Source organism: Mauremys reevesii, linkage group 23, assembly GCF_016161935.1.
Source record: "Mauremys reevesii isolate NIE-2019 linkage group 23, ASM1616193v1, whole genome shotgun sequence".
Lineage (NCBI taxonomy): Eukaryota > Metazoa > Chordata > Testudines > Geoemydidae > Mauremys > Mauremys reevesii.
In genome coordinates, this window is record NC_052645.1 from 14,504,425 (window position 1) to 14,642,498 (window position 138,074).

The window sequence follows — 138,074 nt, forward strand, 5'->3', positions numbered from 1 at the left end:
GCTTCCCTCCAATCCTTTGCAGTGAGGCTAATGTTGCAAGACATCATTGCTGGGCTGGTGAGAATTTCCACACACATTCTGAACAGTGCGTGGCATCGTTCTGGGTGAAGTCTGACTATTCCAGTGCACAACACAGACATCCCCCTAGGATGAACCTCCCATTGGTGTGTATTTGAGCATAAGTTAACAGTACAAAGGTCATTCTAATGCATGGTTCTCAAACTTTTGTATTAGTGATCCCTTTCACACAGCAAGCCTGAGTGTAACCCCTCCCTCACCCCTAATTAATTTTTTTTTATATATTTAACATTATAAATTCTTAATGGTAAGAAAACTTGTGCATAAGACCACCATGACTTAGACCCTCATTAACAGCCTCAGCAGAGAACAGGGACTGAATGGACAGGGCCCATTTCTATTGGTAAGAAAATTAGCTGTTGATCTTCATGTCTCATCAGTCCCTGCTGTCAGATTTGTGGCACACTGATAGGAAACCAAAAGAAAACTGTTACTACTGATGCTATTCGTCTTCCATGACTAGAGATAGGCTTGGAAGGATTAGATTTTGAATCAGTAAAATGTTGGTAGACATCAATTTCACCATACACCTACAAACCCATGAAAAAAATATTTTCTTCAATAACAAAAAATTTACAGATGAGCAGGATTTTTCTTTCTTTGCCTGAGAAATTACTAGAGTGTTTTGTATATTTTGACACATGATCTTGACAATTTGTGTTTTGACAGTTATAAAGCTTTAACTTTTTGAATCTCAATGTCTATTGTCTGACCCCTCCATAACTTCCCACAGCTGTGAAAATTAAAAAAAAAAGTTTATTTTTAAACTGATTATCTGTCAAAGTTATCAAAAACGAATAAAAATGAATTTTGCCAAGAATGGAGAAGAGACTTCAGGGTTCAAAAAGACATCAATCTAGCACCTTTCATAAGCACTAAATTTATTTAAGAAAATGACATACTAAGAAACTGATATTATTCAATAGTCCTTTCCTGGCAAGCAAGTGACTGAACAGACAAAGAAGTCTCTAGTTTAGGTGATAAATATATAACCCAATGACACTGACTAGGAAGAAAGTTTCTCTACAGTCTCCAAATGTTTCATTTAAATTCAGATTTTATTTCAAAACAGTCATGAACTTAATAAATTACACAATAATTTTCTCCCTTTATAAATTCTTCATAAAATATATTTTACAATTTTAAAGAAAGATTAGAAAGTCTTTTCTTTCTGAAGTGCTGATGAATATCTTGACCTTTGTGTCATGCTGGTGAATTACTTTGTAGCTGCTACAATAGTTTGATTTATCAAAGGTTTTACAAAGATCCAAAAATAATAATAATAATAATAAAAAAAAACAATCACACAAAAAACCACAGACTTCAAAGACTATCATTCAGTGTTCACCAATGAAACACTCAGCTTCACCACTACCACTAGGCTAAGCACCATGCGAGGGTCTTATAGGTACCCTCAGCCTTTAAAGTGGCAATTAGTGCAAAGAAACACTTTGGGAAATCAACAGTTCTACTTTATGATCCATTAACTCTATCACTTTAAATTAATTTCTCAGCTGAAGTTAAGAAGCAGGTTCACGGTTATCCTTTGAAACTCTTCAGAGGAGATTAACTGATTCACAAAGAAGGTAAGTGCTAAATATTATTCCAAGACAGACTAACATTTTAGGGTACATTAGTGAACAGACTAGTATCCCTGCTTTGATATTTTGATATTTTTAAAATCGTCAAGAGTTTGTAGTTCTAGCAGGGCATGATCTTTTATCTTACATAACACTCAAAAAAGAATCAACTTTTCAATGTTGAAATGTTACCAGTACATTGTACAGTAACACTGCATACACAAGTCACAGTTTTGCCTTCCTCCTTGCACTGTGACCTTGTCTTTAAAGGCAAGCTGGGGCTTTTGGTGTACCGATTCAACTTACAAAATATTAACAAATGACTTCCAATAAGTTCCATTTATTAATTACAAAGTTTAACTCCCAACCTTACCTTTATGGACAAAGTCACATGCAAGAAAGACAGTGACATCACTATAAGCCTGCTCAAGATGACTGGGGCCAATTTTCAGTTGGTATAAATCAGCAAAGCACTATTGCAATCTATGCCAATTTATACCAGCTAAGGTTCTGGCCCAATGTGTTCTATCAACATCTCAACATGACAGAATATCTTTTCCTGAAATCTATTGCAGCCTTGCATTTCTATAGCATCTTCAGATTTCCAAATGCTTTAGAACCAATAAGCCATACAATACACCTTTGAAACGTGGAAGTATACTCACTTGAGAGACACAGAAGTTAAATAACTTGCCTATGGTGACAAAGTGAGTCAAAAATAAAATTCAGGGTTCCTTGCTCCCTGCTAACCTGCTGCACCACCCTACACTGTGCAAGGACACAATACAATTCACTCTTAGAAGTTTAGTAAAGTACCAATAACCCTGCTTCATGGTCCCTTCCCTTTTTGTTTTGGAGGGACAAACTGTACTTTTCGTTTGTGGTAAGTGTTCACTTCACTTCATTCATGGGGACAGTAAACACTGACTGGTCAGTTTCACTTTCTGATGTTCACACAGCAGCACTAGGGTGCAATGTTTGGATTGCAAGCGCTTCAGGGGACTGTTTAAACCCAAACAAGAAGTGTTTTTCATTTGAAAGTTTCCAAAATTTCATGAACTTGGTTTTGTAAAAAAGTTGTTTGAAAGCCCACTGCAACTTTAGGATTTTACTCACCATTAGACGTGACATTTGGGTGAGTAAATTTAGTCTCAGGTCTCCTCCCCCAATTATGATCAGTTTAAAGGGTAAGCAGGTAAGATCATGCACCTGAACTAGTGAGCGTTCATGACACTATTGCAAAGCTGTTTTAGTCTACCCGAATATGCACGCTTCATGAAAGTTCTCCATTAACATATGGATCAGTTTTTGTGGAGATGGGTTAAAAGCTTTGTACTATTTCAAAACTTTTAGATTTACCATCCAGGATTAAAAATAAAATCAAAAGGAATAAAACACTACCTCTTAATATGTAGCAAAACAATGCAAGGATTGGCTAAAGTTTTCCACATAAAAGGTTCAACTGAAGCTGCGATATTTCATTTGCACATTGAATTTTGGGACTTCTCTCCAACATTTGAAAATAGAGATGCTCACCATTTAATTAAATCATCCCCACAGCATGATCACGTTAAGTGACATAACTGCATCAATGCCAAGAAGAAAGGAAGAGCAAGTGACTAACAGATCTGGGTAACAAACAAAAGGACAAAGAAAAATTGTGTTTCAGTCTCTTTTGGGAGGGGGAAGAGTCTGAGTACTGTTTTATCTGCTGCATTCCTCTATTAAGTATCTACATTTTCATAAACCAAGTTCATAAAATAACCATCCCAAAAGTGCTGTAGTTGCTACTGGATTATAGATGCACAAGTGCAGGCAAGTTAGGAAGCTGTAGCCTCAGGTGTTAGAGTATTTGGTTATCAAAATAAAATTGAATAATTAATGATCTAACAAACAAGCTAGCACATGATTGCATAAATCTGTAATTTGACTCCCTCAGCTACAAACTTACTAGGTGGTAAGTGCTCAGCTAAGAAACATCTCAGCACCTTTAAATCTTCTGATTCCTTTGCATTGCATTTTTGTCTACAAAGTCAAGTTTTAGGCCCTTTTTTTGTTAACAAGCTATAAAAATAAAAAATGTAAAAAAACAATTAATTTGGGAGCGGGGAGGGAAGTATGCTTTTCGTTTGTTTTCCTCACAGATCCCAATCATCCAGATTCACAGCAAATAATTTAAAACAAAAAGTGGCATTTTCTCTGTATGGAATGCAAACTCACATGCTCAGTCACTCACATACATAAATATATACACATAGATTTACTTTACAAAGCACAAGGATTTGCATTACCAGCATGCAAACCTCCTCTTCCATGGGAGTTCCTAATACTGTGATAGGAAACTGGAATGTCTGCAATACTCCATAACATATTTCTGGAAAGCAAGAACATCTCAACTCATGAATTTTCTTGGCCAACTTATATAAACGATCTTTACCTCCACACTTGAGTATAACATCTTGGTAATATACATATAAATATATTTATAACAAAATGGCCAACTCAAGTTTACTTTAATTTATGCAAATCAAAAGAAATTCAGTTGGTAAAAACTAAACCCTGAAGTTCTCAGTTCAGGCTTGTTTTGTTTTTTTGCTGCCACAAAAGGCTGCACCATTGTTAAAAAACAGAAGCAGCTCTGTTGAGAGGTTTGAGTATTCGAGGTCACGTGTCCCAGTTGCTGTCTTTAAAAGCAATTTTGACTAATCTGAGTTCTAGTTCAAAAGCATCAGGACGGTCTTGTGGGTTGGCAGCCAGCATTTCCTTAATCAGCTGCTTCATACGGGCATTCATAGATTTTTTCTTTACAGGGATGAGAAGTTCCATTTTGGGGTTTTCTAGAAGTGCCTCCCCAACTGGCACAATCTCTGTCCCTTGCTTCACATAGCTCCCCAAAAGTTCTTTCTTAGTCTCAGTGTCTATGAAGGTGATCCTTTCTAACATTGCCCAAATTATAATCCCCAATGCAAAAATGTCTGCTTTTGCAGTGTAATGTCCTTCCCAGACTTCAGGGGCCATGTAGAAGTCAGTCCCACATGCTGTTGAAAGGAAACATTTATTTACGTTGACAGGCTCTTCAGGGTTCTGTCCTGAAGCTGAACATACCTTACTTAACCCAAAATCAGCTACTTTCAGAGTGGGTTCCAAGTCACTAGCATCCATTCTGCTTTGTGAGATCAGAATGTTGTCAGGTTTGAGATCACGATGGATAATCTGATTTTTGTGAAGGAAAGCCAGGGCACTGCTGAGTTGAAGCATGAAACTGGTGTTGGTCTTGCGGCTGGGCTTTCGGGATAGCAGGTACTCATTCATATCTCCTCCATCACAGAAATCCATCACGAACCAAAGGTAATAGGCGCTTCTGGGATCAAAGGCTATTTCTCCTTTTAATGAGGTCTCTACAAGCTGTAACAAGGAAGAGAGATTTCACATACCTGTTCAGGAAGCATAATTCACAGAAACAAAGAACTACTGACTGAAAAAATAAGAAACGAACAGAGAAAGAGAAGTTACATTCTTATCTATTTCATGTAAAATTTAATGAATTTTGAAATGTCAATGAATTTGACAATCCTACTAATTCTCTGCCTGAAAAACATAGCTCAACTTCCAATTTAGAACCTAGAGCTATGGGCAGATAACAGTATTTTGAAAGGTACCCAAGTATCACCGTCTCATCTGGGCAATGTCCCAGCCACAGCAAAGCTAGATTCACCCACTCTAACAACTTTAATCCAAATACAGTGTTTCAGCAAGTAGAATTGATACAGTGCCAAGGACTTACTTGTCCTCTGCTGATGAAACATTATGTAATGGAACTCTGAAACTTACTTTTCACTCCATCTCCATGAATAAATTCTAACATACTACCCATGAATAAATTCTAACAAAAAACAATCAATATGCATAGCTAAACAGCAATAGAAACTAACAGGCTTCTGCTTTTGTTGAAGTTATTTTAAAGTAATCATTTATTAACTAGCTATTTTCCCAGATGCATGGAATATATTTGAGCAGGAATTTCCAGTTACTGATTTATATGAAAACTAATCAGCTTTGTTAGTCCTAATTACACAACTGTACATTTGCTTCCTCAGCTTATGTGAGGTGGCTTTCAGCACATTCTGGAAGCTAAGCATTTCAAACCATTTGTGTTAATAATAAACAACAAGACTACCAATACATACTGGACTAAGGCTACTTTGAAAGAATTTAAAAAAAATCAAAGCAACTGCTAACATAGCCTTCTAGGAACACTTTTTGAATCAACACAGTGAAGCTCTTTCTTCTGACAAGAGAGTGCAAAACACATGGCAGCTTTAAAGTGACATTGTTAATATAGCTGTGCTCCTAAGGTTGCAAGAAGCAGAGACTGAGCAAGGAATACAAATTACGTTGTTCAAACTACATATTCACATTTTACCCACACCTCATGACAGTGAAATTAATGAACTGTGGCAGTAGTGAGGAATCTTTCTACAGAAATATGTCATAGCAGTACATTTTTTTCTTCCACACAGCCCTGACAAATCTTCCTAGTATTTAACACCTTAGTTCAGACCATTAGTCCACAAAGTTCAATATCCTACCCCTGACAGTGGCACAACACCAACAGGTAGATCCTCAAATAGTTTAAACTGTCATAGTTCCATTGGCTTCAGTTTATAACAGCTGAGTATCTGTCCCAAAATGCTTTGTAAGAAGGCACTCCCCCTTCACTACTTGCATACTGCACCTGGCCAGTTCTGTAGTGTTCTATTTTTTGGGTAGGGGACAGGGCAAGAGATTTGACTGCCCCCATCTTAACATGCATAATTATAAATGTCATTATAAAGTTACCCAAGCCTCTTTGAAAGTCTAGATACAACAGATAATTCTATACTTGTAAGCTCTCTGGGACAGGTATTGTCGTTTTCTGTTTTTGTCCTAGCACAAAGGAGCTCTGATTTGGTTGAGCCCTGTAGGTGCTACAAGTAATGTATTTTTATTTATTATTAAACTTGAACCCATGCTCTTTGTCACTCCAGCAGTACCCTTTAGATCATCCTTATTCCATCAATCCAAAATAGAAAGTTTCTTTAGCTCACTTAGTTTAATGTCAACAACACTGGTCCCTTTAACAGTGAGCTAGGCCCTTTCACAATTTTCCCCAGCAGTCATGTCTAACATTGTCCAATGAATGCATCAAAGACAACAAAAAGACTGCTAAGTTGTGAGGGGCCTTCCTACGTTTGTACAGCACAATGGGGCCTAAATCCTGACTGAACACTACTATAATAAATATTTTTAAAAGGGGGCCTGCACTGGATGCAAAAAACAGGAACAAGTGTCTGATTATTACATATCTGATCAGCTCACACATGAGATATATAAATAAAGTAAACATTTGGTAAGTATTCACTGGATGTGCTAGTCACACACTGAAGAGTGCTTTTATGTACGAATGTGAATTTACTTTCTCAGATATATTCCTATCATAGCCTCATCACCTTTGCTACCCTTCCAAAAGCTTTTAAGGTTTATCTGCCCCCATTTTTAAATAAATAAATCTCTCTTGCACTCTGGTAATGAACTTCCTGGTTACTGGCAGAATCCTAAGCAATGGCTTCCTAAGAGGAAGTAACCAGCTTTGCTTCAGAGGACAGCTGGTGTTTAGAAATCTTTGTGAGGTCTGTCTTAATAAATTAAGAAATGTCCATTCATGATTAGAGCCACTGTAGGGCTTTTACCCAGAAAATGCAAGTGTGTATCTGGATTGTGTTTTGTTTTCATTCCCTTAAATTGTCAGAGCTATATGGGATTTTAGCTGCGCGACTTTCATTAAGTCTGCTGGAGTTGCATGGCTATAAATCCGAAAATCCAGAGGATTCTGTTTAGTAACCCATTGTATTCAAACATCTCTAGAGAACTCTTAGCATTGTTTACACTGCATATAAAAAAAAAAGTTGGCTATACCTTCCCCACTTCTTCCTGCCCAGCTAGATACCCATAAATTACCGTACTCCCATCCCCCTCCCAGGCTCATGTACCTGTACATAAAGGGAAGAACTGGAACCATGTGACATCTTCTGCACCATACCATCTTTCTGTAAGATGCACTCCTCCAGATGGATAACATTTGGATGCTGGCTCTTGATACTGCTCAGTGCCCAGAACTCACGCAGAGCTAGTTCCACATTCTCTGGAGCATGACACCGAATTTTTTTCACTGCAACCCGCGCAGAGGTCTTCCTGACGACTGCTTCATACACCACACCGTAACTACCACGACCAACCTCCCGTATTAGATCGTACTTTGGCTGGCTACTCACCATCTTCAAGGTCAAAGATTCTGGGGGCAAAAACAATAACAAGGGACTAACAATCCTATGAATGACCACTGATCTGCATTTCCTCTCTTTGTATCAGTATTGTTTGGGCTAATCACTGTGCTTAAAATCATCAGTATTTTCAGTCATCAAATATAAATCAGATTGCAATGAGCCATTACATTCAGATGTTACTAATATGAAGAAGCCTCAACCTTGTTTAGTAAAACCATGACTAAGAAGGATTTTCAAATAATATACACTATATACAAGTGTTATCATTTTAGCTGGCCTTTATCATAAAACGTTCACTGTTCAGGCACAACATCATCATCTTTCGCTTGTATTAGGTCAGGATAGAACAGTCACATACCTCTCTCGACTGCTTAATCTCAACATCTTTTACTCTAACCCTGTGTACAATTGCAGTGGAGTACTGAGCTTTCTTCCCCCATATATTATAGCATTTTTCCAGCTAAGGTCCTGGCTGAAGCCCATACTTAGGAGATTTTATACATTGTTTCAAACTGCATTAAGTAGAAAGTCACATATAGCATGGGTAAACATTTTCTGTTGTAGTTTAATTATTAAATGATTTTCTGGTACCGAGGCACAAGGAGCACTTTGAGATGTATTTTAATTTTAAATACAATCTGAACAAACAGTTTATTATGAAAGGACAGTTTAAATAGGGCAAGATATTTAAAAAAAAGACATTCTACAGTCAAATTCTAGTTTTATTAAGGAAAGGAAAGAGGCTGGACTAAAATTTGTATGTTCATATTTAAAAAAACAAACAAACATGGGAATATACCCAAGATCTTCCTTGGGAGATTACACACCCAAAAATACAATACCATTGCACTAATGCAAGCCAACCAGAAAGGGACACTAATTACAGACAGAAAAACTTTGGCCAGGAGTTTGGCCAAGCAGAGTGATTTGCAAAAAGAAAATAAATGGACTAAATGGCAAAATAGCAAGTTAGATTATTAGAATTAAAATAATCTTTAAAAGTTAGTGACACAGATAAGTATATTTACTACAGTAAACCATGCACTAAGGACTACTTCACTGAAGCAACCTTCTATCATCAGGCAACTTTCAAGTATCTACAAGGTTTGCAGCACAAAATAAATTACAAATATCATGTGTGTCATGACAATATCAGTGCAGATATATGGAGACTTAGCAGCAACATCTGTTATGTGAGTTTACACTCTTGAATGATTTAAATGTGAATCTATAAATTCCCCACAGAAATGCCGCTACAATGTGAGATTCAGATAGTAATATTTATTAAGCCTACTCCTATAACATCATGTTATAAGCATATGGAGAATAGTGCAACCTAAATGCTAAGGTAAAGTAACTAGAAAATACACAAAGGAAGGTACATGCACACAAAAATGGTATCAAGTTCTGATATTAAAAAACCCAACAAAATGAATGTAATTGTGAAGGAAAGTTACATATTTCCCAGCCATGGTCATCTCAGGCTCAAACAGAGCATGGAGCACAATTTACCTTTTAAACATAAGTTTACTGTACACTGTACCAGAAGCACTCCCATTGCTAAATAAATATCAAGACTGTCACCTGTCCTTCCCACTGCCCTCAAAAAAAAAAGGGCCATTTCCAGATTCAACCAGTCCCTCCTCTCATATGTCATCAGAACATTCCTAAATATCATTAGGGCCTATGTAATAATCTAACCTAACACCCCAAAAGAGATTCTAAATAGGTGCGAACCCAGTTAACCATCACAGATGAGGCTATCAGGAACACATGGTTAAAGTTGACCCACAAAGGAAACACCCAATTGTGTACTTTTTTTTTTGGGGGGGGGGTCTTTAGGATATAGGAGTAGGTCCTGGAAATTAATTGTTTGCCTCTTTTTTTGTAAAGAGCTTCCTTTCTCCCCCCCCCCCCCAATGTTTCATAATATCAAATTTCACATATTCTCTACTCAGATGACCAGAGAGCATCAGCCAGGTAAAGGAAGGGTATCCTGACTGATTGACAGGTTAAATGATTTTTACTCAGGTGTTTCGAGCCCATGTGTTTCATCAACATTTAACTCAAGTACTGGAAAAATGACAGGGTGGGAAACTCTCTCTGCTCCACACTCCTCCCCCCGCAAATGAGAGAGCTCCCACCCCAGTGCTCTGGTGCTCCCTGGAGACCTCCAGCAAAACCTCAGCTGGCCTAAGATTCCTAGGGGGGCGGGGGGAAAGCAGCAGCAGGAAATTAGACCCCAGAGCCCCAAGCAGGGCACCAGCCCCATTCGTTCCCCTACAGGGCAGGTGAGGCCTCACCCCAGATTCCCAGAGCCCCTCCTCCCACCTCAGGTGCCCCCTCCTGCGCCTCAGCCCGCCCTCCCTTAGCCCTTCCCCCAGCCTCCCCACCCCCCTCAGCCCCCGCCTCCTGCAGTCCCCTCCCCCATCCTGACAGCGTGGGACTCGGGCTTGCCCTCGCCCCCCGCCACAGGAGGCCGCGTTGCTCAGGCCGCCTGTCAGGAGCTCCTCCCCTCAGCCCCTGCTGCAGGCCCCGGGCCCGCTCGGCCCCCGCCTGCCCTTCGCTGCGCCGCACCGGACAGCCGCCCTCCCCGGCTGGCCGACTCGCGGTTACCTCAGCGCCGCCGCGCTCCCGCCGCCCGGCCGCCATTATAGGGCTCCCTTCCCCCCCCACACACACACACTTTGGGCGCCGACACACCCCCCTGCGCGCGCTCCCGCCGCAGCCCGGACTCGACTCCCGCACGCGCCCTGCCCTTGCCGCTTCCCCATTGGCTGAAGCGGCGGGCGAGCCCCCTCGCCTTCTTTGTGGCGCGCGCCGCCGCTTCTCATTGGCTGGGCCGGACGGGCGCTGGGCGGGGCTTTCCCGAGGAGCTCGCGCCTCTGGTTGCAGCGTGCAGCTCCATAGCCCTCCTCGTTCCCCCAGTTCCATGCATCGGGGTCGGGAGGGATGCAGGGGGTGGGAGGCGGGATGCACTACTGGTGCAGCTCCCAGAGCAGCATAGGGAACAGGGGAGACCGAGGATGCACCCCTTAAGGCACCTGACTGGGGGGAGGTGGTTTGCGAGGGGTGGCTATGGCGTTCGTGCAGCTCACGTTAGGATGCAAGGAAGGAGGGAGAGGGGATGATGCGCCATGGATGCAGATCATATGGGGGGGGTAATATACACCACTTCGCGCAGCTGACATATAGATTGGGGGAGGGGGATGAGGAAACCACGCAGTCTCCCTCTCTATATATTATCAACACCCCGCCCGGTTGCAAATCCAACCTGCACCACTGTTCCGGTTAAGTAATAATGGTTTGAATTGCATAGGGTGTACCCTCTATCTATCCCAAGCCCTCCCCAGCCCACTTCACCAAGGGGATGCTGCTGCCCCCTGCTTGCTGCCGTCCCCCTGTGCAAACACCTACCGTGTCTGTCACTCATAGATGCTGATTTTCCTGCTGAATTTTTATGTATTTCTCATTTTTCTCTTCTGCAATTAGATCTTTGCCATTTAAAAAAAAACAAATCCTATTCTTTTGCCTTTTTAAAAAGAAAAAGCAGCCCTTTTAAGACTGCAGCTTATTGTTTGCCACGCAGGGAGGAGGATTGCACCTTTTGTTATCCCTTGTCAGTGTGTGATGGGGACATGCCTTTTAGGGGGCTGCAAGCACATTGAAGGATGCAATCATTTGGTAAGATCCTTCCCCCCTCTTCTCGAGAGGATGCAGGGTTATTGGTATCTTCCCTTAAAGGGACACTGTCTGCATTTTTCCCTGCTGGGAAGCAGAAAGACACACTTACTGACTATGCTGTATTGCTGTGTCTCTATTATACTTAGTCACCTGCAAGACATACAGTTCAGAAGCGATGGTGGCAGGCAGCTGAGCTCCCATCTTCCTTATACCTCCCAGATCAATGTGGGAGAACAGGCACCACTGCACGCATCTCAGAATGGGTTAATGTTCAGTGCCCCTGGACTTCATAGCACAAGACAGTCAGGTATCAGTCTTCATTAGAACAATCTCACGTGGCTCACAGGCAGGGATCAGCATTCATTACACCGTTCATTAATATCCTCCAGCACCTGCCTGTGAAAAACAGTCAGAGTGGAAGTGCCCTGATCTGAGGCTTCTCAACAGCCTACCTCTTCCCAGGAATGGGGCTGCACCAGTTTCTCCCCCAGGAATTGAAATTAAGGGCGGGGATTGCATTTACAGGGGTGGTGAGGGCCAGTGAGGGTTGAGACCGTGAGGACGAAGGAAGGCTGTATGGCACCATAGTAAAAACTGAAAAAAAATTCATGACCATTTTATTAGATTTAACTAATGTTTTAAAATCATCACAGAAATTAAAGTTGGCTACTCAAGCCCACTCTGAAGCGCTACATCTACACCCTTCTTGGTTTTTTGTTGTAATTTTGCACAACTCTTTGGTGTCTTGTGTGTCTGTTACTTCCAGTCCTTCATGATATGCTCATGATCAGGCAGAAGGCAACGTCTTACAGAATACAAAATTCTATTCAATGAGGAAAAAGAACACTCAACTGTAGCTGTTGTGACTGGGAGTAGCAAGAGATGAATTCCTGCTTCTTTCATCCCAGGAAACATAGCACAAAGATCGGGTCGAACTACTAGTGATGATGCATCTGACGAAGTGGGTATTCACCCATGAAAGCTCATGCTCCAATACATCTGTTAGTCTTTAAGATGCCACAGGACTCTTTGTTGCTTTTTAAAGAAGAAATGGTTGAAGTTAAATCTTCATTTGTTCATCATATGATATTCCACTCTGAGTTCAAAATTCTCTATTCTGATCACATAGCAGCCCCATTGCTGGTAGTGCCTCACTCCATTCAACTATAGGTGTTTTATAAGACAGGCATCTGTAAAAGCTACGTGGAGGTTGAGTAGAATCCAGAAATCGCTATTGTAGATGTGTAAGAATCAAGTCGGTGTATTTTTTCAGCTGGCTTAACAAATACTTCTTGTCCTCTTCACTTAAGGAATCAATATAAGTACCTTCATTAGTCAACTTATGGACTGAAATCTTTGCTTCTTCCAGTACGTTTCGGGTAGCTTCTATTGCTGGACAAAGATCTACTATTGTTGTAACAGATACCTGGATGACATTGTTTATGACCCAAGTGGTATCAACAGTAGACTTACAAAAGAGAGAATGGCGATAGTCTTCCCTGAACTTAGTAACAAAAGTAGTCCACCAGTCCAGCCTTGCTACTCAGATTGGTCCTATCTTGGTAGATACTTTCCAAAGCCAGTAATAACGGTTGCAGTAATTTTAAGACAACAGCCAAGGATTGCTCATGAGAAAGCCAGCGGGTTTTCCCAGGTTGGACTAATTTGAACTTCAGTCCCAATGTATCTTCTATTTGTTTCCAAGACATTCGGTCCTTTTGGACTCTTGCTGAAAAAAAAATATAACAAAGCTGTGACGTTGCACTCTATATGTTTATGGAAATATGCTTATGAGTGTAAATATGACATAACTGGAATACGCTTTATGCTAGAGATGCCATGTAACCTGTCTTTGCAAAGGTTATGCTCTACTGAATATATTCATCCTATTCGTATGTGTGTATCACATGGAATTATATCTGAAGTTATGAGTGTTGGCTCTATGTTTGTATTTGAAGTGTTTGTTGTAAGAAACACATAAGGGAGGTTTGGCCAACATATTGTGAAGGGACTATTCAAGTAATTGGAAGTACTTAACTAACAATGGATTTCGGGAGACACCAATCCACATCTGAGCTTTCAAACTAACATGTAAACAATGGCGTTGGCCTGCAAAAAACTAAATCAGTCGTGGACATATGACTTGCCCATGTGGCTACAAACTCCATCTTGGTGCTGTGATTTTGCACAGAAGAACAAAGAGATTTCTGCCCAGAAGAGAGAGAATATAAAAGGACCTGGAAGCCTCTCCATTTTGGTCTTCAGCTGGCTCAAGAGATGGCCTCTCCACCCAGGGCTGGCTCCAGGCACCAGCGAAGGAACCAGGTGCTTGGGGCGGCCAATAGAAAGGGGCAGCACATCTGGGTCTTTGGTGGCAAGTCTCTCAGTCCCTCTCTTCCTCTTTGAGCTGCTGCCGAAGAGGAAGAGAAGGAGTGAAGGACCTGCCGCCGAATTGCCGCCGAAGAATGAAGCGGCGCAATTGAGCTGCTGCTGAAGTGCCACCGATCAGCTCTTTCCCCCCCTCCCCGCGCTTTGCCACTTGGGGTGGCAAAAAAGCTGGAGCCAGCCCTGTCTCCACCCCAAAGAGATGACTGAAAGAAACTGGAACAAAGGACTGTAACTACAGGGGTGTGAATGATTGCTGGATCCAGGCCATAAACTACAACGTTGGTCTGAAAAGGATTGTACCTGAGATAACATCTAGGGTGAGAAGTTAGTATTTGTGACTAGATCCTTAGTGTATTAAGCAGCAAAGAGTCATGTGGCACCTTATAGACTAACAGACGTATTGGAGCATGAGCTTTCATGGGTGAATACATGTGTCATGCATCCGACAAAGTGAGTATTCACCCACGAAAGCTCATGCTCCAGTACGTCTGTTAGTCTATAAGGTGCCACAGGACTCTTTGCTGCTTTTACAGATCCAGACTAACACAGCTACTCCTCTGACACTTAGTGTATTGAGTTAGCCTTGTGTATTTTGATTTATTTTACTTAGTAACTTACTTTGTTCTGTCTGTTATTACTTGGAACCACTTAAATCCTACTTTTTTATACTTAATAAAATCACTTTTGTTTATTAATTAACCCAGATTAAGTCATTAATACCTGGGGGAGCAAACAGCTGTGCATCTCTCTCTATCAGTGTTATAGAGGGTGGACAATTTATGAGTTTACCCTGTTTAAGCTTTATACAGAGTAAAACGGATTTATTTGGGGTTTGGATCTCATTGGGAGCTGCGTGTCTGGGTGCTGGAGATAGAAGTACTTGCTGAGTGGTTTTCAGTTAAGTCTGCAGCTTTGGGGGTGTGGTTCAGACCCTGGGTCTGTGTTACAGCAGGCTTGCATGTCTGGCTTGACAAGACAGGGTTCTGAGGCCTCAAGATGGCAGGGAAAACAGGCTCAGAGGTAGTCTCAGCATATCAGGTGACAGTCCCAAGGGGGTCTCCATGACCGAACCCTTCACAAAAGCCATTACATGTATGCCTTTTTAATGTCTTTTGAAGATTCTGCAGCTCTTACTAGCACTAGCAGGAGTAGATGGCCTCTGCAGTGTGTATAGGAGAGATTAGGGTTACATTTTATTCTGAGCAAAGCTTGGACTCCACTATGTCGCACATATGATTAATTAAAGAAAGGTCTGATCTGGGTTGGTTCTTGTTTTATCTGAGCTGGATCATCTGTCTGTATGGGGTCAGCCCATTACTTCTACCTATACTGTGAGGTGGGAGGAAAGCAGCTTGCCAGAGACACAGATGCTTTCTCAATGCCATACACAGCCCCTTTCTTTAGTGGGGTTTCCACTGGAGGAGATGTATGCATCCAAGCATATAAAAGTCTATTTCTCCCCCAGAGCATGGACAATCTCTTGGGGGGTGGGGTGTCAGCTTTTACTGTACAGCAGTCACATCTTTCTCTTTGGATTTTTTTTTGCCATAGGATGAAACCTGTCTGATGAGCTGAGACAGCGTTTATTTTGTATGGTTTGTTAATTTGGCTGTGAAGCCCACAGTAATAGCTATCAGCAAGCGTCAGTGCCCTGATGGCATTAAGAGAGAGGTGGAGAGAGTGAGCAGTAGGGTTTGGATAATTCCGTGATCCAGTTAAGCTACACTCTGTCCCTCCACATTTGCCACCGCAGCGTATGATTCTACTGACGGGGTGGGAGCGGGGAAGAGTCAGGCAGTGGATGCTGAAAATGGATGTCACCATGTTGTGGCAAGTCGCTTCATAACCTATGTGTGCTCACGTATCAGACTTGCTTGTAAGGGTACATTTATAAATGGTTTGTACACTGAGCAATCCATATTTTAATAAACACTTAGCCAATTGTAATAGATTGCTACACAGCCCAGGAGGTCAATAGTTTGCTTAGAACCAGCTGTAACACCGTCTACCAATGTGCCTAACAACCATCCAATACGTCCATCCATCACATCTAAATGTCTTTATAACATCGATTCATAATTGATTGACCCTTTATAAATGGTAACTATACCCTTCATATAAAGTATGACCCAGCACTCTGAGGTTTCACTTCAGTGAGGCTTAAAGTTGAGCTTGTGGCTGTAAATTACTACTGGTGCCAACAATAAGCAAATAAATATTCAGATAGTGATTTTTAAATGGATAATGTCCTTTAAGTGCCTCAGACTCCTTGCGTGAAACTGTATTGACATCTAGTGGCCAACTGGATTATAGACAGGCCCTTAAATTCCCAAAGTCCTTCCTGCCATTTGAAAGGGAAGATCAAGTCAACACGTTATGTTTAGTTTTAACTATTTGAGGGTATTTAAAGTATTGCAGAACAACTGACTGGGGCCCATCATATAACAGGCGGTGGGGCAATCAGAAGTCATGTGACTAACTCAGGCCAGGCCGAGGGACATAAGGGAGAGGCCGGATTAGGCCAGTGTGAGGCTTGAGTGGGAGCCAGTGACACTCTAGCTAGGCAGGACAGAAGCTTGGGAAGCTGTAGCTAGCTTGGAGAAGCCGCTGCAGGTGAATGGTGCAAGGAGCAAGCCTGGCTCCTGCAGGGAGGGACTGTTGGATTATAACCCACCAACGGGAAGGAAAGCTGCGGGCTCCTGATTCAAGTGTGCCAGTCACAGACTTGGGAATTTGAAAATATGGTTCTGCCCCTACCGGTACCTGGCTTTTGTCTTCTGGCCAGCCTGCTAGTACTGCTGTCTTGGCTGGATGTCCTTTTCCGTTACCTCTGATTTCCATCGGCTTCCCTGTTGGAACTGAGAGAGAGTGCGGCATGTTGATGGAGCCAATATCCTGAACCCCCAGCTCACTGATGCTGGGTATATATGCCCTGCTCAGGGTGTCAGCTAACACCAGTAACTGTCCTGGACAATATCTGATCACTACCCGGTGGAGGCACACCAACATGCGTTGCAATCTCTTTGGAGCACAAAGAAGGGTCTTTGCCATGACTGTCTCTAGAGGGTTGTGGTCTGATTGCACTTGGGTGGCCACAGGTGTACTGATGGAATAGCTCCACTCCAAATACCACAGCCAGAAGCTCTTTTTTTGTGTTTGGGCATATCCCTGTTTACCTCTGACATGGCTCTATTGGCATAAGTGACCGGCTGCTCCTGGAAAAGAGCCACACCCAGTGCTTTCTCCGAGACATCGCACTGGTGTGTCAGTGGCTCTCCTGGCAGATAGTACTTCAGAACAGGGTCATCTGTTATCCTTTGTTTCAGTGTGTCAAATGCTTGCTGTTGGGAACTGCTCAGTCCCATTTCGCCTCCTGCCTTAGGAGCTGATGTATGGGTTTTGCTGCTGCAGCCAGGTATGGACAGAAAATGTATCATTTCTATGACTGTAACTCTTTCACGTCCACAGAGCTGGCATGTCTTTGTCAGCCTGGATCTTGTTGGGATCTGCTGATGTCCATTGTATGCCGCCTCATACTGTTTGAGTCACATTTTTTCTGGGTTGAGTTGTATTCCAGGCAGCCTTTCCAGGGCTTCGGTGAGTCTCCTCTAGAACACCTTTGGTGGTGGACTTATTCCCACTGGCAAGCGCAGCCATTTATAGAGATCAAATGGTGTTTCAAAGGTTGTTATCATGCTGGCCTTTTTATCCAGGCTCCTGTGCCAAAACCCCTTCCTCACATCACAGATTGTGGGCAGTGCATAGTGCCCAGTTCAGTGGCTGTGAGTCTATCTCTGTGCAGATGTGTAATTTGCCTGGTGGCTTCTTTACCATGCTGCTTACCCAGGCTGTACTGACCTCTCCTGGAGCTATGAGATGCCTGCTCTGTAGGCATTTAGCACCTGGCATGCTGGATGAAATAGTGCCACTGGAATTTCCCTTCATGGTAAAAACACAGATTCCACAGTAGGGTACACTTCCCGTCCCAGCTTCCTTTCAGCTCCGCAGCTTGTACGGCTGTGTTCCCCAGGAGGAGTTGGTGGGGTTTATCATCCATTACCACAAACTTCAATTGGGACCATCTGTTATTTTTCGGGTTAGTTACTATGGGGGCTACGTTTCCTATGGGCTGCACTATACTGTCAACACTATTAGATTGTGACCACTCTTTGTAATGGGTGTGTTCAAGTCCAATTCACCCCGAGGAATCACATCCCTGGAGGCCCTGTTGTCCAGGTGAAATCACACATGGCATTTCCCTATTACCACTGTTGCACGCACGGAGGTTGGGATTGTCCGTTGGTGCTTTCCCATCCCAACAGCCTAAACCTGATTGTCTCCATTCAGGGTACCTGCACCTCCTCGTGGTCCAGTGAGGGCACCCACTCTCAGGCTTCCAGCTCCCCAGCCGTTGTCTCTCTCAGGTGGAGACTTGCCCCTCTCTCCATCCTGGGCGGGGTGTTTGCAGGCTGCCCAGCTCCCTACTCACTCGGTGAATTCCTCAGCAAAGTCTGGCTGCCTATGCCAGCTTGCTTTGTTTTCCTCCTCAGAGATGGTAAACAGCGTAATAGCCACACTTAAGCTACCACACAGCTCTTTCTAAGCAGGCACATTTATTCTTAAGGCAAAAGCATTTCAGGAAAAACATTAAAAACAATAAAAGAACCTACACACATGCCGATAAGCTTACCAGAGATCAACACCTGACTCCAACAAGGGCTCTGGGTGGTAAACAGTTGTTTGAACCCCACCGCGGGGTTTTCCTTTGGTCACAAGTTCACGACAGCTTTCACTCAGACCATGCACGCTCATGAATCTGGGAGTCACTCCTTTATCCAGTTTGGGTCTTTGACATGACCTTGAATAGGGAATCGGCCAGACAAAAGATCCACACCTCCTCGCAAAGCTTCAAAGACTCAGTTCTTGCATAACTGCCTCCTCCTCCTCCTAGAGATTTCTGGGAAACCTACTTGACTAATTGTTCATTCATGTCTTAGCCCTTTGTTTAAAAGAGTTCTTGAAGCTCATAACATTTCCAGGGTTCACATTAGTCATGTCTCCTAGACCAGTTACATACACTCCCACAAACATTTGCATTTTTAATCCAATGAGCTCCTAAAATACGTCTATTAATTCAATAATTTTGAACTTAATTCAGTAAAGTTTATGCGGGACATTGCAGGTAATTGCCATCTCTGTCACGCTGCTCCACTCTTGGGCTCCAGGAGAGACTCGTGATGCCGTCACGGCTGTGTGATGCGCCATCCCACTCTTGTACAAGGCTGACTGAATCTTTGAGAGCTACTTCTGCTCTGGCCCACGCTGCTGAAAGGGTTCGGCTTGCCACGTTCCTTTGCAACGCTGTCCTAGGACAGGCATTTCTCCTTTACCCACTAATGCTGTCCCCCACAGTCACTGTATCTCAATACCCTTACAGAACCCTGGCCACAGACTCTCTTTTGCCATTGTCTCCCTGCATGTACTTCTGGGGGTGTCGTGCCTCCTCTGGCTTTCATCCTTTCTCTTGAGGCTTTCGCTGAGATCTTCTTCCCAGAGCGGCTGCTCCTGCAGCTGAGGATCCCAAGACCCGCAGATGATCCTGTCCTGATCTCAGAAACGGACACCTTCCAATTTGCTCTCTTCATTCCTGTTGCATTAAGCTAATGCAGGGATGTTACTACAGTCTATTATACTGTGATTTGACACTTGCTTTGTCAACATATGAGAACATTAAAGCAGCGAATGTTTCCTCTCGCGGCCTGTGCCCAGTTTAATCCTGGCCATGCTGTCATGGGGAGCTTTTTCCAAAGTCTGCAAATCCTCAATTAAGGAGGCAGGACTGAGAATAGCCACAACAGCTGTCATTAGGCACACGTGAAAAAAATCTGGCTTTTAGGGCAGTAGGAGTCGCCCTGTGATTTCAGATGGAGGACATGTGCTTCTGGAGAAGGGGATGGGGACAAATTGCCTTTATGAGATTCTCCCAGGAACAGGACAGAGTGGAGATGTTCTGTTCAGTGGTAGGGTGACCAGATGTCCCGATTTTATAGGGACAATCCCAATTTTTGGGTCTTTTTCTTATACAGGCTCCTATTTCCTCACCACCCCGTCCCGATTTTTCACATTTGCTGTCTGGTCACCCTAGTCCAGTAGAGATCTTCAGTCTATCAGGGGAGACTCCTCTTCCAAATGCCCAGCTGCTGGAAGTCGTTCCAGCCCCCATCAGCCCATTTTTAAACATATAACTTGAAATTCAGTATGAATTTTAGGGCCAAGAAAGGTTCTGGATCAGTTCCACAGAACAGCCACAGTAGCCAGGCACGCTTTTCCCATGCTGATCTGCAGACATGCCTCCCCCTTACAGCAAGTCCGAGAGGGGACTTTGGTCTCCAAGGGTGCTAGCTGGTACTGATAGTGGTGATGTGTGTAATCAAATGCTAAAATGTGTTACACTGTTCTCCCACTAGGTGGTGCTGTGTATAAAATATCTTACCCAAGCTAACCTTAGCCATACCTGGCAGAGCATTAAGGGATTTTATAGTGAACACACCTGGTGTTCTCTGAGAAGCAAGCTTGTAGTCAGTCTATATCTGATACAGAAGCCTCATCTGCTAGGAGCAGCCCTGCAACCTACCGTGTACAAGCAGTACATCATGACAAAGTGGACTTGGGAACTGCAAAGAGACCTACATTGTTACTCCACGAGTAAGAACTCTTGGTCACGTCTGAGCGAGGCTGGATTTAAACCAACAGCAGAGATTAAAGGTTCCATATCCCTTTGCCAGTCCCCGTAGGCCACTGATCTTCCATACAGCCTTTGACAACTTTGGAGTTGATTTTCAAAGTTGTTGAATGAAATGAGACTCCATTCACAAAGAGCAGCATCATTCTGTGGCGCGATGCCTTTGGTTTCAAGAGATGGCAAAGCAGAGGGGAAATGTTTACTCCGTCATGACTGGACGGGGAGGGCTGTATAATCAAAGTAGAGGATTTGTTTGACAATGGGCAGTTTAAACCTTTTTAGAAGCTTCAAGAGGATTTTGTCCATTAATGCAAATACAGTAACTCCTCACTTAACATTGTAGGTCTGTTCCTGAAAAATGCGACTTTAAGTGAAACAATGTTAAGCGAATCCAATTTCCCCATAGGATTTAATGTAAAGGTGGGTGGGGGTAGGTTCCAGGAATTTTTTTTTTTGCCAGACAAAAGACATATACATTTTAAACAATTTTTAACCAAGCAATTTAATACTACGCTGGGGGGGGGGGGTAGTGTGCACGTGCTGTGTGTTTACAAACATACTGTAGTTAGGAGGTGCCCCTGCCTTACCCCACACAGGCACAGCCCCCTGGCACTGGAGATGAAGCAGGCAAGGAGGATGAAGGTGCTGTAGGCTAGGAGAAGCACATTGCACAGCAGCAGCAGCTTCCCCTACTCTGCAAGCACCGGGGGGGGGGGGGCTCAACCCTCAGCCCACCCATTCCCCCCTTCTCCCAAACCCCCATGTTTGACCTGCCTCTTCTCCCCCCACCTCCTCCTCCTTTACTTCCCACGCTGCATTCTCGCTCCTGCCCCTTCCTCCTGCCTGGGGCAATCAGCTGGCTTGCTGCGTTCAGGAGGCAGGGGAGGGAGGAGGAGCCTGCGTGCTGAGTCCTCACTCCTTCCCCCTCCCTCCTGCCCCTGAAACGCTGCAAGCTAGCTGATTGCTGCGGATGGGTGGGGAGGGGGAAGGTGCTGATCGGCGGGGTCTGCCAGCGGGTGGGAGGCACTGGGGACGGGGGCGTAGGGAGGCTGCCAGCTGTGGAGAAAGCAGGCAGCCACACAATGTAAGAGTGGAGCATTGCACAACTTTAAATGAGCATGTTCCCTAATTGATCAGCAATGTAATGACGTTAACTGGGATGACTTAAAGTGAGGAGTTACTGTAGTATGGATCCAGGCTTATATAACTCCTCTGAACCAGTTCAAGGCCAGAATGTTTAGATCAATTCAGGAATTGCTGGGTGAATTCTCTGGCCTGTGTGATGCAGGAGGTCCAACTAGGTGATCATAGTGGCCTTTTTTGGCTTTAAAATCTATGAATCCGTGAATTCCAGCTGTAGATCTGCATTTTATATTTGTATGGTGGGCTGAACCAAACCCACCCTTCCAAAGAATGTTAAAAGTACAGGGCTGAAATCCAGATCAGACTCTGAGCTTTTGGATTTAGCTGGTTATCCAGAGCAGTTCTATGAACTCCAGTCCCCTCTCAGTTTGAGGTTCCAAGGTTTAAGTTTGAGGCCATCTCTGCATGTAATTCGAAAATGATGATTGGCTTTGTGGTAATATGTAGGAAGCCTATTCATGGACCAGGCCCAACTGGGCAAGGTGCTGTTGAAACACAGATTATAAGATCTTTGGGCCAGGAACTAAGTTTAAGACAAAAGAGGACAGGTGGATACAGACAGGTCTGCACTTGGAGTTTTCTGTGTATGATGTACATTGTAGTTCATTGCTAATTCTGTAGCAAAAAATCTAATAATGAGAGTCAGTCTCACAAATTCAGGGAGTTATTTAGCTATTTTAATAATGCACTTCGCTTTTGGGATGGTCACTTCCTGCTCCCCTTTTTTCAGCTGGGTTTCCACTGTTCTTAACCGGGCTGAAGTTCTGAATCAGTTCTCAGTGAGGTTTCATTTCCCCACAGTGCCCACCAGGAGCGCTGTTCTTCACAGTTATAGCCAAATTTAAACTGCAATGCAAAATTACTTGCTTCTATGAAAAGTTATAAAAGGGTTGGGAGCGTGAGGGAAAAGACATATGATCTCTGCTCCTACTTTAGATACGCAGGTGCTCTGAGATTAATATAATTCCCTTGGATCCCTCTGCTAGTCTAGCATTTTTTGGGGCAGGTTATTTCTGGAAAAAAAATATGCCTCTCTTCCTAAACTAATATATTGATTCTAAAACACTGCTCCCCAACCTCCAATCTCCCTTTCTCCTTCTCTTCTTATCCGGGCTTGTGCAAAAGTAGAGATTAGAATGGAAACCTGATGTTTCCAACTGCAGCTACCGTCAACAAGTGGTGCTAACGTGATTTTAATAGGGATTTCTCTGGATAAAGCAGTGCTGTTGCAACTCCAAGACTAAATCATCTAACCAGACCTGATTAATGTTGGACCTAGTTAAAATCATATAGTTCACTTTAGATTTCCCTGGCTGATGGAAGGTTTATTAGTTAATTTCAGACTGGATTAATTAACTCTACCCATTAATCAGTGTGAGACCTGCAGGGATCTATCTAGTGCTGATTAGTGCATCTCACTTAACTACCTAGAGCCAATTAGAGGCAGGACTAGAAGCTTACAGGCCTGCAGCCATGCTGAAGCCTATTAATGCATTACAAACCTGACTCCTCTATCCAACCTCCTTAATCAATTTCAAACATAGTTAGTTAATCAATTTCACACTAGACTAGTCAATTCAGAATCATTTAATTTCAGAGGCAGCCAGTTGGCATTAAATTAATCTACTCAGGCCTAAACTATCTGATCTAGCATTAATGAGTTTGGCTACCAGCATGATACACAGATTAGGATTCAGCTCTGCCTGATTAGTCACTTCAGAGAGCTGGTTGTTAAATCTGATTTGAGCCTAATTGTAACTATTAACCTCCTGTTTGGTTACAGCAGGTAGGCGCTGTGATTAAATAGCCACAAGGAAATGTTGACGAATAGAATTTTGTTAAGCTACTGAAAGTAAGAGAGGTGTGTCCATGTCTTCTCCACGGGCATTAACCCTTCCCAATCTAGAATCAAGTTCTTACTAACACTATTCTTCCCATACACTGAGTGTTTTCCTTAGCTCTTTCTCTGCTGGTTGCCTGGCAGGTATGAATCAGGAGACCTAGTGATTATAAATATCAGCTAAAAGGCCAGGAAGGGCTGGCTGACTCCTGCTTTCTTCAGGCCAAAAGCTGAACATTAACTGCTGGGTGTAGATACTCTCAGTGCAGAGTTGACAGAGAACAGCTGATGAGTGGACGGGGGAAACTTTCTCAGGCAAGTACCATGGAATGAGAAGAGAGTGCTGAGGACCTGCTGCTTGGCTCTGCGTTTTAACAACTCCAGCTCATAAATTGTCTGAGGTAGGCTGAACGGTCAGACGCCAGGAGGAAGGCAGGCGATGTGCTGTGTGTGATAAGGGAGGTACCTGAAAGTAATCTCTCATTGCAGGAGATTGTGCCTTTCATCTGAGAAGCTCCCAGCAATCTCTGTGCTGACAGGGATTAGGGCCAACATTCCCAAAGGTATTTAAATGCCTAACCCCCATTGTGATTTACCTTTGAGGATCTGGGTCTAGGTGACTCTTGAAATACCTCCATATTTAGAGGAGGGAGCAGTGGCTGTCTGGACAGTGGTGTGGGTATAGAGGAGATCCTGGCCAGGGATACTGGATGGAAGCCCCTTCCAAAAAGGGCCATGAGAGCCTTAATGGCCAGACAGAACCTCATTTAAGAGCTCCTCAGAAGGCTCATAGACACTTAAAGTGCAGGGGCCTCTATTTACCTGCAGCAGAAGGAAGCTGGCCTGAAGCTTCAGGGAATCTAGATACATCAAACCTGCTACTCGGGTCGTTCAGCCATCCCTTAGACTCCTGGCAAAGGGCCAGAGCCTGAAAGCAGCTGAGTGGAATTTCAGTTCGGCCTGATTTCTCCCCCACTGCCGCCTTTCAGAGGCTTTGCCTGGTTCTGTAGTAAATCAATACACCTTAGTCAGCACCATATTGTTTGTGGTGGGTCCCCCAAGGATCCCCTGTTATGCATGATGATTCTTTGTGTGCCCAGGAAAGCCACACAAACTATCTTCTTGGGCAGCACCATCAGTGCGGCTCCAGGAACCCTGCCTAGATGAGATTCAAGAGGGTGGCTGCCCCCAGGGAATGGATGTGTTGTCTCCACAATTCTCCCAGCCTCCACCCTCCTGGGCAGCTCCATGCCCGAACTCCCGTATCCAGCACATGCACTGCCATTAGCTCACTGATCAAGCAGCCAGATGAGAGCTTGTATTGACTCTGGCAGTGAAGGGTTCGTTTGGGTTTTCCCTGAAATATTAGGGCTCAACCTTTTGGCAAGTCACTGAGCCTTTGTGCCTCAGTTCCCCACCTGTACCATGGGGTTACCAAAACTTCCTTACCACGCAGGGGAGCTGTGAGAATAAGTATCTGAAAAGACTGTGAGATGCTCAGAGAGATGGCCCCACACTTACTACAGCAAGTACCAAAAAGGTGTCCAAAAATCTTTCTAATGTGGAAGGAGAAAAAACCTTCAAGGTCTGATCCTGCCAATGCTTACGACTGGGCCTCGAGCTTACGAACAGGAGGCATGCTACTGACTCCGTGATGATAAGCATCATAGGGCTGGAAGGGACCTTGAGAGGTCATCTAGTCCAGCTCGCTGCACTCATGGCAGGACTGAGTGTTATCTGGACCATCCCTGACAGGTGTTTGTCTAACCTGCTCTTAAAAATCTCCAGTGATGGAGATTCTAAAACCTCCCTAAGCAATTTATTCCAGTGCTTAACCACCCTGACAGTTAAGAAGTTTTTCCTAATGTCCAATCTAAACTGCCCTTGCTGCAATTTAAGCCCATTGCTTCTTGTTCTATCCTCCGAGGTTAAGAAGAACAATTTTTCTTTCTCTTCCTTTTACATAGTTGAAAACTGTTGTCATGTCCCCTCTCAGTCTTCTCTTTTCCAAACTAAACAAACCCATTTTTTTAATCTTCCCTCATTAATCATGTTTTTCTAGACCAGGGGTCGGCAGCCTTTCAGAAGTGGTGTGCCGAGTCTTCATTTATTCACTCTAATTTAAGGTTTTGCGTGCTGGTAATACATTTGAATGTTTTTAGAAGGTCTCTTTCTATAAGTCTATAATATATACCTAAACTATTGTTGTATGTAAAGTAAATAAGGTTTTTAAAATGTTTAAGAAGCTTTATTTAAAATTAAATTAAAATGCAGAGCCCCCCCAGACCGGTCAGAACCCGGACAGTGTGAGTGCCACTGAAAATCAGCTCGCGTGCCATAGGTGGCCTACCCCTGTTCTAGACCTTTAATCAATTTTGTTGCTCTTCTCTAGACTTCCTCCAATTTGTCCACGTCTTTCCTGAAATGTGGTGCCCAGAATTGAACACAATACTCCAGTTGAGGCTTAATCAGAGCAGAGCAGAAGAATTACTTCTCGTGTCTTGCTTACTGCATTGCTGCTAATACATCCCAGAATGATGGTGGGTGGTTTATTGTGTTTTTTGCAACAGCATTACACTGTTGACTCATATTTAGCTTATGGTCCACTATGACCCCCAGATCCCTTTCCGCAGTACTCCTTCCTAGGCAGTCATTTCTTCTTTTGTATGTGTGCAACTGATTGTTCCTTCCTAAGTGGCGTACTTTATATTTTTCCTTATTGAATTTCATCCTATTTACTTCAGACCATTTCTCTGGTTTGTCCAGATCATTTTGAATTTTAATCCTATCCTCCAAAGCACTTGCAACCCCTCCTAGCTTAGTACTGTCTGCAAACTTTATAAATGTACTCTCTATGCCATTATCTAAATCATTGATGAAGATATTGAACAGACCCAGACCCAGAATGGATTCCTGCAGGACCCCACTCGTTATGCCCTTCCTGCATGATTGTGAACCACTGATGATTACGCTCTGGGATCGGTTTTCCAACCAGTCCTGCACCCACCTTATAGTAGCTCCATCTAGGTTGCATTTCCCTAGTTTGTTTATGAGAAGGTCATGGGAAACAGTATCAAAAGCCTTACTAAAGTCAAGATATACCACGTCTACCGCTTCCCCCCATCCACAAGGCTTGTTACCCTGTCAGAGAAAGCTATTAGGTTGGTTTGACATGATTTGTTCTGGACGAATCCATGCTGACTGTTATGTATCACCTTATTATCTTCTAGATGTTTGCAAATTGGTTGCTTAATTATTTGCTCCATTATCTTTCTGGGTACAGAAGTTAATCTGGCTGGTCTGTAATTCCCTGAATTGTCCTTTTTTCCTTTTTTATAGATTGGCACCGTATTTGCCCTTTTCCAGTCCTCTGGAATCTCTCCCGTCTTCCATGCCTTTTCAGAGATAATTGCTACTGGCTCAGATATCTCCTCAGTCAGCTCCTTGAGTATTATTATGGGCCTGATGAAATGCATCCTAGAAAAGTTTGTAGGGTTGTTGCATGGACGTGTCTTGAGCTCCTCACTGTCTCGTGGGCCCTATGGTGGCGTTACGTTGTCTCTTCTTTTGCACAAGGAGCAAATCTAACTGCTGCTCGGAAAACTCCTTGCCAGTGGAGGGCCTGGAAGGACTCGTTAGCAGAGCTGAAGGCAAAGAGAGATGCTGAGAGAGCCCTGTAGACTTGCCTATGCACTGGCAGAAGGATTGGGAAAACTGGGAGGTCAGGGGTCATGTTGGCCCTTAACACCTCTCTGCCTCACTTTCCCAGTGCTTTGAGATGCTAAGAGGGATGGTGGTGCAACCAGGTAAAGTGTTATCCTTCCACCTGTGTGTTGTTTCTGTGGGGAATCGAGTGCTGTTAACTCCTCTGAAGTCCTGGCTAAACACACCGGTTGTACCTTTTTCACTGCAGTGATTGTCAAATGGCCTGGCCACGCCTAAACCTGGCTTTTTAAATCAATTTAGCTAACCCGCTGCCAACTCCTTTGTGGACACTCTTACAGCGGATTACAAGCGGCTAATTTCGATTTCACTTCAGTTGATTCCTTAAACTAAATCGCTAGACGCTAGTTGTAGGTGAGCTAAGCCTTTGCAGGAACCTTTGCTTCCAAGCAACTATCATCGAGGGCCAGCCATGAGCCCGAAGCCGAAGCCAGGACAGTGACTGTGTTGCAAGTTGTGTTTCTAAAGGGGAAGGGGGCCGACTCATTCACCGGCCTGACATGTGAGCCCGACAGAGCGCTGTCACTGTGCTAAACAACAGCTGTGCTTTTCCCTGACCACAGCACATGTTCCTGTTACTTAACTCTGGGCAAAAAATAAAAAAAGGATGACAAACAGAACGGACTCTGTCCTGGCTCTCTTCCCCAGGGCTGCCGCAGGAGATAGGATGACACCGTCAGTGCCTTCTTATCCCCGAAAGATCACAAGAGTTCCAGCAGGCTGCAGTTGCTCCACCGATTCTTCTTCCTGGAAGCTCTAAACCATGCAAAAGTGCAAACTGTTTCTGGGTTCAAACAAACAGACTGCACCAGGCGATATGATCCTGTGCTGAAAGCAAGGAGTGGGAGCCTGGATTCCTGGCTTCTATTCCTGGCTCTGCCACTGACTTGCTGAATGATCTTGAGGGAGTCATTTCTTCACTCTGTCCTTTATCTGCCTATGAAGTAGGTAGCACAATGCTTCATGATTTGTATTCTTGTAGCCCGTAGGGATCCCAGCCCTAGCCAGGACTTTGCCGTGCTAGGGGTTGTACAAACACACAACAAAAAGATCCTGCCTAAAGGGAACAAATGGATGGTACCTGCCCCAAGGAGTTCACAGTTACTGCAGGGCTATGGTACCTCAATAGGTTTCTGTTCGTTGTTGTTGCCATTAGGAGATGTATTGGAGGGCGTAATCCTGCATTGATCCACGGGGATGCTGCTGCATCTCTTAGCAACTGGCACCTCTGGCCAGCGTTCCCTCTAAGCTGCGCACCTCTGCAGCCATAGAAAAGGCCATCAAGGGCCGCACACTTGATTAGTACAGGTGTGCACACGGGGGTGGCCCCAGGTGGGCCTGGATGTGTAGGTACACGGCAGTGAGTGGAGATGGGTGGGGAATGGGGGGTGGAGGGCAGTGATGGGGGAACTTGGGGCATGTGGCCTCCTCCTCCCCTCCCACTTACTGGCTGTTGCTGAACCTGTCCCAGACCCACTGGCTGTGCAGGCAGGACTGGAAGGCTCCCCCTCCAGCCCCAGGAGGAGCTCGCTGCCACCCCACCGGGCCCCTGGGGAGAGAGGACTCTCTGCCTGCGTTGGGGAGAGCCCCGGGGCTGGGACTCTGAGTCCTTGGGAGTCAAGAAACTTTGGGTCTCTCCTCAGCTCTTCATTGAGTTTCTGTGTGGCCGTAAAAAGTCACCTCATCCCACACTGTGCCTCAGTTTCCCCATTTTCCAGCTACACAGCAGAAGACTCATGGTAGAACTTAGGATGACCCCGTTCCTGAGCTGTGGCCAAACACCTTGCTGCATGCGGACACTACTATCCATGGCATTAACCTTGGTCCCAACTAGTGTAAGATGGGCCCTTTAATTGTTGCTAGCATCATCTCAGCAACTTGTGGAACTCCTTGCCTAAGGAGGTTGTGAAGGCTAGGACTATAACAGCGTTTAAAAGAGAACTGGATAAATTCATGGAGGTTAAGTCCATTAATGGCTATTAGCCAGGATGGGTAAGGAATGGTGTCCCTAGCCTCTGTTTGTCAGAGGGTGGGGATGGATGGCAGGAGAGAGATCACTTGATCATTACCTGTTAGGTTCACTCCCTCTGGGGCACCTGGCATTGGCCACTGTCGGCAGACAGGACACTAGGCTAGATGGACCTTTGGTCTGACCCAGTCTGGCCGTTCTTATGTTCTCAGTACAGGCAGCGTTAAAGGAGGTCAGTAACTGTCAATAACAAATCGCCAACTGTCCGGCCCCCCTTGAGGACACTCTTACATGAGGCTGGAATGCCCTCCCTGGGAGTTGTCTGCATGATAAACACGAGGCCAGTTGTCATCATAACCCCATGAGTCAAGGTGCTATAATTAACCTGGCCTCCCCTCGCTCCCCCCTCCTGCTCTCCTGCCAGTGTTTACAGGTCTCTGTGTGGACGGGTGCCGGAATTTGGAATAATAACCTGCTTGTCACTTGAGTTCCCAGATGAATCTGGAAGCGACACTCTGATCATGTGGGCCAGGTTTTTGGCCACCTCAGAAATGGCCTGAACTAAACCCAGCTCTGTCCTTATTCTCCTGAACATGTTCCAGCCCCTGCCAGAAGCCTAGGAAACAACCCATGGGTAGCGGGGCCACCTGGGGCCATGTCCCGCGGGCGCTGGAAAGATAGCTGAGCTTTCTGGTGATTCAGATGAATCCTGGAAAGTTCCAGGAGGTGGTGGGAGATTTTCATGCCTGTAAATGGGGTTAATAAGGGACATCTCCCACCCCTGCCTGCTGCTAAATACTAGAGAGGCTGCATGGGGTGGGACTGCAAGTCAGGAGACCTGGGTCCTATTTCTGGCTCTGCCACTGATCTGCTGGGTGACCTTGGGCAAGTTGCATCCCCTCTGTGAGCCTCCGTTTCCCCATCTCTAGAACCCACCTTTTGTAGAGCACTTTGGGTGGGGTTGTGATGGGGCAGGGGGCGATTTCAGAGCTCGGTGCCGGAGAGAGTTGGGAAATAGCAGCTGTGTCTCTCTAATGGTCTTGCACCAGGGAAAGGTTTCTGCCTTGGGACTCCGTGTCTCCCCATCTAACCCAGCAGGGCAATGCATTCAGGAGCCTGCTGAGACTTCCCAGTGCCAAGCAGAGCTGGGCACTACAGTTCAGTGCCCAGGATGGCAGATGCCCTGTGCCGGGAGTCGCTCGGCTGTAGAGAGGAAAGGGAGTTTCCTTCTCCTGACCCAGAGGACGTGCCAGACAGCCGGCAAGCTCTCCCACTGGGACATGGACAATTGGGGTGGGCTCCTCACAGGGGCCTCCTGCTGTCTGCCCCGGGACACTTTGTGTTCTCCTGGCAGGGGCTGCATCCAGAGAGCAAACGGGGACCTGTCTGCTGTCCTCCTCCTCAGCACCCGAGGTCAATGAGTTCAGAGATAGGGGCTGACAGGCTAAGAGGAGCGGGAACCGCTCATTATTACATTCATTAATTTGGGTCAAGAAACCCTCCCACAGCCCTCACCCACAGGGAGCCACACAAGCATGAAAGCCCTGAAAGCAGGCGCTCAATACTGGCACCTCTTCCTCCCCCAGACGGAGATTCCTGCTGATTATTTCACAGCGGCCAATACAGCCCTTTATCCTCCCATGGGAGGGAAATGGAGTTCCCTGCTGGTTATCGTGTGTGGGTCAAGACCCTACAAAAACCAGGGTCCTAGCCACTCGTCACGGACTTCAAAGACCCTTTGCATAGCAGCCAAGGGTTTTATCCCTGCATCCTTGAAAAATGTAATGTGCAGTGTCTGGCTGTGGCCCTCCACCCCAGAGGTGGCTGCATTTCGGCAGTAAGCAGAATGCTTCTGTGGACACAGTTTATAGAGTGCTTTGGGAATTGTACATTGGGCCACTGACTCAGGCTGAGTGGAGAGATCCCTGGCACCGGTGCCTGGGAAATGTATTGTCTGCACACAAGTATATATGCACTATCTGTCTATATGTGTATTTAGTGCTGAGACTCTGCCTCTGTCCCTAGGTAGGGAAGGCAGCAGACACTGGCCTTTTAATTCCCACTGTTCTATTTTTGATTCCTTCTTTTCTAGCCTAGCAAAGGCTGCTCCATTCCAGGCTTTCTGCTGATGAGTTTGCAGGGAGCGGAGCAGCTGGGCCGAAATTAGCACTCTGCTTCTGTGATCTCTCCGCCCCATGGAGCAGTTACTGGGTGGAGCTTCTTTTATTAACACTTCTGCCCTGGAGACTGGCAGCCAGTGGAGTCTGTGCTTCAAAAAACAAATAACCCTCTGGGGTTTGATCTGAGCAAAACCCCAAAGTGTCACTGACGCAGCTACATTTTATTTAGGGCTCTCTGAAGGTGGAGGGCAGGCGGCAGCTCGGCCACCCCCACGGTTATGTTGTGACCTCAATCAAAGGCTAATGCGGCGTTTGAGGCCGGCCACTCTGCTAAAGAAACAAAACAAAACTCTCTCTCGCCTTCCATCTTGTGGGTCTCAAAGCCCGTTAGCACTTCACACCCAGTACCGAGTCAACCCTCGCGATCCCCTCCCCCGGTGAGCTGGGGAAGTCCGGTCCGGTCCGTATCAGAAGCAGGGCTGTCCCCTGTCCAGGGATGCAGGAGACTTGCATTCTCTCTGCGGGTCCGTCACTGACCTGCTGCGTGACCTTGAGCAAGTCATTTGCCCTACCTCGTCCCCTCCCCACCTTTCCTCTGTCTCGTCTCTTTAGCTCTTTGGGGCGGGGACTGGCTCTCGCCATGGGGGCGTCTACACTGCAAGAAAAGACTCGGGGCACAGCTGGGGCTGGCCTGGGTCAGCTGATTTCGGCCGCGGGGCTAAAACCTGCAGTGTAGCTGTTCGGGCTGCAGCCTGGGCTCTGGGTCCCCGTGACGGGGGAGGGTCTCAGAGCCCAGGCTCCAGCCTGAGCCCGAATGTCTGCACTGCACTTTTTAGCCCCCCGAGCCCCACTCAATTGATCCGGGCTCGGAGGGGGTTTTACTGCAGTGTGGACGTGCCCTGTGTGTTTATAGAGTGTCTACCACAATGGGGCCATGAGCTTGGTTGGTCTCCCTGGGCGTTACTGTAATACAAGCAATAAATAATGATCATTACCCCCATTTTACAAATGGGGATACTGAGGCGCAAAGAACAGAAGGGACTTAGCCAAGGGAGAGAACCCAGATCTCCTGATGCCTGCGCCTCTGCTTTAACCACTAGACCATCCTTCCTCTTCCATGATCAGTTTATCGCACAGTAATGGGGAGCTGTGTCTAGGGCCGCTAGCAGAATCCTGCCTGGGGGCCATCAGAGAGGCTGGGATAAAGGGGGCTTCAGATAAGCAGCAGCCAATAGGAGAGCGAGACCTGCTGGCAGGTCTCAGAGAGGGAGGTTTGGATCAATGGGATTCCACTCGAATTGCTTGTTCTGCCATCACAGAGATTAGAGACAGAGTTAGCCCCACAGTCCTGTTCTCTGCAGTGATTTTGACTTTCCCCTCCTATCGCACTCGTTGAAATAACTGCTTGGTTTTTGTTAACCCTTTCACCCCCCAGCGCACATCACAGCTTGAGCGCCGGTGCTTGTCCTCTCAGTAGCAGTGTCTGAATGAAGCAACTTCTCACCACAGCCTGCTTCTCTTTTCCTGGTTCCTCTGGGGGCTCTTCTCCAACCTCCTCCCTTCGGGATTTTGTTTGCTGCCATAGGATCTAGTCTTGCTCCTGACTTCAGCCTGAGCAGATCATTAACTGTTGGTGCTTGTCCAAGGCAATCTGTCCAGCTAAAGAATGGATGTCGGGATGGGTTTCCTTTAAACCAGTATTGCTCCTATAGGTTTTGAATCAATTAACCAGTGACTGAATTCAATAGCATAAATGTATCTACCTCATCCCCATCCTGCCCTGCCCAACATTGTTCCTTACAGTGTATTCATCAGGGCTGTGTGTCTTTCAGATTCTTTTCCTCCAATTGCATTACAGGAGCTGGCATTTCTCCAGGCTCCTCACCTCCCCAGTAAATTGCCATATTTCCAGTCTCTCTGAGTCCCTTTCATTGTGTTTCTGTGTTCCCACTGGTTGCCAGCACCTCCCTGTTTAATACCTGCAAATTTACACTCTGATCCTGCAGTCTGATCCACGAGAGTGTGGCCAACTCTTGTGATATTTGACATTTTCTTTAAAGACTCGACTCCAAGAGGGGAGATTCTCAGCTTTCTTCCTTTAAGTAGGTAAATTTGTAGCCGTTCTGAAGGTGAAAAACCCATGACCCGAGTGCCCCCTAAAGGCTCAGAACCCAGAAAGCAAAGAACAAAGAACCCCAGATTGTATAATTTGTTAAAAATCCTCCTGATTTTGGGGGGCCTGACTCCTGATTTTTGAATGGCTGGGGTTGGCCGTGCTGCTTATGCAGGTACGGAGTCCAGCTGGGTCTGTCAGACTGGATCCAGTGGCAGGATCAGGGCCTTAGTGCACCAGTCACCTGTCTTCTAAACTGTCGCCACTGTCTCAGGAAAGACTCCTATTGATTTTGGTGCTGCAGCTCTGTCCATCAGGTGAATTTTTCCTCTTGGTAAGTACAAGGTAGCAATTCCAACACATACAGGGAAGGCGCACGCAGACGGCTGGTCTGGGCAGCTGTGGGTGCAATGGGCGTGGCTAGAGAATGCAAATGCACGTGGCAGGTGCGGGAAGATAATGTACGGTGCAGAAGGGAGGGATGGAAACAAATTAGCATTTCAACCCCTCTGGAGGCCTTTAAAGCACTTTACAGACACTAATAAGACCAAGATCTTACGCAGGGCTTTTCATCAGTAGAGCTCAAAGTGCTTTACAAAGGAGAAAACTGTCATTATCCCCATTTTACGGATTGGGAAACTGAGGCCCAGAGCAGATGTGACTTGCCCCCCTTCACATAACAGGCCAGCAGCAGAGTTAGGTAATAGAACCCATGTTCTCCTGAGTCCTAGTCCACTGCTCTAGCCACTGAGCCACACCACCTCCCAGATTAATTCCTGAAGCCTCCCACCACCCCAGAGGCTGGGAATAATCATCCCCATTTTAGGCAGCTGGGACACACGAGCCATGTCTGTGTTCATGCTACCACCTGTGGTGACGGGGTGAAGCCAGTTTAAACAAGGCACCAGAATCATTGTGGGCACCATGTTATCTAGACGCAACCTGGTGGCTAACAGCTTCCACCACATACGCACTAGTGGAAATGCACTGGTAGGAAATTCCCTAGCAGAGGCCCAGCCAAAGCGGTGCCGTGACTTGGTGAGCGTCGTGCAGTGCTGGAAATGGAAGCCAGGAATCCTGTCTCCCCCAGAGCCCTGCTTTAGGCACGAAGGCTTGCAAGGGAGCACAGAACAAGCATGTCAGAGAGAGAGGAGCACAAGTCCCTCCCTGCCCCTTTTAAAGCCAATGGGACTCATGCTCCTAACTCACTTTGGCATTTCTGAAAATTCCCCCCAAGGGCGATAATGTGAGCAAATGAGTAAAGTCAGGACAGGAAGGGAATCCAAGGACACGCAAGTGTGACTTGGAGAGAAAGGGGCCATAGGGACAGTGAGATAAAGTAGGGACAGAGAAAGTACGTAAGCCTTGTGAGCAGGTGCCTTTCCCAGCATGCCCTCCACCTGTTTGTGTCCGGTAGGAACTGGACTCACTCACTTCATGGGGTTTGCCTTTTTTTAAATGAAGAAATTAACACTAATACACAACATTCAACTCAAACCTCTGCCCCAAGCTGGGCTGCACTTCAGATTCCTCCCACAGGGCTGCTCAGCCCACACCCTAGGTCCTCTCTCTAGGCAGCCACTCCCACCTCTTTTATATCTGGGTGGAGTAAAAAGTCATGTGATTCGGCATGTCAGCAGAATCCACTCAACATTCCCTGCTAGCAAGGTCCTGTCGCAGCATCTGGTGAATTTAAGGATGACCTGCAAAAAGAGGATAATTGTGTTTAGGGTCATCATATACTGAAAGGCCTCTCTTGTTTGGTGTTTTGTTTTTAAGTGTGCGGCTTCTTTTATTTGCTTGCCTTTCATGTTAGAAATTCAGGGCTTGTCTTCTCTAGAAGGCACGATGGAGACTGGCAAACTTGTGAAACGATGACATCAAAAAGTCAACAGAGGGAAAGCTGAATTTTTAGCCAGTGTGTAAACGCTTTGTTTTTCGTACGGTTTATTTACATCAATGTAATTTCAATGCCCAAAGAACATTTTGGAGAAAGGGAGCCTGTGTTAAAGATTCAACCCCCCTGCAATGAAGGCGAGATTGCTCTGAGACCTCAACGAGGTCCTCTGGCAAAACCAGAGTATTTATAAGGCTAAAAATAAAAACCTTTTAGCTCTGATTTATCCATCACAAAGAAATGGGGGGAGGGGAAAGGGAGGCACAAACGCCTTGGGTTTTAGTTCCTCTCTAAGGGTGGGGGAAGGATAGTCTTGCAGTGAAAGCACAGGACTGGGAGTTGGGCTTCTGTTCCTGGCTCTGCCGTGGATTTCCTCTGTGACTTTGGGCAAGTCGCTGTGCCTCAGTTTCCCCAGGTGTTAAATGGGGCTCATCCTATGTCACTAAACGTCATCAGGTCCAGCTGACGGAGCATCTCCATTACCTTACAGCAGAAAAGACCTGGGCCTTTGGAGGAAGTTGGTCTGAGTTTTATCTCTGCTGCTGTCATGAAGTTCTGAATGGCCATGTCCTGCTACCCAGCGCTGGCTGAGAAGTCCCAGGTGTCCCAGGTGCCTGTAACGAAAAAGAAGGGAAGCCCCATGAACCCTGCCTACATCTGGCTCAGGACTCATGTGCTAATCGTCCCTCCTGCCCTTTTTCCTGTACCGCTCCCAGCACCCCTCTGCCGCTGTCATCAGCCCTGTTCAGCTCTGGACACTTCCCAGATTTTGGATGGTTTGTCGCTGAGTCAGGGAAATGCTGCTCACTGGCTAGTAGGATTCCTGGACAGGCTGCAACAAGACTATCTCCGAGTTCAGCCTGATGTCCAGTGGCCAGAGATTGTGGGCGAGGGGAGCGCCACCCCACTGAGTCAGCTGTTGTTTTGGTCCCAGAAAGAACCCACCTTGTCTCTCCCCCCAACTTGCATCAACTGATTAGTCAGCTGAGGAGTGTGATCTCTCGGCTGTCTCTCTGCCTTTCACAGCAGATAGAAGAAATGTAAAGGGGCTTTTGAGCAGACAGCCCGAAGCTGTGTGCAGTTCCAGCCGACTCTCCGTCTATTTCTGAAAGGGTGGGCAGGGGAGCTAGCCAGAAGAGAAGCTAAGAATATAGTGGAACCTTCTAGCTTAGAGTGATTTGACTCTGTTCGGGTTCTTTTTCCGTGCCCATCATTGTGGTATCAGAGCGCCTCCCAGTAGCGCATTAAGTGGCAGGACTAGAGTCTGTCATGTGTGCGGCTGGTTGGGAACTGATTACTCCTGGGGGAATCCTGCGCCACTGCACGTGTGCAGAATTTATGTCCCCTGCAAATTTCTTTGCTTCCCCACAGAAAAATGACTTTTTGACGGGGAAACAAAGGGAAGCCACAAGAGGGGTCATGCGACCCTCCCCAGCAGTGTGTTTTGGGTGCTCAGGGCAGCCAGCAGAGACGTAAATCACTGTGGGGCAGGAGGCAGGACTGGGGAAGACCCAGCTAGTGGCTCCTACCATGCACCAGGCTCAGCTGCTAGTCACAGCTGGCCTGGGGAGGACGGGACTTCCAGTTCTCCTGCCTGGCATCTGGGGCCGGGTCAAACCCACCCCCAGATTTCTCCCCCAGCATCAGGAAGCTCTGCAAACTCCCCCCTCCACTTCCTGCACCCATAACTCCTCAGGTGCAGAAGGACGGATCCCTGTACAGGGACAGGAGCTGCTCCCTCATCCGCCCAACCCCCATGCATCCAGACCCCCTCATACCCAGACCCTCCTGCTGAGCCTCACGCCCACTCCCCGATAAGCCCACTCCCCCTGCATCTGAACCACACCAATGAGCCACTCGCACCCAGATCCCCACCCCACTGAGCCCCAACCAGTTGCACCTGGATCCCCAGTCCACTGAGCCTCACTCGCCTAGCATCTGGACCCTCCCCCGAGCCCCCCACACCCAGACCCCCCTGCCATGCTCTATCCCCCCCACCCAGTCAACTCCCCCACTGAGCCCCACCCATCTTCACCTGGACTCCCGTGCTGTGTCCCTTTACTGTGGCACCCAGAATCCCCAACAAACCCCTGTGCATCCAGATACCCCCCCCCCCGCACCTGAATCCCCCATGGAGCCACCTGCATCCAGATCCCCCCCCCCCGAATCCTCTCAACCCACACCAGGATCCCCCCACGCTAAGCCCCTCCACACTTGGATCCTGCCTTACCGAGCCTGCCTGCCCACACAGAGGGGCAGGGCCCCGGGGTTTGTTTGGGGCAGGCCAGATCCTTGTGCTGTGTCAGGGTTGGATGCAGCCTCACTGCTGAGTCCGTGTCCCAGGGAGTGGGGGGAGCCGTACTGTGATCACCCACCTTTGTGCAGCCTGGGGCCTGCGCTCCCCACTGCCAGGCTGGAGCCTCCACATTTGTTTGCAGAATTTTAAAATATTGTGTGCAGAATTTTAAATGTTTTTGGCGCGGAAAGCCCTCAGGAGTCACTGATAAAGAACAATGCTTTATGCTTCTACAGTGTTGTATTAGAGGATCTGCGAGGACTTTACAAACACGTACCCCTCCCAGCACCCCCTCTGATAGGTAGGTATCTAAGGTAGATAAATTGAGGCACAGACAATAACTCACGAGAGGCCACGTGCTGAGTGAGTGGCAAAACGGGGAATAGATCCCAGGTGCCCTGACTCCCAGCTGCCTGGCTGTGACCACTAGACACTCTAGCCCTGATCCTCCATTGCCCTGCAGTCACTCACACCTGTTCCAAGTGGATGTCCGAGCCCCACCATTCTGATCTGGGAGCATCTTCTGCTCCCTTTGCCCAGGTGCGTGTAAATGGCTGCACACAATGGGGGGGGGATCATGACTCCCTCCCTTCTAAAAACATTACCCTGGGATGGGGTGCCCATGGTCAGCTGTGACAGGGTGCCCTTTAGTTCCTCTATGTTTGCCAGCTCTGCCTACTTGTGGAGGGTTTTATATTGGATTGCAGGCTGGATCACAGAACCGGAGTGGTTGCCCTGGCCAGAGGCCTGCTCCCTGCAGTACATTTCCCACTGCTTTGGCCAAGATAGTTCTGAGCAAGGGGGCTTCCATCACCTCCCTCAGGGAGACAATTCTGCAGCCCAGCCCAGCTCCCTGGCAGGAAGCGTTTCCTGAAATTGAGCCCAAACTTTCCCCTTGTTAATTTCAGCCATTTGGGCTGAGCTCTGCCTCCCTGCACCACGCAGAATAATTCCTCTCGCTCCTCGGAGGGAGCGTCCCCCCGTCATGTCCCCCCTGGGGTTGCCAACTCTGACTGAAGCTATTCTGGGAGATTTTTCTTCCCCCAACATGACGTAAATATCCTATTAAAATCTCCTGGATGGCTTTCAATAGTCACCGGGAGAGGGATGCTGATTCTGGGAGCCTCCCGGCCAATTCCGGAGGGTTGGCAACCTAGTCCCTCCCTCAGCTGACAGGGAGCCAAGCTAACCGTACTCAGCACTTTTAATCTTTCCTCTGAAGTCAGCTCCATGCTCGTTTTTAATTGTCTTCCCTAAGGGTGTGCCATGTGTGCCCATGTGTTGGCCCTTCGCTTCTATCAAGTGTAATGGCCAGATTGGTTTGTCTCTCCCCCCCCCCAGGCATCTCTTTCAAGGGCCCCTCTGCAGACATGCCAAACCCGCCGAAAAAATGCAGAAATTGGGCTTGTGTTTGGCTTCATTGGCTTGGGAGTTGTTTTTGGCTTGTAGCTTGTTGCTTCTTGTTTTGATTGGCTCTCGGCGAGCAGGTGCAAGGGGGGGCAATCAGGGGTGTGGGGGGGAGAGTCAGGGGTGCACAGCGGGCCCACCACAGTCCCAGACTGCACCCCACGGGGGATCTAGACACAGAGTGTTGGGGTTTGTAGGGATTGGCTTGTTCTGGCCTTGTTTTGAAATGGGATTAGCTTGATTTGGGGCTTATTGTGAAAGTCGGGGGGCTTATTTATCGTGTGAAAGTTGGCAGCTGTGCCCCTCAGCTGCAGTTAAAGAACGTCCCAGTTTTCGGCAGTGCCAGTTAGGCTCGTGTTGCCAAGGCCTTTCTTGCCATTACGGTCAGCAGTGCCGCCCCGCCAGTGGCCGGAGCCCTAGTGCAGACTGGGAGCTGTTTTAACCACTGTGACTCTAGCCAGACGCATGGGGGCCGGCGGTTAAAGTGCCAGTGGACGCTGTGCTGTCCTGGAGCAGAGCAAGAGCTTAGTTTCACCTGCCGTTGCACGAGGCTGGTGGGCCACGTCCGATTCCGGCATGACCGGAGCGTCTTGGGGAGGTAGCTGGGGTTACAGGCACATCAGGGAATCACTCCAACGTGGGAGAGGAGGAGATTTTCAACCTGCAGATGACTATTCCTGGCCCACGTGCCCCCGGTCCCATTTAAATATAGTTTGTTTTTCCCGTGGTTCTCCTACCCGTGACTCTGCCCTGGGGACGTTTTGCTTGCACCAGCCATCTGGCCTGCCATGTTTTCACTGAAAGGGAAACAGGATGTTTTTCACTCCAGAGCTGTGTGGAAACGCACGGTGGGACCACTCCCGTCCCTGGATTCTCCTTATCGCCTTTCCAGTGAGTCACCTGCCATGCACAAGCCCTTCTGCTAAAGAGTTGGGGATACGCACAACGGCCCAGCTGGCCTTGGTAAAGTTTTCTGGGAGTCACGGATAAGTACATGCAGATTTGTCGCTATTCACCCAGAGGAAGTGGACTATGTGGTGCTAGCCAGGCACTTTGCAGATGCCAGGACAATAGAGTGATTGGCACACTAAAAACACACAGATATGTCTAAGAGAAGACCCTGGGTCTAAAGAGCTTGCATTCTGTTACGTATATAGAGAGAACATGACTAATGACAACGTGAGCATGATCTTCGGGGTGGGAGACGATCAGCGTGGTGACAAACCCCGGGGAGAGTACGAGGGGAGGGAAGCGGCTTGGAGGAGCTGTAAAATTGATATTAATAAGGGTTCCGGGTGTGCTGCACAATTGAAATACACCCTGGGTAGTGATCTTTGGTGGTGGTGTGTTGCATTAATGATAGCAAGATTGCAGAGGGTCTATAAAGCCAGGACATGCTTAATTGGCATTAAGAGGCTTAACAGAATTTAGAATTGTAGGACTGGGAGGGACCTCGCGAGGTCATTTAGTCCAGTCCTCTGCACTCATGGAGTGCATGAAGATGCCCGAGGAGCAGAGAAGATGCGAGGCCCACTGGAGTTGAGCAGGGCTGGGTGGCTGCGGAGGAAAGTCGAGGGCAGGACATGGATGGGGCAGGGGATGTACTCACCGGGCAGTTCCCTACCGGGTCTTCGGCGGCGGGTCCTTCAGTGCCGTGGAAGACCCGGAGCGAAGACCCGGAGCGCTGCCGGGTGTGTCATCCCTGCCGGGGCCCCGTCGAATCGGGCCCCGGCCCTGCCGAATCGGGCCCCGCACTTCCTAAAGCCGGCCCTGGCTGTGAAGCTCAGAGGAATAGCAATCAGAGACTGGGGGAGTTGGGAGGGGGCTGTGTGGAAATCTGTGATGCTGAGCAGGGATCAAGCCGTCCTTGAGAACGGGGAGGGTGTTGGAGCAAGCAGGGTCTTCACGGTTAACCCTTCGTGATACAGAAGGCTGAGAACAGGCTGGGGCTCAGGAGGGCGATGACTCTGTTTACAGCTACGGCTCCAGTTTCTTTGTTCCGAAAGACACCGCAAAATCCCTGGAAACGTAGCTGCGGCCAGCCCCGAACAGGTTGTCCCCGGCCCTGTTTACAGCCCTCTCGCTCTCTGGAGGGGCGATTGCTCATTCTCACATGTGACAGGCATTTCAGCTGGGAACTCGACCGCTTCTCAAGCACATGTGACCCTGAGATAAATTATAAATAGACAAGTGATAGGAGACAAAGGCAGGAGCCTTTAGGAAAGGAGCAAGAAGCTGAGCTCAGAACGTGGTCCCGTTGAAGAAGCCAGGAGAGAACCAGGACAGTTTACTGAGGAGCTGCCAACGAGCCAGGAGGAGCCAGCAGTGGGATATAAGTTGGAGAGTTCGGCCGGCACAATGGATTACCAGTCCAGCATTATCCGAGACTCAAACCCCATGGAGAACCTGGAGAAGCAGCTGATCTGCCCCATCTGCCTGGAAATGTTCACCAAGCCCGTGGTGATCCTTCCCTGTCAGCACAACCTCTGTCGGAAATGTGCCAGCGACATCTTCCAGGTCAGTGCCTTGCAAATGGAACCTGTGGCGCCGGGCCGGGCTGCTTCCTGCAGCCTGGCCGCAGGTGGGAATCCTTGGACAGCTGTGTGTGAAACCTACAGTGTGTTCGCAGGGGATCGAACTTCTAAAGCCAGAGTGTGCTTGCGGGAGAACGGAGCGAGGGAGGGGGCTGGGAAGTGGCTGGAATGGCCAGTCTTCCACGGGTGGTCCCTGGCTGGGGATGGTCCGAGAACTGCGGACACCAACGCCGGGTGGGGATAGACCTGATTCTAGGTAGACCAGAAATTCTGGCTCGAAGTGCAGTAGATTGAGCTCGTCTAGGCTGTGCTTGTCCATCAGAGGTGGGTGAGGCTTCTCGCTGTGTATGTTGGGCTAGAATCCCCTTGACTTCTATGGGAGTTGGATTGGGACCATGGCATCTGAGCCTCGCTTGGCAAACGGTGCCGGAATGGACCCCTCTCCCCCGCTGCGAGAGTCTCTGCTTAGACGGGGGAGGAGCCAGCTGATAAAACTGACTCCTTGGCCCCCATCTTGCTGAGCTGTGGTGTTAGTGTCAGATGTTCCCAGCAGTAAAGAGAAAGCGGGAGAAAACCAGGCAGGAAGGGTGAGATCAGACCCGGCTTGCTGGAACGGACTCGAGGGATGCAGGCTTCCCAAAGCCCTGTACAACTGCAGGAACAGGGGCAGCTGTGCAGGGAGCTGGGGGCTGTCCCAGCTGGTTTATAATTAACGGTTGGTTCATGAAAGGGCACTTCCCCCATGTGCAGACCTCTGTTTACCTGGAAGGACAATGGGCAGAATGTCGAGGTCTCATTCAGTTCAAACCCCTCGGTGGGAATTTTGCCTCAGCAAAAAAAAAAAGTCGGCTTCTCCGCTGCCACGCACCTGATGTGCTTGTTCATGCCTGGGCGTGGTCAATGAAGCCTGCTCCTGCTAGTGCAAGAGGGAAATTCTGATGGGATGGCTTTTCCCCCGCAGGCATAAGCGACCCCAGAAGATGCAGAGCAGTGGAGAAGTGGGTCAGGACCCTGAGATCTGGTCCATGAATAAACCTTTTTACAGCCCATGGAGCAAATTTTGATCTGAGGATCTCAAAGCATTTTTAAACGTTAATGAATTAAACCTCACAACATTCCCCTCCGCAATAGGGAAACATACTGACATTTCTCTTAAGAGCCCTTTCTACAAGGCAGGGGCAGGGGTGTGTCTAAAGCAGAGGTCCAGGAGTCAGGATTCCTGGGTTCTATTCCCAGATCTGCCATGCACTTACTGGGTGACCTTGGGCAAATCTCGTTAATCTGGCTTTGCCTCCGGTGCCCCAGCTGTAAATGCAGGTGGTATTTGCTGCCTTCACTGGGCTTTTGTGAGCCTTAATTCATTGATCATAAAGTGTTTAGAGAGTCTCTGATGGAAGGGGCTTATATGAACACAAAGCGTTATGGGATATGAGACCCTCTGGTGATGGGCACTTCCAGGATGCATGTTTTGTCCCGGGGGAAATGCTGAGGGGACAGGGGTGCTGTTTAAATGAGTCCACGTCACTGTCTCCGACTATGCAATGGTGGGTTTTAAGGCTGTTGTGAGTGTCTGTGTGTCTGGGGAGACGTTGACCTTTGACCTTGTGCTGGTGATACTCACAGGCTGCTAACCCATACTGGCAGAGCCGGGGAACCACCCTCTCCGGGGGGCGCTTTCGTTGCCCTTCCTGCCGTCACGAAGTGATCCTGGACCGGCACGGAGTCTACGGCCTGCAGCGGAACCTCCTGGTGGAGAACATCATTGACATCTACAAGCAGGAGTACTCCAGGTTAGCCAGGCTCCCGTCTTTCTGCATTGCCCAGCCCTAGTGTTTCTCAGTAGCTGGGGTGGAAGGATCTTTCACAGGTTCTCTCCGGTAAGAGCTAACGGGGAAAACTTCCCAGGGATGAAGGATTTTCAATTTATGTTCTTCCTGGCACTCATCCAGCTCTCCCAGGCAGAGCACCCTCATGGCCACATTGAAACAAAGCTCACCCATCCAGAGTGCACTGATCCAGATCATTTCCCCCGGTCCATGTTCATCCAAACCACAGCAAATCAAAGGTCACAGGTTGACCGGAGAGTCGTTTGACACCACCAATATTTGATCCATGGATCCCAAGCTTCACTGTTGACCCACCCTTTCTCTAGCAGCCAGTCAGTTGCCTTAAGCAAATGAACCAGCTGAGTGAGAGCTTGTGGCAATAACAAAGCTTGGTCCTACTGAGTTCCTGGGATCTCCCCCTGCAAAGGAGTGGAGTTGGAGAGAATGGCAGTGCAACACGGTTGGATTTCAAGAGAGCAGATTCTGGGGATTTCAGAAAAACGATGAGCAGGGTGGATTTGGAAGAATCAGGACAATACCTGGGCCTAATTCTGCTTTCACTGCAGTGTAATCAGGAGTAACTCAGTACTGCCAACCCCAGTCAAAAATCATGTGTCAAGCCTTGAAACAGTCATGATTTGTGGGGCGGGGGAGGAAATAGATCGGTGGGTCTCAAACTTTGGTACTGGTGACCACAGGCGCCAACTTTTTTCTGCGCCGGTGGATGCTCGCGCCCCCAGTCCCGCCCCGACTCCACCCCTGCCCCAAAGTCTCCACCCTAACTCCGCCCCTCCCTGCCCCTATTGGACCCCTCCCCAAATCCCTGCCCTAGCCCCACCTCCTCCGCCAAGCATGCCGTGTTCCCTCTCCTCCCTCCCAGGCTTGTTGCGCAAAACAGCTGTTTCGCGGTGCAAGCGCTGGGAGGGAGGGGGGAGAAGCAGGACCTGGCGGTGTGTTCAGGGGAGGAGCTGGAGGCGGAGCAGAGGCGGAGGTGAGCTGGGGCGGAGAGCTGCTGGTGGGTGCTAAGCACCCACCAATTTTTCCCTGTGGGTGCTCCAGCCCCAGAGCACCCACAGAGTCGGCACCTATGCTGGTGACCCCTTTCACATAGCAAGCCTCTGAGTGCAACCCCCTTATAAATTAAAAACACTTTTAATATATTGAACACCATTATAAATGTTGGAGGCAAAGCAGGGTTTGGGGTGCAGGGGCGGCTCTAGCTTTTTGGCCGCCCCAAGCAGTCATGCGCGGGAGGCGCCCCGGAGCCACGGGAGCAGCGGACCTCCCGCGGGCATGACTGCAGAGGGACCGCTGGTCCCGCGTGGCTCGGCTGGACCTCCCGCAGCTGCGGGCGGCTCGCGGGTCCGCCGGCTCCGCTTGAGCTGCCGCAGTCATGCCTGCGGGAGGTCCAGCCGAGCCGCGGGACGAGCGCCCCCTCCGCAGTCATGCCTGCGGCAGGTCCAGTCGTCCCGGGGCTCCGATGGACCTCCCGCAGGCATGACTGCGGCAGGACCGCCGACCCAGCCCGCTGCCCCCCGCAGCCGCAGGGGACGCCCCCTAGATGTTGCCGCCCTAGGCACCAGCTTGTTTTGCTGGTGCCTAGAGCCGCCCCTGTTGGGGTGGAGGCTGACAGCGAGCGACCCCCCCAATGTAATAACCCACAATCACAAGCCCTAGAAACCTAGTGGCGGGGCAGGGGAGTGTTATAAAAGCCAAGATTCTCATGCTATCTCTTGATTCCAGCAGCCGAAGCTTTAAGAAAAGCACCAAATATTAGCTACATTGAAATCTCACCAGCCTTAAGCTGCAGCAGAAGACAACCAAGCCGTGGGATTGTAGAAGAAAGCTAGACTCCTCTGATTCCTTATTATTTGTGTTACTTTAGCACCTAGAGGGACCAGTCAGAGATCAGGTTCCATTGTGCACCCCAGACCACATGCAGCCTTCCCCTGAAAAGGAATAATACAAAGAATCAGAAATTGCCACCGGGGCTTCAGCAGGGCTTGCTCAGTGGTCTGAAAGGAAGGAAAGGTTCTGTGCTAGTTGGAGAAGCGGGGAGGAGACCGACCAGGAATGTAAAGTCACAGGCAGTTCGTAGGAGGAAAAAATGACAGCAGGTTTATAGCTGGTTAAAGGGAATACGATCGGGATTTACAGGAGAGAGAAAATAGATCCATTCATAAACGAGGAAGGGTGTGAAATCAGCAGTGATTCCAGGGACCTGCTCTTCATTTTTAAAACTCGATCTAAACCAGAAATATACAGCTAGAGAAGGCATGAATGGCCAGGAAGTGATGCCTCGGTATATAGGTGCTGATAACACATGCAGGCAGCGGAATAGGAAAAAGAGAGTATTTATAAATAAGCAGGTGCAGATATGGATTCCAAGGCCTTCAAGGAATTAACAGATGAATTCACTGAATCACTGGCAATATTATTTGGAAGTCATGGAGACAGAGACAGGTGCTATATGGGGGCAAATATGGTACCAGAGGTTTTTTTTAAAAGGGGTTGGGGGATGTCTGCTAAATCTAGTTCCAATAGTGAAGTAATGGAGCTAACTCTATGGATAAAGAACAAATCATGCCCAGATCAGCCTGACCGCTCCTTTTAAAATCACATTGCAGAGAGGAGGGAGCAAATGCAGGAGCTGTAACGTAGCCAGAGGTAGCGAAGCATGTGATATCCTGGGCCAGATCCTCAGCTACTGCAAATTGGCATCATTCCATTGCAGTCAATGGAGCAGGGCTGATCTACACCAGCTGAGGGTCTATCTGGCCCCTTGCCTCAAGCTCCTACTTGAGAAAAGAATTGAGATTGGCTTGGATATAAGCACGGCGACACCGACAGTAATTGGCCAAATGAGCACAAATGTAGGGCCATGGTAATAGGCTAGGCAATGAGGTGGAACAGCGTCTGGTACAACGCCACCGTGATCGGCTCTGTTTGTTGTTGTCACTTAAGAACACAAGAACTGCTGTACTGGGCCAGACCCTCTACCCCAGAGTCCTGTCTCTGAAAGTGGCCAGGACCACAGCTTCAGGGAGAACAGGGCATTTCCGGAGTGATCCACCCATCTTCCACCCCTGCCTTCCGGTTGTCCGAGGTTTAGGGTCACTCGAGTAGGGGGTCACATCCCTGATCATCTTGGCTAACAGCCGCTGATGGTGCTATCCTCCATGAACTTATCTAGTCCTTTTTTTTTATTTAACCCAGTTATACTCTTGGCCATCATAACATCCCCTAGCAATGAGTTCCACAGGTTAACTGTGTATGGCCTGGAAAAACGACTTCCTCTTGTTTGCATGAAACCTGCTGCGTATTAATTTCATCAGGTGACCCCTGGTTTTTGTATTGTGGAAGAGGGTAAATGGCACTTCTCTGTTCAGTTTTTCCACAACAGTCATGAGTTTATAGACCTCTACCATATCCCCCCGATGCTTATTATTATCTAGCACTTCTTAGCATATGCACAACATGCCTCAGGTGGCGCGTGACCAGGATCCATCACCGAATTTGGTCCGCTGGTTGGATCATTCGCTTTCCCCGCCCCGGGCGGGGTACTGACGGGGAGTGCGACATGAATGCTGGCACTGCAGCAACCAAGGCTGTGAGTTCCCACTGGGCCAGCCGGGAGCTACATATGGAGGCAGGGGAAACAGGCACCAGAGAGGCAAAGTGACTTGTCCAAGTTGCAGAGTTGCTACATCTCATGATTGTATCACAAGTCTCGCGTTAGCCGGTATGTTTCTTAGAGGCCCAGCTCCTGGAGCCCGGAGATTATAGGAGACTCTCAGCTTTCAATTTATTTTTAAAAAGCAAGTTTCCAGCCTTCCTGGTTGCAGAGAAAAGTTTGAAAACGTGACCCCCTAAATGCTCAAAACCCAGGCCGCCCACAAAAGCACCAGTGCAGCGGTGCTCAAACTGGGGGTCGGGACCCCAAAGTGGGTTGGGACCCCATTTTCATACGGTTGCCAGGGCTGGCGTTCGACTTGCTGGGACCCGGGGCTGAAGCTGAAGCCCGAGCTCCGCCACGCAGGGTCAAAGCCTGAGTCCCGCTGTCCGGGGCCGAAGCTCGAGGGCTTCAGGCCTGAGTGCAGGCCCCCCAGCCAGAATGGTGGGGGTCGGGCTTTGGCCCCCCAGCCTGGGGCAGCAGGGCTCGGGTGGGCTCAGACTTCAGTCCCCGCTCCTGGGGTCGTGCTGTCATTTTTGTTGTCAGAAGGGGGTCGCAGTGCTGTGAAGTTTGACACACACACACACACACACACACACAGAGTCTAATGATTTTAAGCCAATCCCGGGACTTTTGGCAGCCTGTCTGACTCGTGATTTTGGACCGCTCTGGGTTCCCCACACTGAAAGTTGGTCCGAGCGACTTTATTTAACTTCCCTGTTAAAGGTCTCTCAGCTGCAGTCACCCTGCCTGAAAAGGGCGGGGGAGTAGGTGAAAGTTCCTGGCCAAGCACCTGTGTTTAAATAGACTGTAGGTTTCTGCAGAAGGAAGTAAGGAGCCAGCAGCACCAGAGGTTTTGCCTTAAAGAGGACAGAGTGAGCCTGTGCATCATGTGTCTATAATTAGGGTGTCCCACATCATCCTTGAATCCTGGATCTAGCCATGTGGCTCAGTAACCCTGATGGACCCAGAAGTTTCAGTGGTCTCGGCTAGTGGGAGGGGGAAGGGGTGTGGTGAGGTGACAGAGTGATACTTTGCTGGAAAGTGGCAGCCGGTGAGAGTCCTTTGTTTAAACAGATCTCTGCAGAGAAGCTGGGGATTGACCCCGAGCAGTAAAATCTCTCCCGGGACGCCGGGACCAGAAATGCTCTCCATGCTGTGGAGTGACAGCCCTGGAGGGTTCGCGTGCTGTGATCAGATGCAGAGCTCTGCCTGGACAGAGCAAGCTGGTCAGAGATCCCGGCACATACCAGCACTGGCTCTAAACATTACATCACTGACCAGGGTAACATTACAGACAGGTTGGGAGTTGATCCAAACTCCACTGTACAAAGCGAAGTCCAGGTTCTGGTCTCCATTACACTGCTGTAAATCCAGATTAACTCCACTGAACCCAGTGACTGCCCTGGAGCTAGTCTGGGTTTGCACTGGTGAAACTTAAATCAGGATCTGGCCCTATAACTCAGAAGGCCAGTGCTGGTTGTTCTTCAGCTGTATAGACCACAGCCTGGTCTCTGGTTCCTATCGTCATCCGGTGGGTGTTTCAATCTGAATCTGCCACCGCTCAAATGTGATTAAATGCCGCTCCAAGCTGTTAAACCCCGTCCGGTTTCTTGCTGTCTTCAGCAGGCCCCTGAAGAAAGGAAACCACCCCATGTGCAAGGAGCACGAAGACGAGAAGATCAACATCTACTGCTTGACCTGCGAGGTGCCCACTTGCTCCATGTGCAAAGTCTTCGGCACTCACAAAGACTGCGAAGTTGCACCACTTCAGAACGTCTTCCAGGGGCAAAAGGTACCAGCTGGGTCACTGCTGCTTCCCTCTCCCTAGGGAAAGGAGCCCATCGGCCAGTACTAAACCCTGGCCTGGCCTCAGCTGGATGCTCCATAGCAGGGCCAGAGGCTGTGGCTCCTTGACCTTAGCCGGGGTTCACAGGCGATGGCTTGGAATGGAGATGAGATCTCTGAGGGGATGGGCTCCTCCTGCCTGGCACCGGTGATGTGCTGAGCTGGGCCTTTCAGGAATAGCTTCCGAGGCTGAGCACTGGGGCATTAATAGGCAGAGGGGGATGCCGTCACCTGTCTATATTTAGAGTCACTTGAGAGCCGGGGAGCAAGGCCCGGGGCCAGTCCCCGAGAGAGCAGTGTCTACAGCTGTGAGCAGACCCATAAGAGCTGAGGCCTTCCCCTGGGTATCTTGGATGGGGTCCATGGATGGCAAGATCTCCCCCACCGGGGCACCCTCCTCCCGGTTGAATGGGGTAGAAGCCCAGAGCCCTAAGCAGACAGATGTCCATTTGTCACTGGAATCCAGGCCATTTGGGTGGGTTAGGATGGGCCCTTGTGTCACAAACTCCCAGAGCCAAACCCTCCTTCTCCTCCCCACCTGCACTTCCATGGACCGTCCTTTCCTGCCGTTTAGGATTCCCTCCCAGCTCCACCGTTAACGTTCCTCGATCCATGGGCATGTCGTGCCATTCCCTCACCCACCCAAAGGACCAGAGGGGCCCAGCATGGTCCAGGCTGCCCATCTGGCTCTACCCCCACCACATGGAGACAGTTTCGAGGCTCTTCTTGCTGTGCACTTATCCCCAGCGTTGAGAGTGTGTCCCTCCGCTCTAGCCCCAACCTGCAGACGGTGCCAAGGCCTCTCCCCCTTCTCCTACCTCTCCCCTTCCTGAAAAGGGACTAGCCTTCAGTGTAGGGGCCCACCAACCCCCCTCCAGACAGCACGACAGGCCTCCACCTGTGCCCGGAAGGGGAAGGGTTACATCTATTTCTGGTCCCTTCTCACAGATGGAGCTGAGCAACTGCATCTCCATGCTGGTGGCTGGGAACGACAGAGTCCAGACGATCATCAGCCAGCTGGAGGACTCGTGCAAAACCACCGAGGTGAGGAATGGGGAAAACGACGGAGCCCTTCAAAATCTGAGTGGCAGAGACGAAATCCAACCCCCCAGCAATGTCCTTGACCAGACAATGCAGGTGTCGGGAGCAGCTTCCCCCTTAGTCCACGTGACTGAGAAGCCTGTTTAATTCAATGGGAGGGCTTTTACACAAAAGAGATGGGGACAGGGGGAGCTAGTGGTTAGAGCCTCCCATCTCCCTGTGCAAGGGGCATTATTAGCCTAGTTTTTCAGACAGGGAAACTGAGTCACAGCCCAGTTAAAGTGACTTGCCCAGGATTAGCCTGTTGTTATTTCTTGTGTTATGGTAGCACCAAGGAGTGCCAGGACCATGTGGCACTAGGTGATCACAGAACAAACCGATGATCTCTCCCCCAAAGAACTTAGTCTTGGGTCAGTGACAGAACTAAGGGTAGAACCCCCGAGTCTTGGCTTCCACTGCCCTGCTCTCGCCACCAGGAACATGGCCTCCACCACTGGTTTCCATTTCCCCTGTTGCTAGTGCCACTAGATTTGTACTATCGGCAAGAGAATCTAAGGGATTGCCATGTGGCAGGAAGTCTCTGGAAACTGCTGTGCCCAGAGACAAGGGCAAAGTCTGAGTTCCGCTGGGGGTTCCCTGAGATCTGAGCTCTGTGCATTTGTAATCCCTGGATGCCTGCGGCTGGGATTGTTCAGTGCGGCTGTGCTGCCTCTGGGGGAGATCCGGGAGTGTCCCCGTCCCCTCTGCTTCGAGATGCTCATGCCCTTCGTCCGTTGGCAGGACAACGGCCGGCTGGTGAAGCAGGAGCTGTGCGAGAAGATTAACGCCCTCATTGCAATCCTGGAGGAGAAGAAGAACGAGCTGCTGCAGAAGGTCACAAAGGAGCAGGAAGAAAAGACCAGCTTGGTGCAGGCTCTGATCCAGCAGTACAAAGAGCAGCTGGAGGAGTCCACCAAGCTGATGGAGACAGCGTTTCAGTCCCTGGAGGAGACAGGAGGGGCCACTTTTCTCACAGTGAGTAGGTCCTCTCCGGCCAAGGGAAGGATGGAGCCTGGATCTAGCAGGGTGGTTTGCTCCACCCTCCCGAATCCCACAAGTCAGATTCAGCCTCCCAGTCGCCTCCCATCTCAGCCCAAATCAGCTCTGCCCCCCACCAGCCTTGACCCTCCGCGTCATCCCTTTATCCTCCGCAAGGACCCGGCCTCTGCGTGTCCCTGGGTGGACTGGGTTTCTAGGGAGACCAGTGGGCTTTCAACCCAGTGAGAGGGAATAACCTAGAGTTCCCAAGAGCGGCTGGAAAGGGTGATCTAACTCTGGCCGAGGGGGCAGTGGCCAAAGGCCCCAAATCACAGCCCCGCCCCCACTTGGCATGACAAACCCTGCTTAGCGCTGGCGACGCGGCACCTGGTGCCAGCTTCATACACGCTGCTTTTATCACCTTCTTGGTAACTTGCGTCTCACCTTGATCCTTCCCTCTCTTTTTTTTCTCTTCACAGAATGCCAAGCAGCTCATTAAAACGTAAGTCCCCGGGGTTGCATTTTTAAATTGCTGCTTCAGTGCCACGGTCTGAGACTCTACAGCAATGTCAAAATCCACCCGAGGATTGTTCCCAGAAAATAACAGGGGTTAGCACCCGCACCCCTTCCCAATAGCAGCCCGGTTCCAGTTTCCTGTTTAAATACCCAGGTCCTTTAAAAAGAATCCAGGAGAAAGCAAATCCTGAGCTGCTGTAAAGTTTCTCTGTTATGATCCCCTCTGACCAGCAAGAGACTGGAATAGAATGGCAGGTTCTCGGGCCCTACTAAATTCACTGCCATGAAAAACGCGTCACGGTCCCTGAAATCTGGTCTCCCCTCGTGAAATCTGGTCTTTTTGTGCACTTTTACCCTGTGCTATACGGATTTCACAGGGGAAACCAGCGTTTCTCAAACTGGGGGTCCTGACCCAAAAGGGAGTTGCAGGGGGGTCACAAGGTTATTTTAGGGAGGTTGCAGTATTTCCACCCTTACTTCTGCACTGCCTTCAGAGCTGGGCGGCCGGAGAGCGGTGGCTGCTGACTGAAGGCCCAACTCTGAAGGCAGCAGTAAGGGTGACACTACCACACCGTGCCATTACTTCTGCGCTGCTGCTGGCGGCAGCTCTGCCTTCAGAGCTGGGATCCCGGACGGCAGCCACTGCTCTCCAGCTGCCTGGCTCTGAAGGCTGCACTGCTGCCAACAACAGAGCAGAAGTAAAGGTGGCAGTACCACGACCTTACTACAATAACCTTGTGTCCCCCATCCCGTCTCCCCCGCCCTCCACACACACACATCCCACAACTCCTTTTGGGATCAGGACTCTTACAATCACAACACCGTGAAATTTCAGATTTAAATAGCTGAAATCATGAAATTTATGATTTGTAAAATCCTATAACTGTGAAATTGACCACACTGGACCGTGAATTTGGTAGGGCCCTGGCTATGGAGCGCCGCTGGTGAGCCTGTCTGACTCAGGTGCGTGAAGTCCGCAAGAGGGGGCAGCACAATTACTCCAGAGTCACACCGGTGGGTGGATCACGTGAGCTCCCACTGGGATATAAAAGAACATCTCCGGGAAGGCTCGGCCGTATGAGAGAAAGTTGCGCCGGTTTCACTTAAATTGCTTTTTTAAGCTGAGCTAGTTAAGCTGGTGCGAAAGGCTGTGGGGACGCTAATTTCACTTTAGCTTAAACGGATCCCTAATTGATTTCGCTCCACCAAAATACACCGAGTTTAATCCAGAATCAGGGTGTCCACACAGGCGGCTGCACCAGTTTACCCAGGTTGGTTTAAAATCACACCTTAAGTGAAACAGGCGCAAGTGAAGACAAGCCCTAGGGAAGGCACAGTCTGGACAGAGAGATGCTGTAGGGAAACGTAGGACCAGCTAAGCTTCAGGAGAAAGCGAGGGCTTGGGCTTGATGCTGTTAATTGAGTTACGAATAAAGCCAAAAGCCCAGAAAGGCTCCATGATTGCTGAGGGGTGCCCCGGGGATCATCTGAAAGAGGGTGTCTAGAGCAGTCAGCTGGGCCTCGCCAGGGATTCGGAAGGCGTTAATACAATGCCCTGTGGCGGAGGTCAAAGGGAGGGTGGGAACATCTCTCAAGTACCTTGCGTGAGACGGAGGATTTCAGAGAGGGCTCTCCTGGGGCTTTCTCCCTGGATAATCATCTTTTTTTAGCTAGAACATGCAGCCACTCGAGCCGGTAATTCTCTCCTCTGGAGGAACAGCAGGTAAGGAAACGAACCCTATGTCTATCGCCCCCAGGATTGTGGAAGCCTCAAAGGGCGGCCGTCTGGGGAAGATCGAGCAAGGCTTTGAAAATATGGATTATTTCACCCTAGACCTGGAGCACATAGCAGAAGTCTTGAGAGCCATCGACTTTGGAACAGGTATAAGAATATTGTGCCCTGCTTCGGCCCCTTCCATTCGAGCATCTGAAAGCACTTGTACAAGCATGAGCGAGTGAAGGCTCACAACCCATGGGGAAACTGAGGCACGGAGCAGGGAAGTGGCTTGCCCCAGGCCGCACAGCAAGTCAGGGTCAGGGATAAGAAAGCAGATTTCTTGTCTCCCAGCGCTGTGCTTTACCCACTAGACATCACTTCCCCTCTTGGATAGAGGAGACTGCTCTCAGTTACAGCATTAACACTTTCAACTCATTCCAGTTAGTTAGCTGGCGAGATTTGAGGTCTGTTATTCGTTTGGGACTTGATCCAACAACACCTATTGAAGTCACTATATTACCAGAGTCAATGGGCCCATGGTTTATAGCAACTGGGAATGCTCCATCTTGGCACTGTACTCATTTACCAGATAGGGAAACTGAGACCTAGAGCGGCAAAGTGATCCACCCATGGCTAGCCAATAAGTTACTGGGAAAGCTGGGAATAGTACCCTGGTGTGCTGCCGACTCCCTGGCCTGCATACTCAGCCCAAGGCTTACACCTTTCTCTCCTAGTTCCTAAGTGCACAGACAATATCTTGCTGTGGTTGGATGGTGCCTTTTATAAGTGGCCCCCTGTGTTGAAAATACAGTTCTGGGGGTGGGGCTCCAGCTTTCTAAATCACGTTACTTTTGCTTGGAGATGAGGAAGAGGAAGAGCTAAATGAGGAAGAAGAAGAAACAGAAGAGGAGTTGTCTCCAGAAAGGAAAGTGGATGGTAAGTTAAAAACGCAGCGGGTCTGTGATGCGCAGGGATCCTAGAAATCCAGTTGCCAGGGAGAAATGCAGAATTTGCGTTTTTACAGAGGATCTTTAGTTTTTACATTTTGTGAAAAAATAAAAACACAGTAGAACCCTGTTTATCTGAGCCGCCATTATCTGGCTCTCCGTATTAACCGATCTGCGGCTGACAGCCCGAGCCCCACCACCCAGGGACGAAGCAAGGTCTCTGGATTATCCCAATTTCTGATTATCCAATTTGGCCCAGTCCCAATTAGCTCGGATAAATGGGGTTCCTCTGTACTGTGGCTAAGGAAGCAAGACACAAGAAGTCATTCTTCCGCTCTACTCTGCTCTGATTAGGCCTCGACTGGAGTATTGTGTCCAGTTCTGGACGCCAGATTTCAGGAAGGATGTGGACATATTGGAGAGAGTCCAGAGAAGAGCAACAAAAACGATTAAAGATCTAGAAAACATGACCTGTGAGGGGAGATTGAAAAAATTGGGTTTGTTTAGTCTGGAAAAGAGAAGACTGAGAGGGGACAGGATCACAGTTTTCAACTATGTAGAAGGTTGTTACAAGGAGAAAGAAAAATTGTTCTTCTTAACCTCTGAGGATAGGACAAGAAGCAAGGGAGGGATAGCTCAGTGCTTTGAGCATTGACCTGCTAAATCAAGGGTTGTGAGTTCAATCCTTGAGGGGACCATTTAGGGCACTGGGGTAAAAATCTGCCTGGGGAGTAGTCCTGCTTTGAACAGGGGGTTGGACTAGATACCTCCTGAGGTCCCTTCCAACCCTGATAAAAGAAAGAATAACAGTTTTCAAGTATGTAGAAGATTGTTATGAGGAGGAGGAATTTTTTTTTCTTAACCTCTGAGGATAGGACAAGAAACAATGGGCTTAAATTGCAGCAAAGGCAGTTTAGGTTGAACATTAGGAAAAGCTTCCCATCAGGGTGGTTAAGCACTGGAATAAATTGCCTAGGGAGGTTGTGGAATCTCCATCATGGGGAATTTTGAAGAGCAGGTTGGACAAACACCTGTCAGGGATGGTCTAGATACTTAATCCTGCCACAAGTACAGGGGACTGGACTAGATGATGTCTCAAGGTCCCTTCCAGTTCTAGTGATGAGAGATGAGCAGTATAGGAACCCAGGCTATAGCAACAACCCTTCTGAGTTAGGTTAGCTGCCTGGCATGTGTGGTTATTATCCAAAACCTCATAAACGTAATTAAAATACCTGTGGCCTCTTTGTCAGCTCCCCAGCACTGCTCCCACCTTGACCAGGGGAAATGAAAAGCATATAAGGTGTTAACATTTTGTGCTCTGGTGTGGCTCTCACCAGAGAGAGACAGAAAATATGTCCACAGCACAAGGCCCTGATCCAACACCGGTTGACATCAATCGGACGAGTCTTCCGTTGACTTCAATGGGCTGTGGATCAGGCATCAGCTGAGCACCCGCCTCTCTTAAGAAGGAATTTGTAGTGTATGTTTCATTGAGAGATTGAAAATCTTGCTGGCTCAAACTGATACATCCTCGCTCTGCACAGAGAAAGCTCCTCCACCCTCACTCAGACTGATGACCCTCTCCTGCTTTCCTTGTGTAATTAATGTATGCCCCACTTCCCCTCCCACCAAGAAGCTGCACAGGCCCAAGGTAAACAGGACACTAAGGTGAGGAGCAGACAACATGACTCTAAAGCACATGTGTGCACGTTCTCTCTCTGAGGGTCAAGACTGGAGTGGTATTTTGGAGCCAGCAGACCTGGCTTTCAAAGTCACCATGGCTCACCTTCAGGATGCACGTGGTGCTGTCCACAAATATTGGCCAGGGATCCAGGAGCAAAAGGAGAACAGAGTTAGGGACTGGCACTAGGAGCAATGGGATGCAGCTGAAGGCATTTCCTGACAGCGAGATCTGTTGCACAATGGAAGACTCTCCCTAAGGGAAGGGGTGGAAGCCCCAAAAGGCTTAAGTGGGGCATGGGCCTTGTGCTGCCTCAGTGCACAGGAAGGAATTTCCTCTTGGTCCACATCCCCCAATCTCCTTCTCCCGTCAGTGTCACTGAAATTCTTCTCCCACCTCTCTTTCAGCACCTCAATAACAGAGCAGAAGCAATTCCCAAGCCAGAAGAAACTCCCCAAGTGCAGAGGGGATGAGTGATTGGGGGCAATGGGGTGGGGGGTAAACGCTCTGACTTCGTGGGAGCGACGGGAGGAGTGGGCCGGGGTCCCAGCTGAAGGAAAAAAAGGTCGGGCACCACCCGGCCATACGACAGTATTGCTAACTCAGGATGAAAACTTGACCGAAGCACACAGAAGCTCACTTTTATACATGGGTGCAAACTAGACTATTTCGTACATTTTATATTGTTCTATTATTTTGTATATAATTGTAACAGGACTTTGAATTTTTGTGTATTTTGAAAAGAAACCTCCTTTACTTACCAGTTCGTCGTGCACTGAAGATGTTGACTCTGGGAATTAAAGAGTTTCTTTGCAACCTGTAGGGGATACACGGTGGGGAGTGCCAGACCTTGGCAGACAGAAGTAACTTTAGTAACAAGAAAAGGGTTTGGGGGGACTAGAAAGAGGCAGCTGAAGAGAAAGTTCTGCATTGCAATGCATAGTCCTAACGCACAAGAGATTTATTAGGGGTGATGTTGCACTTTGTCACAATAAAGTAGATCCGGTCTTATCTGTGGTTTGTACTAGTGGAAAGTTCTTAGCATGTTTTGACCCCTGGCTGAATAATGATCTTTCGCGCAAGCTGAGTCAATGAAGGAAAGTGGGCCAGTCATAATCCCGGCCACTTGTGATGCAGCCCTGAAAATATACAGCACGTTTTTTTCAGAAATCCCAGAATGACTTCAGGCAAAGCCATGGAGAATATTTTCACAGTGCTCCCCCTCCTTTTCCTGCTGCCGCAGCCGCTCTGCCCTGACAGGGGCACCACTCCCCGAGTTCGGGGCACGCGGCAATGGCCCAGCCTGATGAGCCAGTTGGGATGTGTCATGGGTCTGCTTGTGCACACGTGCTCACACTCAGACAGGCATGCACAAATACACTGTGTTCAATGTGACACGCAACCTCCCCCCACCCCCAATCCAATATCACACACACACCCCGGGTCTAATTACTGATGCATGCGCACATGCACTCACATACACACGATCCAATATATCACACACACCCTGGATCTAATGACTGATACACACACACGCACACACTCACTCACCCTGATCCAATATCATCCCCCCTGATCTAATGACTGATGCATGCACACATATACACACACACAATCCAGTATTACACACACCCTGGATCTAATGACTGATGCATGCATGCACACACACACACACACACACACACCTCTCACACACAGCAGATCTAATGACTGGTACACGCATACACACCCCAGAAAATATCATATTGCCTCTTTATAAATCCATGGTAGCCCACATCTTGAATACTGCATGCAGATGTGGTTGTCCCATCTAAAAAAAGATCTATTGGAATTGGAAAAGGTTCAGAAAAGGGCAACAAAAATTATTAGGGTTTGGAACGGCTGCCGTATGAGGAGAGATTAATAAGACTGGGACTTTTCAGCTAGGAAAAGAGATGACTAAGGTGGGATATGATAGAGGTCTATAAAATCATGACTGGTGTGGAGAAAGTGAATAAGTGTTATTTACTCCTTCTCATAACACAAGAACCGGGGGACACCAAATGAAATTAACAGGCAGCAGGTTTAAAACAAACAAAAGGAAGTATTTCTTCACACAAAGCACAGTCAACCTGTGGAACTCCTTGCCAGAGGATGTTGTGAAGGCCAAGACTAACAGAGTTCAAAAAAGAACTAGATAAGTTCATGGAGGGTAGGTCCATCAATGGCTATTAGCCAGGCTGGGCAGGGGTGGTGTCCCTAGCCTCTGTTTGCCAGAAGCTGGGAATGAGTGACACGGGATGGATCACTTGATGATTCTCTGTTCTGTTCATTCCCTCTGGGGCACCTGGCATTGGCCACTGTCGGAAGACAGGATACTGGGCTAGATGGACCCTTGGTTTGACCCAATATGGCCGTTCTTATGTTCAATCAAGCCCCCACTGCCCTTCCCAGGGCAAAGGAGCCGTCTCTGCTGGGGACCGGGGGAAGGAATGCCTGTGTCTGGGCCTGGTCCCACTGGTCCCCGGTGGCCAGCAGGACTCCTTCATCCCAAACCCTATGGTCTCCGGGGTGGGATTCCGCTTTCTGCCTTGGGCCGCAATGAGTTTAGCACTGGCCCTGCTCTCTGGTTTGGTGGATCTCCTGAAACCTGCTCGCGGCCCCCCGGGGGCCCCAGACCCCTGGTTGAGAACTGCTGGTCTAAATGACATGGTCGTAAAAAGACCAGCGGCAGCTAGTGACCCGTCTGTGCATTGGCTCCCAATGTCGCTACCATTAGTACATGGGGTTGGTTTTGCATCCCTGCCCATCCTGGTTAAAAGCTATTGATGGATCCAGGGCCATCCTTAGGGAGATGCGGGGCCCGGGCAAATAAGCCTGTATGGGGCCCCCCCCCTTGACATTTTTTATACAGGTGAAATCTGGTTACAGTGAACTTCAAGGGCAGCTGCTGGCTGCAGTTAAATATTGATAGTGCCCAGCTGTGTAATTACAATGTTATATTATATTGTAGTTCTTTTTTATAATTATAATGAAGTTCATATGATTAAGAACAAAACCGATCACGCTCAGAGTCACGCCGCTTACGTTCTGAAATCCACCCTCCTGAACCTCCTTGCAGCAGACTCACTTCCCGGGTGCGTGTGGTCTCGCTGCCTTCAGTGGATTATTTTTAAATGCAATTACAAATTCGCAACACCGAGAGCCCATGTCTCAGGAACTGGGTGGCTCTTGGAGGGCTTACATGTGCCCTGGTGCTGGGGGACCCCAGGACCCTCCAGCATGGAGGAGGGGCTCTAAGATCTGTTTTCTCTGGGGGCGGAAAAGCAGATGGATGGAGGACCCCAGTCCTGGTGGGTGGTGGAGAGAGCAGGGTTGTGGGACCCCGGGTCCTGGTACTGCGGGGAAGGGGACCCCAAGGCTGGACCCTAAGGCTGTAAGGCAAGGAGGACCTTGAGGCAGAGGGGTGATAAGGGCTGCCCTGGCCTGGAGGTGGCATTGGAGAAGGGAGAAAGGGCAGTGGAAAGGGCAGGTGTGGGACACTGGGGGGACACAGTGCTGGGTGACGGGCAAGGGACGATGGAGACTACTGGCTGGCTGTCACCCACCTGTGCTGGTGGAGGGTCCTGCCGGAAAGAGGAAGGGTCTGTCCGAGGTGGAAGGGCAAGGGCAGGGTCTTGGGGGTCGGTAGGACCCTGCGATGGCAGGCGACTCCGGGAGCTGGATAGAGCGGAGCAGGCTGGGGCTGCTGCAGAGACTGAGCCTGAACCCGAGGGGTGAGTCCAGGACGCGGGCCTGACTCCTGCTGCCAGCGCCAGGCTCCCTGCTAGTCCTCTGGGCCACCCTGTCTGTCCCCCACCCGCGTCCTCCTGAAGTGCAGGGCCCCCCAAAGCACGGGGCCGGTCCCGCTCTGCCCTGTGGATGGGACAGCTCTGGATGGATCTATCCTCCATGAACTTATCTAGTTCTGTTATAGTCTTGGCCTTCACAACATCCTCTGGCAAGGAGTTCCACAGGTTGACGGTGCAATTGTGTGAAGAATTCTTAGACCATGTTCCTACTGTAAACAGAGCCAAAGAGCTTGACACAGAGGGAGGTTACAAACAGCATATTGGTTCTTTGTGTATCCCCAGGTTACCTTAGAGGAGATCACTTATTTATCGAGCAGCATCTGCACAGTTGATAGAGAACAGGGGATCTGTGTTCCAGAGTTTACAATCCAGGGCCCTGTCCTACAAAGCTTATAGACACAAGTCATTTTATGCTGGTGAGTTGGTCCTACTGAACTCAACAGACGTTACTCACGAGCATACGTTTTTGCAGGCTCATGGCCAAAACCCAGTGCATTTCAAACACAAGCTACACTGGATGGCTACATGAATATCCCAAAAGCCCTACCACTGTTTCTGTTAGGGTTGTCTCTGTCACCGGTTTAACTAAAGATATGCTCTTAAACTGGTTTAGTGAAACCCATGTGGACGCTACTGAATGGATTTAAACCCATTTACATTCAAGCCAGGGTTAAACTCCAACCACCTCAGTTTAAACAAGCTTTAAATTAAATTCAACCCACCTTCATTTAAATCACTTCAATTAAAGGAACCAGGTTCAAAACCAGTTTAAGAGAGTTCACACAGGGATTTGCACTGGTTCAACTAAACCGATTTAAAAGCAGCTATCCATTAAACTGCTCCAAGGTCTAATTCAGCCAAGGCTCCCCATTCCTTCTTCCCCGGGGCACTGGGGGCGAAGGTGTGGGGAAGGGGGACGCAGCAGGAACCGCTGGGGGATTTCAGATATTTCACACGTGGCTCGGAGTTTGCTAAGCTCCTGGAGGTTTGCCCTGTGGAAGTCTTGCTGCCTGGGCGCCCAGGTGTCAGGACAGGATGGAGCTGGGGGACCAGCAAGCTTCGTTCCCAGTTGCTAGGTGGAGTGAGCCAGGCTCCAGCGTGGGGCGGATGGGAGGCGGTAACTGGGCCATGGGGGGATTGGGGCAGCGGGACCCCTGCCTCCACAGTCCCGAGCCCTCCCTCCGAGAAGGGGGAGGCTGGGCTGGGAGACTCGGGGCTGGAGCATGCCCAGGGGGTGCACGGCCAGAGCCTCTCCCCCAGGCAGGGCTGGGCCCGGCGGGGGGAGGCGCGCAGCCTCTCCAGGTGCAATGCGCCCCGCGGAGCGCACGGGAGTGGCCAGCCGGGGGCTCTCTGGGCTCGCCGCCGGGCGAGGTGCCCGGCCCCCGGGGAGGGAGGCAGCTCTGCAAAGTTTGCAGCCGGCCTGGCCGGAGCTCGCCGCCCCCGCCGGGCCTTTTGCACACGGGTCCCCGGCGCTTCACACGGGCCGCGGCCGGGGGCCAGATAAAGAGGCGGCTGCGAGCCCGGCGCGGGGGGTGGCTGGAGCAGGGGGACCCTCGGAGGGGACCTGGAGCCGAGCGCGCCCCGGCAGGTGGGGATGGCGGACGGGGAGGAGAAGCGGCACCTGCTGGAGGAGCCCAGAGACAGGTGAGGGGCGATTTCTCCCCCTTCAGGGGGCAATTGTATCCCCCCCCACTCCGCTTCTGAGCCTCCTCCCAGACCCAGTAACAAACCCAGCTCCCTTCCTCCCCCATGGCACCGTCCCCCCAGCTCCCCTATCTCTGGCAAGGGATCTCAGTGCTTCCTCCAGCCCAGCTCTGCAGCTCCTGGGCTGGCCTGACTCCCCCTTGCACTGTGGGACCCCAGGGAGAGAGCCCAGCCTGGCTGCAGCCTCCTCTCCCCCATTCCAGGCCGCCAGGCCCAGCTCCCCAAAGATATTTAGGTGCCCAGCTCCCATCGATGCCAGTGGGTGTTAAACACCTACCAAGCTTTGAGGATCTGGGTTCCAGGGCGCCTGCTTCCGGGTCAACAGCTTCCCTGGCTCTGGAGTCTCTCTGCCCTTCTGGGGGGAGAGGGTGTCTCTGACACAGAAGGGGCCCCCCAATAATTTGGTCTGGGGGACCAAACCAATCCACTGTCTCCATGTGCTGCCCCTTATTGGGGGAACTTGGAAGTGGGGGCTACAGCTGGAATAACTGTGGTTCCTTTAGGGTGTTGAGGGGGAAGAGGAGGGCTTGCCGGGCAGGGAGTGAGTGATGGGTGGAAGAAGGAAGGGGTGGGGGTGTCATGCTTCAGACCGTCCTTTCCTCCCTGGATGGAGGGGTGTTTTCAAGCAGGGGGGACTTGCTAGGCTCTGGCCAGGGCTTTCAAGAGTGACTGGTGATTTTGGGGTGCCCAACAGGAGGTGCCACCAAGGGGTCTGGCTTTCAGAGACAGTGCTCCAGCACTGTCTGAGAATTGGGCATCTCAAGGTGGGCACCCAGAAATCCCTAGCTTCTCTTGAAAACCCGGGGACATGTTTCCTTTGGGGGGCTGGAAGGGAAGGGCCTTGGGCACAAAGGGGCATAATTTTAATTTCAATTGGAAATCTCCTTCCCCCTCTCCCCGAGTGTCTCAGCCAGCAGCTCCCAAGAGTGGTCAGTAATGGTGACTCTCTGCCATTCAGGTCCTATCTGAGCGTCTCCGAGAAGAACTTTCACAATTCCATGCTCAAGTACATTCCAGACACGTCCTCCATCGAGCTGGGCCTCCCGGGGAACCAGCATTGTCATTCCAGCCGGGCTGCTGGCAGCCACTATGATTCTGAAAAGCAGCGGGCTCGAAGGAAACTCTACATCACATCCGTGATCTGCCTGGTCTTCATGACCGGAGAAGTCATAGGTAAGATGCCAAAATAGCCTATGTCGTATGGCTTCCTTGAGCCGAGATGCTGGAACAGCTAAACTGGACGAGAGATTCTTCTCCACCTCCTCCCTAAACTGTTATGTGTGGCTATTAAACAGCTGCCATGGTCTGTCCTAGAAGTGGTTGCATTTCATTGTTCAAAGAGCAAATCCCAAAAATATAATTGTGCATCTGGGTAAGGGCTTGGTCCTGCAAGGTGGGCACTTGGTAGGATCAAACCTTAAGGCCCTGATCTTAAGCCCATTGAAATCGGCAGCAAAAACTGCTATGGGGAAGAATTGGGCCCTGTGTTAAAGTGGCCGGGTGAACTGAAGGACATAGGCTGTCTCAAAGTCACCTTTAGTGTGGGGCCACAGGGGAGGGATACAGACAGTCACATCAGCTCATAGCCCCACTGCTGGCACTAGGGAAGGCTCCAGCTATCAGGGGTTCTGCTGGGACAGACGCAACGAAAACCCAGCTGAGTATTTTGCAGCAGGCTCTGGTGATAACCAGGAGCCGCTCTGGTCTCAGGAGCCCACCATCACAGGGCCTCTGATCTTGCTTCAGGGTTTGCTCAGCACCGGCCTGTGAAGGGCATAGGGGCAGCGTCGGTGCTGAGGATTCATTCTTTCTCCTCCGTGACTTCAGGGGGATACCTGGCCCACAGCCTGGCCATCATGACAGACGCCGCCCACCTGCTGACGGACTTCGCCAGCATGATGATCAGTCTCTTTTCCCTGTGGATGGCCTCGCGGCCGGCTACCAAAACCATGAACTTTGGCTGGCACCGAGCAGGTAACTTGCCGAGTGGATTCCCCTCCCGGGCTGGGTATGAAGCCCAGGTGCTCCATGGAAGAACAGCACTGGGCGTGGTGACATCTAACAATGCTCCTTTCTGTTGCTGGGTTTATCTGAAAGGAAGGGAGCTTCCTTGGTGGGGGGTTTGCAAAGGCTCCTGAATGATGCTGGGAGGGAGGGACATTTGCAGAGCAGTGGGGGATGGGGAAGATGTCAGGATCCCACACGAGTCCCATCCAGCCAACGCAGGCTAATCCAACAGACTCAACCCTGTGGAGCACATACCTGAATGCACAGAAATCATCTGCAGCTCTATTGCAGTAGCTCGAAGTGCAAGCTGTTTGCTAACTCCCCCGAGCAGGGGAGCCTTGCGATTGTCCCTTTTTGCTGCCCCAGTGCATCCACTATTCCAGGATCGTTGGCACCTCTGGCTCTCCGATCATTAGTGACCCCTGTGGGACCCTACCCCAGCGGACACCCATGCTGAGCCACTGGGTCCTTCTGGCAGCAAGTACTTCCCCATCACGCTGGGTCCGGTTGTAACCAGTCCTGTGGCTCTCCTGCTGGAATGGGATGTTCCCCTTCCCTTGTTCTGATCTGGTATTTGGACACAGTAATTCCCTCCCTCCTTTAAGGGCCACCCCTACTACCGTCCATCTGAGGACGACCCGCCCAAGGTAGAGTTTGCTCATCGCTTAGCTACACTTCTAACCAGGGGAAGGGCTTTGCTGAAACCGCCAAGGAGAGCCTCCTGCGAAATGCAACAGCTGAAAGCCCAGGTGCTGGGTAGATTTCTTTCACACACCCCCCCAACTACCTTTGTTCTCTAAATTCCTACAGAGACCCTTTAGTGCTGCAGTTGTTAAAGGTCTGTTCGCATTCCCTTTCCCAGCCTCCCTTTGTCTGTCTCTCCCTGTGGCGTGTGAGACACCCGGTCCCCCTTCGCCCCTCTCCATTCCCGGCCATCTCCATGGTGTTTCTCAGCTGTCCTCATCTTGACATCATACATTTTTTCCTGACGTTGAGCTAGTGCTGTGAAAGGTGCTGGACCGTGAGCCTTGCAGCCTGAGGCCTGGCCTGCACGTAGGTGTCGTGCCGCTATCATGATTTCAGTTGGGGAGGCGCCGTTTCATGAAAAGAGTTAAATCTGTACCGCCCCTCGCACGTAGGTAGCTCTGCTGGGGTAAAGGTCCATTAGGCCGCGGCTAAACTCAAAAGTTGTATTGCTTGAACCGTCCTGGGATAGTTAAAGTGGTACCCGCTTAGTGTGGGTGCAGTTTTACCCGTATAAAGGTGCTTGCCTAATAAATAGCTTATTTCCATAGGGGAAGACATAACTGCATCCACACCTGCAGCTGTACCAGAGTAACTTGGTTTAAAAATGACACTTCTGAGTGAAATAAACCGGTACAAAATCTGTGCAGAGCAGACCTTGTTCTGGCATAGCTCATGCCCCCTCCCTTACAGGTATAAATGATACAGGGATATGCGCCTCTCTACCCGCGTCACTGCAGCCACACTAGACGGGGTTGTGTGGCTTTAACGATGCTGGGAGAGTATACTGCCCAGAGAGCTGAATTCAGAGAGGACACGTCAGCTATATTTCAGTAGTGGGCACAAGGGGAGGGTAAGGTGGTATGATTGACGAGCCGAGGGGCCGGAGGGGAGGTGTGGATCAGAAGCAACTAACGATGAGTGTGTGACTTAGAATTGTTAAACATGTTTAGGACTAGTCCATCTGGGGAAATTGACCAGCATAGCTAGAGTGGAAGAATCATTATTCTGCTAGCGCTATGCCAGTATATTTCCCCTGTAAACAGGTGTCAGTTCTGCACACACACCCCCAGCGCCAGCCCCTATATGCTGCTCCAGTGTGTATGGACCATAAAGGAGTTGCAGTTTCCCCTGGTGCAGGAGATGCGTAAGGCCAACGGAAGCGGCTCGCCACAGACCCCGCTCTCTGTCCCTGGTGCTGGGGGAATCTGGGATCCTGTGCAGCCCTGGGGAGGCAGCCGTGAAGCCGAGAAGTCCCTGCATGAGGCTCCGTGGCTGCCGTCCCCCAGTGTGGTGAGCGCTGGGTGTCTGGAGGAGGATTTGCTGTGTGTTTCTTGCTCTCTAAGCCTGTGCGGGCCGGGCTTTCTCTGCAGAGATCCTGGGGGCCCTGCTCTCGGTGCTGTCGATCTGGGTGGTGACCGGAGTCTTGGTTTATCTGGCAGTGGAGCGTCTGCTCTCGAACAACTACGAGATCGAAGGGGGCGCCATGCTCATCACCTCCGCCTGCGCTGTGGCGGTGAATATCATGTACGTCCGGCCGGGTCACTGGCCCTCGGCTCCTGAGAACGCTCCGGGGCGCATGCAGGAAGGGTCATTCATTGCTGGTCACGTTGCAAAGGTTAATCCCTCACACTGGAATGTTTCTTCTGGCCAGTCTCAAAGGCCCGCCAGTCCAAACAGGCCATTAATCCTGGGATTAGCGGTCTCCCGAGGCCCGATCCTGCTCCCACGGGAAGCCCCTGGCTGTTGATCTCCACTGGGAGCAGGGGCAGGCCCTTGGTTGGTAGAATGCCAGAAGGGATTTTGCAAGTGAGTTTGGAAGTGGCCGTGCAGGCTCTGTGCTCCTCTTCACACCCCCCGACCCGGAGCTAGTGTCTAAAATCTGGGTCACCAAGGGGGCAGCAGGGTTCTCAGCTGTCTCCTCTGCCTCTACTGGGAACTACCAGATGGGGGTTCTGTTGACCCATGCGGTGGGGCATAGGATTGAGGATCTGAGCCTCCCTCTGTGTCAGGGCTCCAGGGTCTCTGTTACTGAGCCAGAGTGATGCAGGCCAGAGCGTCCGTGGTTAGCACCATCTGTCGCAGTCTGGGTCAGAAGCCGGTAGCGAGAGCAGGGTGGAACCGAGCGCCGCACCCTGCACGGGGAGATGGAGGGAAGGTGGCTTCGTCCCTCTGCAGGCAGGGCTTGTCTCGGTTGGTGCAGAAGGCGTGGGAGGAGACTGTGGGTTGAGCTGCCTCGCTCGAAGACCTCGCTGCACCGTCTTTCCCCGCAGAATGGGAGTCACTCTTCACCAGTCGGGTCATGGGCACAGCCACCACGGCCATAGCCACCATGGGCCCAGCAAGCAGCGGAACACCAGCGTCCAGGCCGCCTTTATCCATGTGGTCGGGGACCTGCTGCAGAGCGTTGGCGTCCTGGTAGCTGCATACATCATATATTTCAAGGTACGGGCTCTGTTGCCAAGAGTGTCTTGGGCGCAGAAGGCTGGAAACTCCCCGCTGCCCGATGTACGAGGTGTCTTTCATCTGTTGTGGCATGGGAGTTGGAGCATGATGCCTGCTGTCCCAGGTGGAGGAAGGAAGAGCTACTCCTTTGGCAGGAAGGTGTGGTCTGAGCACAGGACTAGGAGCCAGGAATTTTGGCATTCTTATCTTTGCTCTGCTGGTAATTCCCTCTCTGTCCTTGAGAAAGTCACTTAACCTCTCTGCCTTCGTTTCCCTGAATGCCTTGCCCAAGGACACAGAGGAAATTAGTGGCAGAACACAGATTAGATATGAATTTTTTTTTTAATTGCATTTCACTTACTTCCCCCACCACAGAAATGCAGCCACCTCTGGAATGGCATGCAGCAGCTGCCTAGCAGCATTGCACAACCGTGTAGGATAGGAAGTGAGGGATTCTGCGTGAACTTGAAACTTCAGGGGAATGCAGGGATGTACTGTCCAAGTTGGAACTTAGCTGAGACACTAATGCTGATGCCCCAGTTCTGTGCTATAGGATTGTCCACACACGGTCAGGATCTCTGCTTCTCTTCTCATCAGAAAGGAGGCATGAGGTCCAGTGACGCTATGCTGGGGCATTGGGTCAACACTCAGGCCAGGTCTATACTGAACATTTTTGCCAGCATAGTAATGTCGCTTAGGGATGTGATTTTATTTGCAACGTTATTATACTGCTCAGAGTTTCACATGTACAGTTATACTGGCAAAAAGGGGGAAAAGAGATCCTGACACAAGCACTTTTTTTTTTTGATACTATAAACTGCTTCTACACGAGGACGGTTTGCCAGTAGAGCTACGCTGGCAAACCCTTTCTGGTGCAGACTAGCTCTTACTCAGAGGAAATAATGCAACATTTTGAATTATTGGCACCTGGCTGTTCCCAAGCAGTGACCGACCTCTGCTGAGCTTGTGATCTGCTCAGCAGTCACCACACACGGTGCAACTGCAAGAGGAAAAATGGAATTTTCATTTGGAACGAAGCTCAATAGCTCAGGAAGGAAACCACTGAGCGTTTTGTAATGAGATTACATGGCCTGTTTGAGAGGAGACATTTGCGAGCTTTAAATTAAATACACCGAGTAACAGCTTTCCTCCTCCCACCAGCCAGAGTATAAATACGTAGACCCCATCTGTACCTTCCTGTTCTCAATCCTGGTCCTTGGAACGACGCTGACCATCCTCCGGGATGTCGTCCTTGTGCTGATGGAAGGTAAGGAGCTGTACAGAGCAGGGTAGTTAAGTGAACGATTGGTTAACCCGGTCCCGTCGCTGTGGTATGTTCTCCCGTGGGTTACAGGGCACCTCCCTTTCCTGCTGATGCGGGGCTCTGACCCTGTGTGCCTCTTGCTGTCTTGAAGGGACCCCAAAAGGGGTGGACTTTAACAACGTGAAGGAGATCTTGCTGTCCATCAACGGTGTGAAAGCCCTTCACAGCCTCCACATCTGGGCCCTGACTGTCTCGCACCCAGTGCTGTCAGTCCATATCGCTATCAGTAAGTATCTGCCTGGCCCCTGCCTGCCCGTTAGGGAGACAAGGTGGGCGAGGGAATATCTTGTATTGGACCAACTCCTGTTGGGGAGAGAGACCAACCTTCGAGCTCTTCTTCAGGACTGTGTCGGTGAAAGACGCAAGCTTTCGAGCTAACAGGAGTTGATCCAATGAAAGATGTTTCTTCACCCATTTGTCTGCCTAATATCCCGGGACCAACATGTCTACTATAAGGCCGCACACATTTAGGACTTGATAGAAGTGCTCCCGTTGCTTCAGAGGCATTGGATCGTACCCTGGAACAAGCCCTCTTGGCAGAAAAGCTGTTGGCAGTGGGGGATCCTGGGAGATTCCGCGATGCTTCACTGGCTTCGCCTGGTTTTGCGTCCAGCTCAGAGCTCTGCTTAGATTCACCCAGAAGCTCATGATCCTTTAGTACAAAATTGGAGCCTTTTTTTTTTTTTTTTTGGGTGGCTTTGCACAAGTTTCCATCCCAAGAGACCTTTGTGGTTTGGCTGGGTTTTGCGTAGTCTCGCTTAGATAAGAGAATGTGATTCTCTGCCCCCCAAATTATACAGTTTAAGGCGCTGCAAACTAACTGATTGGCCTAGGCAGACCCGGCTAGTGCACCCTGGTAGGCTCAAAGGCCAAGTCTTTACCCCATGACGTGACCTCTCCAGCCTCCGTGCTTGTGTTCGTTCCAGATGAAAACGCCGACGCCCAGACAATCTTGAAGGAGGCTAGTTCCCAACTGCAAGGGGCGTTCAACTTCCACACCACCACCATCCAGATTGAGAACTACTCGGAGGATATGAGAGACTGCCGGGAGTGCCAGAGCCCCTCTGACTGACCTGCTCTCTACACGGGGGGGGGGATTGATGACCAGCTGTGGACAACCATCCTGGGAACGCTGCTACCTCAGAGCGCCTTTGCTGCTGCCAGAATAAGGACGTGCCGTGGTCAAGTGCCCGTTTGGAGGCAGCAGGGTGCCAATCCCTGGGGCATTGGGATGAGGTGATTTGACCGTGTTCTCTCCTGCACTGTGTTAGAGAGACCGTAACATTTTCTTTTCTTTTCTTTTCTTTGCTTTTTATTTCACTTTCATCCCATCCCGAACAGGGAGCATCACTTTTAATATTCTGAAAATAAAGCAGATCAAATGACTCTGTCCCTCTGGCTTCGTGCTCCGTGTGAGAGGCACGTCCGCTCTTCAGAGTGCTCTCGTCTGCTTGGTTTGCCATAGGAGCATCGGGAACGTCTAGTCTGATCCAGGGGGGCCATTTCACATTTTGGGGGTGGTGCAGCTTTAACTAGGATTCCAGGGGCTACTTAGGCACCCGAGAACTCTAGGTTTTTTGCAGCTAACAACTTAGAAATTAGCTGGCAGGAGCACTGTATCCAATTCCTATACAAAGAAAGAAAAAATATATATACAAACGCCACTTAAAGCCATATTTTAAATGTATATGTAAGTTTAGAACAAGCAGGCAATAATGCAGCAAGATATTCCCAATCCCAAACCTCGAGTTATCAGGTTTGGAGCTTTAACGCAGATATCAGAAACACACGTGTATACTTTGTACGCTCTTTAGTAGAGAGAAATCAAATCTGCTCACTTTCTGTAGCAGCCACTGTTATGGCCATAACCTGCTCTATTTTAGTCAATTGGTTTGCACTCCACTAAAAACACATTTTACTTAATTTTAACTCCACTTTTTAGCCCGGCAGCCCAAGCCCTGTGAGACCAAGCCAGCAGCCCTTTGATTGCAGTGTAGACGTACCTTAAGGCATAGCTAATAACCTCCACCAGACTAAACCCAGGCCCCAGTTGCATTGTGGCTTCCCCCACAGCCAATCGTCCCTCTCCATTTTCTTTCCCCTGCAAACTTCCACTTCAAAACAACCAGCAGTGAAAAGCCCCCCTTGAAAGCACTGCAAAGAGGGGCAGATGCCTGCAATCCATCGCTGAGAGCAAAAGCTGTCCAGCCCCAGCTGACAGTTGTGCATGCAACCCCCTGCTCCACGAGAGCCGAGCTCATGTGATGCTGCTGCAGGCAGCTGTTGGCTTTCTGACCTTGCTGGGATTTCGAGCAGCGCCATTCCCCCGGAATGAGGACGACCCCCTTGATTCCCGAGCCTCTGCACCCTTCCCCATTTTTTGCACCCATCAGCCATTTGCACACGCTCCCGGAGAGAGAGTCACTGGGGGCCTTATGGGGTATTGGCAGCCTTCCGTGTTTCCTGCAAGATTCTCTGCCTGGATAAGCAATGGCATCGATATCCGAATGTTAAGGACGTGAACCCGGATGGACGGATGGGAAGTGATTGTTGTTCAAATGCTGGACACTGACAGACAGGAAAATAAATTCCCGTTCTTAATGAAAGAGAAAAAAAACCATGATCGCATTTGGGCTTGGGCTGGAACCCCGGGCTCTGAAACCCCCTGTGGGTTTGAGTCCAGCCCCAGCCTGAATGGCTACACTGCCGTTTCTAGCCCCACAGTCCAAGGCAGTTGCCCTGGGCTCCAGGACTCCATGCCGTGGGTTTTTTATTGCCCGGAGTAGTGGGTGCTGCATTACCCCCCACAGCAAGGGCTCCTCCATGGCCCAGCTCCATCAGTCTCTTACCCAGACTGCAGGGGTGAGGAGCCTGGTGCTAATGGGCTGCATGGCACAGCGGCATGGATTTGAAGGCCAGAAGGGAGCATTAGGTCATCCCATCTGGCCTCCTATATACCACCGGCTGTAGAATTCCACCTGGCTAGCCCCGTACTGAGCCCAACAACTCACGTGCCCAGCTGCAGCCGGGCTGGTGCGTTTGGGTCTCCACGCAGGTGAGGGGGTAGTTTCAGCACTGCCAATCATACCGGTGCAAACCTCACGCGTCAGGCCCCCTCCAGCCTTTGCTGGTGCTTATGCCAACTCCCTCTCCCACCCCTCCCTTCCCAGCCGGTTTTTAACAGCGCACACTTGATGAAGAAAGGAGGAGCGGGGGGACTGACTTTGGGATGATGGACGCTTTCAGCTCCTCATCTCTACAGGTCTGTCGTATCTTACAAGCATTTAACATGCGCGATTTCAGCTTTACGCGGTCAGCAAAAACAAAAACAAAACAGAAAAATAACCATTTTAATACTGTTTCTGTAGTGCGGGCGATTCCGCCCGCCATTACACTCAATGTAATTTTGACTATATGCAATTTTCGCTTTATGCGCTGACTGCGGAACGTAAACCCAGCGTAAGAGGCAGCAGACCTGTACTACGCTGCTTTTCTTAGGCTCAAAACTGGCCGTGACTCCGCTGCGAGCTTCCTCAGAGCAGTGCCGCGTGAATGCCTGCAACAGCCAGTGAGGTGCATTGCAGCCAGTGGGAGGAAGGGCATGAACAGTGCAGTGGGTTGGATGCCTCTGGTCACTCATGAGCGGCAGGCGCTTGCAGCAAGATCGATAGGTCAGTTCCTCGATGCCCAAGCGACAGATTGTTTTAGTGCGAGTGGGGCATCAACATCTTTGGAGTTATGGGTGCTCAGCACTTCCTAGAGGCATGTTTTATGGGCGACGAGGCCTGCTCCCTTGCACGAATGATTGGCCCAAGATTACTTACTGTGCCGCCAGCTCGGGGTTATTTATGCAGCCGCGGTGAAGGGATATTTACGACATGGAGGGTATGAGCCGCTCGGTTTATGAAATAATCGCTCCTGACGGGCTTGGCTTCCCATTGTTTATAGACTCCTCGGAGCGTTTTTACGGCTCTCTCGGGCGATTGGTGGAGCTGTCATTTTTCAAAGCAGCGAAGGCAAGGAAAGCCCTGGCCTTAATGAAACCGCTTCCACCTTGTAGGGCCCGATCCTCAGCTGCAGGAAATCAGCATAGGGCCCAGCCGGTGTCAATCAGCTTAGCAGCACTGCAGTCCGTGGTGCTCCATCCATTTACACCTGCTGAGGATCCGGTCCTCTGGCTGGAGGAATCTCCATTCATGTCTTACACTCAGGCTGACCTCACCCAGAGGGTTTTAATATGTGGGTGAGTCAAATGGGTCGGCGGCAGATGTGGATTTTGCGCAGCCTCTCCTAGCTAAGAAGATTGGGCTTGGTTAGGACTTGGCTGGGAGACTTGAAAACAAGTGCACTTATACAGCAAATTACTAGATATTAACTAATGAATCATCACACGCCAGTTATGGGCAAGCTAGTACCATCCCCATTTTACAGCTGGAGAAACTGAGGCACAGCAAGGTAACGTGGCTTCCCAAGATCCCCCAGCAGCTGTCCTGGGACAAGAACCTAGAGATCATTGCTCCTAGAGCGGTGCTATATCCACTAGGCAAGACTGTCTTTCTAGGTAGCCAGCCACCCTGACCATTCATAGCTATGTACACAGTCCTGAACCCCCTTCTACGAGAGTCCAAGGATGTTAACTCCCGGGCCCTGGCTAAATTCCAATTTGGGCATCTGCCTCCCCAAAAGCTTGCCAACAATTTCAGCTGGCAGGGGTATTCTTCACTTCCCTCTGCAAAAGAACGAGAGAGAGAAAGAGAGAGTGTGTGTGTGTGTGAGAGAGAGAGAGACAATTACTGCTGCATTCCACCCCAGAGGAGGCTGCAGTTCAGTGGTGGGTGAGGCAATTCCTGTTTGTGGAACCTTGCAGAGGAGAGGGATAAAGGCGAGATATTTGTATCATGGGGAAGCAATTAAAGGCTGAATGATCAGAAATAAGTAGTGGGAGCCCGGTAGCTTTCTCAGCATGATCAGCTCTTTCCTTCAGCTCAGCCCAGCTGAAATTCCAGTGGGAAATCCACCGCCGGGATTTATTCATGACTTCATTGTCTCCTTCCAGCCTCGCTCCAGCTTTATTTCTAAGCATCATTTCTCTGAGCCCATAAACATGAGAACCTTAAACCAAATCACTTCTGGAGACCCCGGCAGCAACCTAACTGCCTACTCGGCAGATTGCCTCAAAAGCAGCTGCCGTGTCTCATTTATCTTCTTGTTTGAGGCTCGTCCAAAGCCATGTTTATGGCTGTTTAATTAGGAGCTAATGCCTTCCGTTTGGCCTTCTTGCTTTCTCCGCCATTGGCAGGTTCTGCTCAGCAAGCGCTCAGGTGCTCGGTCTCATCGCTAATAATGCTGCCTTCGTTCAGCTCAGAAACTGAACGACACAACCATTTAGGCGACCAGGGCGCTGCGATTTGGGGGGCGCCATTTTCTTCGGCAGCGACCGCGGCGGACGGATCTTCGGCTGCTCTGGTCGCCGCTGGCATTTAGGCGGAGGGAGCTGAGGCAGGGGGGTGCGGGGAGGGCCGCCTGCAGCAAGTGTGTGTGGGGGGGTGGCACGCAGGGGAACTCCCCGCCCCAGCTCACCCCTGCCCCACCTCCTCCCCGAGCACGCTGTCGCTGCTTCACTTCTCCCACCTGCCAGGCTTGCGGCACCTAAGCTGATTGGCGCCACAAGCCTGGGAGGCGGGAGAAGTGAAGCAGCCATGGTGTGCTCGGGGAGGAGGCAGGGCAGGGGTGAGCTGCTTCACTTCCGCCTCCCAGGCTTGCAGCGCCAATCAGCTTAGGCGCCGCAAGCCTGGGAGGCGGGAGAAGTGAAGCAGCGACGGCGTGCTCGGGGTGCTCGTGCGCGGAGCAGAGGTGAGCTGGGCGGGGGACTCCCTCAGGGCAGAGGGTGGGGGGGGAGCTGCTGCAAGGGGGCGCCTCAGGGCGGAGGGGAGTAGCTGCTGCGGAGGGGGGACACCTCAGGGTGGAGGTGCGGGGGGAGGGCGCAAGGTGGAAGTTTCGCCTAGGGCGCGAAAGATCCTTGCACCGGCCCTGGACATAACTCTGCTGCGAGCTTCCCTGTGGCAGTGCCACAGGAATTCCGGCAACAGCTGCTGCGGTGCTTTAGCAGCGTGAATTTCTGCACAGCAGTGCCCTATCTTGCTGAGCGCGCGGTCCCGCATGGGTTCTTTCTATGCCAAAGTGTAGCAAGGCAGTAACCCCACTCCTGCCCTGAAGGGCTGAAAACAGCCCTGGGAAGAGGGCTGTGGTAGGGGAAAACCTGGGCTGATTGGGGAAGCAGCCACAGCTGGGCCATGCCCCAATCAGGCCGCAGCTCGACTGAGGAGCAGACAGTCTCACTCTGCTTTCAGAGAGAGAGAGAGGCCTGGTTGCTGGGAAGCTCAGGGTGCCTAGCGTGAGGCAGGGCTGGGGAGCTCCAGGCTGGCAGGCCTTGTCCAAGGCCCCACAGAGGTACTGGGTTGCAGGGAAAGGCAGCAGGTCCAAAACCCCCTTGCCTGTGATGAGGGGCTGATACTGCAGTCTGCCCCAGGGGAGCTGAGGCTAGTTGGTGAGTGGCAGTAGCCCAGACTGAGGCAAGGTGGGGATAGGGGGTCCCTGGGGAGGGGAGACCCTAAGAGTGAGGGGTTACTGCCAGGGGCAGCACTCCAGATAGTGGGGCACCAGAGTCCAGGGAGGGACATGGGATGCTGCCTGCAGAGGACGCTTCAAGGCTGGAAAACGAGCTAATTCCCAGGACGCCGGCAGGAGGTGCCACAGGGGTGAGTCCCTTGTCGCTACACAAAGCGAACAGCGCTAATGCTTTGTGTTTGTGTAACACCGACAGACCCCACTTGTCGGCGGGATCGAACCGGGGACCTCTGGGGCTTAGTGCATGAGCCGAAAGCCAGCTGGCTGTTCGTTAAGGCTCTAAGTGGTCTCGGTGCCACTAGATGGGCCAGAACACCCCACCCAGAAGGTGTGTGGGTTACACTTGCTCCTTTGAGCCAAGGATTTCAAAGTGCTTTACAAATATTAGGCCCCACAACACCGCTCTGAGGTAAGGATGTATAGCTAGGGACAAGTAGGTGTTTTACCAATGGGAAACTGAGGCACAGGGCAGCTATGACCTATGTTCTCAAAAGCGTCTGCTAACCGTGTGTCCATTTGCCAAGCACCCAACTTGTAACAGGAGAGCAGCGGGCGCTGCAGCTCAGGCCCTGCTTCAATTCAACAGGATTTGGGGCGCTCGACACAAAGTGAGAATCCATAATGAGTGAGCCCTTTTAATCACCAAGGCCAAAGCCTCAAAGGTACCGGAATACTGTGAGGAGCTGGGCCAAAGTGAATCCGAGTTAAGGTGAGAACCCAGGTGTTCTGCCGCTCCGTTCCCTGCTCCATCTGGAAGTAGAACCCAGGTGTCCTGGTTCCCGGAGCACTGCTTGCAGTACTTCCATCCTTTGCTTAATACAGAACGATGCTATTAGGGTGACCAGATGTCTCAGTTTTATAGGGACAGTCCTGATTTTTGGGTCTTTTTCTTATATAGGCTCTTATTACCTCCCCCCCACACACAGCCTGTCCTGATTTTTCACACTTGCTGTCTGGCCACCATAGATGCTATGAGAAGTTTTAGGGGAACACGTAGAAATGATACAGGCTTGGAGGTAATTGCTTTGCCCTGCCAAGAGCCTGAGCTAGGTTTCTGTCAGGAAGAACAATAAAGTCCCTCTTGAGTGCACACGATTGCTGTGCAGGGTGAGTTAACCCCACGAGCCTTACACTAGTGACACTGTGTTGAGTAGAACATGCTTGGTAGCCATTCTTGCCAACCCTGGCGATTATAATCAGAAAACGCATGATAGTTGATGTTGGTCTTAAAGCTCCAGATCCTGGAGTCAGGTGATTATGCGAGACTCTTGGCTTTCACTGGGAATAAAAAAGTAAGTTTTTAGCTCTCCTGGTTGCAGTGAAAAAGCTGGAAAAATGTGACCCCTGAAATGTTCCATCATCCCAAGGCAAAGATAAAAAGTAGTAAATGGTGCATTTTTTCTCTCATGATTTTTAAGCCAATCTTGTAATTTTGGGGGCCTGACTCATGATTTTTTGACCTCGTGGGTTGGCAAGAACAGGTAGACAAGGCTAGTCGCAGACACAGGAATTTCTAGACATCTCCCTGGGCCCTTTGGTGGCACATTCAGAACCAGGCACGATAGTTGTTCTGAGGCACAGCAGACTCGACCCGCAGTTATTTTTAATGGAGGACAACAAACAGTCCCATCTGCTGATGGGAGGGTGACTGGGTTTCAGTCTGAGCTGTTCAATGCATGGGTATAAAACAGATCCTTGGTGCCTTTTCCAGATTAAATGAGTTCTGGATTCACAGAAGATCAAACTCCTACCAGGGGAGCAAACATTACAGTAACTCCCCAATGTATCACAGATGGGTGCTGACCCCTAGTGGCAGCAGAGGGAGGGACGATCCCTGGATTCTGTTCCCTCACTTCCACAAGAACCTATTTCTGTGCCTGCATTTCTGGTGGGTTGAAATAGGGATTGTGGCTGCGACCAGGACAATCAATGGAATATACATTCAAAACCAGCCTCATAGACTTAAGGTCAGAAGGGACCATTATGGTCATCTAGTCTGACCTCCTGCACAACGCAGGCCATACAATCTCACCCACCCACTCCTATAACAAACCCCTAACCTATGTCTGAGTTATTGAAGTCCTCAAATCATGGTTTAAAGACCTCAAGGTGCAAAGAATCCTCCAGAAAGAGACCCGTGCCCCACGCAGCAGAGGAAGGCGAAAAACCCCCAGGGCCTCTGCCAATCTGCCCTGGAGGAAAATTCCTTCCCAACCCCAAATATGGCAGTCAGCTAAACCCTGAGCATGTGGGCAAGACTCATCAGCCAGCACCCAGGAAAGAATTCTCTGTAGTAACTCAGATCCCACCCCACCTAACATCCCATCACAGACCACTGGGCATATTTACCTGCTAATAATCAAAGATCAATTAATTGCCAAAATTAGGCTATCCCATCGCACCATCCCCTTTTTCTTAAGGCAGACAGGCTGAGACTCCGAAGGCAGGTCAAGAAATGGAAGAGCCCATCATTCCTGCAAACCTTTATTTGTACTGGTAAAACCCAATAAAGACCGAAATTCCTTCCAGTATCTCGCCAGCAACTGTTAACGTGAGCCCAGCATTAGGGAGGTCTAAGCAAGGAATGTTTCCCCAGGCCCCACTGGGATTCCAGTTCGCGTGGCTGTAACCAAGGCTAGATCAGTAACGTTAAAGTCTGTAGCACTGGAATTCCAGCTCAGTCCGGTCTCCTAGGAGCATGGGAATAAAATGTCCTGCACGGCGGCTGCCTCCTCTCCAGCTCTGCTTCTCAAGGGCTCCGCTGTGCTCTCCCCAGTGCTAGGGTTTCTCTAAGTGCCGGTACTTCTTGCGCAGCACGGACACCTGGTCCTTGAACAGCACGGGGTCCAGGCGGAGCTGCGAGTGCACCAGCGGCATGTAGCCAAACCAGGCTGCGAACCGGTTGAGGCAGTCCTGGCGCTGGGAGAAGTGCAGGTTCCCGCTGGAGACGGCCGCGCTCTTGGACATCTACGGCGCGCAAGGGGAGAAGAGAGCGCTCAGGGCTATTGCACAGACTTAGGGGCTTCTCCTGCTCCCAAGAAGACTGTGGTGGTTTTACCGTTGATTTCAGCAGGATCAGGAGCAGACCCTAAATTAGAGGCGTTTGACCTAACAGCTCCTTTGTAAGCCCCCAAGGAGGGAGAGGAGAAGCCAACAAAACTACAGAGAGAGGTAGCACAGGAGAAGTGGGGGTACAGGAGCTAAGGGACTGATAGATCAGAGGGAGAGCTGAGAGGTGGGGGTTTCCACCGCTCTCCCTTCTCCACCTATATCATAGGTTGGCCTTGAACAAGCCGGAGAACCAGGCACTCCTCTGAGAGATCCCACCCCGAGCAATGAACCCCGGGTGGGAGCCGTTTTGCAACAGCTACTGTTATTCGTTGTAGGGGATGTGGCCTAAGACCAGGCCCCGGAGGAAAGTAGAAGCAGCAGCCTGTGGGGTCACCCTCTGATAAGAGCCTTTCCCAGAATGCCTTTCCTGGAGCTGGCCCTTTAAATCAGGGGGAGACAAGCTGCTGCCGCTCTAGGGAGAACATTCTGCACCTAACAGTTACAGTCTGCGCCTCCCGCCCATCTGGGGACTGCCCGTCTCCCTCTGCCCTGCACGGCACAGCAGCCTCTGAGTGGAGCTGGGAGACGCACAACCTGCCTGCCGCCGGCCCTGTGCTCTGCACGCGGCTGCAGCCCGGGGGCCGGAGCTATGCTGCCCAGGAGCAGGGCTCTGAAGGGAGTTGGCTAGGAGGCACGGTGGGAAGCAGACAGAGCTCTCTGCGGGTGCTGGGACGGGGTCAGCCCTGGGGACGTAAAGGAAATATTAGGGTGGCCGCTGGGCATACAGCTCTGAGCAGCAAGAGGTTAATATGTAAGGCCTGGATGTTTTAGGCTATTGGGGAAAGATTGCCTAGTGGTGAGATCTACTAGGGAGCGGGACGGCTTCCCTCAGGGACTGGGCAGCTCCGTTGCTTAAGTCATTAAGGACTGAACAGGGCAGGGCACCGGGGCCCAGGCAGCAGGACTCACCCGTGCTGGCCAAGGGGGCCCAAGAGGACCCTAACTTTGAGGAGTCTCTGCTTCCCCCCCACCCCAGCCCCCTGTGCCTGGTATGCTCCTGGCTCGGGGGTGGTGCCCCAAAGTGCCACTCTCAGCTCCCTACCTGCTGGGGGGCCGCCTCCTGGTGCTGCTTCTTCTGGGTCACTTTGATGGGCGGTAGCTTGGTGACAGCAGACACGAGGACGTTCATCAGGATGTCTTCACAGCTGGAGAGCTGATCGACCAGGCTCCTCAGGCTGGCAGGCAGGTAATTGGTGAAGAGACTGTGATAATACCTGGGGGGGCAGAGACTGTGATAATATCTGCGGCGGGCGGGGGGTCTCAAAGAGCATGAGCCACCGAGGGACCATCCCGTTCCCCAGGGCTGGGGGAGGCCAGAGCATGTCCCATGGGCCAAAGGCCTCCTACAGCCACAATGCAACTCACAACAGCCCTCTTCCACGTGGTGGCACAGGCGGGGGAGGAGTGGCCCTGTCCTCGCTCCGTGTCCCTCGCCTCTCCTCTATTCCAGGGGCCTGCCGCGGCCGGGACGTCCCCCGGCCACAGATGCTCAGGCTGATGCACCGCCCACCTGGCTCGGCAGCTCCCTCCGTGGCACGGATGAAGGCTGCTCTTTGTGAGCCGAAGGCAGGAGCCCTGCGTTCTCCTCCCGCCCTCGACACTCAGGCCGCGACTTCCTAAAACGGGTGCCAGCCGTAGTGCTCCTGGGGGCTCAGCATTCCTTGCACCCCAGCCACTTGAGGTCCCTGCGTATGGATTTAGGGAGCTACCTTTAGCCTCCTCTTTTTCGAAAGCTTGGCCGAGGTCTCCCTCAGCTTCACTGTCCTGCTCTTCCAAAGGAGGTTAGCCCTAGTGAGCTCCTTCCCGGGGCATGGGGCTCGATTCCTCCAGTATTACACTGCAGGACCCTTCCAGCACACAGCCAGGCTGGGCCCCGTTGTCCTGGACACTGCAGAGACACGTAGCAAATGGCAGCCACCATCCCAGTCCAGGGTAGGTGCTTTGAGATCCTTGGCTATCTAACTCCAGACCTGTTATGGCTGAAGCCTCCATGTCTGGGCTAGCGACTGTTCCTACCACTGGGTGGCTTCGAGCTAGTTCAGCTTCCAGTGGGGCTTTTGGGTGGAAGAACAGAGCCCTCCAGGGTTCACTCTGCCTGGGCCCCTTAGGCTGGAAGTTCTGGAGAAGGTGCTTTACCTGTGATAGAATGCAGCTGCGGTGAGAACCATGGAGAACTCGTTGGTCCACTTGGAGGTGTAGCCCCACTGGCTCTGGCTGGAATCCCAGAAGTGACTCCGCATGGGGAAGCCAACAATGCGGTCGGGGAAACTCCTCCACACCACAAAGGCAAAGTCGACCTGGGGAGGCAGACGGAGAGAGTTCCCCACCAGGGCAGGGCCGATAAGCAGCAGATCCAAAGTCAAATGCCTCCATCGTTCGGAGGAGAACGCTGCGGAGAGCAGAGCTACCCTGGCTGGGACAGAGGCCGTCTGGATTTGACCCACCTGGTCTTTACCGTCATTGCTACTCTCTGCGAAGACCAGACACGTCTTCAAAATGCCTCTCCACGCCTCGACGCCTCGCGCCAAGCAACCTGCACCTCCCCACTCCCTTTAAGAACATGGCTCCATTGCTCCAAGCCACACCCCGACCAGCTAAGAGCAGAAATGCAATGCCTCAATCCGCGGCCTGCAGGTCAGGTTGCCACGTGATCCTGCCGGCTCGCACGCGGGAAATGCCCTTGGGCCGGGCGCGTACTTGGGCGGAGGGCCTGCCGGGCTCAGCCAGGTGTCTCAGCGAGAGGCGTGGGCGATTCAGTAGGTGGCATGCTGCCATCTGGGTTTTTCCTGGAAGTCTCTTATTCAAGTACTCGCCCAGGCCAGCCCTGTTAAGCCTGGGAGATCTGGTGCCCTAGTGTGGGAAGTGCCAATGACCCGGCATGGGGCGCTGTGCTGGGGAGATGAGGTCTTCTAGATAGGATGTAAAGCAGAGCTTCTGGCGGCTCAGGGGCTGGGGCACTTTTTGTAAGAGGTGGGTATTGACCCCCATGTCCTCGCCAAATTCTAGCTTGATTATTATTACAGGGTCTATCTAAATTCCCATCATACTCAGGCCTGATCCTGTGAGGGTGAGAGGCCCAGGGAGTTGAGGGCACTCAGCACATCACATGATCTGTTAGAGTTGCTGCACCCTGTTAAACAGCTGCCACGTTCCACCCGAGAGGTGGCTGCACATCCCATGGTGCTCTGTGTGCAGAGGCGGATTATAGTTTTGGGGGGCCCTGGGCCAGGACAAGTAGGGGGCCCCTCTCCCACATTCCGCCTGCAGTCCCCCCGCCCCTGTCCTGCGCTCCTGCCGGAGAGCGGGGTCAGAGCACTGGGTGGGCTGGTGGAGCGGGGCAGGGCACAGGCCCCCCAATTGGCCGGATCCCCTAGGGATCGGCCCCATTGGCCCAGTGGCTAATCCGTGGACAGCTTGTGAAGCCCCTTGAGACTCTGCTCTCCCTTGAGGCGTCTTTATCTAGTTCGCTGCGTCCCACCAGCCCCCTCGCCCATCCCCTCACCTCGCTGGTCGACAGGCTCGTGTGTTCATCCAGGCTCAGCACCGCATCTGTCCCGATGGCCGAGTACGGGAAGAAACGGTCGCTTACCTTGAGTGAGAGGGAACAGCAGAGTCAGGGAGGGGGCCAGAGCCCCTCCGCCCCTTCCCCATCCCCTGGAGAGCGCAGGCAGACCCAGCGCAGGCTAGTGCAGAGCAGGGGGCACCGCTGCGCCGCTCCCTGATGCGCAAATCCGTGCTGCGGTTCTTTGGCCGCGCTTCCCCCTGGCCCTTGGGAGGGCCGGGCTGCCCCGGAGCGGCAGCCCCACCGTGCACTGGGGATGCACAGCCCGTTCACAGCCCGCCCCGTCCCTCCCGCGAACGGCGGCCCGCAACCAAACCGCCCCGGCGCCCGCTTACTTTCCGCCGGCCGTGAATGACTGTCAAAGGCACTGCTGTCTGGGGCCATCTCCCCCTCGGCGGGGGAGGCTTCTCGCAGCCCCACAGGACTAGGATCTAAAACCAAATGCCAGGGCGCCTCGGTCAGCACAGGTGGGTGGCTCTGTGCGTCTGGCAGGGCAGAGGGGGCGGGAGGGTGTGCCCCAAACCCACAGCCTTCCCGTCCTCCCACCCCGCTGGAATGTTCGAGCCTGGCACCGAGCCACCCCCCTCGCTTTAATCAAACAAACCTGGGCGGCGCTAGGGGCCCAACCGCTCACCTGTGGCTGCTTTTAACTTCTACTTGCTATGTAAATAGCCTCTAATTGGGGCCTGGAAGCGCCCTACCAGCGCGAAATTAAAAATCATCATGCCAAGGCTGGAAGCGCCTGCCCGGGGCTGCGGGTGTGGGACGAGGTCTAGTTAAAGAGGGTGGTTAATTAAGGTACATAAAACTCTCCCCTCTCCCATCCCTTTGCCCCAAATAAACCCTCGGGGCCTGATTTTCAGAGGTGCTGAGCGTCTGCACATCCCACAGGGCCAGCTCCACATCTGGTGTCACTCCACTGGAGTCAATGGGCCCAGTGCCCCCAGCTGGCATAAATCAGTGTCACGCCCTAGGCGTGAGTGGGTCAGAGCCCCACATGGGATGATTCAGCATCGCTCCATTGAAATCAGTGGGGCCAGATCCTCAGCGGGTGTCGATTAGCGTTGCTCCGTCGGTGCGAATGGAGCAGCTGTGGCCTGACTTTCTGGTGGAGGTTTTCGGGGGCTCAGCGGCTCTGCTGACCTGCCAGGGCCTTTCCGGGTCTCTATCTGCCATTGTCAGAGGTGCGTCTAACCCGCCGTGGCCCCAGACCCAATGCCTGCTGGAGTTAGCGGGGGCCTTTCCAGTCATTCCTATGGGAGACGGGTTCGGATCCAACCCCAATGTTCCCAAAGCCCAGAGGTCTCTGGTTCGGGCCTGGCTCTAGTTCTATCAGGAAGAACAAACCAGTAGCTTAGGCCCTCGCCTTCTCTTCTGCAGCGCTAGAACTGAGAGCTGGGGGTGGGGAGTTAACCTTTGCCCCTGACCTGGGCGCAGTGCTGGGATCTGGAGACGGCCTGGATGAGCTTGAGGATGGGCTGGGAGAGGGAGACCACGGGGGAGACGGCCCGGATGAAAGCTGTGAACTTGCCGGCGGGGCTGGACCCTGCAAAGGGAGAGAGCGGATCAGTCCGGGGTTCCCGAGGGACGCGCCAGGGCGTGGGCGGGGGGAGCGGTTCCTACCGTGCTGCAGGTGGTAGAAAGGGAAGTCGCCGAGGTGGGTGGAATACTCCGGCAGAGCCAGCAGCCCCCCCGGCAGGGTGTTCCACAAGAACTTGGGGCGGGATTCTCGACGAAACAGCCGATCCTTGATTATCTGGGGGGGAGATGGAGACGGCTTTCATCACCCTAGCACCAAGCAGCTCATCAATCCAGCAGTGCTCCGCGGAGGAGCCGACATGCACTTGCAAACCCGGGGCTGGGACAATGCAAGCCAGGCGCCCCCCCCACCTCACCCAAACACAGAGTGCAGTGCGCTCTGCCGAGCCCCGGACGGCACGGCAGGACCTGGCCGTTGTGCAGAGTTGGGCGGGGGGGGGGGGCTGATTTGGAGAGGGAGGGCTCATACCCCTGAGTTTTTGCTCTGAGGCTCAAATCAACATGAAACCGATTCAAATCCACCACGTTTTGCCCCCCTCTTTGTCACTGAATCTTGCTTGGCTTCCATCCAAAACCATCCCTCAGCCCTGAAAGTTGGGGGGAGGAGGGGGGCTCCTGCTCCTACTGTACGGCGGCCAATGCATAACTCCCTGATTCCCTTGCCGCACCCGCTTCCCCCCAGGGTAACTGTACTGACTTCAGTGGCGTTCCTCCTGATTTACACCAGCGAGTGGAAGCAGAATCCAGGCCCAAACACACAACTAGGAGCTGGGCTGAAACCAAGCCCCCAGCTCTAGCACTGGCCAGCTATCCTGAGCTGAACCAGCCCCCCAGGAGTTCAGGGCACTTTGGAGCCAGATGCTGAGCCCTTTGCTCATGCTGGCACCTCCCCACGGGTACAAAATCTGGCCCGGGAGCTCGCTCCCTATTTATAACACTGAGCAAACCTCAGACGGTCGAGGCATTTGGTTTGGATGAGCGGCCAACCGTGCTGCCTTGAACTATCTCAGCCTTGCTGAGCTGCGACAACAGGGCTGGAAACAGCACAGACCAGCCTTCCTGGCACTTCCTTCTTCCGACCCAACCGGAATAACTGGGAGAAGCGGCCTCCCTGCGGCCCATGCTGGCGGGCTGTTCCAGAAACGACGCTGGCGGATAGACAGCGAACTCTTTTCTATTTATCGGCGGGGGGGTGAGCCCTGGATCGTGATACGATCCCGCAGCTCTCCTTTCCAATGGGAGGCTTTGTGTAAACGATATTGATGAGTCCGGGTCTTGCTCCCAAAGGGGAAATGCCATTTGAAAGACTCACCGCTTTGCTGTGTGTGAAGTTAGCACTCGGCAGAGGGGCGCCATGGATGGCACTGGGGCCTGAAGGCCTCTGTTAGCTATTATTGTTACTATGATTATGATATTTATGTATTGTGCTGTGGTAGCACCCGGGAGCCCCAGGACCCTGGTGTGCTAGGTGCTGTACAAACAGAACGAAAAATATCCCCTGCCCCAAAGAGCTCACAGTAAGACCAGAGACGACAGGTGGAGAAAGACAGAGATGAGGGAGCTCAGCACAGTTCAAAGAAACAATCAGATGATGTTGGCGAGTGGTGTCAGCCCACCCACAGGGCAAGCTTCCCCCACCCTGCCCTGCCCGTGTGGCAGGGGCTTGTGACAAATAAGTGAGCACCAGCGTTCCAAATTCATCCCTGGTGCAACATCACGGACTGCAGTGGAGTTACACTGAGGATGACTTTGGCCCTGGGTCTGCTTGAGTTCCTGGCCTTGCTGAGGTCATCAGTTTTGGGGATGGTCTCGCTGGTGTGGAAACCTGTCCCCTGGGAGCTGTGCTGAGAGCCCCCATGCTCACTTCACGTGTGCCACTGAAGAGCCATCCGATGGTAAATGTTGGTCATAACGGAGCCGGGTGGGTTTGAACCCGTGGTCTCCAGGGGAGGAGAACAGGGTAAAGGCAGAGAGGTAGCTTGGTAGAGAATGAGCTAGAGAACCTGTTTCTTTACTGGCTTATCTCCTGCCATCCAGTGATGCCTTAGGAAGAGAGTGGCGTATAAAACACAAATGCTCTCCAGGAAAAGGGTTAATGGCCCGTGTTCCACTCCAGGGAGAAACTGGGTTAGAAGCCAAACACGGGGCAGAGTGGGGAAGCCCTGGTAGACGCTGGGTGGCAGCTGGCTTCCTGTGGTCAAGGCATCCTGCCTATCGCGTCCAGTCCATTGAGCTACTCAGGAAAATGTGAGGTCGAGCGCCCAGAGTGGCGACAGCAGGGATTTGAATTGCCCTGAAGCCAGAAAGCAACAGGTCCGTGGGCAACATCTGTTATTGTCCCCTTCCACTGAGCTGAACAAACTCCTCTTCCTCGCCAATCCCAGCTGCTAACACACAGACCAGAGCTCCGAGCCTTCCCCAGCCCTGTGCAGAAAAGTCCACACAAATATTGCCCAGTGAGGCTGACCGAGGCTCCTCTTGCATTGCTAGCACCCTATCCCAAGCAGCCCACTGGGAGAGGCGGGGACTGGAGTAGCTAGGTAGTCCCCCTTCAACCAGCACTCCTGCCCCACCCCCTACAGTGCCCCCTAGTGGCTGGCACGGTAGTAGCTATATATTTCCCATCAGTCTACTCACTCCTGCACTGAGCCGGTGCCAGTCCCTCTCCCTGGATCAGCTTCCCCCTGCTACAGGATGGAGACAGGGTGGGATTTTTCCACCACCCAGCTCTTGTTGCTGCTGCGAGGCAGCCTGGTTAAAAAAACCCAAACTACGTGGAAAGGTCACCGAGGGAGCTGCTGTGGGAGAGAGACCAGAAGCTTGTGGCTCACCTCAAGGGTGGTTTGCACTATTTTCTCCACGGAGGAGAAATATGCTTCCCACAGGAACTGGGTTTGCTGCTGGAACGCCAGGATCTTGTCACTGTGGATACAGCGAACCGTGGAGGGAATCTGGGTGGGACAGAAACCACGGAAAGGGGGAGACAGAGAGAGGGGACGGGGTTAGTAAGGTTTATGCAGCCAGGCAGTGCCTGCCTCCGATTGTGGTGCTGGGGAGCCGGGCCCGAACCCTGGCCAGAGCACTGTAGGGTTAAAAACATTTTAAGCAAAAACAGGCCTCAATCCAGCCACTTTTCTTAGCCTGATGTGCAAATCCTTAAAAGGACCCTCGCCCTCATATCAAACAAACCCCTACAGGGGTTCTTTTGTGAGTGTTTTTTAACAGCTGGGCCATGGGAGTCTTCAGTTTTATTTTTAGCTCTGCCACTGCCTTTCTCTGTGGCCTTGGTGATGTCACATAACTACCCCGTGCCTCGGTTTCCCCCTCTCTAAAAGGGGTGCAGTTTTCCCTACCTAGTATGGGGATTGTCTGCCTGTCTCTGTTATGTATGGAGCCCCCATTCCTGGGGCACCCGAGTACCTCACAATCTTTATTTATCTTCCCCTGTGAGGCAGGGCAGTGCTAGGTTCCCCATTGTACTGATGGGGAACTGCAGCATAGAGAGACAAAGTGACTGTCCCAAGGCCGCCCAAGATGTCTGTGGCAGAGCAGGGCATTGAACCTAAGTTTCAGGCTAGTGCCTTAACCACTGGGCCATCTTTCCTAAAATGAGACAGAGGTGTTCTGGGTTAGGGTGTGACTAGGACTGTCGGCCCATTGTGACACCGGCACATTCTGGGGTGCAATCCAGCCCAGGGAAGAGGTGTGGCACCTCTTACCCCATAACCCCGACTGCCTCTCGATGTCTTCCCAGTGTGGCTCTCTGCCTGGGACACCCACAGTCAGCAACAAGCAGCTCGCTGTGTACCGGGCAGCCCTGGTCCCGTCCAATGCATTGGAACCTGGAGCCTGCCTGCAATAGCACTGGCCTCCACCAGCCCGGATTAGCAGCTGGGAAGGTGACTTCACACTCACCCCAGAAAGGTGTGTTTGGAACCGTCCAGCCCGGCCTGGAACAATCAGAGGAACGGGAAGTTCCGCTGCCCATTTAAGGAGTCAATATTCAACAGTTAACGTGACACCGCTGCAGGGCACTAAGGGGGAGTCAGACCTCTGTCTGCCAGCCCTGTCATGGCTCTTTGGACCTTGGGTTTGGGCTCACCCCACCCACCCCAGCGGAGCAGGTGTGGGGGAGTGGGCAGGGGGACCTTTGGCTTCCCCCCTCAATGCGCCAGCCAGCACAGCTGAGCTGAGCTGTCTTGGGGCTCACTGGAACTTGCTGTGGCTATAGGCCAGTAGCAAATTATTACACACTCAGGGCAAGGGGGAAGGGGTTTGTTCCGCACACGGCTACTCCAGGGGGTGGCAGCGTAAAGGCTTAAATGCCAGCCCTTGTTCAGGGCTGAGCCTAAAGCCACAACCTAGCCTTTAATAGTCCTTGCAGGGGTGCACAGCAGGCTTGTTTATATAGGGCCTACACAAATCCATCGTTTTGCGCTGACAAGGGCACAGGCCAGGCACGAGTTTCAATTAGCTGCAGGCAATGCATTTTGCAGCAATGAGCGAGTGTCTCAGGTGTCCCCTCAGGCCTTTTAGCATTCTCCCTTAAGCCATCCCTGCGGGGTGTTGTTGATCCTTCCAATCCTGCCTGCCCGCCCCTCGAAGTCACTAGCAAAGCTCACCCTGACTTCAGTGGGAGCAGCCGGGCTCTAAGCTAGCTGTGGGAGGGTGAGGCAGGACACATCTGCCACAAGGGTTGGGAGAGGAAACGACCGGTTGGCCAATTTCTGATTGCTGGCTGCCCCGGCTGGCTCTGTCGCAGCAGCCAGCTAACGAATGAGCCACCCGTCCATCCCAGAGCCAGGCCGCCAGAACAGGGTGATCCGATGTCCAGCACTGTGAGCGAAAGGCACTTCACGTGATGGCCCTGCATGGTGCCCCGCCGCGCTGTGCCATCTCATAGGCAGCATGGCTCTGCGTTACCTGCAGGAGAAGCCTCTCGTCCCCGACAATGGCCGATTTACTCCAGTCGATCACTTCGGAGAACGGCAGCTCCCAGCCGTTACTGAGCAGCACCGGGATGCAAGCGGCCTAGAGCGATGAGAAACAGCAGACAACGGCGCTCGTGAGACCCAGGCCATCGAGCCTTGTAGCCACCAGCTCAGGGACCGACAGCCCGGCCACTGGGTCTGACAGGGGTGGGGGAAACAGCAGGCCCGAGGGAGGCGCACAGCAGCTGGCTAGTGGTATTGGAAGCCCAAGTACTTTCTAAAGAGCCCCCTTTCAAAGCCCACTTTCGTCCAAGACCTGGGAGCATTAACCCTTCTCACGGCCAGCCCAAGGCAGGCATGATTTCCTCAGGGACCCTCCTGACGGCTGCCTCTCTACCAAGGGAATGGAGAGGAAGGGCTAGCGGCAGGGGGAGGGTGGCAGGGAAGGGGATGGAAGTGGGAGGAGAAGACGGGTAGAAGGAGCGAAGAGGAAGGAGGATGGGGAAGGGGGACAGATCTCTGAGGAGCAGGATTGGAGAAGCTGAAATAAGTGTGTGGGGAAGGGGGAAGGTGCAGGCTCTTGCTCTGCTTCTCTCTCTCCATTCTCAGAGGCTCCTGTGCCCTGGAATTGGGATGAAGAGGGAAATTCACGGACTGACTACAGACATTTCCCGCTGTCTCGCCCTCTGTGGTACCTGCAGCGCTTCCAGGAAGCGGAAGGAGCCCAGCCGCCTGCCACGAGGGATGATGCAGAAGGTGGAGTTGTGGAGCAATTCCTGATAGTCAAACCTGGGAACAAAATGCAGCTCCGGTTAGAAACCTCTAGTTTTAGAGCTCTCTTTTCCTTCCATGTGGCACAAAGCTCCCCCATCCCCCTTGTCGACTTAAGTGTCCTCAGCACTGTTGTTGTATTTCAGTGGCAAGACCTCGAGGATTCATATACATCAGTCCTAGAACAGAGGTGGTCACAAATAGCATGCAGGCATCCTTTCTGTCAAGACTCTGAGCCCAAATACCAAAGCCCTATCGCCAGGGAGCATCTCAGGGCTAAACTGGCTTCGGCAGCACTTGCGCTTGGCAGCGCTGCGCTGCGTAGCGCTAAGTGCAAGCGCCGCCAGCGCTGGGAAAGCTCCAGCTGCTGTCTCCAGCTCCTCCAGCTGGGGAATAACGGGTGGGCGCTGGGCGCGCGCGCTGGGCGCTGGGGCTTTGATTACTGGGGGCGCTTTAGCGCCCGCGCGGGCGCAGCGCTGCAGAGGGTGTGTTTTCACACCCTGCTGCAGCGCTGCAAATTTGTAAGTGTAGCCAAGCCCTCAGCCTCCAGAACTTACTCCAGTTGGAGAGACTAAGGCCATGTCTACTCTACCCGCCAGATCGGCAGGTAGTAATCGATCTATCAGGGATCAATTTATCGTGTCTCGTCTTGATGTGATAAATCGATCCCCAAATCGATGCCCGTACTCCACCTCAGCAGGAAGAGTAAGTAGAGTCGATGGGGGAGCTGCGGTGGTCGACTTGCTGCTGTGAGGATGGCCAGGTAAGTCGAACTAAGATACTTCGACTTCAGCTACACTATTCATGTAGCTGAAGTTGCATATCTTAGATCGATCCCCCCCCACACACAATGTAGACCAGCCCTAAGGTGGGGAGCACCCTCCCTGCTGCTTGCTACAGCTCCCCCAGAAGAAACATCATCACAAAACACAACACAGCAGTTTCTTCCAAGACTAAACACTTGCTTTCCTGCCAAAAAAAATAAACTTGTAAGACTACATGTAACAGCACCATGCATTGACCACTGCCCTAGCAATATGAAGGGGCACTAATTAGATGGTTAAATATACTTAGGATGAAAATTGGTCTTTTGGACACTGTTGAACAGGGAATAGTCGATAATGTGCCATCTCTCAGCTGGGTGTCACGTAGCAGAGAAGCTTTGGGGCCACAAAGATCTCTTCTAGAGATGTGCCAGCCAACATCACATGCAGCCGGTTCTCTGGCCGGAGCCGATGACCTCAGTGTGGTGACAGCACAAATGCTGTAAATAATTACTCAGAACCCAAAGCCAAGAAAGGCAAGGCGAAGCATTACATTAGTATGATTGTATTACCACAGCTCCTGGGTGCTCCAGTGATGAGCCAGGAGCCCAGTGTGCTAGGCGCTGGACAAACAGACCCGGCCTCAAAGCTCACAACCTAAATTCCACTCTTATCCCCAGAGGGGGCTGTCTCGGAAAGCTTAATATGCCTTAGCATTTGTCAGGCTGGAGCTAACCCTCAGAATTGCCCCCTCCATGTACCCACGCACAAAGCCACTATCATCGTCCCCAGTTGACAAGGGAGAAGCTGAACCAGAGGTAGAACTAAGTGACTTGTTCAAGGCCAAAGAGAGGTGTCAGTGTCTGAGCTGGGATTAGAACCAGGTGTTCCTGTGTTTAGATCCTCCTCCAGGCGTCTGACCTCAGCATGTTGGAGAGGAGATGGTCGTGTGGAAAAAGTATTGGCGTGAAACTCAGAGGAGTTGGATTTAGTGGGGGCTCTACCACTGACTCGTGAGTGACTCTGTGCCTGTTTCCCATCTGTGAAATGGGGCTAATGAAACTGACATGGGGCGTTGCGAGGTTAAATGCATCGGTGCTTGTGAAGTGTTCAGACACAACAGTGTCGGGGGCTGTGATAAATGGACACCCACCCAGCTCTGTTCAGTAGCTGTTCTCTACTTGATTTACCTGTAAAGGGTTAAAAAAGTCCATAGGTAAAAGAAGGGAATGGGCACCTGACCGAAAGAGCCAATGGGAAGGCTACAACTTTTTAAAATTGGGGGAAACTTCCCCTTCCTGTCTGTTGTTGTTCTCCGAGGAAGAGGGGACCTGTGAGAAGCTTGGGCCAGGTATGAAACCATCAGAATCATACCCAGAAACTGCTTATTGGAAAACCCGGCTATGTAAGTAGCTCAGGAAATGTTTAGGAAGATGCGTTTAGGTTTATTTCTGTTTATTTCTTATGGCCAGTGGACTCCTCTGTGCTAACCTCAGATGCTTTTGTTTGCTTGTAGCCTTTAAGCTGAAACCCCAAGAAAGCTATTTTGGGGGCTTAATTTTAGGAATTGTTCTTTTAAACTCTAGCAATAGCCTGAGTTTTCAAATGGATTTCTTTCTGATGGTGTTTGATAACATTTACCTTTTTTAAGAACAGGATTTGAATGTTTGCGTCTTAAGAGGTTTGTGCACATGCTTTTTAATTAGCTGGTGGTAACAGCTGATTTCCTTGGTTTTCTTTCTCTGCTCTTCCCCAATTGGGGGGTGGGGGCGGTGAAAGGGCTTCAGGGTACCCTACAGGAAGGAATTCCCAAGTGTGCCTTCCTGGGTCCTAAAAGGGGTCTTTGGCACTTGGGTGGTGGCAGCATCTACCCATCCAAGGTCAGAGAAAAGCTGTAACCTTGAGAGTTTAATACCAGGCTGGAGTGGCCAGGATTAATTGTTAGAATCCTTGCGGGCCCCATCTTCTGCGCTCCACCTGCCAGAGTGGGGAATCAGCCCTGTCAGGGCTGGGCCTATCTCAGCTCCTTTGGCGTATGTTGCTTTAGACAGGGACTGCAGAGCCCTATTTAAAGTGGCAGGGAGCACAGATTTTCCCCGGCAGCCTGCCCTGCCCCTGGCCCATGAGTCCCTACACCACCCCCTCTACATCTGAATGAGTGGCATTGCCACCTGGGGCACAGGGTCGCTGTCACTCTTGTCTGGCCCAGCCAAAAAGTGCCCTCCCCCGCCCCAGCCCTGCAGCCTACGGCATGGGTTCTCCACCTGGGGGCTGTCCACCCTCCCTTCCTTTTAGCTAGATTTAAGGGGGGGGGTCCTGAAACTTCATTCTGCTGTAACACGGGGTCACAGTCTGGAAAGCTTTGAGAACCCAGCCCTCAAAGGACCACCTGCCAATGGAGTGCCCCCCGCAGCCAGGGCTGCAGAAAGGATGGCATCGAAGCCACTTTATGCTGGCTATAGGCACTCTAGGGAATGCCCATCCCTCCCTGCCCGGAGAATCCCCAGCAGGGGAGAGAGTCCAGAACTCTCATCAGACCTCAGTGCCACTGGGGCCGCGTTTTAAGAACCGGTTTGTAGTCGTTTGATTTTGTGTGGCGAACTGAGAGTCGTTCGAAGGTCAGCCCTGGAGACTGAAATACTTTGTTTCCACAGAACAAGCCCAATATGAGCTGCATCAGGCCAGTTTCCCCCTCATGCTGCATTTCTCCCCTGCTACTGGCATGCCTCGGCTCTGAGCTGGAAACAGACCACCCTCTGGGGATCAGATCAGTCCTCAGCCTCCCCCCCCAAGCCTGCCAACCAGAGTAGGGCAATTAGTGCGAAATGCCAGGGTGGTTTCTGTGGGGGTGAGGTTGCGGCGAGTTTTTACACTGGAGCGTTTGACTCGGATCACGTCGCCTCCAGCAATGAGCAAACACATGCAGAAAGCCAGGCCGGCGGCAGCCACCCATTTGTGTATCCGTTAGATGCTGCAGATTAAAACCCAACTCGTCTTGGTTGTACGGCCCTGGCCGATGAGGGGGGTGGAAGCCGGTACAAATTACCAGGGCCTGGCAGTCCGGAAGGGGGCCAAGGGCCTGGCTTCATCAGCCCTGTTTAGCCAATCTGCCCTTGCTGGGGGGCCTGAAAAAATTTTTCACCAGGGCCCGAACCCGCTCTCAGCGGCCCTTTGTACGGTTGTCACCGTTACACAAACAATGGCCTGGCCTATTGGAACCCAGAGTTTCGGTTAGTAAAGCCTAATATTAATGCCAATATTTTTCATGAAGTTTGATTTTGAAATGCCAATGAAAACAGTATTTTGTCTGAGCTAAACATTCCTCTTCTGTGTTGGCAACCCAGCCGGCCAACAGCCTTGTGCTACTGAAAGTGCAATTGACTTAAACAGGAGTGAAATTGACCAGGCTATTTTCACAGTCCAAGCTGAGTAAAATGCAAAGAGTAAAGAATCGGAATCGATTGGGCAAAGTCAATCCGATTAGTACAAATTCTCTCAATTTCCATAATCTCTGGTGTCCCGGAGAGCACAAGTGACTGTATTCGTATTTCTTAAACCCCGCTGAGTTACTCCTGGAGCCCAAAATACTGGGCCAGATTTTCTGCTGTGCTGTTTCCACTCAGTGCAGTGGGTGGTATAGCTGATTACTGTAATCAGCTCCGAGTCCGGTGGCACCTTAAAGACTAACAGATTTATTTGGGCATAAGCTTTGGTGGGTAAAAAACCTCACTTCTTCAGATGCAAAAAACCCACGAAAGCTTATGCCCAAATAAATGTTAGTCTTTAAGGTGCCACCGGACTCCTTGCTGTTTTTGTGGATACAGACTAACACAACTACCCCCTGATACTTGAATCAACTCTCTGATTCTCCGTTGGGCCCTGTGAGCCACCATAGGTTAGAGCAGCCTGAGGGCTGCTCCAATTTGCACCATTTGGCAACAGTCCTCAGGGGCCCCTCTGCCAACAGAGTGCCTGCATGGTATTGCAACTAGGCTGGGTCTTTGCCCACTAGGGAGTTCCTGCCCCCTATGTCAGGAGAATCCCCAGCCAAATGCTGTCTTCTATGTGTCACCATGGCGGCATGGAGTAGGTGCAGTTCATCTCACCCTCTATCTCTTGTGATTTTTTTTTTAAATAAAACCACGCCCAGGGCCCGATCCTGCAAGGTGAATATCTAGTACAGGCCAATGGGGTTGAGGCCACTCGGTCCCTCTCAGGAGACACTCAGCAACTTCCAACCCCTAAGGAAACTTCCAAGTCCCACCCTATTTAAACCAGGCTCTGCTCATCTTTCCTAACTCTCTCATCGCTGTCCTGGCCAGAGTTTCTCTCCTTCCCAGCTCTGTTCCCACAGAGAGGCCTCAGATCTGGACTGTGATATTCCAGACCTCAGAGCAATGTGAGCCCTTCTCCTTCCATGTCACACAGGAGCCCGGGAAGCTGCTCAGCTAACGGGAGGGGGCTGCTTGGGCGTCCGCCAACAAGCTGAGTCACGAGGCGTGATAGGTGAGGAAGCGATAACAGACGTTTGTCAAGCAGGAGGGGATCATTTATCGGAGATTAAATATTTGTCTCCCGGCAGCACCCTGTAATGGGCAGGCCCTGATCTCTGAGCCACTGGAGAGTATGATCCTCAGCGTGACGTCCAGCTCCTTGCAAAGTGCGGTCCTGGTCCATGATTGGGGGGGGAGGGGCTATCACAGTATAAAAAATAATAATGCTGTGTAGAAAGGGAGATGTTGTCTGCACTCAGAGGGGATGGAGGCGCCAGGGACAGCGTGTCCCGTTGGCTGCTACTGATAAAAGTTCAGACTGTAACTGGCCCTGCCTACATGCACAGAGAGGGGGGACCCAAGGGTCCCTCTTTGCCCCACTGTGCCAGCTGCAATATGGCACCTGTGGGACAAGGACATGGGGAGTCTATGCTGCAAGTGGCTCCAGACACCCCTTCCTAGCCAGCTGGGGGTCAGAAGCAGGCATGGCTGCAGGGCACAGAAGTCTAGACTGCCCCCTCCGTAAACCTGCTGCAGTGACCGCTCGGGAGCCGCCCCCACAATGGCCCCTGGCGGTGCAGTGGAAGGGACGAGATCACCCAGCAGAGGGGAGCGTGTTTGACTTTTCCACAGTCTGAAGGGGAAGGGAATGGAAGGGGCCAGGATGGCTCCCTTTGCTGGCTCCTGCCCGTTGCTGCGGCTTCCTGGAGGGCAGCAGTGTTGGTACAATGTAAATCCTAGGCGGCATTTTTCTTACCTGAGGGATGCTGGGAATTCCTATCCTTGTTTTCTGGCTGGAGCACTGCAGCGACGCCCCCGAAAGGCAGACGGGCTGCGAGCTCGCTGTGGGCCAACACGCTCGGTCACACCCATCACCTTTAATAATACAATGATCACAGCGCCGAGAGGCCTGGGCTGAAATCAGGGCCCTATCGGGAGAGATGCTGCATGCACGCAGGCAGCCAGAGTCCCTGCCCCAAAGAACTCAGAGGAAACTGACAAGAGCAAGGAAGGGGTATGAGTAAAGCCAGACGGGAAGTTTATGATGAAATGTTTTTTCATTTCTCAGGTCCAGGATGGAATTGGGGACGGGGGGGGGAGCGGGGAGCAAGGGCACCACCCCAGAATAGCTACGTGGTCAGGGCAGTCGCCTGGCATGCAGGAAACCCAGATTACTTGTACCTTGACCTTCTGCATCCCAGGGACTGTGCTAACCTCCAGCCGAGTGGCTATTCTGGGGTGGTGCTCACTTGTTCTCATTAATTTTGCCTCGTTTTCCCTCTGCTGTAGAATGAAAACAAAAGTCAAAACCTCAAATTTTGTTGCAAAACAGAATGTCTTGTTTCCGACCCGCCTTGCTTATCAGCCCATGTTCCAGGGGGGAAACTGAGGCCCAGGAAGACTCAACAACCAGCCCAACGTGACAGCAGGAGTCTGTAGCACATCCAGGGAATTGACTCCAGATCTCCCAAGGGCCAGTCCACAGGACGGCCCTTCCGCTCAGAGGGGAACGTCACGGGAGCGACTCTGGAATGCAGCAGTGTAAAGCGGCGAGAGCAGAATGAGGCCCGTTATACGCCTTGCAGCCTCACGCCGCTGGGCGTGCTTAACCCTCGCCGACAGAGCCAAGCGGGACACGTTGCTAAGCAGACGCAGCCAGGCAGAGATCTCAGCACAGTCCTGTTCACAGAGCCGTGCACTCCCCTCCCAGAGCCCCAGGCATGGGGGCACAGGGCAGCTTTCTGCCGGGCAGGCCCTGGGCGCGTTCCTGACAGGACAGCCCCAGAACACAAGGTGTGGAGACGCCTAGATCGAGAATGAGTGAGCGTTCGAGCTGAGTTTTCTGCAAGCTGAGCACGTGCTCCTGACTCTGTTCCCCACCCCGAGCACTCAGACTCGGAGCCAGAAGTGGGACCCAGGACAGGGGTCGCTGGGAGGTGCAGCGTGGCGTGGGGAGGAATGGGGGCCTGTCAGCTGCCTGCTGGGGTGGGTGGGGCTGCCTGACCGGGCAGGGAGATCTAAGGCGCGGCGTGGAAGAGGAGTTGATTCTGGGGGGGTGGCAGAGTGTCTGGGGCAGAGGCAGCTTTGGAGTGAGAGCGTTTCTGGAGAGGGCAGGGGGAGGGAGGCCAGAATTCAGGCTGGTCCAGACCCCACTTACCCTGATGACGTTTCTTTACACGGCACGGCCTGCCTGGAACAAAACTACCCCAGGAGCTCCCTCCTCCCACCCCGATCCCTAGGTTAAATACCCCCATCCCTGCACACTCACCCTCCAGTGCTCCCCCATTCCTCTGCTCCCCGTTCCTTACAGTCACCCCCCACCCCCGTCAATCGGCCGAGCCGGACTCTGCCCGCTTATCCCAGTGTGAATCGGGAGGAACTGCCTGATTTCAGCGGCGTTACCTTCTGGGTCCCTTGTACCCAGGCCTAACCCCAAGCAGAAGCTGCCCCTTGTGAGTCCTGGCACGGCAGCAGGCGGGAGGGGAGGAGAGATTCTGCCTGAGGATACTAGGGGGGAAAAATCCCTTTAAATTATTGTCCCACGATATTTAATGTCCACGCGAGGGTGGAGGCAGAATTGGGGGATTCCTGCTCCTACCAAGCCAAAGGCAAAACCCTCCTTGCTTTTGATGAATGCAGCAGGCCTCTGCTCAGACTCCCATCTCCCCCTCCCCCCTCGAGCAAGCTCGTGTTTATGCGCCTCTGAAGGCAGAGGGGCCAAGCCAGCCCTTCTGGGAGCCGACTGTGGGTGATCCAAGGCGTCTAGGTATTTCCAGTCTGCTGCTTCCGTCTCCCAAGCCTTCCCCCCGGTCGCTGTTTCTCTTGGATCCTCACGTACGAGTCCCAGGCATCGACGCCAGCCTCTTGTCCGCTAAAGCACTTCCCCAGCATGATCCACCGGTAATTCCTTGGACGCCGAACACCAGTGCCTCCTCCAGGCGACTCCCCCTTCCCTAATGTGCCTGAAGTGCCCCGGGTTGAGGGTGACTGTTTCCCCTTCAGGGTTTCGTTCTCCACAGCGCGGCACTGTGCTATGAAAGAGGTGTCTGTGCAGCTGGCCTGTGAGAGGCACATTCATGGCAGGGTCCCTGCAACCGCACAGGAAAATCCAATATTTATGTTCCTTTTGGACAGACCCACCTTCTGTTTCTTCTCTAAGCTCCACCACCAAGGAGGGAAGGGGCAGAAAGAACAAGGAGCCACTATTTCCCGGGCTGGGCCGAGCTCAGCTCCTGGTAGCTTGGGAAGAGGGAGAAGAGACCTCCTGCATGTAACATCCAGAGGTGCGTTGGACTGGAAGGGTTCTATGGGACCTGCTCTCGCCTAGCCAGAAACAGGCTGGGCTCCTGCTCAGGGGATCGGCAAAGCCATCGCACCCATCTGAGCATTCCAAAGTGATGACATCACACCCACACCAGCACTGCAGAGAATGATGTCACACCCGGCTGAGCATTCCATAGGGATGGCATCACATCCACACCAGCACTGTAGAGAATGATGTCATACCCATCTGAGCATTCCACAGTGATGACATCACACCCACACCAGCACTGCAGAGAATGATGTCACACCCAGCTGAGCATTCCACAGTGATGACATCACACCCACACCAGCACTGCAGAGAATGATGTCACACCCGGCTGAGCATTCCATAGGGATGACATCGCACATAGCAATGATGTCACACCCATTTGAGCATTCCACAAGGATGACATCACACCCACCGTAGCACTGAATAACAATGATGTCACACCCATCAAGAATTCCACAGTGACATCATGCCTGCTCTAGCATTGCCCAGCAGTGACGTTGCACCCACCCAAGCATCGTGTGCTGATGCTATGCTCCACTCTGAGAATTGGATGACTGTGAAGTCATGCTACTGACTGAAGCATTTCATGGTGATATGACACCTGATGATGTCACAGTGGCCAGTGCAATAGGGAGTGATGACAGTACGCTGGCCTCAAAATCATGTATCCCTGTCCCTCCCAAGCAAGAATAAACAAGTCAACGCTCGCACACACACACACACACACACACACACCTTTTTCTATGTTATCCCAGGTCTCACTGCAGGAGCTGAGCCCATCACACACCGAGGTGGCTTGTTCCACCGCTCCTGTTACACTTGCACCGGTGACCCCCATCACCTTCAATCTCCCGTGTCCCTGGAAATCCCTACCGTCCTTCCCTGTCTCCTTCCTAGGAACCCATTCTTCCCACTCAGGCCCTGCCCGCTCTGTAGCTGACCCCAGATTCTCACGTTGCTGGCCGGGCTCGAGTGCGGGCAGGGCTATTTTGAGCCCTCTGCACTCCCCATGCTATCGATCCGAAGGGTGGAGGCTCCAGCCTGGCTGGGCGAGCACAGGTTTCAGCTCCCTGAGCTAGCAAACAGCACTGCTGTCTGCATTCACTGAATGGTGCTGGGACCACCCCGTCCGAGCACGCTGTCCAGAAACCCGCATTATCTCTGCCATGCTCACAAGAAGCAGGGCGGAGAGATTCCCCGTCCCTCCCCAAATCCCGCTGGGGCCGCCTTGGACAGCCCTGGGAGCCCTGGACAGGCACAAAGACATTGCCCTGACTTTGCAGCAGCTTGGCGATCTGGGGCAGCGGCAGAGAACGCCCTCGCTGCCTTCGCCCCAGCAGAGAAAGGGCTCCAGGCTGGCGGCTCTCCAGCTCCTACTGCCCCACCCCCGGTGTTCTCATGCCGCTCGCGTTGAACAGTCCCAGCGCTGGCAAGCCCAGCAGTCTGCATCTCTTGGCCTGGCCTGCGGGTTTGGCTGGAGCCTCGCCCACGGAGGTTTTCCAACCCCGGCAAACAGTTTGCTTCTCTTTAAATCCATATGGCCCTGGGCTGCCTTTTGGATTGCAGCCAAGGGAACGTCACCGGGTCCCGTCAGGGCTCCTGTCTTGGTGACGCACGGAGCCCTGGATGGATCCAGCACCTCTGATCGCTGAAGGAGTGTGGAGCCACCTCCCAACGCTGGGTCTGTCTGTGCAGCAATCGCAGGCTGCGATGGCAGCGTGAGTAGATGGACCTGAACTAGCTTCAGTCTAGCCAGCCCGGGTACCAGAGCATGAAGCCGCAGCAGCATCTGCTTCATCCTGGGCTACCCGGCGAGCAATCATCCAGGGCTCTGGGTGGGTTTGTCCCACCGGCACCGATGCGCACTCGGCCATGGCTTCACCATGCCGGGACTCTAACTGGCTACATTAAAGCTAGCTCCGGAATGTCAGCTCAAGCTGTAATTACGCCCCGTGATTGCAGGACAGACCGGAGGCACTGACTTCTATTTGTGTTCAACCCCATTCCGCCATGAGCTCCCACCCCCACTCCGTCCCTTCCCCCAAGGCCCTGCCCTCACTCCGCCTGCCCCTGCTCCACCTTCTCCCCAAGGCCCCTGGCCTGCGCACTGCTTCTCCGCCCTCCCTCAAGCATCTCCCACCAGCCACAGAACAGCTGATCGGCGGCCCCATGGAACGGCTGTGGCAGGTGGGTGGTTTTTTTCAGGGGGTGCTTGAGCCCCGGAGCACCCGCAGAGTCGGCACCTCCGGTATAGACGTACCTTGTGTTGCTAGCCCTTAGGGGGGATGTCACAAGGGTGACTGGCCCCTTTAAGAGGAGATGGGGCCAGCCACACCTGTGTCCTAATTATTTAGCTGCTTCCCAGCCTGAAGGGGCGGGATGAAGGAGGGTCAGGTGGGCCGTATAAAAGGACTGAGAGCGCGAAGTCTGGGAGTTAGCACATGGAAGGCCCTGAGCTAGGGGCTGTAGGAAGCTGGATGCCCCCAGGTGGTCAGCAGGCCACGGTCTGAGAACACCGGTACGCCAGGGAAACCAGGCTTGGGGGATGAGTGCTCTATACCAGAGCAGGGGGAAGACTCAGAGATGGCCCTGAAAGGGGCTGGTCCCAGGGCCGAAGCCCCAGAGGGACCTTTCTCGTTCGTTAGCTCTTTGCTCCCCTGGAGGAAGTTTGGGGTGTTTGTGACTTGGCTGGAGGGCTAAGCCCCAGCTCCAGCTCCGAGCTGTGTGTGGAGAGCCCCCAAAACCCACCTTGGGGAAGGAAGCTGAGGCAGGGAGCACTGGCAGGACCGTATTGCTCAGCAGGGGGGATACAGGGCAGTGAGCTTTTCAAAGTCACTGAAGTGACTTCGGTGCACAAGTCCCCCTGAAAGCCACACTGGTGCATCTGAAAATCCACCCCCCCAGCTGTATAACAGGCCTGAGCGCCTCTCCCGATACCCCATAACTTGGGGGTCAAAGCCCCCATGGGAATCTGGCAGCCTGGCTGTTGTGCACTTTTTCCTGGGGGACGCAATAGGGCTGTGAGCGTTCTCTGCACACCCCGTTCAGCTTGGAACCGGCCGGCCAGGCAGGCTTTCACAGCCCCAGAACGCCTCCCCCCGCCCCATCACAGCAGAGGGGCGCTTCCCTCTGACAGCCCAATCCATTTCACTCATTTAAAGCTGCATCTGCCTGAACCTTCCCCGCTGACGGCTGCTGTCAGCGGGTCCCAAGCACGTTCTGCAGGCAGCCGGCTGGATTTGGTAAATTAGCCCCAGCTGGGAGTTGATGTATTGACAGCATAAAGTTTATGAACAAAAACCACCTCCAGGGAATTGAGCCAGACTCCTTGGATAGATGCTGAAAACCCCCTTGGTTCATTTCATCTCATTAACATCCCTGTTCTTACTTGAGCTACCTGCAGAGATGGGGGGGTAACTTAAAATAGGCTCTCAACAAAAACCCCATTCCCACGAAATTTCATTAGCAAAGGCTTCGGCTGGTGCTTTCTCGGCTGATTGCCCCGCTCTGTTCTGCTGCAGCTCCCAAGCCAGGGCGAGCGACAGCCACAGCCTGGGGAGTCTCTTAAACCCCTGGATGCATCTCTCGTGCTTGCAGCTGGTTTCCCCCACTGAATGCTGGGACTTATCTAGCAGATTGGCTCCGTTACTTCTTGGGCCGGTTGCACCAGTGTAATTCTGGAGCTGCTACCATTGAAATGATCCCGGTGCAACTAAGAGCAGAATCCATCCAGCTCCCCAATTCTGATCTTCTGTGTTAGAAGAAATGTCAGGGAAGCCGCTCTCTCACCAGCGTGCCGCCCTTACACCCCGGTGTGGGTGACAGGTTCGTTCCTGGGCTCGCAGGAGAGCACAAGGCACGTTCCAGTAAATGCTGATGTGTCCAGTGACGTTTCTGCCCAATTCTCTGAAAACACCAGGCATGATTTTTGAGCCCCTATTTTAATTAGCTTGGGCCAAATGCTCCACTGACTGGTCAACCAAGTCACGAGGAGTCTCGGGGTACGTCTGCATGGCCATAGAGCTGTGGCAGGCCTGGGGCAGCTGACTCTGGCTCGTAGCACTAGAAAGTTGCAGCTGTTTGGGGATTCGGGGGAGAGTCTCAGAGCCCAGGCTCGGCACAAGCCCAAAGGTCTTCACTGCTACGTTCAGGCTCGTGGGGCTCGGCCTGCGGGGCTGAGTCAGCTGCTCCAGGCTCTAAGACTTGGTGCTGTGGGGTTTGATCACGGTATAGCCACACCCTAGGGGAGCACGTAAGGGCAGCCACCTGGGAGGCAGAGGGAGCCGCATCCCCTTCACAGAGGGTTTGGCGTCCCGTCAATGCCCCTTTCAAGACAGCAGCAGAAGTTGCGTTTCGTGTGTTCTCGCTCCAGCCCCCGCCCACCGCAGCTCAGCACAGAATCTGTCCCCTGGTGTCCATGTTACGCCAGCTCCCCCTTGGCAGGATGCTGATGGCCATGATCCCTGTGTACATCAGAGTGACCCCACTACAGTCACTTACCAAAGCGGAGCTGAGGCCAGGCACTGGCTATTTCAAAAGAGATGCTAATGCCAGGCTGGAGAAAGCTGCTGGTGTAACAGCCTTGGAGATCTGCTTCTCCGCAGAGCGGCAGCGGGCGCTCTGTACCCGGCCGTCGGCCAACGTCCCTCGGCTCAACGGTGGGGCTGAGCGGGGAGTTTGCTTTCCATGGCGCTCGCTGCCCGTTGGCCCCAATTCTTGGACTGCCAACAACACAGCCACTGGCGGGGGGCTTTGGGATGACGTTTGTTCATATGGGACTTGCATCACGTTCCGTTCCCACAGGCCACTGAACGGCTATCGGAGGGCAATGACTTTTGGTTGCTGCGGAGGGGGACGGGATTTGAACCGGCGAGCTGGGAGTGAAGGTTGTGTAGGAGGAAGGATGAGCTTGGGGTTAAGGCTCTCAGGTGGGGCTTATAAGGCCTGGGTTCCAATCCCAGTTCAGCCCCAGACTCCCCCATGAGGGGCAAGTCACCGCCTCAGTTCCCCACCTGTGAAGCAGGAGTAATATGACCCCAAGATAAATCACCCCCGTTTGTCAGGTGAATGGGCCCCTGGATGGAGGCTGCCATTCCTTCTCGGACCCTGCAGGTTGCCCTGCCACCTGGACCCAGGAATCCACCTTGGCCAGTAGCAGTGGCTAGTACCTGCTGCTTCAGGCGGAAGGTTCTGGGTAGGTGGCGGCTATTACGTTGCAGACGGTGCCTATCACGGCACTTGTTTACAAGGCTACAAAAGTGAAACTCTTCCCCCCCGCCTCAAAATGATTGAAGCTTAAATGCCAACTGCAGTCTGTTCAGGCAGGGCTGCTTCTCTGTCTCTCAACTCCGCTGCTGGCGCCTCCGGGGGAAAATCCTAATTAGCTGGTAAATAAAACCAATCAAAGAGCTGACCCTGGATCCTGTTCATCTTTCAGCTCCTAAAACAAGCTGGCAATGTTCATTTCACTGAAAATCCGAGGAACCCTGTGGAATTAAAAATTTGAATGAAGTGAAAAAAAGTTTCCCCTTCGTTCAAAGTTTTTCAGAGAAAATCCTTCCAGCCCTATTATTCGCCTGACAGTGGGGCCTCTATCAAAGCCAGGGCCTCACCATGCCAGGTGCAGTACAAATACACCGTAAGAGACACACCCTCCCCTGACGAGTTTGCAATCTAAATGGATACAACAGACAATGGCACGATGGGCATAGAGCAAGTGTGTAGCACTACCAGGATTAGAACACAGCTGGCCTGTCCCCCAGGCCACTGTGCTAGCCATCAGACCGGTGGTTTTCAACCTTTTTTCATTTGCAGACGCCTAAAACATTTGGAATGGCGGTGCAGACCCCTTTGGAAATCTTAGACGTAGTCTGCGGACCACCGGTTGAAAACCACTGCATTCAGCCATACCCGTTCCTAAGGTGAATTTAAAACCCTCGGCGGAGGAGAACTCAAGCTTGCAATTGTAGCGATTGCAAAGTGTTTCTCAGCTGAAAAGGAACGACCCCAACCGAGGTAACAGTTCAGCTCAACGAGGAAAGGGCGCTGGGCATGAAACAGCTGTTGCTAGAAACATGCCAGAGCCAGAGTGATTTCTGTAAGACTTGGCGTCCAAACCAAATGTTCTGCCACTGGCTGCTGCTGAATTTTAACCGAAAACGGCCTGAAAGGAGCTCGGATTCTTTCTCTGCACTCACAGAGCCCCAGGAGACTGGGACCCAAGAGACTGCAGCCTGTGGTTTACACAGCCAGATTAAGAAGTGAAAACATTCCCCCTTCCAGAAACATGCAGCTAACTTCAGGCCCCGGCTCCAGCAAAGCGGCAGGGACGAGGGGTTTAAGTTTCACTTGGAAGCGCCAGGTAGGAAAGTTGGCTGTTTCCCAGCAGGATGGGAATGAGGGTATTTATACCATGGAATGAAGAGAGAAGGGGAGATCTCATGCTCCCACCGGGCCAGAGAAAAAGGGGTATTTGTACCCAGAGAGTGAGTGGGAAAGGGGGCATTTTACAGGGCTGTCAGGGGTCAGCTTTATCAGCCAGGGAAATGAGGAAGTGGCAGCCGACGCCGGCAGGGCAGAGACCTTATGGAAACACTTTGCTATTGACGTTCTGTGGCTTACGAGCAATCAGTGCTTCCCTGTTTTCGTACAACCCAAGGGACATAAACTCTCTGATCTCTGTTCATCCGCTCGTGTCATTCAGAAGCAAAACATGTCTGGGATGAGGGGCCGGGGGTGGAGTTGACGACGGTGGGTTTCACTCATTGGCTCGAGAAGAGCTTTTCCAATAAGCATCGGTTTTTACCAGCGTTCTTCCTGCAGCAGAACAACGATGCTACAAGACGCTCTTTATCAGGGCACGGAACCTGTTTGTGCAGGCAATTCGGGAGCCTGAGCGGCCTGCAAGCCCTTCCTCTGCTTGGAGCGTTAATCCTGAAGGAGGCAGGTTCCGTGATGCATGCAGTAACATGCATGTGCTTCATGCAGTTGGAAGGTTAAGGGCAGGCAGCTTGTTGCTGTGCTAGGAACAGAGCAGGCACTTATCTACTCTCGCTTCGCTTGCAGGGTGAAAGGGAAAATACTCCAGGCCTCTAGGGTAGGAGACTGTTTGAATCACTGAACCAGCAACGGGTCCGTCCTAAGCGAGTGAGTTGTAGAGTTCTGAGCCAGAATCATCAAATTCTGGGAGACGGGTGGGGTGTCCTTGATTTCACTAAAAGAAAGCCAGATGGGAGGGACTGAGGATTGCTGACTAGCACCCCAGACTGGGAGTCAGCTGACCTGCGATCTGTTCCCAGCTCTGCTACTGGCACACTGCATGACCAGGGGGAACTCGCTTCATCTCCACGTCCCCTCCCAGCTAGTAAGACTGTAAGCGCTCCAGGTCAGGGACTGTCTCTGCACAGCACCTGGCACAATGGGTCAGCGAGCTCGGCTAGGTGATGTTCTGCTTTCGCTCTCAGCCTCCTCAAAGATTTGGGGGTGTTTAGAGATGGCGTTCTGGCTTGGGTGCATCCTTACCATTGGCACGTTCCATGCTATTTCTAGGCACTATCCACCCACCCAGAAGAGATCTCTTCTCCCCCCATCCCACCCCGCTTTGAGGAAAGTCAATATTCTTCTCAGCTTACTGATGGGGAAACTGAGGCAGAGCACGGGTTAGTGGCTTGTCCACAATTACATCAGTGCCACAGCTGAGCAAAGGACCCAGATCTCTTCGCGCCTTTAAGACCATTGAGGGATCCGTGGTTGCCATGAAATGTGCTAGGATAGCTAATGAGAACAGCAGAACTACGGATTGAAGAAGTGCCTTGCAGCCCAAGAGCTGGGAGCACTTTACGCAGGTGGGAGGCCAGGTACCATTATCCTCGCTTTTCAGATGGGGAAAATGAGGCCCAGCGAGGGTCCTCATCACTTACTAGTCCAGGAGCACCCAAAATGCGCCAGGCGCTGTACAGAGATCTAGGATGGCCTGGCCTGTGCCCTGGAACGCTTCCATTTTAACCATCCACCCAAGTCAGTGGCAGAGGCGAGTGCTAGGCGTGGTGGTTGGGCTGCTTGCTTAGGACTTGGGCAGCTTGGGTTCAAGTCTCTTTGCCACAGCTTTGCTGCGTGACCTCGGGCAAGTCACTTTGCTCTGTTATAGCGTCCCTGTCGTACGCTGCCTGGTGTTGCAAGGAGAAATACATGAAAGAGGGTGAGGTGCCCAGGCACCATGGTAATAACGGAGGTCAGATGAGCACGTGAGCTAGAGCAGAAGCTAGGTCAGGGGTGGCCAACCTGAGTCTGAGAATAGGGTGACCAGACAGCAAGTGTGAAAAATCAGGATGGGGGTGGGCGGCAATAGGCATCTGCATAAGACAAAGCCCCAAATATCGGGATTGTCCCTATAAAATCGGGACATCTGGTCACCCTATCGCTCAGGGCTGAGAAAGATTTTGCACCCTGAGCACCGTATCTAGGTTGTCCTGACCCCCTGGTGTAGACACAGCTAGGTGGGCGGAGGGATTCTTCTACTGACCTAACTAATGGCCAGATTTTCAAAAAATTATATAGGGATTTTCAAAAGCACCTAGGCACCGCACTTCCATTGATTTCAATGCGGGGCATCCGAAAATTCCACAAAAATCCCACCTTCAAGTGTCTCTGTACCTTTAAAAATCCAGCCCTAAGGGCCCAGATCACTTGTGAAAATGGGACTTGGGTTCCTAAGTCACACAGTCACCCTAGGTCAGGGGTGGGCAGCTGCGGTGGGCCGCATCCAGCCCCCTAGAGCATTTTATTTAGCCTGTCAACCAGAGGAGGCAGAGGGGAGGAGGCTGCCAGCGAGGAGAAGAGAGAGGTGAGAGGCTGCTCTTCCTGCAGCCTCGGGTGGGGAGGGGGCAGCTTCCCAGCCTCACTTGGGGATGGCACCTGCCCGGGAGTTACCGAATGGCGGAGAGGGTCACTGGTGGCAGGGGACCATGGCAGGGGGCACAGACTCATCTGCCTTCCCGGGGATTATGGGCAGGCAGGTGGGTGTGACGTGGCGCGGTGGGTCAGTGCAGGACTCGCTGCTCTGGCAAGTGTTCTCGCAGCAGCAGTAGCCGTCAGGGCAAGCTACCCCAGGACAGCAAAGGCTGCTCCTTCCTTGACCACCAAAGGGTTCTGTGGGTTTTGTGGCCCACTGCTCCCTTAAAGCTGCCCATCCCTGGCTGGTTATCCCCCATACGTAACTTCATTCAAATTAGCGGGACCAGATGTTCCGGTTTTATAGGGACTGTCCTGATATTTGGGGCTTTTTCTTATATAGGTGCCTATTACCCCCCCCCCATCCTGATTTTTCACACTTGCAGTCTGGTCACCCTAATTCAAATGGCTCATTAAGGGCCTGAGCCTCCTTTGCGCATCTCTGGGAGCCTAAGGATGCCTTCGAGCGGGTGCAAATCACACTTGATGACTCCTTTACGCTGCCGGAGAGGTGTAAAGGGGCCTTAGCATGACTCAGAATCTGGCCCTGTGGGTTTTGGATAAAACCCTCAGAATCAAAAGAGACACTGACACGAGCGGAAAATCTGAGATCTTGTCACTAGTTGATGTAGCCAGTTCAGGTCAACCCTATATACCTCCCATCGGGGCTTTACCTTGACTGGCTACATTGAGGTACAATACAGTGCCTGGTCTCCACTGGGCTTTTACACGAATTTCACTGTCTCACTGTAACAGAATACATCTAAGACCACTTGCCCAAACTTACATTCCCATAGCCATTTCCTGCGGTGGCAGCCCGGGTGTTTGCCCCTCCCTCGTACCGATCAGTGAGTTGTAAGAGCCAGGCTGAGAGTAATTTCTGCAATGCTTGCAGAAGTGGGAATGAATTTCACACCTGCCTGGGTGCCAGTCAGCTGGAGATAAAGGACCTTAGTGCCCCTGGGAGCTCACAATCAGAGCCAATTATAACCCGACTGACCTGCCGTGACATTAAAATGCCCAGCAGAGCTCATCTGGTCCGAGCAGGATGGCGATTTTGCACAGCTACGTGTGGCTGATGTGGAAAGATCACTATTTTACAGCTCTGGAGGTGACAATCTGTTGGCCCTAACAATCAGACTAGCAGTTTCCCAAATTAACCCTTATTACCCGATTCGACTGTATTTTCATGTACGAACTACAAGAGGAATAACACATCTCCCATTGAGAGTCTGTGGACAGTACGTTCTAATAGGCTCAATAACTGGAAAGTGGGTTTTTTCTCCCATATCTCCCCTTTGCCTCATTTTTCTGACCACATTATATTTTTCTTCTCACTAAAGGCCACGAGTCACAGATTCTAGGTCATCCGCTCTCAAGCACCAGGTTAATGAAGCTATTCTACGTCGATGGTCTGGAGCAATGAACTAAAATAGGTTAAGGACCCAGTGGTGCCTTGGTGAGTTAAGATTTGTTTGCAGAAATATTGGTGCTGATACCATGAGAAAATCGAACCAAATCTGCCATGGATGGACCCATTCTTGTGGGAGGGTTTCAGCCTGGTCCCCCGACGTCAGTGGGAGTTTGGCTGCTGATTTCAGTGAGATCAGGATTGAGGGCTGAGAGTTCATGGATGGGCCACAGGGAGCTGCAGGACGCACCTGTGCGCTCTATGACCCGGCTGAAAACGACAGGGCGAAACGTCAACTGTCTGCCAATGCCAAGAGACCAGTCGTACTCTAGCCCTGCCTGCAGAGGGAGGGAGCCCAATAGAAGATTTCCAGGCAGCTATGGGGCATCCCCAAGAGACATGACGGTTTCTGTGGCTATCACGTCACGTGGCCACTGTCCTGGTGGGAGTCCATGCAGAGCCCCCCATGCCCCCACACTGGATATAGACGGCTAGGAGTGTCACCAGACCCAGCCTCTCCCCCAGAGACTGAGTGTGCTCGGTTCAAAGTACCCCCCGTCTCTACTAGCTCAGACCTCACGAGCCCTGGATCGGGACTCAAGCCCTCACCTTAGGACGAGCTATCACTGGGTCACCAGCCCTGGCTCTTGCTTTTAATCAGCATTTTCTTCCCCTAGCTGGAGATTACCAGCTCCTGCCTCCTCGTGCAGCGCAGCCGGGCCAGCGCGTGTCCTGCCTAGATCTAATGGAAGTGATATTTTCATTAAACGCCATATGGCGACTGTTACTAATATCCTGGTTTCTGCAGGTGGCTGGGCAGAAGGGATGTAAATCTGGTACATTTCTCTTTTCCAAGGGGCCAGCTGCCAGCGAAGCATTTTCAAGCTTTGTGTCTAGGACGGGGTAGCAGTAATGAGATGCGTTTTATCTTCCCTGAGTACTTAACTACCGAATAGCAACCCCCCAGCACGCAGTGGTCCCAGACCACCCTCCCTCCCGATATCACCCAATTACCCCCAGATACAGCCCGCAATGATCATGCTCATATGTCCAGGCCATCATGTGAGCAGTAGTCTTAGAGTTTATGGGGCACCAAGCTGATATGGGGCAGTGAGGAATAGGGCTTTTGAGGACCGGCTCTTGGCTTCCCTGCACCTCCAGCCCTACAACTAGCTAGGACACTGTACAACCACCCCTGGGGGATGGAGAGGGACCCTGGACAAGCTGATTGCTGACCGCCAGGATTCTAGGGTTACTACCTACATTTTACATGTGGGGAAACTGAGGGAGGGAGCCATCAAGTGATTTGCCCAGGGTCACAGAGGAACGTGTCAGAGCCATGGTTAGGATTCGGGACTTCCTGGCTCCCACATCAGCATGCAGCCTGCCCGATCATGACTCTCTCACCATTCTTCCTCGCAAGCCAGGCTCGGGATCGATGTTTCACTTTGAAGATTAGAACTCCAAAGCGGTTTTTTAGGCTTACTGAAACCAGGGCTCACAAGGTGTGTCCTGACGTTACGTCAGCAAAAGGGGCAGCCTGGCGCTTTCCAGCACTCAGGCCCATTTTTCTTCTTGACGGCGATGATCTGTGGATGTTTAATGACATACGGCTCTGTGCTACAGACAGTGTCTCTTTTCAGAGTACAGCGTCACTGCATTCCCAGCTCAGACAAGACAATCGCTCATCTTCCCTTCGTAATGGCTCTGGCCTCGTCTCAGCTGCTCATGCAAAGATTCCCTGGTATGGAAAATGCATTGTCAGGCGCTTTTATGTGTAATGTGCTGGCGGGGAGGGGTGGTATCAGGATGAGGATGTTTTCATTAAGCACGTTTATTAACATTGCTATAGGAGCACCGCAAAATCCCACTGGCATCGACTTGCCTGTTCCCACCCGTCACCGCACGGGCAAGGATAGTCTTAGCGAGGGGAGTGCAACAGAACCGACTACTGGGAAGCCAGGATGGTCTTGCAGCTAGTCAAAGAAACGGGGACTGGGAATTGGGAATGTCTTGCCTGCTCTGGGCAAGCAAACGGGGGTTCAAAGGCCACATAAGCGTGTGTGTGGATGGTGGGTGGGGAGGTTGGGCCAAACCACGTGTGAGAACACGCGGGCCGCATGCAGCACAGACGTACCCCTGTTTTACCTTGGACTCCTCCGACTAAAGTCTGTGGTTGTGGTTGACTGAGCCCTACATTTTCAAAGCAGTGGGTCAACAGAGGTGCTGCCACAATCTCTTTTGAAATGGCCACGAATTTGCAGTACCCAACCGCAGGCACCTGGGACCTGAGTTTAAGAATCACTGAACCCTCCTCCCATCCTGGGCCCACTGGAGTCCGTGTGAGCTGCAGGGGCCCAGGAGCTTTGAAAACCAGGCCCAAAGGGTGTCAAGTTGGACACCCAGAACTGAGGCTGCCAGATGAGGCCACTTTGGCCAGTGTAGCCCTTGACCTCTCTGTGCCTCAGTTAACCAGCTGTAAAATGGTTGTAAGCCTCATAGTCCAGGTAGGCATTAATTCATTGATCACAGAAATGTAGCGCTGGAAGAGACCTCCAAAGGTCATGGAGATCCATTCACCCGCCCTGAGGCAGGATCAAGTACATCTAGATCATCCCTGACAGGTGTTTAACTGGTTCTTAAAAACCAACACTTACCCCCACCAGCTGGAGGGCAAAGACTTTATTTTTAAAGAGATGAGTGAAGTAATACTCGTGAAGTGCTCTGAGATCTTCAGGTGGAAGGCGCTGGAGAAATACAACGTGTTAGGGGAACCTGATGCTCCTTTCCAATGGGTGTTAAGTTACACTGAGGTCCACTTCAAGGCCCCTTTTACACTGGCAGAGTGGCGTAAAAGGGCTTTGGTGTAAAAGAAATCAGGCCTGTAACGTTTTCATCCCCCTCTTCTGCCTGGGCTAATTGGCTGCCACAATGATTTTGCCAGGCGGGGCCCAGAGAGTTGGCAAAGTGCCACGAGAGCCTTTGGGATTAAAGCGCTGCATAAATGCAAATGATTATTGTTAATAGAAATACTTAAGCCTGCAGGTCCAATATCATCCTGCCGAGACTGCAGCAACTTGTGAACGTGTCTGTGTCGTCACTGGCTTTCAATGAGGATACTAAAGACTAGGGTAGGATGACCTAGCTACAGCTGTGATTGAAATAAAGCTCAGTCAATCATTTCTCCCAGGGCCTTCTCCCATGTTGCGTGTCTAGTTCAGGAGGCTGCAAGATGTTTGTCTTTCTTTATGTAGGTTGCTTTTCCCGGGTGTTTGTTTTTTGAAAGGATCTGGTTTGGGTGAAATTGGGCTTGATCCCGCAAAGCGCGGAGCTGCTCCTAAAAGGTGCTGCGCCCCCACAGCTCCTAACGGAAGTTGGTGGAGGATGCTCAGGATCGGGCCCTCGATTTTCACATCACAAAGGTCCAGAACGGTGCTGCCACAAGGAGCCCTCACCCAGTGGGCCGGCAAATCTGTGGGCAATCCCCCGGGTGGCACAGGCACCGAGAGCGTTTCCAGCTGTTCCCCGTGTGCCGCCTTTGAAAAATCTGGCCCTCCGTATCAATGTGAAGATTTCACTTGCTTTGCACTGCAAGTGCCCGGGCATGATCACATGGGCACTTGCAGTTCACATAGGGCCTACTGCAGCAGTTGAAATGAATAGAAGTCCAGCCCCGTAAGGAGTGCAGGATCGAGCCCAGAACTCAGCACAGTCCTAGGATGGCTGATCTATAACCCTGGTAAAGAATGTAACTCTTCGACATTCCTCACGCTCGGCCCTTCATCCTTCCAGGGTAGATCTGCATTCGGTTCCAGGCAGCTTACTGGGTGCGGATCTTTCGGATGAAACCTTTAAAAACCAAGCTCCCATTTGCTCTACGTGGACTTTAAAGATCCCAGAGCACTTTTCATAAGAGCAGGGGGTTGCCTCAGTTTCCTTAGTCAAAATCGCCCCTTTTCCTCACATTGTACCACTAGGTGACCCTTGCGGTCCCCTCTCACTACTATGATCCTATGATTTCTTCTGGATTGACACCGGCGTAGCTGAGATCGGAATCTGGCCCGTTGCTGGGGAGAACTCAGGGAGGAAGGTTGCAGTACGAATGTCAATTCTTAACCGTGCCAGTTCTTAAAAGTGTGCAGCACAGCAAGGGTTACTGTTGGTTAGGGAAATAGGAAATGTATCAAAATTGTCTACCTGCTAGCCATTCTCAGAGCCCTTTGCCACCTTGATCCCAGCTATGGAGTGAACCCTTTCACTCCACCCCATAGGTCAGTCAGACAGGTGCTCCCCATGTATCATGAGTCTAATTCCATCCTCGGTTCAATGTAAATCTTCTTGTGCTTGCAAACCGTTTTACTGGATTACTTGAGTATGGGGAGGGGAAGGCATTTCACTTTCCAAAGCTCCTTCTGCTGAAGATTTGACCTTGGTCCTGTCCAAACGGTGATTTTTCTCTTTCTGTACTAACCCTAGCACCTCTGTGATGCCTTTCATCTGAGGATCTCAACGTGCCCTGCTCAGACTAATGAATTAAGTCTCTGTGAAACAGGGAAATACGACCCAGGTTTTATAGGCAGGTGCTTACGGAGGCCTGACTTTCAGCCATGCTATGCATTTAGCTAGCCTAGTTTGACAAGCTTGGCCTAAAGGAACTGCCTCAGATCGGTGGTCATCGTAAACAGAACCCAGGAGTCCTGGGTCACGATTTTTAAAAAGCCGAAAGCCAACTTCCTACGTCCACATTTAGTTGCATAAATAAGTGGCCTGTTTTGTTTTGTTTTTTTCAAAAGGACTGAGCGCCCAACAGCTCCCCATGAAAACAGCTCGGGCTGTTGGGGCTCTGTGCTTGGGGAAACCAGATGCCTCATCCAGGTGCCTAAATATGGACTAACCTTATGTACCCAGGCCCAGATTCTCACAGGTATTTAGGAGCCTAAAGCCCACTGAAATCAATGGGAGTTGGCACCTAAATATCTTTGGGAATCTGGGCCCCCAGTCTGTAAATGGGGGCCTGCGTGACTTGCCCAGTGTGTTAGGAACAGAACCCAGGAGTCCTAGCTAACTGTTCTCAGGAAGGAACCAGAAACAATTCCCTTCCTTCACTGGGACATTCACATCAATGCCATATTACTCTTTTGGCCTGTGTCCCAGCTTCCTGCGGTCTCTGCACAAACGCTCGGTCTCCTGCTCTCAGAAGCATCTCCCCAAACCAACGCACATTAGCTGCTACCCACAGGCATGCTCTCCCTGTTGTACCGAGGACGCTTCCTGCCGGGCTGGCATTTTAATTCCCGGGGAACTGTGATGGATGAGACATGAAGAGCGCCTGGCATCTGACAGGAGGTGAAATCCAGCAGGTGGCCGGGTAGTTAAACTAATATGCCATTTATTTTAATTCTCGGGATAGCAATTACTGAGCGAGAGGCACGTTTAGAGCTCCAGGGCAAGGGGTGTTTTAATTATGCACGAGGCAGAGCTCTCCAGGCTGACAATGCCTCTGTCATGTGCGCAAGAAATAAAGCCTCACTTTGCCTCTCTAATGAATCCCTGGGAGTACGAGGGAGCCTGAAATAGTTGCAGAGAGAGACGCTCGCCAGAGGTGGAGGACACAGAGACATGTTCCGAGAGGGTGAGTATCCAAACCTGCTGTGATCTTAGGGAATGTCCTCACTTGGAGCTGCGGGTCTGATTCCCAGCTCGAGGTGACCTATCCAAGCAGCAGGAGGGGCTAGCCACCCTAGGATATGCCTGTCCAAGACCACAGGCATCCCGACCCCAGGCCCCTGGAAGACAGCTCAAGAAATGCACATTGGGGGTGACCTGGCCTGGTTCTCCCTAAGCTCCCCTGGCACAAACACCCTGGCCCTGATTCTGATCTCACGTGCACTGGTGCAATTCCAGTGACTGCACTGAGGTTTCCTGTGTTCGGAGGAGGAAGAACCATTCCTTCCTTCTGATTCTCAACAGGGCTTGGCAGTGGGTCCAGGCTGCTCCCATTCCCTTCTGAGTGGGAGGCTTAGCCAGTCATTTCTGGACCCCAGGCCAAATCCTGGTCCGGGCTGTGCTGCTGCGAGGCCCCAGCGCACGCCCTCAGGGAGTGTTATTGCTCCCATTTTACAGAGGGGAAAAATGAGGCCGAGAGCTGGTAATTGACTTGCCCAAGTTCTCACGGTGAGATTGTGGCAGAGGCAGGAACGGGGAGACCCAGCCCTGTGTCCAGTCACAGCACCCCCTTTCCCATGGGCACCCCTTCACGGCGACTCTCTCAGGGTCCTGGTCATGCTTTACTCCATTGTAGCGGCTTCTCCTTTTCTGGGCCCCTTTCCCTTCTAGTCTCTTCCATGCAAGAACCTCGATCAGGGCTGCCCTGTGCTCCAGGGTCCTGTTTCTCAGCGAGGGCTGTTCCCTCTTTCCCTCTGCCATCAGTCCTGTGCAGCCACGCCAAGCCGCAGGACCTGGTAGCCTCACCAGGGTGCACTGCTCCGGGTACCTGACGTAACACCTCTAGCCACCCACTTGGCAAGCAGGATCTGACGGAGCACGTCTCTGCCGTTCTGACCCAGCCACGATCTCATCTCGCTGGGTTCACAGTCCACACGAGACCCGGGAGGCTGGGCTTCTGCTTGCTTTCTGGTTCACAGATCGGTCGCCTCGGCCCTTCGAGCCGCACAGAGAAACGCCACCAGCAGCAAAGCCGCTGGGGAGGGCTACGGAGAGGCTTTCACAGAGTTAATGCTTCAGCCTCTGCAGGCGAGACTGCCAGGGGCCTTTGGAATTCTGATGATCTTTTCTCATTTCCCCGACTCCGCGGAGTCTCCCGGCAGCCCCTGATAATCTGCTCCACCTGATGACACACGCAGCCCACATATTAACCTCCCGCTACCTCCTAATGCTAGCGGCCGACGATGGCTCTAATGCTGCTGTCCTGAGAGGCCTTTCCTGTTGATCTGATCTCCCTGCGAGACGGAGATATTCCGAATCTATTATGGGGCTGCCGCAGGGCATCTGTCGCTGAGCAGAGAAGGGCAAGGACAGAGAGCCTTGGCGGGCTCCGGAAAGAGCCACCCTCTCTGCCTGCTTTGGTGCCAGGCCTCATGAGCCCAGGGACCGCTGCCATCTACCTATCCGCAAAACAGCTAGAGCAGTAGCTGGGTGACAGCTGCCCAGGCTCGCTGCCTTCACCCTGGTCTGGACAAGACCCACCTTTCAGCCTGGGAGGTAGCTCAGTGCCTTAAGACCTGTTCCAGCCTTGGCATCTTCTGAGACTGCCGACAAAGGGGGCTCTGATGTGGAGACTTGGCCACTAGGGAGAGCTTGGCAGCGATTAAGGTGCCAGCCTGGGACTCACAAGGCCTGGGTGTAATTCCCAGCTCTGCCACAGACTCCCTGGGTGACCTTGGGCAAGTCACTTCCTCCCTCTCTGCCTCAGTTTCCCATCTGTACAATGGGGATAACGACCATGCCCTGCCTCACAGGGTTGTGTGAAGATAAACACGACAGATCAGGAGCTGCTCGGACATGACAGTGATGGGAGCCATGTGAGTACAACCGCCAGGAAGCACACCAGCCGTCGGATGGTTATGGGCTTTGTCACAACCAACCAGTGCTCTAGAGGCAAAGGAAGGTGCTGTATCCTGTGCCCAGGGCAGCCAACACCCAGAATCATTGTTCTGAACCCAGTCACTACTTCAGTGCGAGATCCTCAGTGTTTGAAAGGGCCAGTAGCTGTATTAAACCTTAGCTAGAGTTGACTCAAGGAACAAATGATCTTTGGTTAATGAAGAGACCTTTAAAAAATACCAACATATATCTCTTCCCTGGGGCATTGCAGCCAAAGTGTGGCCCCCTGGGAGCTGCCACTCCCAAGACTCCTATGATCTGACAAGCACCAACTGTCCCCTCCCCTTGGGGAAGAGAGAGGAGAACAAATGGGACCCCCCCCAAAACTCTTCCCAGTGCTGCACTACAGGATATAATTGCTGCTGACGGGCGGAGCCATCCCAGGGATGTGCAAACCGAACACCAGTCTAGTGACGCTGTTATGGTCCATAATGACACCCTGACCCCGGCTGGAGGGACGAGCTCAATAGGCAACACATGCAGTTTGGAATGGCAATACTCCCTGGATGCACAGCTTCAAACCCTACCAAGGCTGTCTCAGCCCTTCCGCCTTGGGAGGTAGCTATACCGAGTCCATGCACCTGACTGTGTGAGGGTCTTTCAGACGAGCCTTGAGAACTGAGCTCCTCCTGGCTGGTGGTCAAAGGTCCCCAGGCTATTTCTGAGAGAGGATGGGGGGGGGGGTCTTTAACCAGCGTTTTCCCTCCCCGCAGCACTGCCTGGCACACTGGGTGCTGCCCCCTGCCTCAGAGGCAGTTGCGTTTCTGGTGTGCTGTTCGTATAGGGCTTCATCCTGCTCCCCACTGAAATCCATGCCAGCTTTGCCATTGGCTTCAATGAGAGCAGGGACCGACCAACGCAATGTCAACCTAGGTGGCTTCCAGTGTCTGAGTTTGGCATTCGGTTAGATTGTGTGGAAGGTGCTGGGCAGGATTTCAGGGCAAGGAAGGGGAGAGGGAAGGAAATGAAAGTACAGAGGGGCCCCACCCATTAGGACTCTGTGCAGAGCCCTGGGACCTCCATTAGGTGCTGCTCGAAGTGGCACTGAGATACTCCAGAGGAAGCCATCTAAGGTGCCCCAGCAAGGAGACATCATGGAGAGCAGGGTGAGGGTTTAGAGAAGCAGAGATTGAGGCAAAGCAAAAGGATGTGGGGAAGCTAGAGAGAGAGAGAGAGTGTGGCAAGGGGACCACTGTGAGTAGCATGATGTGGGGACACCCTGACGGACAGTGCGTGGTGAGAACACAGACCGGGAAGAGCAGTGCAGGGAACGCGGTCAGTGCAGATGTTTGTTGGGAACCCAGAGAGCCAGCTCGGTGGATGAGGTGAGCCCTGTACGTTCAGATTGCAAAGCTGGGTCCCACCCCTGGGACAGGCACGTCCTCTCAAACCCCTGGAGCTGATCTGGAGCGACTCACAGCTGGGGCAGTGTGGGATCCATCGCACACTTTGATCTGCACTGCTGTAGTGTGCAACCAGTGCCAGAAGTCTGTTTCCTACGTCCCTGGCTGCCTGGGGAGTATAAAATGCCCACTTGAATCTAATGGGCAGAATTTCATCCCTTTATATTTAAGCCTAGAGGCATCAGGACTTCTAACTGAACAACTGCCACTGGGATTCCTCGTGACAGAGCATAAAAGAAACAGTCATTATCTTCCTCTCATTATTCCACTATGTCTAACGATTCCCTCTGCTGGGTCTCATCTTGCTAACGGATGGCAATGGGCTTGAACCGAAACCTTGGATCGGAATGTGCGCACACTGGGCGATAAGACATTGACCGTCAGGGAAGTGACTCATTGTTGACAACCATCATCAATAACGGCTCAGAGGAAAATGCAGGAAGTGCCAGACATCTCATTCGAAATCCTGTCTCCAACAGGGGCCCGCACCACTATGGGACTAAGAAACTCCAAAGTGAACAATTATAGAATTAATTACCTGCCCGCGGGGGGAGTCTACCTAACCACCATCAGTCAGGGGGTGGCTTATGCCCTGGAGCCAATCTCGCCTCACCTGAATGTTCCTGCTGCTGGAATCCTTCAGTCAGTGATTATTTGCAGTCACACGAACGCCCACTAGCACTGAGCTGAGCCTGACGCCACAACGCAGCCCTGCTGGAAAATCCCACCTGAACTAGTGCGTCCTCAGCTCCGGAGAGATGCTAAGCACTCTCAACGTAGAGTAAAGTCAGTGGGACCCGTAGCTGTTCAGCACCTCTCAGGATCAGACTCTAAGGCTACGTCTACACTGCAAAAAAAAAAAAAGACACCCCAGAAATCTGGCAATGAGTCTCGAGCTCGCGCCATGGCATCTGTGCTGTAGACGTTTGCGTCTGGGCTAGAGGCAGGCTCTGAGACCCACTTCCCTTGCTGGGTTTCAGAGCCCGGGCTCCAGCCTGAGAGGGAACGTCTACCCTGCTCTTTTTAGTGCCATCGCTGCAGGAGCTCAAGTCTGCAGAGCCGGGCTCTGAGACTCACTTAGGGCGACCAGACAGCAAGTGTGAAAAATCGGGACGGGGGGTGGGGGGGAAAGAGGTGCCTATTGTAAGAAAAAGCTCCAAAGATCAGGACTGTCCCTATACAATCAGGGCATCTGGTCACCCTAGACTCACTGCTGCGGGTTGTGGGGGGTTGGCAGTGTAGACGCACCCGTGGGTACTCCAGCTACACTCAAGCAGAAGGTGAATTTCCAGCTGGGGTAGCCAGATGCGCACTAGCTAGTGGACTCACAATAGAAGCATAGTCACCGCGGTGGTGTAGGTGGCAGGACAGACCGCCCGAGTAAGTCCCTAGCATCCCAGGCAAGACTGTCCTTGGGGCAGCAGCTAGCCATCCCACTGCCTTCACCCCCATGGCTATGCTCCTGTATTTAGCCGCTAGGTCAGTTAAAGCTAGTGCACACACGTCTACCTGAGCTGGTAATAACACCTCCAGCTTGCGTGTAGATGGGATCTGTAAAGACTCTAACAACCACTGCAGTAATCCCCGTCATTACCAAACCAAGAAGTTCTGCTTAGAATCAATATTCCAACAAAACAACCTCCCCACCTGCTAAGGCACTGCGATGGGCCAAGGGCCAAAAGCCTGAATCCACATTCCAAGCACCACCACATTAGGGGGTGTTCAGCTCTGGGGAGGTTCGTTTCAGTTCTGCTCCAATAAAAATATTTATGCTGGGGCAGGGGAGGAAGGGGGAGGGGAGAAAGTATCATTCCTCTTTGCCAGAATTCTGGAAAAAAGCAAATCTCGTATTAGAGGGGCAGCCGGGCTGATCGCAGATAAGAGCAGCTCTCACTAGATTATTTGAACTTTAATACAGAACAGGCCAGCCCTGCCTTTCACTTCCCATCACGGAAATTAAGCAGTGATTTATACAGAGGGATGGGACGGGGAAAGATGACTAGAGAAATTACCCATCTGTTATGTACCTCTAAATGTTCGGGGCCAGATCTTCAGCTGGTGTAAATCATCACAGCCAACAAAGCAATGGCCATTCACATCAGCAGAGGATCTGATTCTCAGCCAGGAGAGACATCTTTTCCTCCCCTCTTCCTCTATGTCTTTGCATTTTTATTGGCTAACGACATTCCAGTGCACTATTTAACTTGGTCCAGAGCCTCAACTCGTGTGGAGTTTCCTCCATCCCCTAGGGATTTCCCCCATAAATCACTGGATTGCAATACAGCTCAACATCAGTAATGACTTACTTTTCATAGTCCGAGTTATCCTTGTCACAGCGTGTGTCCTTGTGTTTCTCCCAGTCTTTGCCATGTTTGCAGGTGGTCAGGGAGATGATTTCCTTGCCATTATGGATATGGTGTAATGCATTCCTGGTGTCAGAGCCAATGCCAGTCAGGTACCTTTTCCCTTTAAAAGCCAACATGTACTTTTTCTTAGGAGGCACAGAGTTCTGGTACAGCCAGCCCCTCTCCCCACCCTTCTGAGGATGCTCCTTCGAAAACAAAGGAATGGAGATATCAAAGCCGGGCCTGAAGTTCTCAACATAAAAACTTGCCTTGGCCAGGATGGCCTGTCCAATGTCAAAGCCCAGATCCTCGGTGTAATTCGGCCAGGTGCCTGAGTAAAGATTAAATATCAGATGGTTTCGGCCGTCATTCCATAGAGGGAAACCTTGGATTTTATCGTTGATGTTGTGGACATACTGGATGGAGAGATGATCCCTATCCAAAGTATCAATATTTAGGATAAAGAGGCAGGCTTCTTCTGGGTTGGAGGTGTAGTATCGGGACTCCTCAATGGATGTGATTATTTTGAGGTAACTTTCTGACACCGGGTCCTCTCTCTCCATGGGGTAGACAAAGACCTTGAAACCATGTTTCTCACACCTGGAAAAATCAAAGCAAGTTTCCATGCGGCACCTGCTATGCTTATAGATGTTAATTCTTGACTCCCTTCTGGCTTTGGCGGATTGTTTGTGGTGGCCTCCATCGCTCTGAAGTTCTTCGGGATCTGCAAAGCTCTTGAGGAGGGACCTATCCGTCCAGCGGGGCCAGTTCTTCAGCACTGCAGCTTTCTTTCTGGAGAGGAAGGCCAGCCGTCTTATTTGGTCTCCTCCAAAGAAGAAAAGCAGAAGCCAAGAGGCAAGGAAAGTTATGAAAATGTATTTCTTCCTGGTCTGCATATGTTCATCTGGAACCCTGACTCCTCATTTGAACCAGGAGGAGGTGATCTTAGTCAGCAGGTAGATTCAGAAAGGAAGATCATTCCGGTGGGCTCAGAATGGAGGATTGCAATCCAAAGTCCACTAGCCAATGCCAGCTTCTGAACTGGAGTGGGAGCAATTAGGAGCATGTGTTTTGTATCCTGTCTGTTTCGGGACTTCGGAGCACGGTATTAACCCTGTAGGCTCTTCCAGCATTTCCAGCACCGCATACATCAAATTGGACTCTTCTTGCTTTTCTTATATAAAATCTGTTCTCCCATAGAGATTTAATAGCAAAACATTAAATAGAAAAACATTTGTTTCTGTACCCTTCAATTTCTTGATGCCGTACAAGATTTCCAAACTGTCCGATTCTGTCTTCTACAACGCAATATTTATTTCAGCATGAAATTGGGGTTAAGCAACAACCATTATTCTACCACGGCTTGGCCTGGCTCTTAAACCCCTGGAGAGAAAAGTTACACCATACCCTTCTCTTGGGTTAATATTCTGTGTCATTTTAATCAGCTCCCGCACGCTTCGCTGTCTTAGTTCAGATGTAGGATTTTTTCCCCCAGCCCCTTCAGACTTCTCTATGTATCAAAAGTTTACACTTTCCTGCATGCAGCAGATAAATGTCTCTCTGAGTGGCTCACTCTAACGCTCTCACTTAGAAAGCTTTTCCTTTCCACTTCTGCCAGCTTTTAATCTCAGTCTCCTCTTTACCTTCAATGGTCCATAGATAGAGATCACCGCTTCCACTGCCATTGAAGAGCTTCAAGAGAGCAGCCGGAGCTCCAATCTCCTGTCCTTCGATTGTTCTGTCTGTGGAGCTTTGACTTCTAGCTTCTTGCTGGGTTTGGGGAGCATTTCCAGTTAAAGAGATGGCAGTGCTGAAAGTGTGGCCCCCTGCCCTTGCCGCAGATGATCAAACCACCTCTTGGTCACTCATTGATCAGAGTTATACTGCCATCCTCAGCCTCATTAGAGTCTTTGGAGGTCTTTTGGGAGTAAGCTCTCTGCTCTTTCTGCCTATTATTAAGCTCTCTCTTTCTCTTTATCCCCTTGGGTTAGCCCTTTCTCGCTGAGCGGAGAGTTATTTCTGTATGTGTATGGGGTTTTTTATCTCCCACTTCTCTGGGTGTATGAAGAACTATGCTCCCTCGTCTTTCCTTATGTAATTAGCCCCCTCTACCTCTGTGTGCATGTATGGCATGTACATATTTATATAGATATGTCCTAGTTACTGTACACAGTCACCTTTCTCTGTTTCCGTGTCCCTCCTCTCTAATCCAGGATTCATTTCTTCTTGCTCTCCACTCACCTCCTCTTCCGTCACTCTCTGTTAAACCACATTTATCTCGTTTCTCCCCAACCCTCTATGTTTCTCTTGCTGACTACTTATCCTGATCTCTTTCTGGGTATGTATCTGGCTTGGTCGCCTTTCGTCTCTCGGTACTTCTGCCTATTTTGGTCTCTTCCTCTCTGGGTGTCTATCTTGCAATCTCGCTTTCTCTATTTATTTTGATTTTCCATTTCTTTCTGATCCCTCTGTGCTTATTTCTAGCCACCGATCCGGGTCTAGTCAGCTATTTCCCTACTTGTGCTCTCTCTCTCTCTCTCCTCCTCCTCTGCCTGCCAAGCAGCAGCTGTTACACAGCGTTCTACTGCCACTTTCACAACATTCCATCCCGGCCCCGCCCACTCGGCTCTCATTCGTCCCCCAGCCCCTCAGGGGGCGGGGCTTCTACTTAACTCCTTCCTAACCGAGCCTCAAAAGAGGGGAGGGGCAGGCAAAGGTCCTGAGCTTGCGCTCCGATTGGCTGTTAGGCGGCTGCCCGCAAGAAGGGGCTCTGCGAGCCGACGTGTGCAGCGAATCCCAAGGCAGCGGCGTCTTCCCTGCTCCTGTCTCATCCCGTCCCCATGGGGGTGCAGCTGCCCTCTCCAACAGGAGCCTGCTGGATAGTCCTAACAGTGATTCATATATAGGAGGAATCCAGGGGATTCATTCCCCACCTGCACCCCTTACAGGGATGTGATTGGCGTAGGGAAGTGCCAGGGGGATCTTCTCTCCATCCCCCCCAGCCAGGATGGAATCAGACCTGGCTTTACTTAGAAAGCTAAATAACCCCCACCGCCTCCACCTGACTTCGTAGTGATTTGCTTGTAAGGGGGATTTTCCCCACGCCCTGCCACCGAAGAGTCCCAGCAGTGATTTATTCTTAGAATAGGATGAGCAAGAAAAATTGACACACCCTGCTGCATCTGGGCAGGAAGATGGAAAATATCCCACGTGGCCTCTGAGTATTCAGAGCAGAGATCTGGTTGTAGGAAAAGCAGGGAAGTGTCCCCATAAAATGTCTTTTATCAGGGAGGGAGAATGCCAGGAAATCCAACCCTCTCCCCCCTCTCTTACCCCCACCACACAGACACTCCTGTAGCCTTATCAGCAATTTCTTTGTGCTCCCCTCAGCCAGCCACTGTGCCGGCAATTTTGGAGCCTGATGCTGATTACCAAGCTCTGGGCACAGCAGGAGAGAGGAAGAATCAGCTCTCAAACTTTCTGGAAAATGACTATTTCGAGATATAAGAGCCCTGAAAGCACTGGGCCTAGTGAACTCCATTGAATTCAGTGCACCTGATTCTCCTATCTGACCAAGGTGATGTCATTGACCTCAATGGAGTTGATCCAGATTTGCCCTGGCCTGGTGTAAGTGAGAGGAGACGCAGGCCCGGGGCCATGTTTAACACACGACATTCTTAGTTGATCAACTCATCATAACGTTTCTTTGGTTCAGTGTTGTCCTTTGGATTCCCACAATATCCCGCTGGGCCAGAGGGAACTATTCTGGTTTACACCGGCAGGGGAGCTGCCTGCCTGACTGGAAATTAATTTGATGAGATGCCCCCAGTGGTGTCTCGCCAGGTTTTCCTAAAGTCAAGGTAGCAGCACCTTGTTTGCTATGTGGGAGCACCGGTGTTTCTCGCTGCCTTGAACTGGGAAGGAGCAGACTCTAGTAGTTAGAGTCAGCAAGGGAGCGTCAGGACCCCGGGCTATTTTCCCAGCTGTGCCACTGACACTTTAACCTTTAACCCACCTTAACCTCAGTTTCCATTAAATATATATTTAACAGGGCTGCCCGGCGGGGGCGGGGGGCCAAGTGGCGCAATTTGCCCCGGGCCCCGCAGGGGCCCCGCAAGCCGCTCCGGGTTTTCGGCAGCACTTCGGCAGCGGGCCCTTCACTCGCTCCAGGTCTTTGGCAGCGGGTCCTTCAGTGCAGCAGAAGACTCGGAGCGAGTGAAGGAGCCGCTGCTGAACTGCTGCTGTAGCCTCGGAGCGCCGCCCGGTGAGTACAAGCACCACTAGCAGCGGGGGGGGGGAAAAAAGCCGCGATCGGCGACAGCTCTGCCGCCGCCGCTTCGTTCTTCGGCTGCAATTCGGCGGTGGGTCCTTCCCTCTGAGAGGGACCAGACGCTGAATTGCCGCCGAAGACCCGGCCCTGTCCCAGGCCCCCTGAATCCTCTGGGCGGCCTTGATATTTAATACCCATGGTAGCCTCCTGCCTCACAGGGCTGTTGTGAAAATTAATATTTGTAAAGTGCCTGAAGAGTGTAGCCTACAGGTCCAAGGGGTATTTACAAGGGCATAAGTTAAGGCAGTAATGGAATAAGCCTACAAGACCTTAGCTCAACAAAGCATAAGGGTCAAAACCCTTAGCATAAGCAGCTAACCAGGAGTAACCCTAGCTCATAAGATATCACAAGATAGGATGCTGTAATGACTAAACTGCTGGCAGGTAACCACAAGATGCTAGTTTATACCAGCCTGGGCTATTTTCCATTAGGAACACGAGCAGATGCCTGACCACAAGCGTGCTGTGGTAACTAACTGAGCTATGTGCTGAAAAGCTGGAGTGAAAAGGCCTAGTAACCTGAGGGAGAGCGGGCGCCCCACCACTACTAGGGAACGGAACGACAAATCAGGGGAAAGGGCTGAGCCCCCTACTGAATGTGCCTTAGGCAGAATGGCATCAGCGTAACACGTTATAAAAGTTGTGTCCTGGCCTGGGTGCTTTGGGAGATGTAACTCTTGGGAGATGCCAGGATGACGACCACTGGTGGTGGTGATGTTAAGGATGATGATGACTGATACTTTGGGTCCTTTTGCAAGGGATGGTGGGAGGATATGGATGCTCAGACACACGTGCTGTGTGATTTCTATCTGCCTTGCTGGGTTTGGGACTTTATTAATTGTGTGAATAAGACAATTGCAGATTCAGAAGGTTTTTCCTAAGTGTAAGTGGGGTAACCATGCGGGACAGCACGGTTCCCAACTAACCAGTAATTCTAATAATGCTGGGCCTGATCTTGGGACAAGGGCCTACCAAACCTCCATGTCTTAACTGGGACTTCTTAGGCAATACACAGTCAGTAGATCAGGGAACAAGATCCTGGGAGGGGATTCTCTTTCATCTCATCTCTTTCCTGGGCCCTGATGATCACAGTCTCCATGCCCTTCTGTCCTTTTTACTGCTTCCCTTCTCCCCCTCTTCCCAGCCTTCCAGTTCCTTGCAAAGCTTCACAGGATCTGGAATTCAATCCGCCGTAGGCTAGTTTCCAGGATGTTAGTTTCCCAGGTCCAGATTCTGCTGTCTGCCATGTCTATGAAGCCAATGGGATTACCTCGCTATTGGGGCAGGGAGGAGGCAGAATTTGGCCCCTGGCCTATCGGGAAAGTATGAGGGCAGGGACTGTGCAAGTATCCCAAACACCAATATACTGAACGATGATGGCCTGGTTTTCAAAGGTGCTGAGCAGTGCCCTGCAGCTCCCATTGATGCTTCAAAAGCTCAGTACTTCCGAAAGTCTGTGGAGCATCTCTGCAACGCCAGTGTCACTATATCTCCTGGTTTCTAGCTCCAGATCCCTGCCATCCATGCTGGGTCCCTGGCTCTACTCCCTCCCTCCCCTGTCCTCTGTCCCTCCTTATCCTTTCAACCAGCGATAGTCCCATGCCCCTTCCCCGGTGCTAATTCAATCAAATCGTTGCCATCCAACTCCCTAGCTCCCGCCACTCTGAGTGGGCTCCCATCCCCTGCTCCTGCCTCTCTCATCAGTCTGTTTCCATGTCATTAATCCTCACTCTTTGTTCCTATTTGCCTTCTTAATCCTCCTTATTCTCATTTTCTTCTCAAGCCTCCCTGCCTTGCAAGTCCCCTTATGAATGGCTGCCAGGGTCAGGCCGGTCACAGTGGGGATTTTCCCTTGTAAGGAAGACAGGCTGATACCAAGATGATTCAAGGATCACACCCTCTGCGACTTTCTGCCTCCACCTGACTGGGTTAAAAGGCTTGTGTTATAACCGGGGAATGGTGAGGTCTTTCATCATTGATTCAGTGGCACACAGGCTAGCTTGTGGGAGCTGGATGGCTCCGCGTATCAGTCGTGGGCTACTGAACCTTTCGCTTTCACAGGCTGTGCCAGCACACACTCTACCAGCTGAGGCTGTTCCATGCCATGAGTGAGATGAAGTGGAAGGTCTCAGTCCGGTTCCTAAGAGAGAGGGATTCACTTTGCAACTGGCATTAACTGCCCTCCTTCCCATCTTGCCCTGGTTCGCAGCGTCAGCAGCAGCCAAGGGAGAACAACTCCCCTCTTGCCCTGAGATGTGGGGTCACTCCAGGACCAGGTGAAGGCACCTTGGCAGCATGGCATGGGGGCAGCTTGCCCCGCCACTGCCCAGGCTGTACCTATTCGGGGTAGAAACTGAGGGCCGTGGTCTCCAGGGCTGTGAAGCCAGCATCCTTCATGAGCATGAAATTCTCTTGAAAGAGAAACCACAGAGCAAAGATGATTTTTGTTCTTCGTGCCCTTTACTGCTCCTTTGAAGTTCACCTTTAAAAAAACCAAACCAAACCCGCCCTGCATTTTGGATCTGAGCTCAGCACATGGGAAGCTGCAGGTCTCCAAAGTCGGGGAGAAAACGAACAGGACTTGTACATCTAAGAGCTGTTCCTGCTCCGTCTGAAGTCAGTGGGACAATTGCTGCTGATTTCAATGTGTGCAAAAATGAGCCTATGACACATGTCAAACCCTGGCATTCACTGAACAATGATGTTCATGTGAAGCAGCCCTTATTTGTAATGGTACGAAGAAGAGCCTGCTTTGATCACCCACTGATTTCCTCAACTCCTAGCAAAAGCACTAAAGGGAAATAATCTAACAGTTTGGAAATGCATGTTTCATGTTGCCTAGCAGTCTAAGCCAGGGTCTGGAAAGAACCTGGGAATCCTTCCTGTCTCTGCCACTGACTATACATGTGACCTTCAACAAATTACTTCACCTCACCGTGACTCAGTTTCACCATCTATCAAATGGGAATAATATGTCCCTCACAATGCAGTTGTGAGCCTTAATTAATGTTTGCAAAGAGCTTTGAGATCTTCCAAGGGAAGGTAACAAAGGAATGCTGATTATTATTAGTCCAACCACGTATAAACCCACATTTTAGGTAAGTACGAGAGAACAGATGAACCACACAATAGGAAGGGATTATTGAGCAAACACTTGGTTTAGCCTGATACGTTCATTATTTTTATTATTGTTGTTTGTATTACAATAGACCTGGCCCCAGCTGAGAATGAGGCCTGTTGTGCTAGGATCTGTACAAACACATAGGAAGAGCGTGTCAGTCCTGCCTGCCCCAATGAATTCACAGATCTCTGACCCCACGGCACCTCCAATGCAGTACCAGACACAGACTTGCAACACACCAACTTACATGGGAGTAAATCTGGGCACAGCTGGGACGATGGGCATCACGACTCACTGCAATAAAGAAGTAGGACAGGAAAGACTAGGGTGGAAACAATGGATTGGAAAGCAAGGCAATAGTCCAGGTGGCCGAGTGATACGGAACAGGAGAGCAGGTATAATCTCTCTGCTGGCGTTAAGGTACAGAGTCCAGCTTCCACCCATAGGACTGTGAGTCAGGGGCCCATTTCACATTGGGGATTATGGGATCATGAGAGATGCTGGGTGTTCTCAGGGTCAGTTCCTCTGGCAAGCTCTGGCCCCATGTGTTTGTCCACATATGGAACCAGGTAAATCTTAGATCCTTGAAGTGAATGGGGTCTTTGCCATTCAAAGGGAATAGGATTTGGCTACACCTCTAGGGGGCCACAACGTAGGCCACAGACTTCCACAGTGCAGCCTGTGACTGTATCTTTAATACAGAGCTGCAGCATCCAGAGACTACAGGTCCCATCGTGCAATGCTCCTTCTTGGCTTCAGCTGCTTGGATTAATCTGAAGCTTTGCATGCTGGGATTAGTAGTCTTTGGAGCCCAACATCTGGATTAAAAATAAATGCAGGTCCAATCTGCTGCCTTTTGTGCAGATTAAGGGTGGGATTTTCAGAAGCATTTAAGGGGTTTAGAAGTACAAATCCCACTGACAGTCAGGGGGACTTGTGCTCCTAAATCCCTGGAAAATCAATCCCTAAGTAATTAAGTGCATCCCTTGAACTCCTGGCTAATCACAGCCACATCCTGGAGCCTCTCTGCTCTCCAGAGCCCAGGGCTGCTCCTAACACCCCTGCTACATTTGAGCTGTTTTAAAGATACAAGGAAACTGACATCATTGCTTCCTTTGAATCACCAGCTATAAATGACACCATCAGGGTTTTAATTAACAGTGTTTTGGAAGTGCTGTGTTTGATGTCTATAAAATATTAAAAGGAATCCAAAGTCAAGTTTGTACTTGGGTAATTTTATTCTCCTGCGAGTGCATTGCACCAAAATATAAACAAATAAATAAATAAAATAAAAAGCAAAATCTGTCTTTTAAGTAACAATATTTCTGTTACGTATGACAGGGATTCCTTTCTGGCTCAAATGTCAGGAGCCTGCATCTTTGGAGCAGCAGGTTGCTTTAGTGAACGGGGTGGGGGATGAGCAGACCACAGCTTCTGGAGAACTCCAGAGAGACAGAAGCTCCATCATGGAAGGAGCTGCCATTTCCTGTTGACAAGCAAGGGGAAACAAGTGAATGGGCCAGGCCTCATTTGCATTTCTATTATGTGACAGTTTGATCAAATTTCAATTAAGATTTAATGGGGGGGGAATTAAATGTTGTTACCCCTGTCAAGGAGGAAAAGGGCAAGAGGATGGCACCCACAGTGCCTGAGGAAGGGGTCACCCTAACCTAAACCACAGACAGGCATGGTTGGGTACCAGAACCTGGTTAAAGCTAACAAAAGATGGAAGGAATAAGATGGTTATTTTTTGTAGGGAGTGATTTTTTTGGTGTGGTATGATGTCTATCTCTAGATACATGGCATAGAGCAAAGACTGCATTTCAGTGTGTGTAATGAATTGTGTAGTGGGTAAGTCTGAGGTGGCCTAGGTGGAAACTTCAAAGAGCTATATCCCAGTTGAGGACTCTGGGAGATGGACCTGCCTGGATTTTGGATTCCACCGTGCCTGGAGGACAAACTGTAAGTGGAGCAGTCTGGAGGAGGGCAGAGGCTACTGCTGGAAGGAACGTTTTGCCACTTTACTCCCTTGCAACTGTGAGAGGAAGCCTGAGGTTAAGACTATTGCCAAGGCACCTGACTTGGGGTGTTTGGGCAGAACAGACCCCCCCCAATAGCAAGTGTTGATTTGTTAATTGCTGGCTTTCCCGAGGTTACTCTGTGTCCCTTTCCCCCCACCTCCAACCCCCTGGACTCGGTGCTTGCAAGCAGGGAAGTATTGCCAGGGAAGGTAATTTCGTTTACCCAGATTTCTAAGTGGGGGTTTGAGCCAGTGTTATTCCAGGTTTCAGAACCCCTAGGTGATAACTGAACCTGGATCCTTGTACAACACCTGCAGAAGGGTTGTGTAACTATATAGACCAGTATTGTTAAAGCGGTCCAGCTTGTGTGTGAAGGTGTGACGGAGTTCTCAGTGGGGAGCCAGCTGTGGTGACTCAATTAGGGTGAACTGCAAAGAATGGGGCAGCCAATCCCCATAAAGCTGGTGGATATTCCAATACTTAGATTCACTAAACCAGCATAAAACAGCTTCTTTATTACCTCACTGGTTACTCAGAAATCCAAACAACACAGTTCCCTTAAAGTGATCCTACCTCAGGCCTCCATCCAGGTACCCACGTCAAATATGACGAAATTTTCTGTAAATCTTACTTCGTCACATAAAAGAACAGGTTCTACCAATCCCAAAGGATTGGACACGTTACCTCCCAGGTTAATGAATGTTTCAGATCGTACCCAAACCCATGCTACGGCCAATTCTTATTAACTAAACTAAAATTTATTAAAAACAAAAGAGAGTATGGTTAAAAGATCATTATACATACAGACAGACGTGAGTTCAATTCATTGAGGTTCGATTCACAGCAGAGATGGTGAGCTTTATAGATGCGAAGAGTTCCTTTAGAATTCAGTCCATAGGTCATAGTCCGATGTCCAAATCTCATATTCAGGGCGCACCAGCATAACTGGGACCTCAGTCTTGCGACTCAAACTTCCCTTGATGAAGTCTAAGTAGATCTGAGATGACAGAATCAAGACCCAAGGATCTTTTATACAATTTCATGTCCTGTTTGACAAGTTGGGACTTCCTCCGGGAACACAAGGTAATTAGGATGACTGTCAAGGAGGTCCATCACCGGTACTTAGCTATATGAATTAACATAAGGCCATTTGCTTGTTCCTCCATCATTCACGGTACATTTCAAAGGGAGATGAATACCGAGATATCCTGTGTTTACAATTCATTTAAACGATAGGATGTTCTTTTGACCTCTGAATTATCAGAATACAGCAAAGGCAGGGACTGTTGATTAGATTGTGGACCCTATTCATACATATGTAAATACACAAAAACCCAAACATTATCTCCCTACATGTCTTTTGAGGGTTATTTATTTTGCAGGATGTTTAACCCTTTCTAGCCATGCCTCACAGAAGGCCTAAAGTGTAAGATGGGCTATTATATAGGATGATAGTATGCTCATGTATAGGGTAATGTCTAGAAACTCAGAGGCCTCTCTTACCAAGTACTTCCCGAAAGTAGAAGCCTGTATATATGGAGGAAGGAATAAAGCCCGAATGCTGCACCGTAGTGCCTCTTCTTAGGCTTGAACACTGAACATAAATGACTTGCCAAAGATCACACAGGCAGAGCAGCCTGAAGAACTGAACTCGCCTCTTTGGAGTCCTAGTTTAGTGCCTTAGCCACAAAACTCTCCTTCCTTTCTGTAGCACTCTGTATAGCCTGTTCAAGCAAAAGGAGACCGGGAGCCCAACTAATTACTGTAATGAATTTAATTAGAGAAGATGGTGGGGGGGCAGGGAATGGCATCAGAAGGAGATGGAGTCAGTCAGCATGGTCTTTCCCTGCAGGAAAAATGTTTAATTATAGCAAGAATATAAAGTCATTTCACATTCGCAGACAAGGAGTCATGAAAAAGGAAGGCCAGATTCTCAGGTGATGTAAATCGACGTATTGACTTCAACGGAGTTGTGCTGATTTACACCAACTGAGGATATCTGGGGGCTCCACTCAAAGCTTGGTCCAGCTTTCGCAAAAGTATTCTCCCACCTCTGTCTCCCAAGCCTAGAGAGAGAGACATAGATACAGCTAATTGTGTCAAGATGCGGGGGCATTACCAGGTCTCTGGTGAACTGGGGCAGGGGGTTAACCTCCTTTTAGTTCCCCTTGCCTGGGGGCTCCAGAAAGGAATATATATATATTGGATAAGCAGCAAAGGAAGAGTCCTCATCAGCATTGTTTCACCCCTAACAAACTTAAGTGACGTGTGGTTAGTGTTAATGTATTGATTTCAAACCCCATGCTGATCAAATATCTATCTATCCCCAGCGGCAGTTTTATTTGTAAGGAGGCTTGTTTCTAGCATCTGCTGGAAAGAGATGGGGTTTCAGATGGAAGACAGAAGGGAGGGGTGGTTTGGTTTCATTAGAACAGGGGTCGGCAACCTTTCAGCAGTGCTGTGCCGAGTCTTCATTCATTCACTCTAATTTAAGGCTTCGCGTGCCGGTCATACATTTTAATGTTTTTAGACAGTCTCTTTCTCTAAGTCTATAATATATAACTAAACTATATTGTATGTAAAGTAATTAAGGTTTTTAAAATGTTTAAGAAGCTTCATTTAAAAATAAATTAAAATGCAGAGTCCCCCGGACCGGTGGCCAGGACCCGGGCAGTGTGAGTGCCACTGAAAATCAGCTCGCGTGCTGCCTTCGGCACCCGTGCCATAGGTTGCCTACCCCTGCATTAGAACATGAGCAGACAGGGATATTGGGAATCTGAGGCGTCGCCCATCACCTGGTCTCTCTCCCTCCCTTCTTCTCTCTTTCTCCGACTGGAATCTCTGCCCCACTTAGTCCTGCTCATGATCTGATAATTCCACTCTCTATGAGATCACAGCCTTCACCATGGCAACGCAATTGACCTGATTTGTTGGGAAGTTACATTGGCATCCTGGCCAGTTGGCACCATGCCGTCATCAAACTGTTATCAATATTTTAAGTGCCATCTTAAAAACAAAAAAGGCCAAACTGCTGTTCAAAGCCCCAGTGTGTGTAGGATATCAAACCAATATCCGAGGCCTGATTCTCCTCCCTCTGACACCCCGTTAGCTCAGCTGAGCTATAGTAGATGTGAGATCCATGTGGTATTTTGGAAACCGGTTTAAAATGACCAGCTTTGTCCTGTCTAGTTTTTAGTGGGAGATAAAGGGGGGACCATTCCACAGTCTAGCAGATCTTGTTACTTCTCAGGAAATGTTTCCTGACAATCAGCTTTCATTTCCCGTTTGCTTGCTTTCATCCTACTGCTCATAGCTGGAGACCCACAACTAGGAAACCTCTCAGCTCCTGCACTTTAGGAAGGGGCAGCATCTTCCTTCCTTCTTTAGCACCTCAGCTCCGTGCTGGCAGGTTTCCAGCCCCACTGCAACAGGACCTAACAGCTTCCAGGAGTCTCCTAATCGGAGCTGCCAGGCAGAATGTCCTCCAGCTACATACTCAGCATGGCCAACTATGTAGCTGCTGAGTGGAAGCTGGGTTTCCATGGCACAGACAGAAGCCCAATTAGCACTGAGTATCACTATGGGTCAGGCCTTCAGCTAATGTCCAAAAGCCTCATGGGAAAGAGGATAGATTTTACTATCCCTTGTGTGTCTCTGCAGATCAGATGAGAAGCTGGCCTGACTTCTGTAATCAATTAATCCCAGTTAGTAGCCCAATTTAAACTGGCATCGGGCCTTGGCTCTTAACTCTTGTTATTGCGCCTAAAGATCACGTGCCGTAAGGGGACCAGAATGCATGTGTTGAAGTTAATCCTTTTAAGAAAAGCTCTTGTAAATGCCAAATGATCCCTTATAGGGGTGAAATGTGAGCCGCAAGATAAGCACACTGGAAAGTCCCCCCGCAGTGCACTCAATGCCGGGCGGGGGGACCAAGGAGTCAGCCTTGACTTCAAGGGAAGAGAGCCACCATCTGAGTCACCAACCCCCCACTCCCTTCAGCGCCAATCCTGGCAGCTCCCCCATCCCAGAGCTTGACTCAGGGAGATTAGTTAAGTCCGCTTGACATTTTTTGGTCAACCCTTTTTTTTTCCAATGAAAAATGGAGTTTCAGCAAACAGCGACCTCATCGAGGTTTTCATCCAGAAAATGAAATCCCCAAATGTTTCAGTTTGGGGGCTTGTCTTGTTTATAAGCAGACCTGGGGGAAAAAGTCAACAAAAAGGGGAAATTTTCATTGATTTTATTTATTTATTTACTTATTTTGCAGGGGGGAAATATAATAATTTCCCAGCCAGCTCCCAAGGGCTGTGTTTGTAAAGCCTGGGAGGATCAATCCCAGCACAAGGGGAAGGGCCGTGAACACAAGGGGGGTGCATCTTTGTGTTCTGTATTTGTACAGCACCTAGCACAATGGGGTGCTGGTCCATGGCTGGGGGGCGTGCTCGCGCGCACTCTCTCTCTCTCTCTCTCTCACACACACACACACACACACACACACACACACACACACGAGATTTTGCTGCAGATTGAACTCTGATAGATTCAATACCTGCTGCCCCAGCCAAAGTGCAGACGGGTCGACCCCAGCAAGCGCCCTTCTATCTCCTACCCATACACAGGATCAGTTCCATTGCCCTTGTGCTTAGAAACCAACCGGAGGCAACACAAAATCCCCTCCCCAGGCCATGGAATAAATATGTAAAAAAACTGCAGAGGCCGATTTAATCAAGAGCAGCGAGAAGAGAAGCCGCCCTGGGACCGGCTGATTAGAGAGGGGAGTCATTCTGAGCAAAAGTGAGATGAGGCCTTGAACAAATCTGCAACATTTTCAATCATTTCTCCTCTCCTGTGCACTAAACTCATTTCATCCTGCCAGCTTTATGGTGCTGAGAATGATCTATAGCGACACCGCATTACTTTGGTGTGTACCAGCCACATAAATACTCGCTGCGAAGGGAATGGGGTGGGGGGAATCAGCAGCTGGGGAAAGAGAAGAAAGCAGGGAATGTTACAAAACTGCAGAGGCCAGCACCCCAGCAACCTGCTGTCCCCTCCCCCAATGCACCGTTCCCTTCCCCAGCCCTAACGCTCTGCACCCCAGCACCATGCCAGGCACCCCCAGCTCTCTGCTCCACACACTAGTTCTTTGCTCCCACCCCTCAACTCTCCGTTCCCCATCGTCTCCACACCCTGAGATTTCCATCCCCCTGCTCTCTCCCCCAGTTTTCTGCTTCCCCTCTGACCCTCCCCAGAGCTTTCACATCTATCCCCTCCCTTTCTGCTCTCTATTCCCTCCCCCACCCCCAGCTCTGTACTTTTGCCTGTTTCCTTCATTTAACCTTCGTCTATCCCCGCATTGTAACTGCAACCTCCTCCCTAGTTCCTACGGCCAGGGGAACCTTGCCTGCCAGGCCCACTCACCCCTGCCTTGCAACACCCGTGCAGAGGAGAGGGAGCGCCGTCTAGTGCTTAGAGCTCTCAACTGGGAATCCAGACACCTGGCTTCTGTTCTTAGCTCTGCTTCTGGTTCACTGGTTGACCGTAGGCAAGTTGCTTCCCTTCTCTGTGCCTCGGTTTCTCCATCTGCGAACTAGGGATGATAGCACTGTCCTGCCTCGCTGAGGCCATGTGTGGCTTCATTCAGAACTGGCTCGTGTGCTCGCTGTTTTGGGTCAGATCTCGTCTTCACTCTCCCCTGCCCCATAGCTGGGGCCACCCAGATCCTCCTCAGGGACAACTGAGAAGGGTACGGAGCTGATGCCTTGTGCTCTGTTGGAAGGCTTAGCCTGGTTCAGAAACTATCAGAGACTGTGGCGAGAAGCAGACGTCTTCAAAAATAATTTGGCCCAGCCCGGCAAAGCCCAGCAGACAGAACCCTGTTCTTAGCCCCGTGCAGGAGATGTATAAACAAAGGTGCGACCTGGAGAGGCGCCCTGGGGAGTGGTGAATTTGGAGGGGGGGGGGGAATTCTTGAATGCATGAATGCGCCCGCCTGTTTACAAAGTGACTCCCGAACACTCACGCCTGTGTGCACAACGCTGAGCTTGCGTCTGCGTTCTGGCCTTGTTATCAGAGCAGGAAGGTCGTATGAAAGACGCTGCCTTTGCATTCATAAACCCGGGCTTTTCCATCCCGGCCAAGGATGGGGGGCTGCTCTGGGGTGCCCAGAGTGTGTTCTAATCCCAGCCCCAAAATCACTTCCTCTGGCCACGCCTCGGTTTCCCCATCTGCCAAACAAGGGAAGACAAAACTTTTCTCCTTCCTTGGGGGTAGGGGTGTTGTGAGGCTTCAGGAATTAATGATGAGAGAAGCCCTTTGAAGCTGGGTGTGCTGACAGGTGTCCTAATTAAAGCTTCTCCCTAAGCACAGACACATTCTTCTGGGATGGCTAGAAAGTTTGGTTTTATTTAGCTCATTTAAACATTTGTTTTGTGCACGTAATGCACATGTGTGTGCGCACACGCACAGACACAGTCACGCACCATCCTGACAAACTGAAACCCAAAGGCTTTCAGCCTCTTGTCACTTACACTTGCGTGCAAAACCCCTGAAGTCAGTATAATTACACAGGCAGAAACCCGGAGGAGGTGGGGTGCAATCAGGCCCTATCCATTGCTGCTATCCATCAACTGGCCCCCACAACACCAACCGCTCCTTAACATTACCCGCCCCAGAGGAAGAGCTGGGCGAAACTGACAAGTTACAGTGCTGCTCAGAGCCCCTTCCCAGCAGCTGGTAAAGATCACAATGTGTGTGGTCCTCCAGGCACCCCACCCTGCCCTGAACACACACACGATCATGCCAACCCAAACCCACACACAAATGCCTCTTGCACCTCCCCCTGCACGTGAGCTAAAGAGGGAGAGAACGGCAGAGCTGAGGGGTGTCCACAGGGCCGCTGAGAGCAGGTTCAGGCCCCAGTGAAAAAAAATTTTCGGGCCCTGCAGCAAGGGCGGACTGGCTAAACAGGGCCGGGGAAGCCGGGCCCCGGTAATTTGTACCGGCTTCCGCCCCCCCGTCTCGTCGGCCCTGGGTGTCCACCAAGAAAGCCCTGGGGATAGAGAGCAAACGCCTCTGGGCCAACGCTTCCCAGGTCACTGAGCTGAGCGTGAACCACGGGGATGCAATCATTCTGACGTGGTGAGAACTGGGGCTTTGGGGGTGTCCCGTCCTTTCCCATCCCCAGCAGGAAAAAGGAGGGATACGGGCAGGCTTAGGGGCCCAGTGACTCAGGGTCCCTTGTAAGTGACAATGGTGGGGTGCCAGACCCTCCCAGGCCACTCCCAACCCGCCTTTCTCTAGCTGTATGTTTCTGGCTCCCTCCCCGCAATTTCTGCCTGAGCCTCACAATCCTTTGTGCTTCCCAGCTGCAAAGAATTCTGGGAGACTCTAGGCGCCTGCTGCACGTGGCGCAGAAACAGAGGTGGCTTTTGGGAGGCAGAATGACACAATCAGAGGTTGCTGAGCTGGGGTGGGGGTGGGGGGGAGATTGAAAGGAAACCGAGAGGGAAAGGTTGGAGTGCCAGACGCTGTCATCCCATCAGACACCCATGCTCCGCCCTGGCCAGAGGCCTGGAGGTGTTCGCACCTGGCACTGAGCGCCACTCCAGAACTGCCACGGTAAAGGAGGCCTGGACTCGCTGGCCGCGTACAAGCCAGTCACGTGTTCTGGGCAGGTTTCTCTAAACATCATGCTAGGAGCTGTGTGTGCTTTGCAGGTTTGGGCTGGCTTCTCCCCTCGTGACTCCCATGCCCTGCCCTGCCCTGGCGCCTCCCCAGACTTTCAGCTGGCTGCATACCAGAGGTGCAGGAATCAGATGGGAGAGTCACCCTCCACCCTGCACACGCCTTAGCCTGAAACTGCACCTGAGCAGGAGCAGGTTCAGTCAGAATAAGGCCCTTAGGGTCTGGCTCCCTAGACTGGCAGGCACTGGCTCCTGAGCCCTCTAAGGCAGCAGGGAGTGAGCCTGCATCGTACTCGCAGGCCCTGTGAGCGGGCACTGGATGGCTCAGGACATGGGTGGTAATGGGCTGTGGAGATCTGTCACCTGTAAGCCAATCTCAATCCAGCCTGGGCTGGCGAAGACTGATTGTTGTCATCTCTGATGGCCTGAAGTGAGCTGGTGGATCTCAGGCCTGGTGCCAGGGTCAGGTGACCCCATCGCCCCCTTAGTCTTTACTCGCTCTCTCCTGGCAGCCTCGGCAGAGAAGCTGAATAAACCTTGGCACCTCAACTCCCCTTTCACCCCTAAATCTGCTGCCCAGGGATCAGGCCTGAGGCACATTGGCTGAGCACTGTCAGGAAAGACCCCATGGCGAGCGTTCAGACCGTACGGGGATGGGCAGCCGTATAAAACCTCGAGAAACGATTTAGTCTCATTTGTATTCTGTTAGCACCTCAGAACCCCTGTCCTGTACCAGGAATCTCTGGCGCTGGGTGTTGTACAGGCACAGAACAAAGAGATGGCCCCTGCCCCAGAGAGCCGCCAATCTAAGGACAAGATGAGAGACACTGGTGGCTACAGACAGAGAGACGAGGGAGCACAAGGAAACAATGAGACAATACTGGTCAGGGTGGGGACTGGGCTGAGACCCACCCAGTCAGTTCACCTAGGCCACTACACAGCTTATCAGGCATGGGGGGACTAGGATTCTGGACCCACCCGGCTTCACAGCCCATGTCCAGTGTTTATAGGTTATCCCAGAGCCCAGTGACGCTGGCCCTTAAGCAGCTAGAGAAACACACTGTCATCCCTTGGGAGACCCAGAGTAATCCCATCCCCGTGCTCACTGCATCACTATCCTCGGGCTCTGGCATCAGCACAGTCTGATGTGGCTACAATAGCCCTGTTCCCTCTCTCTGGATTCTGGGGGCCTGGGTCGCAGCTGAGGCCCTTTTATGCCATCTTGCACCCTCCTAGCCCCACACAGAGGGTGTAGAACATCAGCCTTACGCCCACCCCCGGCAGAGGGGGCAGACTGGGGACATGTCCAGAGCACACTGCACTACAGCCAGGGACCATGTGAAGCAGAGCATAAGTTAGAGCAGCCTTGACGCTGCTCTAACTTACAGCAGGGGCCCGGCAGCCCCCTGTTTGATCCCAGAGCACAGGGGGCCAGATCCTCAGATAATATAAATCAGCATTGCTCTAGTGAAATCAGTGGTGCTTCATACCATAGTCCCAGGTATGCAAAGGGGGCTTAAAACCACCTTAACTCGCTGCCCATGTCCCAAGTGCAGAAACAGGGGATCTGAGAATCAGGCTGTTGGGTTCTATTCCTGGCTGATGTGCGGTCTGACCTGGGCCAAATCGTCCCATGCCTCAGTTTCCCTGCCTGTAAAACAGGACCCATGCTGCTCCTCACGTGCTTTGAGAAGAGTCTCAGATGAAAGGCAACACTGTATCTAAGCACAGCGCATTACTATTGATGCTGTGGCCTGCTGCCCATGACCCCAATGCCAACCTCCAGGATCAAAGACCCCCGTGGTTTTTCCCGGAAGAGACAAAACCTAGACAAAGTGGAGGTTAAACAGTTAATCGCTGAGGGGCTCCGTAACTGTTTTCACCACTGTGGCAATTTATTCTCAGCCTCCTAGTGTGA

At 51.2% G+C, this 138,074-nt stretch overlaps 4 protein-coding genes and 1 long non-coding RNA gene across 12 annotated transcripts; 2 read left to right on the top strand and 3 right to left on the bottom strand.

Annotated features, from left to right (window-relative positions):
* Nucleotides 1-1,550: 1,550 nt before the first annotated feature.
* Nucleotides 1,551-10,735, bottom strand: PDIK1L (PDLIM1 interacting kinase 1 like). 4 transcript variants are annotated; one of them, XM_039511837.1, is made up of 4 exons: nucleotides 10,598-10,643; nucleotides 8,340-8,493; nucleotides 7,688-7,989; nucleotides 1,551-5,063 (listed from the first exon to the last, which is right to left on the bottom strand). In XM_039511837.1, exons 3-4 carry the CDS (start codon nucleotides 7,970-7,972, stop codon nucleotides 4,323-4,325), a joined length of 1,026 nt encoding a protein of 341 aa, XP_039367771.1. In that variant the 5' UTR covers nucleotides 7,973-7,989; nucleotides 8,340-8,493; nucleotides 10,598-10,643; the 3' UTR covers nucleotides 1,551-4,322. The 4 variants fall into 4 exon arrangements, with proteins under 4 accessions (XP_039367771.1, XP_039367772.1, XP_039367770.1 ...); XM_039511838.1 differs by lacking the exons at nucleotides 8,340-8,493; nucleotides 10,598-10,643 and adding an exon at nucleotides 10,685-10,735; XM_039511836.1 differs by lacking the exon at nucleotides 8,340-8,493 and having other exon boundaries at nucleotides 10,598-10,652.
* Nucleotides 10,736-41,467: 30,732 nt separating this feature from the next.
* TRIM63 (tripartite motif containing 63) lies at nucleotides 41,468-57,114 on the top strand. 3 transcript variants are annotated; one of them, XM_039511727.1, is made up of 9 exons: nucleotides 41,468-41,820; nucleotides 43,482-43,627; nucleotides 48,963-49,131; nucleotides 50,133-50,228; nucleotides 51,006-51,239; nucleotides 51,722-51,744; nucleotides 53,516-53,640; nucleotides 54,337-54,411; nucleotides 56,511-57,114. In XM_039511727.1, the coding sequence occupies exons 1-9, from the start codon at nucleotides 41,662-41,664 to the stop codon at nucleotides 56,519-56,521; spliced, it is 1,038 nt and encodes a 345-aa protein (XP_039367661.1). In that variant the 5' UTR covers nucleotides 41,468-41,661; the 3' UTR covers nucleotides 56,522-57,114. The 3 variants fall into 3 exon arrangements, with proteins under 3 accessions (XP_039367661.1, XP_039367660.1, XP_039367659.1); XM_039511726.1 differs by having other exon boundaries at nucleotides 41,477-41,820; nucleotides 43,461-43,627; nucleotides 48,966-49,131; XM_039511725.1 differs by having other exon boundaries at nucleotides 41,482-41,820; nucleotides 43,461-43,627.
* Nucleotides 57,115-60,898: 3,784 nt separating this feature from the next.
* On the top strand, nucleotides 60,899-69,543 carry SLC30A2 (solute carrier family 30 member 2). 2 transcript variants are annotated; one of them, XM_039511159.1, is made up of 8 exons: nucleotides 60,899-61,009; nucleotides 62,596-62,810; nucleotides 63,465-63,611; nucleotides 65,762-65,915; nucleotides 66,662-66,833; nucleotides 67,995-68,100; nucleotides 68,249-68,383; nucleotides 69,084-69,543. In XM_039511159.1, the coding sequence occupies exons 1-8, from the start codon at nucleotides 60,969-60,971 to the stop codon at nucleotides 69,227-69,229; spliced, it is 1,116 nt and encodes a 371-aa protein (XP_039367093.1). In that variant the 5' UTR covers nucleotides 60,899-60,968; the 3' UTR covers nucleotides 69,230-69,543. The 2 variants fall into 2 exon arrangements, with proteins under 2 accessions (XP_039367093.1, XP_039367092.1); XM_039511158.1 differs by lacking the exon at nucleotides 60,899-61,009 and adding an exon at nucleotides 61,352-61,577.
* A 7,721-nt stretch (nucleotides 69,544-77,264) lies between these two features.
* On the bottom strand, nucleotides 77,265-121,578 carry EXTL1 (exostosin like glycosyltransferase 1). Of its 2 annotated transcripts, XM_039511813.1 has the most exons (12): nucleotides 121,177-121,578; nucleotides 118,961-119,599; nucleotides 88,623-88,716; nucleotides 87,920-88,027; nucleotides 85,828-85,947; nucleotides 83,081-83,213; nucleotides 82,885-83,003; nucleotides 81,793-81,888; nucleotides 81,398-81,484; nucleotides 80,032-80,192; nucleotides 78,938-79,109; nucleotides 77,265-77,751 (listed from the first exon to the last, which is right to left on the bottom strand). In XM_039511813.1, exons 2-12 carry the CDS (start codon nucleotides 119,560-119,562, stop codon nucleotides 77,563-77,565), a joined length of 1,881 nt encoding a protein of 626 aa, XP_039367747.1. In that variant the 5' UTR covers nucleotides 119,563-119,599; nucleotides 121,177-121,578; the 3' UTR covers nucleotides 77,265-77,562. The 2 variants fall into 2 exon arrangements, with proteins under 2 accessions (XP_039367747.1, XP_039367746.1); XM_039511812.1 differs by having other exon boundaries at nucleotides 118,961-121,578.
* Nucleotides 121,579-127,682: 6,104 nt separating this feature from the next.
* Nucleotides 127,683-131,321, bottom strand: LOC120389343. The gene is made up of 3 exons (XR_005590881.1): nucleotides 131,267-131,321; nucleotides 129,276-129,468; nucleotides 127,683-127,936 (listed from the first exon to the last, which is right to left on the bottom strand). It is a non-coding gene; the product is annotated as an uncharacterized LOC120389343 (long non-coding RNA).
* Nucleotides 131,322-138,074: the final 6,753 nt, after the last annotated feature.

Bases quoted from the DNA above. Each gene is read 5' to 3' on its own strand.
- PDIK1L (XM_039511835.1), bottom strand. From the start codon at position 9,659: ATGATATTTAGGAATGTTCTGATGACATATGAGAGGAGGGACTGGTTG. The intron at 7,990-9,493 runs GTAAATTGTGCT...TTTTGCCCCCAG, and splicing joins AGTAAACTTATGTTTAAAAG to AATCTTTGACCTTGAAGATG. The intron at 5,064-7,687 runs GTACATGAGCCT...TCCTTGTTACAG, and splicing joins GTTCTTCCCTTTATGTACAG to CTTGTAGAGACCTCATTAAA.
- TRIM63 (XM_039511725.1), top strand. From the start codon at position 41,662: ATGGATTACCAGTCCAGCATTATCCGAGACTCAAACCCCATGGAGAAC. The intron at 50,229-51,005 runs GTGAGGAATGGG...GTCCGTTGGCAG, and splicing joins ACTCGTGCAAAACCACCGAG to GACAACGGCCGGCTGGTGAA. The intron at 53,641-54,336 runs GTATAAGAATAT...TTTTGCTTGGAG, and splicing joins AGCCATCGACTTTGGAACAG to ATGAGGAAGAGGAAGAGCTA.
- SLC30A2 (XM_039511158.1), top strand. From the start codon at position 61,528: ATGGCGGACGGGGAGGAGAAGCGGCACCTGCTGGAGGAGCCCAGAGAC. The intron at 61,578-62,595 runs GTGAGGGGCGAT...TCTGCCATTCAG, and splicing joins CTGGAGGAGCCCAGAGACAG to GTCCTATCTGAGCGTCTCCG. The intron at 68,384-69,083 runs GTAAGTATCTGC...TGTTCGTTCCAG, and splicing joins GTCAGTCCATATCGCTATCA to ATGAAAACGCCGACGCCCAG.
- EXTL1 (XM_039511812.1), bottom strand. From the start codon at position 119,895: ATGCAGACCAGGAAGAAATACATTTTCATAACTTTCCTTGCCTCTTGG. The intron at 83,004-83,080 runs GTAGGAACCGCT...CTCCCTTTGCAG, and splicing joins TTTCTACCACCTGCAGCACG to GGTCCAGCCCCGCCGGCAAG. The intron at 81,485-81,792 runs GTAAGCGGGCGC...CTCTCACTCAAG, and splicing joins TCATTCACGGCCGGCGGAAA to GTAAGCGACCGTTTCTTCCC.